The 140,707-nt window shown below is 43.8% G+C and overlaps 4 protein-coding genes and 2 long non-coding RNA genes across 11 annotated transcripts in view; 3 read left to right on the forward strand and 3 right to left on the reverse strand.

The window, feature by feature from the left end:
* Window positions 1–757: 757 nt before the first annotated feature.
* Window positions 758–32,217, forward strand: A2M (alpha-2-macroglobulin). The gene is made up of 36 exons (XM_032098936.1): window positions 758–1,002; window positions 2,707–2,890; window positions 3,919–4,078; window positions 4,959–5,011; window positions 5,498–5,518; window positions 5,869–6,037; window positions 7,187–7,271; window positions 8,020–8,143; window positions 9,594–9,708; window positions 9,948–10,057; window positions 10,902–11,060; window positions 12,467–12,694; window positions 13,028–13,091; window positions 13,574–13,716; window positions 15,150–15,299; window positions 15,968–16,138; window positions 16,767–16,917; window positions 19,148–19,256; window positions 19,569–19,797; window positions 20,085–20,211; window positions 20,841–20,962; window positions 22,238–22,289; window positions 22,786–22,869; window positions 23,258–23,434; window positions 23,906–23,990; window positions 25,173–25,329; window positions 25,629–25,703; window positions 25,984–26,149; window positions 27,135–27,358; window positions 27,716–27,934; window positions 28,294–28,421; window positions 28,771–28,861; window positions 30,128–30,196; window positions 30,594–30,696; window positions 31,266–31,307; window positions 32,067–32,217. The coding sequence occupies exons 1-36, from the start codon at window positions 917–919 to the stop codon at window positions 32,090–32,092; spliced, it is 4,458 nt and encodes a 1,485-aa protein (XP_031954827.1). The 5' UTR covers window positions 758–916; the 3' UTR covers window positions 32,093–32,217.
* A 960-nt stretch (window positions 32,218–33,177) lies between these two features.
* LOC116439424 (alpha-2-macroglobulin-like) lies at window positions 33,178–70,434 on the reverse strand. Of its 5 annotated transcripts, none has more exons than XM_032098933.1 (36): window positions 70,243–70,434; window positions 66,003–66,186; window positions 65,152–65,308; window positions 64,542–64,594; window positions 63,827–63,847; window positions 60,816–60,984; window positions 59,627–59,711; window positions 58,789–58,912; window positions 57,941–58,055; window positions 57,704–57,813; window positions 57,106–57,267; window positions 56,608–56,835; window positions 55,231–55,294; window positions 53,822–53,964; window positions 53,329–53,478; window positions 52,945–53,115; window positions 52,132–52,225; window positions 50,605–50,731; window positions 50,091–50,319; window positions 48,530–48,656; window positions 47,807–47,928; window positions 45,369–45,420; window positions 44,642–44,725; window positions 44,363–44,539; window positions 43,393–43,477; window positions 43,043–43,199; window positions 42,682–42,756; window positions 40,427–40,592; window positions 39,218–39,441; window positions 38,642–38,860; window positions 38,155–38,282; window positions 37,715–37,805; window positions 36,381–36,449; window positions 35,881–35,983; window positions 35,270–35,311; window positions 33,178–34,312 (listed from the first exon to the last, which is right to left on the reverse strand). In XM_032098933.1, exons 1-36 carry the CDS (start codon window positions 70,329–70,331, stop codon window positions 34,287–34,289), a joined length of 4,422 nt encoding a protein of 1,473 aa, XP_031954824.1. In that variant the 5' UTR covers window positions 70,332–70,434; the 3' UTR covers window positions 33,178–34,286. The 5 variants fall into 5 exon arrangements, with proteins under 5 accessions (XP_031954824.1, XP_031954823.1, XP_031954822.1 ...); XM_032098932.1 differs by having other exon boundaries at window positions 52,126–52,225; XM_032098931.1 differs by having other exon boundaries at window positions 52,114–52,225.
* LOC116439439 lies at window positions 40,586–41,357 on the forward strand. Its single transcript, XR_004238161.1, has 2 exons — window positions 40,586–40,910; window positions 41,221–41,357. It is a non-coding gene; the product is annotated as an uncharacterized LOC116439439 (long non-coding RNA).
* On the forward strand, window positions 69,575–72,886 carry LOC116439438. Its single transcript, XR_004238160.1, has 2 exons — window positions 69,575–69,888; window positions 71,084–72,886. It is a non-coding gene; the product is annotated as an uncharacterized LOC116439438 (long non-coding RNA).
* A 4,908-nt stretch (window positions 72,887–77,794) lies between these two features.
* Window positions 77,795–102,907, reverse strand: LOC116439432 (ovostatin-like). Its single transcript, XM_032098944.1, has 36 exons — window positions 102,828–102,907; window positions 102,126–102,309; window positions 101,651–101,807; window positions 100,456–100,508; window positions 99,552–99,572; window positions 98,325–98,493; window positions 97,662–97,746; window positions 96,753–96,864; window positions 96,305–96,419; window positions 95,987–96,096; window positions 94,662–94,820; window positions 94,080–94,307; window positions 93,700–93,757; window positions 93,084–93,229; window positions 91,860–92,009; window positions 91,120–91,290; window positions 90,686–90,818; window positions 89,978–90,074; window positions 89,250–89,478; window positions 88,571–88,694; window positions 88,130–88,248; window positions 87,638–87,689; window positions 86,757–86,840; window positions 85,703–85,879; window positions 85,104–85,185; window positions 84,475–84,631; window positions 83,984–84,058; window positions 82,823–82,988; window positions 82,344–82,564; window positions 81,586–81,801; window positions 81,033–81,157; window positions 80,765–80,855; window positions 80,132–80,200; window positions 79,114–79,219; window positions 78,705–78,778; window positions 77,795–77,974 (listed from the first exon to the last, which is right to left on the reverse strand). The coding sequence occupies exons 1-35, from the start codon at window positions 102,890–102,892 to the stop codon at window positions 78,717–78,719; spliced, it is 4,368 nt and encodes a 1,455-aa protein (XP_031954835.1). The 5' UTR covers window positions 102,893–102,907; the 3' UTR covers window positions 77,795–77,974; window positions 78,705–78,716.
* An 8,884-nt stretch (window positions 102,908–111,791) lies between these two features.
* LOC116439428 (ovostatin-like) overlaps window positions 111,792–140,707 on the reverse strand; it is a 29,851-nt gene continuing 935 nt past the window's right edge. Inside the window, exons 2-36 of one of the 2 annotated variants that reach the window (XM_032098940.1) lie at window positions 139,759–139,942; window positions 138,947–139,103; window positions 137,968–138,020; window positions 137,470–137,490; window positions 136,547–136,715; window positions 135,778–135,862; window positions 134,994–135,111; window positions 134,244–134,364; window positions 133,927–134,036; window positions 132,889–133,047; window positions 131,919–132,143; window positions 131,653–131,710; window positions 130,460–130,605; window positions 129,948–130,091; window positions 129,170–129,340; window positions 128,461–128,581; window positions 127,310–127,400; window positions 126,406–126,634; window positions 126,065–126,191; window positions 125,101–125,222; window positions 124,410–124,461; window positions 124,012–124,095; window positions 122,852–123,028; window positions 122,283–122,364; window positions 121,238–121,394; window positions 120,688–120,762; window positions 119,240–119,405; window positions 118,469–118,689; window positions 117,162–117,377; window positions 116,898–117,022; window positions 116,612–116,702; window positions 114,106–114,177; window positions 113,259–113,361; window positions 112,410–112,484; window positions 111,792–112,019 (exon numbers count right to left, since the gene is read on the reverse strand). In XM_032098940.1, the coding sequence (XP_031954831.1) occupies window positions 112,432–112,484; window positions 113,259–113,361; window positions 114,106–114,177; window positions 116,612–116,702; window positions 116,898–117,022; window positions 117,162–117,377; window positions 118,469–118,689; window positions 119,240–119,405; window positions 120,688–120,762; window positions 121,238–121,394; window positions 122,283–122,364; window positions 122,852–123,028; window positions 124,012–124,095; window positions 124,410–124,461; window positions 125,101–125,222; window positions 126,065–126,191; window positions 126,406–126,634; window positions 127,310–127,400; window positions 128,461–128,581; window positions 129,170–129,340; window positions 129,948–130,091; window positions 130,460–130,605; window positions 131,653–131,710; window positions 131,919–132,143; window positions 132,889–133,047; window positions 133,927–134,036; window positions 134,244–134,364; window positions 134,994–135,111; window positions 135,778–135,862; window positions 136,547–136,715; window positions 137,470–137,490; window positions 137,968–138,020; window positions 138,947–139,103; window positions 139,759–139,942 (4,285 nt within the window). In that variant the 3' untranslated portion in view covers window positions 111,792–112,019; window positions 112,410–112,431. Of the gene's footprint in view, window positions 112,485–113,258; window positions 113,362–114,105; window positions 114,178–116,611; window positions 116,703–116,897; window positions 117,023–117,161; window positions 117,378–118,468; window positions 118,690–119,239; window positions 119,406–120,687; window positions 120,763–121,237; window positions 121,395–122,282; window positions 122,365–122,851; window positions 123,029–124,011; window positions 124,096–124,409; window positions 124,462–125,100; window positions 125,223–126,064; window positions 126,192–126,405; window positions 126,635–127,309; window positions 127,401–128,460; window positions 128,582–129,169; window positions 129,341–129,947; window positions 130,092–130,459; window positions 130,606–131,652; window positions 131,711–131,918; window positions 132,144–132,888; window positions 133,048–133,926; window positions 134,037–134,243; window positions 134,365–134,993; window positions 135,112–135,777; window positions 135,863–136,546; window positions 136,716–137,469; window positions 137,491–137,967; window positions 138,021–138,946; window positions 139,104–139,758; window positions 139,943–140,707 lie in introns of both variants that reach the window. The other variant, XM_032098939.1, reaches the window with a different exon arrangement.

Genomic DNA, 140,707 nt, shown 5'->3' on the forward strand with positions numbered 1-140,707 from the left:
TTGCATGAATTTTCACTTAATTAAGCGAGGATGACTCCATCAAGCAGCAATAATTTGATCTAAGATATACCAATAACTTGACCGGGAACAAGAACCAGTAGAAGGAAAGTAAGAGCCAGGCCACATGTGTTCTGCTGGGTGAGGGGAGCTGCTGCTCTGGGCAGCTGGTTAATGTGTTACGTCCTGTTAATGGGTTGAACTTTTGGCAGCTTCCCATCATGTCAGTGTCCCTGTTTCTGTCAGGGTGAAGGCCAGATTATTTTAGATGACTTGATTGTCCAGGCACTTTCTGCCCTCTTTTCCTGGGATTAACTTTGATGGGACCAGGAACTGGAGAGCGAAAGGGAACAGCGTGGGTGGAGAGGGAAGGTTTTATCAGTTTTCATTCCCTGTTCCCGAAACCTGTTAATGGGAATTAGACACACCCACGCTTGTTTCCCAAATCCTAGCTCGATCCCCTGCTCCCACTTTGAAGGAAATCAAACAGCTCCTGCTCCTCCAGCAACTTCCATGACCAGTGCTGTGTCCAGCTCCATACAGAGAGCCCCGCCAGAAATGGAGGCTTTCCCCTCATGCTCTGCTGTTAGCCCTTCCTTCCTTAGCCACAATCTTTCCTCTTCCATTGCTTCTGTCCTGCCCCAAAAGAGACACAGCTCCGGCCTGCCAGGAACCCACCCCTCCCTCTCTCCCCCAGCACTGGCCCTCTGCCCGGACTTGGAGCTGCTAGTTCCAGCTCCTCCTTACCGCCTCTCCCTGTTTCCGGATGGGCCCTGGCCCCCAGCCCTTATCTCCTCCAGCCCCTGGGCTGTTTGCAGAGGAGAGTATAAAGGGGTTGACTGGGAGAGCAGAGGGGGAGTAAAAGCAGCACTGGATCACACTGAGTGGCTGCTTGACTCACCACGTCCTGCTGTGTGCCATGGGGAAGAACGGGCTGCTTACCAAATCAAGCATCTTCCTCCTCCTCTTCTTCCTTCCGGGAGACACCTCAGCCATCACAGAGCCGTAAGCTATGCTGGGGGCTATCTGGCCAGGCAGGAGACTTCGGCTGTATTCCTGTGTCTATTCCTTTGTCCCTTGTCTTCTATCTATTTTCTTTTATCCAGGAATAAAGACACCAGGGCTGGGTGAAGTGCCTTCTACAAACAGGAACTCTAATGCTTGAGAGAGACCTAAAACAAGCTATGAAACTGAGATATCAGTAAAACTTCAGAGGAAGAAAAAAAGGAAAAGAAGAGGGAAAGGTCTATGAGAATACCTTTTGCTGTTTCAGAGAATTGACAGGATTTCAACAAAATTTTATGCACAAAACTAGTTCTTTTGAAAGACAACTTTTCGTAAATGTTTGTGCAATTAATTCTTCTTAAGAGAAAAACTGTTTTGAAAGGACAATGAAAGGTTTAATTTTGTGTTGACTGTACTACTTGCAGGTTGAAATGCCCAGGATTTGGGAGTGGCTATTTTAGACGATAATGAGAAGAAAAAGAACAATTAGCTCATCTGGCATGCTCTGAAATGGCTTTAATTTTTAACTCACATTTTTCAGTTCAGCCAATAGAATGAAAATTCTCTTCTCACCCAGGATAATGTGACACTGTAAGACTGTGACTATCAAGGTCTGTGAGGGTATATTGTCCTGCCCCTCTTCTTCAGCCTTTTTTGTATGTGAAGGGCATTTGTGTTGTGTGCATGTGTGTTCACGTGTGGTAGAAGCAGCGCATGGAGGGTCCTGACATCTCAAAGACTTTCTCCTTTGGCTTTTTGGCAATGTCTCTTCCTCCCCCGCAAAGCCCAGGGCACTTCACCCATCGCAGAGCTGCAAGGGGTGCAGAGGAATTTCTGAGCAAGGCTGTGCTGCAGTGCTTCCATCAAACGCAGGGGAAACAGACTGGGATCTGAGGGGCCAGAGCTTGCTCCCTGCAGACCAACTGATGGACAAAAAGGTGCCAAAACCTCTGCTACTGCTGAGGTGCCTTACTGCTGAGGTGTTGAGGGCTCTTCTCCCATCTGCTCTCTGCTCTGGCTATGCCCACTGGAGGCCAGTCTGCATCCACCGAAATGGAAGCACGGTTAGCACTAGATAGATTGGGCTTGATTCCCAGATGCAGTGCTGGGCGCCGGGACACCACCGGCAAGTTGCCACGCTGGGAAGGAAGGAGGCTTCGTAGGGCTGAGCAGGTATCCCCTGTTGAGCTGAGACAGAGAGGCTGGCTTCCCTGAAAACCTGAAACTTGTTTGTGTTTTTGCTTAAGATCTGGCACCACGCTGTGGCAGTTTTGGATCTCTGCGAGGAACAAGAGTAGTGCTACAGACGCTTTGCAGTGTGTAGTCAATGGAATTTATTCACTGGGCACTGGCATTTGTGTGGCTCCTGAATGCTATTAACAGTGTCTAGCAAAGGTGACAATTGAGTTCCCCCCTGCCTTTATTGAGGATCTCGGGAAGAAGTGCTGCTGTTGTGCCAGAACCTAGAAAAACATATCCTTTCCAGATGTTTGTGTGGAGGATTTCCTCTGGTATTTTACATTTGAGACCAACCTCTCTGCTTTCTCCTGCTGCTACAGCCGTGCTGGAAATCTTGTTATGCTCTTAGAAAATGCACCCTTCTCCCTGTGCGGCGAAGGCTGTAGTCATCAGATTGGTTTATTTGTTCTTTAGACACAGGTCCTGTTCCTCCTCCTCTGACCTATCCTTCTCCCTTGTTCCTAGGCAGTACATGGTGCTGGTGCCCTTTCTGATACACTCGGATTCTCATGAGAAAGTCTGCATTCAGCTGACCCACCTGAACGAGTCTGTGACTCTGAGAGCCACACTTGAACATCTAGGGGAGAACAGGAGCTTGATTGATGATGTGGTGTCAGAGAAAGACATGTTCACCTGCATCCCTTTCTCTGTGAGTATCTCATCCTTGTGGGATGATCCTTTGTGCCAGGGATAAAATATAAAGACACTGAGAAGTAATGACCAGAGTAACACTATGTAAATGTTCACTTACCTCTTGGCTAAAGGTATGTTCGTGTCCATCCTCAACACCCTCTTACTGCTGAGATCTCTTTACTATGCTAAATGACTGTGAGATGCTGAATCCTAGAAATCCACCCTCTTTCTAGGGCAGGAGAAGAAAGTGGCTGTTTCCTGATGGCTGTTTGGTGAAAAGGTTTCCACATCATCCTTTAATATCCACAGTTTGTCACTTGAGTGCCTTCAAATTGTGGTAGAGCTTTTGGACCTCAGATACTTTTCCCCTGGCGTATACTGAATTAATATAAGAACGTAGAGCTGTGATTGCCTGTATCTGAAAAAAACATCAAAGCAGGAATTTGATAATCTAATGTAATTATTAGCCCCAGGGACTATAACAAACTGCTGGCAACTAGGAAAGCTGATTGTGTAGCTCAGAGCCTAGATTATGTCTTTGGCCTGAAGGCTGAAGAACTGGTCTTCAGGACACCAAAAAGGTTGGCATTTTTGTCTTGGTTTGTCAGATGTAGGCTGAAGACTGACTTTGTCACTTGTGAGAGAGAGGTATAGATGTCTGACATGTTTGATTTGGAAAAGGAAATGTTCTGCAAAGACTAGGGACATGATCTGAAAGAGAAGACAGACTATTCCATTGCCTTTGTGAATGCTGAAAGGAAAAGGATGGAAAGGTTTGGTCAGGGCAGTAAGAATTTTTAAAAATTGGGTGGTTGAGCTGGGAGTTCCTTTGCTGCTCAATACTTGCACAATTGCTGCACGACAGGAGGAATGGGTAGGAATATGGGACAAATATAGATCAGTCTCTTGTTCCTCATTATAGTTCCTCTCACCTCTGTGTTGGGTCCATCAGGATTCTATTAGATCTCTTATTTCATGAAGGCTAGTTCAGTTTGGGAAGCCTTTAGAGGTGGTCTGTTACATAGTTTTCTTCTTACTCTCCAGCTTCCAAAATCAAGGCTCCCGTTACCAGCCACATTTCTCAGTGTGACGGTGAAGGGGGCCACGCTGCAGTTCAGCAGCCGCAAATTAGTGCTGGTCCAGAACTCTGAGAGCTTGGTCTTCATCCAGACAGACAAACCCGTCTACAAGCCCGGACAGACAGGTACCAGGAAAGGGGTGGAGATTTGCATTTGAAACAAACATTTGTACTAAAACTGCTGGATCATGCTGGCCAGACGTCAGTTGCTTTCAGTGGGGATCAGAACTGCAACCTCATGGCTAAGGCTTATGTTTTATTGCTCCATCTAGGGAAAATCTGGGGAGTCTTAAGGTGCATGCATGTATCTGGGGCACCTGCACACTCTCCCTCTCTCACTGTGGGCTCTGTTGTTGTGGTCCATGCAGTTAGGGGGTCTGCATTAAAATCAGAGAAAGACTGGATATTTATCCTATAGAGAACAGGGCCAAAACTCAGACTAAATCATGAAATAGCTTTCAAAGCAGCAGCTGATTTTGCTCAATGAAGACAGAAAGAATTATGTAAGCTATTTATTTCTTCTGGGCCACTGATCTCCTCAATTTGGCCTGGGTAAAAACAAATGTCCTAAAAGAGGTACTGAATTTTCTCTCCATCCAGAGCCAACAAAAACTTGCAGCCAAGTGCTGAAGTAATTTGTTTGCATTCACCCTTCCTAGGAAGTTAGTCTAGTTATAACAAAATTAGAAGACCCATGTGAATTCTGGCATAAAAATGCCTCATTGCAAAGCAGACAAAGGCAACTTAAATTTAACTTTGGTCCCAATTAATGAGATTCTGATGCCCATGATCAGTAAGATGTTCCCACTGCCATGGATTTGCTCTTAACATCCTCTTATTCATGTACCCATAGTAGACGGGTAACCTTCTAGCATGACCTAGCATTCTAGTAAATGGAATTTCCTTGGAAGGGAACAGCCCTGTTGTCTGTTATACCATTTGTTTTTGCAACTGATTTTTCTGGTTGCTGATTGCACTGTGGAGCCTCACTGTCTTTCTCCACCAGTCCTGTTCAGAATTGTTTCTCTGGATGAAGAGTTCCGACCTGTGAACGAAATGGTAAACATGATACTTGTTTTTCTACTTATTTGGCCTTAAGTCAAATGTGGGGAAAGGGAGGAAAGATAGTCTCTGCTGGGGAGAGCTCTCAGTACACTGAGATAACTGTGAAAATTCTGGGTCACCCCAGATCTTTTTAACAGGATCTGTTGTCAAATTCTGCACAAGGCTGCCTTCTGCATTCTTGGAAAGGTTTGACAAACTGCAAATGGGCAGTGCTGGTGTAAACAGTGATCAATCTGCCATTCCCACAGTGTACACCCGTTCTTACCAGTACTGCAGATATCCAGAGTTAGTAAATAGTAATTTCGGTTGTCTTTTGTGCCTCAGACAAAGGATTGGCCCCCTCCTCTCCATACCAGGAACCTTTTTCCTTACCCCATTGGATGATTAGCTTTTACCCTGAAATGTGATCATAACCCTTGTCATTTGACTGTGTTGCTTGCACTCTGTCTAAACATGCTGCTTCCTTTCTTCTTTTTCTAGATTCCATTGGTGTATATTGAGGTATGTACAAACATTTAATTCACATTCACATCTGTTGCACCTCAGCCTGGGCAGAATAAACAGTTGCCTCAAGATGATTCTTGTTTATTTTTTGTATTAAGCCAGTCCATTACATTAATTCAACTATACAGAATTTTAACTCATATGGTGACTACCATGTACCTGGGCCCAGGCTAGAGCTCCTCTGTCACCTTGCTGTGGACTCCCCCCCAAAACACTGCTAGTGCCCTTTACTCCTGGCCTGCAGCCTCCTGAAACACAGGGGCTGGTCCTTCCCTCACTGCTTTTGCTAGACCTCATTGCAGACTCCCAGGGTTCTCACAATCTCCTTGTGATCCCATTATCTGTAGGACCCAAAGAAAAATCGTCTGTACCAGTGGAAAAACGTAGAGTTAGAGATGGGATTTATACAGCTGTTCTTCAACCTCACCTCTGAACCTATCCAAGGGACCTACAGAGTGGTGGCACAGAAGGCCTCTGGGAAGACAATTCAGCATTCTTTCTCTGTGGAGGAGTATGGTAACTGTCACTGCAGTTTCAAGTTCATAATAGCTAGTCCCATGGGGCATGAAATCTTAATTGAACAGCATTGCAGATCTGACCAGGATGTCCAGCATGGCTGGAAAATTGTTTCTGTGTCCTTTCCCTCCCAAGAATCATCTCTTTAGGATGAGAAGACTGAAAGACTTGAGTGACCTATCTCCAATCCTCCCTAAGCACCAGACCATGCAGTGCAGCTCTTCTGAACGCCCACCTCAGCAAGGCTCCTATCAGGAGGAGCAAAGTGCTTGGATCAATCTGTGCTGACAGCCACAAGCTTTACCTCCTTTCAGAGGTGCTTTTGGGCCACAGCCTCATCTCCATTTGGCTACATACCTGTCAATTTTCCTGCCATAAGTCTGGGTCTAGGCTGAGGCTGTCTAGGCTGTAAATTAAGATCTTGCCTTTTCTCCCCCATAAGCTAAGCCCGTAGCTTGTGTGATGCCTTAGTGGCTTAACCTCCCTTTGGTGCTCTCACCTCTATGCCAGTTCCATCTGCTTGGCTAGAACGTTGGTATCCCAGTACATACCTGCACATGATCACAACCAGCATAGCTTCCCACCCCAGCAAGCCAGCTGCAGCCCTTCTTACATGGTCTGACATGATCTGGCTCCTGCAGCAGAGAGGTGTCCTGGAAGATGAGTCTTGAACTCCTTTGACCTCTTCCAGTTGCAAGACTGTGCTCTGTCCTGTGCCCTGAATCCCTCCTAGTTGTCCCAAAACAGTCACCATCACTTCCCCTCCTGCAGCTGGGTTTGGATGGGATGTCACCCTGTGCTGTGTCACTGGAGAAGCCAGGGTATCCTCCTGTTTTGAACATCAATAAGATCTACATGCTTTGGAAATGCAGAGACCAGGCTGCAGGCCCAGCTCTGTGTATTTGTGGGAAACTTCTATTGATTTATCTCTCTGTAGTACTGTATCCTACTGCTGTGGGACTGATAACTACTACACAGCTACCTCAGTAGCTGGTGTAATAATCTTGCCCTCTTACCTGGCACACTGCTTGGCTGAGGGGTTTTCAGTGACTTCAGTGGGATGTGCAGGTGACAGAAGCCTCTAAAATCTGACCATTTAGATGTAAAAGGTTTATAGATAATCTGTGTTTTCCTTTGGTTCTGCTGCAGTGCTGCCAAAATTCGAAGTGACAGTGAAAATGCCCAAGGTGATCAGCATTCTTGATGAGGAGCTGAAGGTGACTGTTTGTGGACTGTGAGTGACATTCTTTCAAGTTCTGCTTGGTTTCAGTGTTTTTCTTCAGTTGCTGCTCAAAGTTCAGTTGGGAGACTGAGAGATGAGACTTTATTATATTTCTCAATCCTTTTGGGGTCCCAGGACCAAACAGACCATATCTACTATTAGACAAAAGTTACTGTTTGATGCACTTTGTATGTAACATATGGAAACATATTTTTGATCTGTTTTTTTGGGAGATTGTTTCTTGCATATTTTTTGAGTCATTGAGGATTTCACACCAGCTACAGTGCTAGGGAAGAGGTCTTTAGTTCAATTTATTCAGGAATGATATTTTAACTGCGTCTTCTGCTTGTTGTTGTGGAGAAGAAACTCTAAGGGATGCAGCTGCCCTCTTTCCTTTGGGCCACTTCACTGAATTCTGCCTTGCAATGTTCCATACACCCTGTAGGGAGAGCCATGGCTTGGGCTGAAGAGTGAGAGTAAAGACCCAGTGCTCATACATACACAAACCAGTCCCATCAGAACTGGGTGGTGGGGTAGATGCTTGTAACATGTTCTCCAGGATGAGGGGGACTCAACAAAATCATTATTAGCGTATGGTACCAGATTCCTTTCTGCTTTTTATTTCCTGTGATGACCCTGTGTATCCTGGAGGCAGCTCTAGGAAAGAATCCTGGCTTCATTGGGATGAGCCTGTAATTTTTCTACATCCCTCTTTCATTCCTAATGTCTCTGTTTTCCTTTCAATCCTGCCTGCTGGTAGATACACATTTGGGAAGCCTGTTCCTGGCCTCGTGAGCTTCCGTGTCTGCCGGAAGTACGAACGTGCAGCCGTGTCCTGCTATGGTGAAGAGGGTAAAGCAGTGTGTGAGGAGTTCTCTGGACAGGTCAGTCATGATTACTCTGGTGGGTAGAGTGATAGGAGAAAGTGTGGTTTATTGAGGATGCCTTGTAGGCACAGGCTTGCTCTGAGTATGTACAAACATAGTGTAAAAGTGTGGTGAGGCACTGGCACAGGTTGCCCAGGGAAGTTGTAGATGCCCCCTCCCTGGAAGTGTTCAAGGCCAGGCTGGATAGGGCTTTGAGCAACCTAGTCTGTTGGGAGGTAGCCCTTCCTGTGGCAGGGGAATTGGAACTTACATGGCCTTTAAGGCCCATTCCAACCTAAACCATTATGTGATTCTACAATTCTGTGAAAATCCATGTATTTTAAGGAGGGCTGAAGAATGGGAGAAGATTGGGTGCAAGATGAAATGTGAAAGGTAAAAATAGGAAGGTCTGTGCAGTAAGAGCAGTGTGTGTAGAAGCCAGAATCTGATGGAGAATGAAGAGATGAAAGAAATAGCAGAAAGTTCAGTTGGAGTGTAGAGAGTATAAGAGGAAAGTGAGATAGAAAAGCTGTGAGCAATGACAACAGAGTTGGACTTGGCTTACACTGGAGACAGTGTATGGGGTCAGAAGCTCGTGTTAGAGAAAGGAAAGGAACAGAAACCAGGGGAAAGGCTGAAACATTTTGGGCAAGAAGGAAAGAAATACGTGTTTAGCAGCAGTGATTAAGACATACAGAAAAAAAAAATCACTTTTTTCACCTTTTAGACTGCAAGAGCAAAACTGAAAGGTGTTTGGAGCACAAAGAGGTGCAACAGTACTGGCTTAATTGAGAGAAGTTGGAGTAATAGCAATTGTGGAAATATGCCAGGAGAAGAAAGCAAACAGAAGATGTTCTCATGGTCGCTGGGCTCTGCTATAGCTTGATGTCCACAGCTGCTTCTGCCATTGCTGTTGTTATCCATGTCAAAAGAAAATAGAAACACTGTAGTGCTAACCTCTGTTCCAGGCATCTCTTCTGTGGAGACTTACATTGTACATGAATTTGCTGAAGAGAGGTGGCAAGCTTTGGAAATACTTTTCCAGCTGTCATCTCCTTTCTACAAATACACAGGCTTTGGTTTGTGTATCACTCATATGGCTTACGCATTTTAAGTAAGCAGTTTTATTTTCTAACATGCCTGATGCCTGACAAACATTTCTTATGTGGCATACATTGACTAATTCCCTATGCACTTGTACCAAGTGTTGGCAGCTTCAAACTTCACAAGCATACACAAAAATCATCTAGTTTGCAAGCTTTTCACTCTAATGTTGCTGTAAGTACCTCAGTATGCTTTTTGCTAAGTTATTTATGTCTTTTTCCAGTTTTGATAACATCAACAGAGGTAGACTATCTGTGAGGTTATGGTCTTCTCTTTCAGTTCAGAACAACACACAGTGATGGATTCATTGAATAAGCATTGTATAAATGAGAATATAATGGTCTTGTTTGTTTTCCTCCAACAGACAGACATCTATGGCTGCATATCTAAAGTGGTAAAGACCAAATTATTCCAGCTCAAGAGAAGTGGATATGAGAATAAGCTCCATGTAGAGGCCAAGATTAAAGAGGAGGATACAGGTATGAATCATCTGGATGAAAGAGCCATGCAATGAGACCAGGAGAGAGCAGCAGAGGGGCCTGCCCAGTAGGAATGAGAGGCAAAACCAGACTCTTGCTATTCTGGAATCTTAGAGTTTTCCTGCCTCTAGTCCAGGACCACCAACAAAATAGCTTGTCCAGCAAAGGAGAGTTGGCCTAGAGTAAAAGGAATTCTGGTCAGGCAGAGGCAAGTTAGTTCTTCATGCTTCTTTCTGCAGGAGTGGAGTTGACTGGAACAAGCTTCTCTGAGATCACAACCACCATTAGCAGAATCGAGTTTGCGCTTTCAGATACCTACTACAAGCGAGGAGTCCCCTTCTTTGGGCAGGTAGGGAAACCATGAGAATGGAATGCCATGAGTGCCAATCAATGATGCTACTGAACCTTCTGGTCAGATGTATGCCCCAGCTCTGCAAGGATGCTGGACCTCAGTGCTGCTAATCCCTGTGGGTCTCCTTTCCTCTGAAAGCTCTCGAGCTGGGGAACAGCAGCTGAGAGCACAGCCCTCATTCTGCCCTTGTGCTTCTGCCTCTCCTGCCCACTAAAATTCTGCTTCTACCAGTCATGTGTTTAATTGGAGGCCTCAGGGGTGTGAGTGCATGTCAATCTCCCCATCAACTCCCCTGGCCCAGAGAGGAGAGAAGAAAGAGGCAAAGAAAAAGCATTCAGAAAGTTTGCAGCTGTCTATCATGGTATCCCGCAGTGGTAGGGAGGAGAAGAGAGATCCAGCAGGCAGGAATTGTGCAGCAAGATTGATTGATTTAATTATTTTACAACTCTTTTATAGACCTTTTTCTTCATAGTCTAATTGGTCAAAGGATCAGCCACCCCATGGGATGATTGGCTAAAATCCTAAAACATCCATTGTCAAAATATTTTTCTTCTGTACCATAAGCAAAGTTTTGCAAGGTTGCAGGTGTTCATAGTTTATAGAACTCTACAAATGTCTTCCGTGAGAGAGAAAAGTATCTCACGGGACTGGAAAGAAGCAAGAAAAATTCTTGCTAGCAGCCATATTTGTATCCACAGCTCTCTGAAACAGATGTGTGTAAAGTGCTGTTGAGGCCTCCTTGTCTGACATGGACCCAACATCTTTATCGTGGTGTTCTACCAGTCTGTTCAGGTGGCAGCCATTCCTCTCCTTCTATACTGCGCTGGTTTTCCTCCTCCAGGTGAAACTTCTGGATGGGTCTAATGCTCCAATTGCCAATGAGACTGTGAGAATTTCTTTTCAAGGAAGACAGGAAGAAAACTATACAACAAATGAAGAAGGCATAGCAGAGTTTGCCCTAAACACTTCCACGTTGGCCTTTGAAAATGTTGGAATTAGGGTAAGTCCTTAGGACAAAGAAGGTAATGAAGCACCCCACGGGGCTGGAAGGGAAGGTCTAAAGTTTCTACAATATATGCAAAAGCAGTTAGATTATTGTTCCTTGTTGCTTGTGTGAGCCTTGACACCAGTTTGGTGGAAGTAGTTGTACAGCAAACTGAGGTTCCAGGTCACAGATTGTAAATATTTTGTAAACATCTTGTAAATATTTGATTTCTGCTTGGCAGTTGCAATATGGGGTTAGAAGAAACATCAAGAGATCTTAATAGTCCATTCTGCTCCAAGGAATCACCAGCCCTACCTAGTCAAGGGTGGGTCTATCTCCCATCTGCATTTTTCAGAGTTTAATTTAGCATTTCAACTTTCTACATACAGCTCTTGGGTTTTTTGTTTGTTTGTTTTGTTTTGTGGGGTTCTTTTGTTTGTTTTTGTTTTTCTCTTTTAAAAGGTTTCCTTTTTCCTGCTGTAAATAGAGTGTGAACCATTCACATAAATTCTCTCCCAGTTGAGGAATTTGTTTGTCTAGGACAAACAGGTGCTGCTGACCATCTTTTAGTTAGTGGGAAATGCAATTTGTTGTGTAATGTGCATATCTCATAATATCACATCCTGGACTAGGGGAGGGTATTTGTGTCTAGAATTATATTTGTTCTTCTCCCTACAATTCCCTTGTCACAGACTAAAACCATTAAAAATTTTCCAGAACTTACTACTAGATGCTTGAAGTTTTCAGATTTTTGCAGGATAAAGAAAAGGCAAGAATTCCCAAGTATAATGAGAAAGATAAAGAAAAAATGGCATGTGAGGCACATCAAATGCTAAAATAGGGCCCTTCTAAATGTGAAGTGTCTTCCCCTTGATCTCATCTTTAGGAGGACATGGACTCTCTCAGCTCCTAAACTTCTATTCAATTAAGGTTTTGAATTATTAGGTGGAGATTGTCCTCCTTTTCTATAGCATCTGTAGCTTGATCTTGGCACTGGTAATATCTGAACTGGACAGCACTATCCCTTCTTCAGTGCCTATGATACAGAAAGAAATGAAAATTGCCTTTTTTTCTATTTAGACTAAATAGAATATTAGAGAGGGCAAGGCATTAGTGTAAAAGGCCCTTAAAGTGACCCTGATAGTAAACAAAAATCTGATATGATTCAGCTTGTTTGACACAAACTTCAGCTTCTCTGGGAGTGAGATCATTCCCAATGATTTGCTAAGGATACCACCATCCTGTCTTGCACTTTCCAAACTCATGTGTTGGGTTTTTTTTTTTTTTTTTGCATTTTGTAGACTTGCTTGTTACTTCAGTACCAAAAAAATACTAAAACTTTAATATTAGGCCATGGATTTTTGTCTCCAGTTTGGCCACCTGTGTTTGAGGATCTATGTATGTATTTTCTCCTTTTCCAGGCAGTTCATAAACAAAACCTCTTCTGCTATGAACATTCCTGGGTTTTTCCACGTTATGGAGAAAGTTATCTCCAGCTAAAGCGCTTTTACTCTCCCAGTAATAGCTTCCTCAAAATTGAGCCCAAGTCCAAGCCACTAAGCTGTGGCTCTTCCACAGAGATCCGAGTACATTATATCCTTACTCCAGAGGCTGTAGGAGAGCAGAAGAAAATCACCTTTTACTACCTGGTAAGTTTGCCCCTGCCATACAGTGAGGTAGTCACTGGCAATTATAGGGGGGGTGGAAGTAGATGTTGTGGTTTGTGGCAGCAGGCTTTAAACACTTTCTCGTCATCCTTCATATGTTCTTTAGAAACAAAAAGGAGGGTCTGAGTTGGGAGTAAAAAAAGTCAGGATGTCCCTGTGCCCTCTGGGCGAGCACTGGGACTGTGCTACAGGGAGGTAGAGAGCTGGGTGTGAACAGCAGACATACAGCTCAGTAACTCTCCTTGCAGGGTCCCCCACTTAAAGGTTTGGCTAATGCAAAACTTCAGTCACAACCAAGTTTCTCCTTCCATTCAGGTGATGGCCAAGGGAAACATTAAACAAGGAGGCACTCACATTCTGGATTTGGACCAGGAAAGTGGTGAGTTCCTCTCCCCTACCAAATTGTCACTCTTATGGGGGGCTAGGCAACTGTGGCAGACATACATGCTGCATCCATGTAAATGCAGGGATCGATATCTGCGTGTCCTCTAAGATCTGGGAAGAGTTTGACCTTTATTTTCTCTGCCTTTAGGCTTTTCACAGATTTGATCTAATCCCCTGTGCCATTATCTTTCTCCTGACACAACATTTTTTGGAGCTCCAGTACTCCTTGGAGATACATCTGATGGTCTGTTTTTAGAAGCTGAAGCAAAATTCAGCATACTTATGCACTGGAAAACAGGCTTTTCAGTCAGACAGGGAGACTTACACATCTCTGTGGGCACCAGTTCATCCCACTTGGATGCCTGAAATTTCATAATGTCTAGGATAAAGTTCAGCATAAAGTCAAACCTAGAATTTTGGCTGCTCCAAGAGAAAGTTTTTTGCAACTTAAGTTTTTCCCATTGTTTTGTTTGCTAGACAATGGTGTCTTCTCACTACAGCTGTCTGTACAAGCTGATATTGCTCCACTGGCCCAAGTGCTTGTCTACACCACGGTCCCCAGCAGGGAGGTGATTGCTGATTCAGCCAAGTTCTACACAGAATTATGTTTCAACAATAAGGTAAGTGTCCCCTTCCTGAGGGAGCAGCCACCAGACTGCAATGTGGTCAAGCTCACTTATTTAGCCTGGTTGAGCTAATTTCTTTAGATGCACTAACACTGGACAAGCAATGTATCAATTGTTGTAGGTAGCTTCACTGCTTGTTGGTTTGTGCTAGCCTGGAGAGGATCAACTGAATGAAAAAATGTGCTAGCAGGGGCTACACTGATAAAACCCTCCTCAGCAACTGGTCAAAACTGATCCTACAGATGGTCCTGACAAAGAAAAAGAGAACAACCTGAAAAATTCCCATCAGGACTTAAAGATACCGGACAGGACCGTGCTGAAGACAGTCCCTTGTCCTAAAATCAAAGCTGAATGAGTTCTTGAGACCTGTGTCACTGTAGGAGCTTGGTCACCCGAATTTTTTTCATTTATTAGATTTCATATTGTGCGGTGCTTGAAGGTCCGGATGCAAGCCAAGTGTCAAATGATTTACATTAGTTGGTACTGTTTTCCTCTCCGAAAGCATGTTGGATCCAAAGCTGTTGTCAGACCACATAGGACAGTCTTAGGGCTATCTCCATGCTAAACAGTTTTCCTAGTAAGAAGCTTGCTACAGTCCTTTTTCTGCCTGAAGAATATTGTTTTTGCTGTCTCAAGATCCCACCCTGGGAAAGGTGGAAGGTGTCAGCAGAAGGCATGCTGTGTTCTGGTTGGGACATGAGGGAGACTGGCAGCTGATACTGCTTTGTCAGGCAACACATTGAGGATGCTTTGAGCCCGGCATGCTCGGGGGGGATTTGTAGCGCTGAGGAGAGAGAAGATTTATGCAGGGCAGCTGTCTTATTATAAAATCATGTGAGATGGTGGTGACAACTTTTGCTAGCAAGAACTTCCAGGGCAGAGGTAGGCGGGGGGTACTTAGGGTTGTGAGTTAGGTTTTGGAGAAGGCACAGGAGTCTGGAAGGCCTAGCCAGCAGGTGAGCTCTTCAGAATCCTTACCACCCAACAGATTACTGCAATATTTCTCCAGGGCATCGCTGCTCGTCATGTTACCAAAGAATCTGCAAAGCAAGATCTTTGCAAGCTGGTTTTCTCTCCACATACAGTTTCTGGGTGCAGTACAGTGACTGCTCCTGGTTCAAGGACATGCTCCACTGACTGATCACATCTAGCCCCTATGTGGGATTGCCTCATCACATTCACAGTGACCATAAAACCTGAAACCACCTTACGAGTTTTATGAGCAATTGTGATGCTTGAAGTTGCCAAGAACTCTTGGTGGTGATAACCCTGGCACTGCTGGAAGGGAACAGTAGCACAGATGAAGTATAGAAGGAGGTGTGCATGGATATGGGGACCTTGTAAAGTTAGAACTGAATGCACTCAGCTGGAAGAAAAGGTCCTGTGAGAATTGGGTATCTGTGACATAGCTTTTCCTGTGATTACAGGTGGGCTTAAGCTTCTCCCCTTCGGAAGGCCTGCCTTCCTCAGATGCTCACTTGCAGTTCCAAGCCTCCCCGAACTCCCTCTGTGCTGTGCGTGCTGTGGACAAGAGTGTTCTCCTCATGAAGCCAGAAGCTGACCTGTCACCCACCTCTGTAAGTTCTTGGTCTGTGGAACAAGTTGGAGCCTGGTCAGAGCAAGCGCAGCCCGGTGCTGGAGTGGAGACAGGGAACAGTCCCTCTTGTCACAGCTGACACAGGGATGCACCCCTGTGCTGCTTCTCATCTTCCTCCAGTGGGCAAAAAGATGAGAACTGGGCAGCAGTTGATTCTTAAGGGGTTTGTGTGATTTTATGGATGGGAATTAGAAAGCTCTTTTAAGGGGCCTGCTTGTCTTGGCCAGAGCCAAACACTGTTTTGTGTTTGATGATAATTTTTCAGTTATTCTCCTCATCCATGGATTAATTTTTTTGTGGTAGCATCTGGAAGTGTCAAAGAGTTTATTTGTCTTTTGCCAAGCTGAAAATGACAATCCCTGAGTAGGGACAAAGTGTTACAGATGGTTTGGCCAATGTAATTTTTTACATATTTGAGCCATAATAACCAGAGTAACATGCAGAGCATAAAAAAAGAGGCAGTATCTCCAAATTTGGATCCCTTTTTTGATTCCCAAACTCTTACTGCTCCCAGCACAGGGAGGACCATGGCAATGTGACTGTATGTGCTGGTGATGTGACTGTTACGGTGCTTGCATTGAACTCCCTCAGCTGTGCTTCACAACAATGGGCACTAAAATGCCAAATACTCTGTCTCTTTCTTCCAAGGTGTATGACTTACTTCCAGTGAAGGAACTCCATGGCTATATCTATGCTTCAAACGCACCCTTGGAGGAGCCCATGCAGAATTGCATGACTGTGGAGCCAATAGTTCGGGATGGGATCACCTATGTTCCAGTAATGGGGGTGAATGAAGAGGACACTTACAGCATCCTAAAGGTATAGCCCCCTGGCATGGTTAGGGAGTGGGGTGGGAGAATGACTGAGAATGCTTTAGCCTTCTGTGGCATCATGCAACCTAACAAGGGAAGCGTTTGTACATCTGAATGATCTGACACTTCTTTCTATCCGGAGGCACATTCAGTGAGGGTCATAAGCTTTACTCGTCATGCCAGATATGCTTCCCACTTGGTAGAAAAGGGATCAGCCTCGAAGTTTTCTTACAGGAAAAGCTTTGAGGCTGACTTGAGGTGAGGTTCTAATTGGAGGTAAATGATCCCATGCCGTTATAGTTACTTTGAATAAATCAGTATGTCCTTGAGCTGCATTGTAGCCACAGACATTTCATTCCAGAGAGAAAACTGTATATCTACTTCCTGGCTAATCCTGACCCCTAGGCTGAAATTGGACTGGAACCAGTGTCCTAGAAACAGATGGGATATATCCTTTTGTCTCTCTGAGCCACCCAGGCATTCAGACCCAAGGATCAGGGGATCATCTCAATGTCTAATCCACACACAATAAGAACTTTTCCATTTTGAGGCAGTAAAATGCCAATGTCAGGTCTGCTGTGTAAACCTCAACAGGATTCAGTAATAGAAAAACATCTTTGGTTTCTCTCCCATAGGAAATGGGTTTAAAGGTTTTCACAAATACCAACGTGAGGAAGCCTTGGTTTTGCAGCCCTAGTAATCACAGGCATACCATCCATCCAGCAGCTGGCCTAGCAGCACCCGAAACCATGGCTCCGCGACCCATGCATGCAATGAGGACAAGTGGTAAAGGAACTCGGTTTTGTTATCACTGCTGTTCCGAACAGAGATCCTGTTTGTATTTTGGAGTGAAAACTTAAACAAGAGCTGGCGTTGTGTATTGAAACCTTGCAAGTAGTACTGAGCTGATGGGTTTGCAGATTTCAGCTTCTCAATGGGTTGTGTGGGTCTACAGACAAGCTTTGGTAACTCCACATTAGAAATCAGCAGAACCAGACCGTGTTCAAAGACCGGCAGAGCAGAGGATATTAATTCTGCTGACAAATTCTCTGTTCGTTAGGTTTTTACAGTCAACTTCTATTCCTAGATTGTCACCTACAGATCCTCCAATACCATTTTCAGGCTGTTCTCATTGACTCAGCCAGCTTTATGTATGGTCAAAACCATGAAGTGGGTGACAAATTTTTCAGTGATGAGTTGGTAGGCTTTTGGAGGCAGGGTAAGACACGTATGGTAGAAGTCCAGCCTGATATGGACCCATCCTATGATCCTATTTTTAAGGGCTATCTCAACTCTTACACTGTAACTGTTTGGGCAACAGAATTGGCCTTACCATCCTTCAGTCTCATATTAAAGAAAATATCTTAGAAATTATAAGTTATTCTAGCTGGATAGCTGATTCAGAGAGTTTTCCCTTGGCACTAGAACCTGTGCTTTTGTACGTGTCCAGTTTAAAAACAATTTCAACTTCTGACAGATAGATATAAATAATCAGCAGTAAGAAGACTGAAACACCACAATAGACAAACACAAGCTAGCCACCTGCCACTTTTGCCAGGAGCAATGTGATATAGCTCTGATAGCATCTTTCACCTGTCCCTGAGTCCTTCTCAGGCTCTGGAGATGCCTGTTGCACAGTTAGTATGAATACTTGTTAGCTACTCAATTGTTATCCAAATGCAGAAATTTAATTAGCCAAAGTAAAGATGATGAAAATTAGAATTTCACTAAGAAATTTTCTTCTTTTTCTGCTTGGATGCATTTCTCTTTCTGTTTATGAAAGCCAAGCAAACCATGTCCCACCCACCCCATCTTTGTTTTCCAGTTATTGAAAAGTAAAGCAAAACAAAATGTTTAAAAAATGTAATCCCAAACACAGAATATTTTATTTGGAATAATTTTTGTATGTGAAAACTTTGTTTTAGTCAAAATGACTTCCTATATTACGGCTGCATGTTTTTATTTTGAGCATTTTCAGCCTAGTTCTTGAGAAGGCCATAGCTTTGACAGGAAGGTGGCACTCTGAGTCACAATGACCCTACAAAAAACACTTCAACAGAGGGATGTTCCATTGCTAGCTGGCCTGATTAGGATGGAGAAGAACATCACATCAAGGCTGTACCTGAAAGAGAAAAGGGTGCTTGTGATGCCATGATTTTTGTCTTTTATATTTCATATATTAATAATAATTATAATAATTATATAAATAATTATAATATATATACTAATATAATATATATATATTTATATATTCTTTTATATTTTCAGGTATAACCCCTGTTATACCTTTTTATAACTTCTGTATTCTTAGTGCTTTTTGCCTACATTCTTAGACTTGTTTGTCAAGCTAGGAGACTAAACATTTTAGAAGCTTCATAGTTAGGGATCCGTGTGCCCCAGACCCCAAGGTCCCCTCCAGAACACATTTGTAAACTAAGATAGAACCATCCAGGGGAAGGCTCCTTGGGAAGGGGGGGGGGGGCCTCATTTGAGCCTCTCATTGGGGAATCTTTGATAGATTAGTAATTAGTAAGACCTAAAATGTTATACCAGATCTATTGTGGGTGGGTGTGCATTGCTGTGTGCATTTGGGTGCATTCAACCTGGATGTGTGCACCTAAGAATCCTTAAAATAAATACCGAGGTAAAATCCCTTTTTCCCTTCTAACTGTGTTTGACTCTTGATTTTAAGACCAGGAAAAGGCATCACTTACATAGAAGGTCCTAAATAGGTTTTTGCTCTAAATCCTTTATTTTTAAACTTGTAAAGTGCTGCCTTCCAAAGTTTGAGGTCTGCTGGAGACCAGCAGAAAATAATGGAAGGCTAGCTCTCCTTGCTAATAAGCCCTGGCCCTAAAACTCCACTGCTGTTGCTAATATAGCTCACTACAGCCACAAGCATCTGCTTCTGATTGCCACATTGATTGACACTTTTCTCAGACTGAAGCATGATGCTGATATAGGTCTTGTTTGGGATTATCAATAGTTGATTTCTTTTTCATCTTGCCTCATTCAGGCCTTCTGGCAGACAGATTTTCTGAGCAGTTAAGCACTCCTGAAGAGGTGACAGAGACAGTCCGAAAGTATTTCCCAGAAACCTGGATTTGGAGTTTAGTACCTATAAGGTGAGTATTTTGGGTTAGTTCATTCCTTTTTAATAAAACTCAGTTTATAAGGTGAAAACATGAATCCCAAAGTGTTTGTCCTTCATTGTTTGCAGAGATCACTTGGCAATACTCTGAGATGAAATTACTTTGAGCCATAGTTAGGTTTGTCCAAAGAATGGACTGGAAGAAGATGTAGAGTGGTCCTACAGTAGCAAATGTACTGTGCTCCATCATTCACACAGCAAATACTGTTCAGTAGGCCAGAAGGGGTACAGCTAGTCACCAAAATGCTGTAAAACTCATCTGTCCTTGCTGTCTGTGCTTTATCAGCTCTGAGGGAAAAGCTGATCTAGAAGTGACCATCCCTGACACCATCACCGAGTGGAAAGCCAATGCATTCTGTACTTCGGCAGACGCGGGCTTTGGCCTGTCCCCAACAGTGTCCCTCAGAGCCTTCCAGCCCTTCTTTGTGGAGCTTACCATGCCCTACTCTGTAGTGCGTGGGGAGTCCTTCACGCTGAAAGCCACCGTTTTCAACTACCTGCCTGCCTGCATCAGGGTAAGGGAGGTTTAAATTGTTCTCTGTAGCTGTGAGGTTTAAATTGTTCTCTGTAGCTGTGTACCTTCTTGTGCAGCCTTGCCTTCACCTAGCCTTCTTACCTTGTCTCTCAGCAGCCCTAGACCCCTTGCCCCTGACATTTTATGTTATATCTCCTATATACTCCAAATGCAGAATCCACAGCTCCAGTTCCCTTCTCCTACTGAGGAAACAGCAATTGCCATGGCTTCCTAGCTCCCTGTCTCTCATGATCACCCTTTCTTATTTGCACCTCTCTCTACTGGCAGGTCAGTGTGACTCTGGCTCAGTCTACTCATTTCCTGGCTACTCTGGTGGAAAAGGAGAAGGAATCTCATTGTCTCTGTGAGAACTTGAGGAAAACTGTGGCTTGGCTGGTGACTCCCAAATCTCTAGGTAAAGGTCTCAGGGTGCTGAAAACTGTAGCAAGGGTTTCTTTGAGCTGTTCTCCCCATTCAGTATTGGGTATTAAAGCAACACATTTTCCTGGGAAGCACTTCAGTTGAGTGTGTCTGATCTGGGGGCAAAGACTGTTATTTGGGAGGCAAAGACTGAGGAGTTCATAGTGTCCAACTCTGTGTCTGGCATCACATGCAGTACCATCAAGCCTTGGACAGCATCTCCTGAAGCCAGAGATGTTGCTGGCCAGCAGAGATGTTCTGTTAGCTCCATTCTTCCCAGAGATTAGATGTCTTCCCCATGGGATCTTTGCACTTGGTTTTCACTGTTGGTGTGGTAGCAGCTGTGGTGTGCATGCAGGACAGCGGTGTGCTGAACAGCAGTGGGGCTGGTCACACTCAGTACTGTGGTGTTCTGGAAAAGAGTCCCCAAAAGAGAATGACCTTTCAATGACAGCACAGCTCTTGTGACTTCTGGTATCGAGAGCTTGGTTTTTGTGGGAAGCAGGGCCCAGCCATGACAGAAATCTCCATCCATGAACCTGCAAGCTGAAACTCCTGAAAGTAGCAGTGAATCCCATTGCCTGGCTCTGCCTGGCAGGACTGACTGACCCCTGTTTCCTCCAGGGCAGGTGGAGTTCTCAGTGACCACTGAGGCCCTACAGAACCAGCAGCCCTGCGGGAACGCCATTGTGGAGACCCCTGAGAAAGGGCGGAAGGACACGGTCATCAGACAGCTGCTGGTGGAGGTACGTGGGCTGTGTGAAGGGAGGACTGACCTTTCCTACGGGCTACAGCTTACACTGTGATACAACTGGATGGGATGCTAGATAATCTCATCTAGCTTCCGTTCTGTAAAAGGTTGGACCAGATGACCTTTTGAGATCCCTTCTAACCTGGTCTGGTCTATGATTTTATGGGATCACTATGCAGCACGGCAATATGATGGTCTTACATCATTGTACTTTGACAGGGCTGCATAAAGACTTCAGCTTAATAATGTGCCTTGTGTCTCCTGGTACAATAAACTTTCCCTGTCTTCTACTGTAACAGGACTCCTACTGCAATCCATCCCTCCCTTTAGCTCCCACCTGTCACCTGCTATTTCAATACACTGTCTTTACAGCTTCTCTCCTTCTTTTGACACATCCCCAGTAAATGTGCCGGTCAGCACATGCTGCCTCTCAGCTAATTGAATGGCCAAGCAAACTGCCTCTTAAGCTGAGTGTTTTGCAGTTGTGGTTTGGTAACGTAGATTGGCACCAGGATGAAGGTGAGGAACTCACAAATGCCTATGGGAATTCGATGACTGTAGAGAAATCCCCTTAAAACTCCACTTGAAAACATGCTGAAATTTTACAGCTTACCCATTTCCTGTGGCAGGAAGTGTTGCTGATGTGATGTGGAACACAAGGAAATACTAAGTGGCAGTATTGGGTATCCTTTATAGGAAATTGTTAGTTTATCGTATACTGAAAGTGGTAATGTGGCAGTTAGGCTCTATGTTCTGAGCTTTCCTCTGTATCATAAAACCCCCTAATGTTTGCCTGCTATGTCATATGCTATCAGTGGTGTCACCAGATACTACAGGGTGCAACATCTTCCCTTGCTATTGTTAACATACACAGTTTGTTTCCCTAAAGCATCTGCAGCATTACAATAAATAGCGCTGCAGACTTGTCTTCAGCACAGCTCTCACTAATGCTGTAGTCCCTTTGTCACGAGGATGTTAAGTGTATCTCACTGTGAGCGGTAGTTGCAGGTCATCCACTTGGTAGTCCTGCAGTGTTTTCCTCTCCTTTTCCTGTCCTTCCTCCACGTACAACACCAGTCATTTAGGATCACATTTCTTTTATTTGCTTAAATTATTTCAGAGCTCTGTATTTCAGGGAATGTTTGTGACTGCTTCTCCTTCTTCAGTTCCTACACTTTTCACATATCCCTCTGTCCTTATGAGGATTCCTGTCTGTATTTCCTGTCTCACTAATTTCTCACTTCTCTTGTTTTCCTTCATCCCATCCAAGCCTGAAGGAGTTGAGAAGGAAACAACCCAGAATTCTGTGCTCTGTGTAAAAGGTAATGCCCACTCTTCCCACACTCTCTATTTGTTCCTGTGTGGTTTGATGGGTGGGATGTTGGAGGCCTGCCTCTATCATATTCTGTGTAGCCTGACATTTTTGGGTAATCAAAACATGCCACATCAGTTGGGAGTTTGAAACATGAGACAGAAGAAAGTCCTAAAGAATTGACCATCCTGCCTAAGCATCAGGGTATGAGCTAGGACAGATTTAGCATGAATGTTTGTATCCCTGCTCACTTGAGCTCTGACACTGGAGTTACAAGTGCTCTTGTTTTCTTGCACGCTCAGGAGAAAGCAGTAGATGCATCTGCAGTGCCTAAAAGTGCCTGGGAGTGGTTTCACGCAGAGATTGTGTTACAGCCAGGGAAATAGGAAGTAACTGAAATCAGGGCATTTCTAATAGGAAGAGTTCCTGTTGTTTCAGTGAGGCCTCTTCCCCTTCCATTAGCCATTTCTTGGAACTGCACTGAAGTAGTCTTGTTTCTTTCTCAGGAGCGCCTGTGAAAGAGGAGTTTTCCCTGTTGCTACCTGAAAATGTGGTACAAGATTCAGGCAGAGCGTATTTCTCAGTGCTGGGTGAGTTAACAGCCTGACAGAAGAACCATGTGCTGTTTCTGACTCTTTGTGTTGACCTACCTCACAGCTTTTTCTCCTGGTTTCTAGCACAGCTCATTCTTGTCTTTAATCTCTTCTGTCTTGAGCACTTTCCCTTCTGTTTGTGCTATTCCTTTTCCCTTTCTGCATGCCTTTTTTCTCAGTCTTCTCACAATGCCCTAACCTTTCTCTCATTTCCCTCTTTTCTTTTTTTCTGCTGTTCTGTGTTTTGTTCCAGGATCTTTATCAATCCAGATTATTTTATGTTCTTCTCTGACACCTCCTGCATCTGTCATTCAGTAGCTTCCTCTGATTCTGATAGTCAGCCCTAGATATTGTTAACATCCCTCTGGTATCTCCTGCTCCCCAGGTGACATCATGGGCACTGCCATGCAGAACCTGCACCAGCTCCTCCAGATGCCCTTTGGCTGTGGGGAGCAGAACATGGTCCTGTTTGCACCCAACATCTACGTCCTGGACTACCTGAACAAGACAGGGCAGCTGAGTGAAGAGGTCAAATCCAAGGCCACTGGATACTTAGTGAGCGGTGAGCTGGGACATGGCTTTTGCTTCTGCTTTGGTTTTCTTCTAGGTCCTGCCTGGGATGGGTCTGTCTGTCAGATGCTGGCCAGATGCTGAAAGATGTCTTCTCTCATAGACAAATGGTCTCTGCTCTATGCCTGAGGCGACCCTTTGCTGCTTTTTTCTTTTATTTTCTGTTGCTTAAGCATTACTGTGCCTGATCATTGCAAGCACTTTTCTCATGGGGTGGCAGTACAGTGCATTCATTGTCATTAATAGGTCCTGCCATCCTTTTGTAGAGAGGTAAGTGTTGCTTTTCCTCATGCACTACAAGCAATGCATGGAGCTGAGGAGGTACCAGCACTTCGTATTGGTTAGGATAGGACTGACCTACACCTCTCTCACTTGCATTTGCTGATGGAGATATTTTTCTATTTCCCCATCCCTCAGCAGACTCTTTCTGGCATCTGAATCTTGCCTTATCTTTCTGTTGCAGGTTATCAGAGGCAGCTGAACTACAAGCACCAAGATGGCTCTTACAGTACCTTTGGACAACGTTATGGCCAACCAGGGAATACCTGGTGAGACTTCAATGCCACCTACGCCTCTCCAATATGCTCCTCTTTCTCACCCACACATTTATACTAAATACTGCAGGATAGTAAATAGGAAATGCTGTTGTAGACCAGCAGGTTTTCCAGAGCTGGTGTGGTCCCTATGCTGCTTCCTTTTTAATAAATAGGCTACATCAGCTAGATATATGGCTGAAGTTCTTCCTCCCACCAGCAACTCCAAGGACCATGACAGACAAAAAAGGCAATGGAGATAAATTAGGGAAGAAGGGAGCGGGGATTTATCTGGCTGAAGAAAGCTGAAGAGTTGCAGTGGCAGCTCTTCTAGACTAGCATCTGCTGAGTAGTCTCCTGGAAAAGATGATTCCATAAGGAAACATATGAGGAAACACAAGTGGAAAGGTTGATAATCCAAGAGCAGTGCTGAATGGTTTTTTTCAAATGTTTGTATGCTACTAAGCAAAGACAGACTGGAGGAGCATGTGTGTTGCCATTTTGACTTATTGAAAAGTTTTGACTTGCTCCTGTATATCATTGTCATGCGTTTTCAATTTTAAGTAAGGATAAGAATGGAAGAACTCATCACCCTCAGTTTTCTTTTAGTTTCTGAAATGGCAATTGGCTTTTGACAGCATGCTGGCTTCTTACCACATGCCTGCTTCTTTTCCATAACTGCTTGCAACAACTCTTAACAAAAACTCTTTTAACATGTTCTGCTTTACTTTAAAATTCTAGGGGAGTTCTGGGAAACCCATGAAGCATGGATTTACAGTTTAAGAGTTCTACCAGCAGACCATGAGCTAGTGGGAATTTAATTATTCTTCCCTGTAATTTTGAGTACTACTGTTTTGCATATTTAGCTAATTGGCATGCAATTGCCTACATTTTTTGAAGAGGTTTTTTTAGAGACAGATCAATAATCATTGTCCTTTAAGCTGTAGCATCAACACAAAGGGATCACAGGGTTTTTTGAGCCAAGTGAGAGACAAAAATGACAGACAAAAATCAGGGTGGAAAGCAGTTTTTTGACAGAATTTTTTGAGGTAAGGATATAATATATATAAGGTCTGACTAATTGACCCACAGCTCTCCAAGCCTTCTTGCCTGTTTCTAGACAGATAAAGGGCACATGGGCTCTATCAATTGAGATGGGCAACAGGCCTGCTCAGGCCCTTTCTTTCTCCCTTTCAGGCTCACAGCCTTTGTCCTCAAGTCCTTTGCCCAGGCCCGGCATCACATCTTTATAGAGGAGAAGCACATCCAGGATGCATTGAACTGGCTGTCCTACAAACAGAAGGAGAACGGCTGTTTCCAGAGTTCTGGGACACTCCTGAACAATGCTATGAAGGTAACATGTCTCCCTGGTTGTTTCTTTGTGAGGCTAGAACTTGGCCATAAGTCAGATGGGGCCAGTAGAGCCTCCAGAGCACATAGGCAGATGGGATATTCCCATGCCAATAGCAAACACTGGGGAGGGAGCCACACACCATTCTGTACTTAATGGTGATACCTTCACATCAGCTGCAAGAGGAAGGAGGTGAACTAAAGGTCTGCAATGCAGAATACAGTATGCCCTCTGGAGTGTGAGAAAAGACTGAAGATATGAAGCTAGGTGAGGTCAGCATCTACCTTTGTGTTTCCCTGCAGGGTGGAGTGGACAACGAGGTCACACTGACTGCCTACATCACTATTGCCTTGCTGGAGATTCCTCTGCCTGTGACCGTATGTGTCTGCATCCTAAGTTGAGCCAGTTGTGCTGTGCCAGTCTATGGCAACACAGAACTGACCAGAATTTGCTCCAGATTGGAAAAATAACTTGGTTGTTGAGCCCTGTGGTATAAGAACTGTCATTTTTGCTATATCTGTGAGACATTGTACCCTACTTGTTTCTAGACCTCCTTCTGGCAGTCCCCTCCTGAAAGTTCAGTAGGTTGATGTGCTTTTAGTAAGGCAAAAACCTAATTTCTCCCCAGCCTTCTAATCGATGGCTTTCTCTCCCCAGTACTCAGTGGTGCGGAATGCTCTGTTCTGCCTGGAAACAGCAGCAAATCAGAAAGAAAACCACGTGTACACCAAGGCACTGCTGGCGTACGCCTTTGCCCTGGCAGGGAACAGGGAGAAGCGGAAGGCATTGCTCGACTCACTTGAGAAGGAAGCTGTGAGCAAGGGTGAGCGTTCCTGGTGGGACACGGCTTTCACCAGCCTTACATCTTCCCTTGGCAGAATGGCTTTTGTTGGTGGGGCAATGGCTGCAGGAATGGCCCCTGTGCGTAGGGAAAGGTGGAGGGAGAGGAAAGACTTGTGCAAAGGGATTATGTTTTTGAGAAGTCCCTCTCAGTCCTTCTTCTCTGCTCCGAGGCAGCTCCCCAGGAAGCAGCAGGCACCATCCCCTGGGTGCTGAGCTGAAGGGTGGCTCTGCTCCCACCTCTCCTCAGCCCACTCCTCTGGCCACGCCAGGCACTGCTTGGCAAAGGCTTAGCAATGCTCAGGGACGTTCCTTCCTTCCAGGACACGGGCTCAACACAGAACAAAGGTGACTTTGCCCAGCACAAGGCATGTCAGTCAGAGAAGAGATGGGTGTGCTGAGACAGAAGATGAACATACAGGGCATTTTGGAGGCCACAGCACAAACTCTGAGTCTTCTAGGAAAATCAAGTAATCACTTGGAACTAATCAGGTTGAGTCAGGCTGGCCAGAGGGTTTGCCCAAGCAGTGGGTAGTGGAACTGTGAAGGGAGTATCCCCCACACCTTTTGCCTTCTCCACCTGCAGGGGACTGGTAAGCCCTGGTCACATTCTTTGGGCCATTTGGCCTCACAGAGCTTCTCACTGCCCAACGCTGGCATCTCTTCTCACAAAGGGAAGGAGTGGCGTCCTCCTGAGGTCTCTGGTTCCCTGCGGTGCCCAAGCCCAGAAATGTCCATGTGAATGTGGGGTCTAGGACAAAGTGCTGTCTAGGCCTGGGGCTCAGCACTCTCACAGTCATTGTTAAGCTGAAAAATGTGTAAACCTGACCCTTCCCACTTCAGCCTGCATGACAGACACATCCTGGAGGCTCCGTCCTCCCAGCTGGAGCGGCAGCAGATGAAGAAGTGCCTTGCAATACTTAATAGTAATCATTGCTTGTTGTCTCGTCTCGCTGGCTCCTGTGAAGATGGCTCTGTTCACTGGCAGCGGCCTGGGAAGGAGCCAGAGGCTGATCTCCCGTACTATCGCTCCCGAGCCCCCTCTGCGGAAGTGGAGATGACGGCCTACGTGCTCCTGGCTCACCTCACCTCGCAGCCAGCCCCTGCCCAGGAGGAGCTGGCATTTGCATCCCTTATTGCAAAGTGGATCAGCAGTCAGCAGAATCCCAATGGAGGCTTCTCCTCCACCCAGGTGAGCTGCTTCCCTCCGGCCACCATGCACGTCCACCTCAGAAGATGGGACGTGTCAGAGAACCAGGTGGGAGCACAGGAAGGTTTGCCAGGAAGGTGGGAACTGTAGTCCTGCAATAGATCCGTGCAGTACCTTCCACGGCGGCCAAGTTCCCAAGAGGCCAAGGGAAGTATGTCAGGTAGTGCCTCTGGGAAGGGAAATATGCTGAAGCTGCTCTTTCCCTCTGTCTTTTCTTCTTAACACTGGAGAAAGTGGGGCTGGAGGAGAGGGTGCCTGTGACAGAAAGGGCGGCTGCAGGAGGACGGGCTGTGGAGAGGCTAATTGCAGCCCCTGAGTGCTGGGACTCATCTCTTTCAGGACACAGTGGTGGCTCTCCAAGCCTTGTCCCTGTATGGAGCTGTCACCTATGCCAAGAGCGGGGCAGCTTCCACAGTGGCCCTGCGATCTGGAGGGGACTTCCAGCAAGAGTTCCAAGTGGATGCCAGCAACCGGCTGCTGCTGCAGCGCGTGCCCCTTCCCCAGGTGCCGGGGCAGTACAGCGTGGAGGTGTCTGGTGAAGGATGCGTCTACCTGCAGGTGAGGGTTGCATCCTGGGAAGGGAGCCCCTTGCCAGGCAGGAGCAGGGAGAGGACAGGATCAGAGAACCATCCAGGCTGGAAAAGACCCTAAGATCATCGAGTCCTCCCACTGAGGTAGAGGAGAGTAAAGAGTAAAGGAGGGAGGGGAGAAGTGGAAGGCTGTGGGTAAAGGGAGAGGAGGAGAAGAAGAGTAGAGGTGTGTGGAAGAGAAAGAGTGGGAGAGAAGGAGGGAAGGCTCTGCAGCATGGAGGAGCTGTGAGAATGGGAGAAGTGGGGAGGCAGGGTGGGGAGAGGGTCCCCTCTCTCCCACGCTGAGCGTGCACACACGCTCACACAGAGCTGCTGGCTGTCCCCTAGACAAGCCTGAGGTACAACGTGCAGCCCACGCAGGAGGAGGCACCCTTCATGCTTCACGTGTACACAGTCCCAGAGACGTGTGAGGACTCCAAGGCTCACAAGGTCTTTGACATTGGCATAAATGTCAGGTGAGTCTGCATTTTGATCTGAGCTTTCCTGTTGAGCCATGGGAGCTGGGGGAGGTCTGGTTGTCCCCAGGGTGAGCCAGTCTGGGAGAGCAGCACATTCCTGGGAAGGTGGGCAGGAGGCAGCTGTTCTGTGAGGAGAGGCTCTGGAGGAAGGACTTGTCCTGCTGTGTGGGCAGCCCAAGGCTGGGCTAGTGAGAGGCTGCATAGGTGACTAGAAGCACCTGGCACAGCTGGAGAAGAAGGTGCTGGACTGTCAGGACTCAGTGGGGTGCCAAGTGTTAGGGAAATGCTGGAAGCGTGCCCAGCTTTGAGTTGATGTGCACTGAATCTTTGTTGCTTGGTTCCTTAGTTACACAGGGGAGCGCAATGGCTCCAACATGGTGATTGTTGATGTGAAGATGCTGTCGGGATTCGTCCCCTTGAAGTCCTCAGTGAGGAAGGTAGGAGCCTGTTTGTCATACAGGCAACGTTGAATCACAGAGTCATTAAGGGTGGAAAAGATCTCCATCTCCAAGCTCTGACCAAATGCCACCATACCCACTTATTACCATATTGCAAAGTACCCCCCTCTACTCTTTTCTTTAACTTTTTCTGGGATTGTGACTCCACCACTTCCCTGTGAAGCCTGTTCCAATGCTTAACCACTCTTTCAGTGAAGCAATTTCTCCCAATATCCAACAGGAATCTCCCCTGCCACAAACTGAGGACATTTCCTCTTGTTCTATCACTAGTTGCCTGGGAGGAGAGACTAACCCTTGCCTGGCTACAACCTCCTTTCAGGGTGTTGTAGAGAGCAATAAGGTTCCCCCAAGGCTTCTTTTTTTCACACTAAGCAATCTCAGTACCCTCAGCCGCTCCTCATAAGACTTACATTCCAGTCCTTTTCCCAGCTCATTGTCTTTCTTTGTAGTTGCTCCAGTAGCTCAAGGTCTGAAGTCAGGGCTCCAAAACTGAGTGCGGAATTCAACGTGCAGCATCACCAGTGCTGAATACAGAGAGAAAACATCCACTTTCTCAGTTTCAAGACACCTTTCCAATGTCTGTAGCAAAGAACAAAGCTTCAGCTTGATTTTTCACTGTCATTTGCACATTTGACATGTACCGTGTTCTCTTTTCATACATGGCTTAAGGCCAGCACAAGGGGAGGCAATGTGATCAGTCTAGGAAAAATAGACAAAGTAATTTTTTCTTTAGACTCGTGATGGGAACTTTTATTTTCACTGTGTCCCAACAGCTCCCCATAAACATTGTTTGTGCATAGTACATTCAAAAATAGTGCTGTTTCCTTTTTTCCTCTGCTGATCTACAAACATCTTCTAGCATTGTAACTCTTTAGGTCTTGGGTAACTGTTTGGGATGCTGAGTAGGTGCCTGAACTGCAAAATAAAGGCTATAATAATATGGTGCAGAACTAGCAAGCCAGAAGGAGCGTATTTTCATTTAATTGCTCCATCACTGTGCTTGAACCAGTGCTAAGTCTCTTCTGGAGAGGTTCTGGAGGTGGTACTTCTTCAGCCAGGCTGGTGAAGGGGAGGGCTGGAGACCATGCTACTGCTGTGGCACACCAAGGAGGCAGTTCTGTGCTACTTGCTTAGTTCCCTGAGTACTGCAGTATTTCACCCAGAGTACATCCCACCCATAGGGCTGTGCAAGGGGCACAGGGAGACCACCATCAATGCAGTAACATCTTGGTCTTCTTTCTTCAGCTGGAAGGCCACCCCGTTATTGAGCGCACAGAGCTGAATACCAACCATGTTCTACTATACCTGGAAAAGGTGAGGATGGGGCAGAAACACAGGCATTGGGACTTTTGGCTACATAGGGCAAACAATCTGGGACTCAAAACTACCATGGCTCTGACAAGAATGAGACTGAATATTTTACTGTCTTTTTCTGACTACAAACTCTAAGGGCTGCTTCCCTCCCAGCCCTCAGCAGGCATTCCCTGCACCCTGAGCGCAGATCAGGCCCTGCTCTCCCCACCAGCAGAGCCTCCCCCAGGGTGGGGGAAGGTCCCAGGGATTCCCCTTGTCCCTCAGCCAGTCCTTCAGCGCTGTGTCGGGCCAGGCACGGGTGGCCGGGGAGAGCGTGGGGGCCTGGGGTCAGTGCGGAGGCTCAGGGCAGCCCCTGCAGTGCAGAGCCCCCCTGAGCCTCCGCTGCTTCCCTTCCCAGCTGGGCAGGGAGACCCTCAGCTTCTCCTTCACGGTGGAGCGGGACATCCCCGTGCAGGGCCTGAAGCCAGCCCAGGTGAAGGTCTATGACTACTACGAGACAGGTGAGTGCCAGTAGTGCCCGTGGGAGCGAGGAGGGGCAGTGGGACACGAGGAGGGGCACAGGAGCTCTGGGGACCTGCAGCTGCCCCAGCCTGGCATGGCCACCCCAGCCCTGCCGGAGCTCTGGGAGCGCAGAGGGTCCGGGGTAGAGCCGTGGGTGCTGGGGGTCCCGTGTTCATTTCTGGCCCCAGAGGGTGGCCGTGCCCGTGCTTCCAGGCAGACCTGCTGCTCCCTGTGCCGCTGCTGTCCTGGCTGCTGTGCCAGGGTGGCAGTGACAGAGCTGTTTGTCCCCACCTCAGCCCAGTGTGCTGGGAGGAGGTGTCTGAGCAGCCCTTGGGTACACTGGAGTGGAGGTGCCTGTGCGGGTGGCTCTGCCTTGCTGCCACTGCCCCCAGACAGGGCTGGGACTGGGGCTGCCCCTACCCCAACTGGGATCGCTGGGGGAAACTGGGGATGGTGGCACCAGCCTGCTCTGGAGGCCTGGGAAAAGCATCTCTCTGGCACCCATCCCTCTGCCAGCAGTGCCAGAGGTCATCTCAGCTCACTCTCTCCCTTCCCTTCTGTTTTCCAGACGAGTTTGCAACACAGGAATACAGTGCTCCCTGCACCACAGGTAGGGTGCACATGATCAACTGAGATACTCCAGCAGGGATTATTGCAGGTTGTCTTTAACTAGAGTCTTTGTAGGCTTTGTGTTTCCTTGGCCTGTGTCTACTCTCAGCATTTATCTGCACTGTGCCTACTGCAGTCCCCATCTCAGTACAGAGACCAAAAGCAATGCTGCCATTCAGCTTCCTCTGTAAGATCAGATACAGCTTTCATTTTTGTTCCCTGGGAATAGCAATCTCAGTGTTACTGACTTCATTTTACAGTGGCAATTGTCTTTTCCTCTTTGCTTGTGTCACTTTATGCAAATAAGATTCAAGTCTCCCTTGGGATGGAACACCACACACAGCCTTTTGTGTCTCTGTCCTTTTTAGGGCCACTTCAGCTATGCTGCAGGCACTGAAAGGTACTGAGGAATTGTCTCCCAAATATCATGGTGCAATATTGATGTTATTCACATTTCTTTAGCAAGGACCTTTCAAACTCTTCTCCAGGGAAATGAAGTTGCTGAGAGAGAATGTGTACTAGAATAGCTCATGGAGCTCCAGGATGAATCTGCCTCCCCTCTCTGTAGCATAGATATTTTGAATGTGTCCAGCCATTCCCATTCTGTTATCTGTCTGCAACTGGGCATTTTTAGGTGAAGCAGTTTCCCATAGTTTAACAGGGCTTGAACTCACATAGCCACCAGAACACAGAGATATCCAGGACTCTGGACACCACTCACCAGAATATTTACCTCACTTTGTCCTTTTCCCACCTCCAGTCAAGGCTGAACAAGGAAATTCCTGAAGAATGCATCTTGTCAGAGCCTTGCCTTCTCAGTTTATGTGTCTCTGCCCCTAGAAGATCTTTGACACCTCATAAGCAAAAAGGAAGCAACACTATAAATAAATTAAGTCTTGATTCTCATCAGACGTCTCTGGCTTTGTTTTCTGTTACTGTTACTCTTGTCTCTTCTCCTATCCATAGTTCAGACTGTGTCATGGCCTAAGATTTCCTGGCAAGGTGGTGTTTGGGAACTCCTCAAGAATACCAGAAGGCAGATAGATTTTAGCAGTTGGGAGATTTTTCTCCATACTTGCCAGTTCTCCAAGGAGAGAGGACAGCGTATCGGATCCATTATGCCCTGGAAGTTTGTCTCTCTGCCTCTACAGAGGGTGTTTTCTGAAAGATGATCCTTGGGCATAAACTTCTGATCACATACCCCCTTTGATTGCACTGAGAAATCACTGCTGTGAGGTGCGAGGATGGGGTGAACCTGTCCAATCTGATCTTTTGCAGCAGACCAGATAGAAGTGAAGGGAAGACCTGTGGGCTTTCCCATTCTAGCAGCGTCCGCTTGTTTCTAAGCAGCTGAAGTGAAATCAGAGAGGGACTAGGACCTTAACAGTGTCACTCACAGAATTGTTAAGCTGGAGAAGGCTGTAAGGTCAAGTCCTACCATTAACCCAGCACTGCTCAGTCCACTGCTGAACCATGTAGACTTGCATGGGGTTGTTGTGACTCAAGTGTAGGACCTAGCACTTGGCCTCACACCACTGGCCTTGACCCACTGAGCCTTCCTGCCCTCCAGCAGATCAACACTCCCACCCAGCTCGGTGTTTCCTTCAAACTTACTGAGGGTATACTTGATGTCCTCAGGTCATTGATAATTAAACAGGACTGGCCCCAACACTGAGCCCTGGGGAACCCCACCAGTGACCAGCTGAATGGAACTCCATTTGCCACCACTTCCTGGGCCTGGCTATCCAGACAGCTTTTTTATCCATCAAACAGTGCATCTCTTCAAGCAATGGGCAGTCAATTTCTCCAGGAGAATGCTGTGGGAAGTCGTGTCAAACCCCAAACACCACAGAAGACAAAGTGACATAATATTAATATCTAGCAAAATAGATGAAGAATTTTATTTGTTTTCAATAATACTGTTTGTACAGGCACACCAAGCCAAAAATTGGATGGAACAGCTAGCTGTGCATACTTTGGATGCACAACACGCCATGATACCTAACAATAAGCATTTCATGAGAATAAACAGTCACATAAGATTTTTTTGCATTCAAAAGTTAAAACCACAAATTCATGAGACAAAATGAAGAAAGGGGGATCATTCCTGGAGGTATCTAAGAGGCCTATAGACAGTTTCATCAAAGCAACTATATGATTTAAATGAATGTATCATTTAAACTAGACTTAGGCAGGTAGGTTAGTGGCAAATGCCATTAGCTTCTCCTTGGTACTCTCCCAGAAGTAGCAGACATGAGATAATGGAAGCTTCCACAGGAAGACCCAAGCTTCAACTGGAGAACAGACCACTGTAAGTTAGCAGCCAAAGGCAGAATGCATGCACACATCCCTCCTGCCCCCAGGCACTCTCTAATCATTGAAGAGGGCAGACTCTGTCTCCTCCCACTCTTCTACAAACAAGAAACAATCCCAGGAGGGGTGTCTACAGGGAAGATCACAGAGGTTGGATTGCATGTAACATTAGTTGATCTTCCAGGCTGCCTAATGGTGGGAGACATGGATAGGCCTTCTGCAGAGACCAGGTCAATTGAGGGTATGGTTTGTAAGCCAGGGGAGAGAAATTGTTCCCAAGAACTACCTGTCCTTCTCCATTGATTAGTCTGCACCTCAGATGATGAGTTCAGAGAACATAACACAGACATAGATACATTAGAAAGGCTGATCTCCACTTAAATCATTCTGTCCTCTTTTTTTTTTTCTTCACTTGTTAGCCTTATTTCCCTGCACACAGGCCTTGTTAGATGGGTTACTCTTTAACCTAAGAAGCCAGGGAGATTAAAGCTGTGACTGAAAGATGAGCAGGAAAAATCAGAATTGGGAACAAAGTGTTCAAAAATCATTGGTGAGTACAGTTAATTTATTTGTAAAGTTCACTTTCCATTCCTTGCAGACATTATTCATCTGTCACACTGTGGTGGTGGTGGTGAGGCAGGCGGGTTCCAGCATCTGGGAGTGTTCTTCAATCATTTCCCTGGTTTACTTCCTCTGCAAAGATGAAAGAAGATGGGAGGGAACAGGACTTTATCTGCATGTTAACAGAACTGGGGAAAAGTAGCCTAAAATCTAAGGTCTTCCAATGAGTCTCACACTGGACAACCAGACCATGCCAAAATACCCTTTGGACATGTTTTACTGTCCACTCAATATCTTAGGACTTGTGCACATTTTTCTATGAAGGGAGGCTGTAGGTCCAGAATCAGCAGAAAACAGCTGTAGCTATGGACACAGCCCAGGTTAACAAGCAGTATGGAACAGAAGTGTGGTAGTTCAGACTCTTCCAGACATCAGATAAAAACATGAAAGGAGATAGATACCACCATTTACCACCAGCAAGAGGCAAAGCTTTTGCCTTCTCCAAGTCCAAATCACTTTGTTCTCAGATGTCACAGTCAGGCCCTGTGAAAAACAATTTCCCAGGAACTCTGCTTTCCAGAAGCTTCCATACTCCAAACACCTGAAACTGGGCAACTAATGGAAAGCAAGACCTGCCAGTTTTCGTATTGCAGGACTCCATAAAGGACAGGAGAAATAACCTTGGTCAGAGATTTTACAGAAGCTCCTAAATTACCTGTTCTCCTAAGCCAAACACACTTGGTCTTGCATTGCAGAGAATCCCCCAAAGTATTTCTGTCCTGCAGCCAGCTCAGACTCCAAATCAAGACTGAGGGCTGGCTGCCCAGGGTCATGAGGCACAGCTGCCTCCTGAGAGACCCTGGGGCAGTGGGAACCTGAGAAGGAAGGAAGACTTCCTCCAGACAGTATCTACCAGAGGCAAACTTGCCATCTCTGTAACTCCCATGCTCTCAGTTTTATATGCAAGATCTGCGCATGTAAGTTGGGCCAATCTCATCCAAATTAAAACAGGAAGAGACAAGTGCTGGCTGGAAGACCAAGAATGTAATGAAGAAGATGTAGAGAGCAGTGAAGGAAGCAGTACCCTACCTGTGGTGCAGGGAGCACTGTATTCCTGTGTGGCAAACTCATCTGGAAAACAGAAGGGAAGGGAGAGAGTGAGCTGAGATGACCCCTGGCACTGCTGGCAGAGGGATGGGTGCCAGAGAGATGCTTTTCCCAGGCCTCCAGAGCAGGCTGGTGCCACCATCCCCAGTTTCCCCCAGCGATCCCAGTTGGGGTAGGGGCAGCCCCAGTCCCAGCCCTGTCTGGGGGCAGTGGCAGCAAGGCAGAGCCACCCGCACAGGCACCTCCACTCCAGTGTACCCAAGGGCTGCTCAGACACCTCCTCCCAGCACACTGGGCTGAGGTGGGGACAAACAGCTCTGTCACTGCCACCCTGGCACAGCAGCCAGGACAGCAGCGGCACAGGGAGCAGCAGGTCTGCCTGGAAGCGCGGGCACGGCCACCCTCTGGGGCCAGAAATGAACACGGGACCCCCAGCACCCACGGCTCTACCCCGGACCCTCTGCGCTCCCAGAGCTCCGGCAGGGCTGGGGTGGCCATGCCAGGCTGGGGCAGCTGCAGGTCCCCAGAGCTCCTGTGCCCCTCCTCGTGTCCCACTGCCCCTCCTCGCTCCCACGGGCACTACTGGCACTCACCTGTCTCGTAGTAGTCATAGACCTTCACCTGGGCTGGCTTCAGGCCCTGCACGGGGATGTCCCGCTCCACCGTGAAGGAGAAGCTGAGGGTCTCCCTGCCCAGCTGGGAAGGGAAGCAGCGGAGGCTCAGGGGGGCTCTGCACTGCAGGGGCTGCCCTGAGCCTCCGCACTGACCCCAGGCCCCCACGCTCTCCCCGGCCACCCGTGCCTGGCCCGACACAGCGCTGAAGGACTGGCTGAGGGACAAGGGGAATCCCTGGGACCTTCCCCCACCCTGGGGGAGGCTCTGCTGGTGGGGAGAGCAGGGCCTGATCTGCGCTCAGGGTGCAGGGAATGCCTGCTGAGGGCTGGGAGGGAAGCAGCCCTTAGAGTTTGTAGTCAGAAAAAGACAGTAAAATATTCAGTCTCATTCTTGTCAGAGCCATGGTAGTTTTGAGTCCCAGATTGTTTGCCCTATGTAGCCAAAAGTCCCAATGCCTGTGTTTCTGCCCCATCCTCACCTTTTCCAGGTATAGTAGAACATGGTTGGTATTCAGCTCTGTGCGCTCAATAACGGGGTGGCCTTCCAGCTGAAGAAAGAAGACCAAGATGTTACTGCATTGATGGTGGTCTCCCTGTGCCCCTTGCACAGCCCTATGGGTGGGATGTACTCTGGGTGAAATACTGCAGTACTCAGGGAACTAAGCAAGTAGCACAGAACTGCCTCCTTGGTGTGCCACAGCAGTAGCATGGTCTCCAGCCCTCCCCTTCACCAGCCTGGCTGAAGAAGTACCACCTCCAGAACCTCTCCAGAAGAGACTTAGCACTGGTTCAAGCACAGTGATGGAGCAATTAAATGAAAATACGCTCCTTCTGGCTTGCTAGTTCTGCACCATATTATTATAGCCTTTATTTTGCAGTTCAGGCACCTACTCAGCATCCCAAACAGTTACCCAAGACCTAAAGAGTTACAATGCTAGAAGATGTTTGTAGATCAGCAGAGGAAAAAAGGAAACAGCACTATTTTTGAATGTACTATGCACAAACAATGTTTATGGGGAGCTGTTGGGACACAGTGAAAATAAAAGTTCCCATCACGAGTCTAAAGAAAAAATTACTTTGTCTATTTTTCCTAGACTGATCACATTGCCTCCCCTTGTGCTGGCCTTAAGCCATGTATGAAAAGAGAACACGGTACATGTCAAATGTGCAAATGACAGTGAAAAATCAAGCTGAAGCTTTGTTCTTTGCTACAGACATTGGAAAGGTGTCTTGAAACTGAGAAAGTGGATGTTTTCTCTCTGTATTCAGCACTGGTGATGCTGCACGTTGAATTCCGCACTCAGTTTTGGAGCCCTGACTTCAGACCTTGAGCTACTGGAGCAACTACAAAGAAAGACAATGAGCTGGGAAAAGGACTGGAATGTAAGTCTTATGAGGAGCGGCTGAGGGTACTGAGATTGCTTAGTGTGAAAAAAAGAAGCCTTGGGGGAACCTTATTGCTCTCTACAACACCCTGAAAGGAGGTTGTAGCCAGGCAAGGGTTAGTCTCTCCTCCCAGGCAACTAGTGATAGAACAAGAGGAAATGTCCTCAGTTTGTGGCAGGGGAGATTCCTGTTGGATATTGGGAGAAATTGCTTCACTGAAAGAGTGGTTAAGCATTGGAACAGGCTTCACAGGGAAGTGGTGGAGTCACAATCCCAGAAAAAGTTAAAGAAAAGAGTAGAGGGGGTACTTTGCAATATGGTAATAAGTGGGTATGGTGGCATTTGGTCAGAGCTTGGAGATGGAGATCTTTTCCACCCTTAATGACTCTGTGATTCAACGTTGCCTGTATGACAAACAGGCTCCTACCTTCCTCACTGAGGACTTCAAGGGGACGAATCCCGACAGCATCTTCACATCAACAATCACCATGTTGGAGCCATTGCGCTCCCCTGTGTAACTAAGGAACCAAGCAACAAAGATTCAGTGCACATCAACTCAAAGCTGGGCACGCTTCCAGCATTTCCCTAACACTTGGCACCCCACTGAGTCCTGACAGTCCAGCACCTTCTTCTCCAGCTGTGCCAGGTGCTTCTAGTCACCTATGCAGCCTCTCACTAGCCCAGCCTTGGGCTGCCCACACAGCAGGACAAGTCCTTCCTCCAGAGCCTCTCCTCACAGAACAGCTGCCTCCTGCCCACCTTCCCAGGAATGTGCTGCTCTCCCAGACTGGCTCACCCTGGGGACAACCAGACCTCCCCCAGCTCCCATGGCTCAACAGGAAAGCTCAGATCAAAATGCAGACTCACCTGACATTTATGCCAATGTCAAAGACCTTGTGAGCCTTGGAGTCCTCACACGTCTCTGGGACTGTGTACACGTGAAGCATGAAGGGTGCCTCCTCCTGCGTGGGCTGCACGTTGTACCTCAGGCTTGTCTAGGGGACAGCCAGCAGCTCTGTGTGAGCGTGTGTGCACGCTCAGCGTGGGAGAGAGGGGACCCTCTCCCCACCCTGCCTCCCCACTTCTCCCATTCTCACAGCTCCTCCATGCTGCAGAGCCTTCCCTCCTTCTCTCCCACTCTTTCTCTTCCACACACCTCTACTCTTCTTCTCCTCCTCTCCCTTTACCCACAGCCTTCCACTTCTCCCCTCCCTCCTTTACTCTTTACTCTCCTCTACCTCAGTGGGAGGACTCGATGATCTTAGGGTCTTTTCCAGCCTGGATGGTTCTCTGATCCTGTCCTCTCCCTGCTCCTGCCTGGCAAGGGGCTCCCTTCCCAGGATGCAACCCTCACCTGCAGGTAGACGCATCCTTCACCAGACACCTCCACGCTGTACTGCCCCGGCACCTGGGGAAGGGGCACGCGCTGCAGCAGCAGCCGGTTGCTGGCATCCACTTGGAACTCTTGCTGGAAGTCCCCTCCAGATCGCAGGGCCACTGTGGAAGCTGCCCCGCTCTTGGCATAGGTGACAGCTCCATACAGGGACAAGGCTTGGAGAGCCACCACTGTGTCCTGAAAGAGATGAGTCCCAGCACTCAGGGGCTGCAATTAGCCTCTCCACAGCCCGTCCTCCTGCAGCCGCCCTTTCTGTCACAGGCACCCTCTCCTCCAGCCCCACTTTCTCCAGTGTTAAGAAGAAAAGACAGAGGGAAAGAGCAGCTTCAGCATATTTCCCTTCCCAGAGGCACTACCTGACATACTTCCCTTGGCCTCTTGGGAACTTGGCCGCCGTGGAAGGTACTGCACGGATCTATTGCAGGACTACAGTTCCCACCTTCCTGGCAAACCTTCCTGTGCTCCCACCTGGTTCTCTGACACGTCCCATCTTCTGAGGTGGACGTGCATGGTGGCCGGAGGGAAGCAGCTCACCTGGGTGGAGGAGAAGCCTCCATTGGGATTCTGCTGACTGCTGATCCACTTTGCAATAAGGGATGCAAATGCCAGCTCCTCCTGGGCAGGGGCTGGCTGCGAGGTGAGGTGAGCCAGGAGCACGTAGGCCGTCATCTCCACTTCCGCAGAGGGGGCTCGGGAGCGATAGTACGGGAGATCAGCCTCTGGCTCCTTCCCAGGCCGCTGCCAGTGAACAGAGCCATCTTCACAGGAGCCAGCGAGACGAGACAACAAGCAATGATTACTATTAAGTATTGCAAGGCACTTCTTCATCTGCTGCCGCTCCAGCTGGGAGGACGGAGCCTCCAGGATGTGTCTGTCATGCAGGCTGAAGTGGGAAGGGTCAGGTTTACACATTTTTCAGCTTAACAATGACTGTGAGAGTGCTGAGCCCCAGGCCTAGACAGCACTTTGTCCTAGACCCCACATTCACATGGACATTTCTGGGCTTGGGCACTGCAGGGAACCAGAGACCTCAGGAGGACGCCACTCCTTCCCTTTGTGAGAAGAGATGCCAGCGTTGGGCAGTGAGAAGCTCTGTGAGGCCAAATGGCCCAAAGAATGTGACCAGGGCTTACCAGTCCCCTGCAGGTGGAGAAGGCAAAAGGTGTGGGGGATACTCCCTTCACAGTTCCACTACCCACTGCTTGGGCAAACCCTCTGGCCAGCCTGACTCAACCTGATTAGTTCCAAGTGATTACTTGATTTTCCTAGAAGACTCAGAGTTTGTGCTGTGGCCTCCAAAATGCCCTGTATGTTCATCTTCTGTCTCAGCACACCCATCTCTTCTCTGACTGACATGCCTTGTGCTGGGCAAAGTCACCTTTGTTCTGTGTTGAGCCCGTGTCCTGGAAGGAAGGAACGTCCCTGAGCATTGCTAAGCCTTTGCCAAGCAGTGCCTGGCGTGGCCAGAGGAGTGGGCTGAGGAGAGGTGGGAGCAGAGCCACCCTTCAGCTCAGCACCCAGGGGATGGTGCCTGCTGCTTCCTGGGGAGCTGCCTCGGAGCAGAGAAGAAGGACTGAGAGGGACTTCTCAAAAACATAATCCCTTTGCACAAGTCTTTCCTCTCCCTCCACCTTTCCCTACGCACAGGGGCCATTCCTGCAGCCATTGCCCCACCAACAAAAGCCATTCTGCCAAGGGAAGATGTAAGGCTGGTGAAAGCCGTGTCCCACCAGGAACGCTCACCCTTGCTCACAGCTTCCTTCTCAAGTGAGTCGAGCAATGCCTTCCGCTTCTCCCTGTTCCCTGCCAGGGCAAAGGCGTACGCCAGCAGTGCCTTGGTGTACACGTGGTTTTCTTTCTGATTTGCTGCTGTTTCCAGGCAGAACAGAGCATTCCGCACCACTGAGTGCTGGAAGGAGAGAGAGACTGAACTGGAGGTGAGCTTACTGAGGTCCATCTTAGAACACCAGGAATAGGGGTGGTACCTGTGGACCCTTAGCATCCCCACTTTCTGGCCTACCAAAGATTTTACCATTGTGTATCCCTTACCTCCAGGCCTAATAATTCCTAGAACAAATGGGCAGCCAAAGGCTGTTCCTTATTTTGAATCTACTTTTCTTTAATATGTCTTGATGTAATGGTTTTTCCTAGTTTGATTTAAAGACTGTGAAGACAGGGCTCCAATCCTTCTTCCTCAAGAAGAATTACTGGCCTGATTGTGTCTGGGGTGAGAGGAGTGGTATGAAATACTTCCTTGCTTTAGGTGTACAGAATACTTGCTTTCCTCCTCCTACTCTCATCCCGAGACTCTTCTGTGCTTTTACCCTCTGCTCTATCCTTTCATTTTTTTTGGTTCCCCTTTTCCAGGGCGTTTTGAAAAAGTGTGGGTTTCTTTGTATTTTGTAGAGTATTTTTTGTGATGTTAACATTAACAATGCATCTATTGGTTTAAGAGTGCAATCACTACAGCAAAGTAAAATGTAGCTACTTTACACAATGTTATGACTAACAGACACTGTTACCCTATGACCTTTCAGCAAGACACATGACTACTCCTCACTTGTGATGGAAAAGCTTCTATAAAACTGAAAATGTAGCTCTGCAGGGAGACCATGCCATGACCTGAAAGCTAACAGCATATTTACAGCTTAATAAAGTGTCTAGAAGGAAAAGACATATTTTTCTGTTGCTTTGTACTTTGACTTTCACTGTGTGTCTACTGGAAGATGAAATCTTTTGTGATCCCTTTTGGAGAAGCAGTTCAGCTGGTTTTAAGAAAGCAAAGAATAAAACCAAAATTGGTTGTGTCTATGCCTACTACTGTTTGTAAAGTAAGTATTGGGGAGTCCAGTCTAATGACAGGATGTGACAGTAGACACACATGCTGAGGACAGTGCTATTAAGGTTTTTATGAGGGTCTAATATGGCTTATTTTACTTGTCGAAATACTCTGTATGAGCCTTAATTGCTTAAGGGCTGTGCTAATCTTAGTTCATAGAGCTTAACTTGAAATGCACCCATTCTCCACGCAGATTGTGACAAACCCTTTCCTTCACATTCAGAGGAAGTTTTAGACTCAGACAGGGAGCTGGAAAACATCCTCATTATCCAATATGGTTCTGCCTGAGAGCTTGGCTTCTAAATAAAGCACATAACAAAGAAAGAATACTCTTCTGGTGAAGTTAGTGTCATCCATGTCACCTTACTGACAAAATAATTCCTTCTGCTGGTTCTTGCTACACAGGAGAAAACTTTAGACACAAAACATTCCCTACCACATTTGGAGCAGAGGGACTGCAACAGCCTGGCAACCACACTGGCTCAGCAGTCCTGCTGTGATTCATACCCCAATTTTACCTGCACCACCACCTTGTCTCAAAGTCAGGGGATCAGAATGACCAAACCCACACTGCTCTTAAGTAGGCCTCAGGTTTTTCACAGAGTGCCACGATGGTATTCCCTATACCTATACTTTATTACCTATAGGTATACCTTATTATTCAAGGATTAAGGATGGGGATTTCCCATAAAACCATCTAGAAGAAGCAAAGAAAATGAGAATGAATGCCTGAGGGTGCCATGCTTTTTTACTGACCTGTGGTGTTGTGTCTGCACAATAGGCCCAAGAGTGGTTTAACAGGATTGTACTATTCTAAGAAACAAAATGAGATTTCTGTAGGTGTAGAAAACCTATTTGTCTCACTTCAGAGAATTAAATATTATTTAACTCACTGTCAATCCAAGCTGTATGGAGCAAATCCATTATCATCCACAAAAGAACTCAGAAAAATATCAAGTGAAATGTGTATACAGGAGACAGGATTAGACAGGGGACAAAAACTGAAGAAAAAGTTAGTTCAGTCTAGGCTTAAATGGAAAGACTACTCAGACAAGATTTCTTCTTTCCAGAGGTAAAGGGACCTGCTAATCTGGGCATTGGGACACTGGTAGGGCAGGTTAGTACCATCTGTGGCTCAGGCTGGGGTGCAGACACGTACAGTTACAGGCAGAGGAATCTCCAGCAGTGCAATAGTGATGTAGGCTGCCAGTGTGACCTCGTCATTCACTCCACCCTGCAGGGAAGCACAAAGGTACTTGTTGATCCCACACAACATTGGCTTCTCCCTGTGCTACTTATCTGCATTCTTCAGGGGCAAATTCTTCTTGGCCTCCTTTTCATGCTAGGTCCTTCAGAAAAGGCTGCTGACTTCTTCCCGCTTCTGTGATAACTCACATATATAACTCTTCACTCTTTCCTAACCCCCAAGTGCTGAAATAACTCTGTTGATCCCAGAGTGGCCAAGTTGCCAAGTTCCAGCCTGACAAAGCCCATATGGAGCCAACCAGGAGACACGTTACCTTCATAGCATTGTTCAGGAGTGCCCCAGAACTGCGGAAACAGCCATTTTCCTTCTGCTTTTGACTCAGCCAGATCAAAGCATCCTGGATGTGCTTCTCCTCTATGAAGATGTGATGCCGGGCCTGGGCAAAGGACTTGAGGACAAAGGCTGTGAGCCTGAAAGTGATAGAGGGAACCAAGACATCCTGAGTAGGCCCTCTACCCATCAGAGGTCATAGGGCCCATATAACTTCATCTCCACCTCCATTTCAAACTCCACAATGACCAAGCACTGAGAGAACAAGAGAACACTGAGGAGTGAGAGGGCATGAAAAGCAGAAACAAAAAGCCAGTGGTACTGAGGTCTTACCAGGTATTTCCAACTTTCCCGTAACGTGGCCCAAAGGTGCTATAAGAACCATCCCAGTGTTTGTACTTCAATTGCCTTTGGTACCCTGAAATGGAGAGTGAAAAAATATTTCAGTTGCCGCAGTGGTTTTCAAGCAGCCATGCAAAGGAAATGTAGGAGACATTTGGAACACAGTGTGCCCCTTAACTATTGGCACAAGTGTGAGCTATGCCCCTCAGTATTACAGAGGAAGTTCAGGCAAATACTGGCTCTGAATATCTCTATTCTTTTGCTCTTCTTCTCACCAAAACCACCAGGAAACTGGGTAGCTGTGGTCATTGCTGCTCTCTGCCCAAGACTTCATGAGGAGAGGTAATGCATCCCAGACTTGAAAGAAATGAGAGAATGGTTCCCAGAGGAGAACTGATTAAAAATGTGAGTCCTACACAGGATATGAATGCAGAAAACAGGATCATTTTCTTTGGAGGAAGTGCAATTCTCCTGCAAAAATAACCGAGTCACAACAGCCCCTTGCTAGTCAGGAGATGCCCACCGTGTGCGCACGTACTGGTGTTGTGCCTGTCATCGTGCCCTAGCTAATGTGGTAAAATTCTGCCCTGGTCAAAGATGAGCAATACTTTCTACATCTCAATACTAAGGAGAATTCAACATCTACATAAGCAGCTGCCATGATTAATGGTTATAGTCTGATTTATGTGTTTCATATAGTCCTTTTCTCATGGAAAGAAATCCTGAGTTATTGCCAGCCCTGGACTTTTTCTGTGTTCCTCTTTGGATGCTGTTGTCTCTCACCCTGTACTTCCAACTGAGCATCGGATTCCTTCTCACAGATACTGCATTGTATACCCCTAACCTGCCAGTATCCTGTTCCTTTCTAGAGACAGCCTCCAACAGATCATCCAGGCCGGTGACCAACCGTGTCCTTATTCAGTAGCCAAGGGAGGGGATGAACAGAAAGGCAAAAGCTCACCGCTCACTAAGTATCCAGTGGCCTTGGATTTGACCTCTTCACTCAGCTGCCCTGTCTTGTTCAGGTAGTCCAGGACGTAGATGTTGGGTGCAAACAGGACCATGTTCTGCTCCCCACAGCCAAAGGGCATCTGGAGGAGCTGGTGTAGGTTCTGCATGGCAGTGCCCATGATGTCACCTGGGGAATGGGACAATTCACAGTGTAAATTTGCCGTTAGACTGAGCACAGCCTGGAGGGCTGTGACACTAGCATGTGACACTTTGAGGAGGTTTCATTTACCTAGCACTGAGAAATATGCTCTGGCTGAGCCATCCACCACAGTTGTTGGGAGAGCCAAGGAGACTGTGTCTGACACTGACTTTTCTGGGATAAAAAGCAGATTAATTTGATTACAATTCCAGATGTATCTACATGCACAAGCAGCAACTATCCGTGGGTGAGACACCATCTCCTGAAGAGGGGTTTCCTGACTTCAACAAATCCATTCATCTGCAATTTTGTTGACCAAGTTTCCCATCCTGCAAATTTTGTGTTGGACCTGCAATACCCTTACACACAGGTTGTCATGGACTTCTATACGGCATCATCAACCAGCCTTGACTGACAAATACACTTTTTCCATCCTATTTTTATGGCCTTTTCTGCTTTGGTGGGCACACCTGGCTTACTGCAGAGTCTGGTTTGTGATTTTACACCTGTTACATGAAAGGCATTAGAGATAACCTTATTAAATCCCAGGTATTCTCTCCCTGCAGTGACCTGGCCAGCCTCATTTCCTAAAAGATATGCTTCTCTCTCTCTAATTGTAGACACTATTACATCCTCAGCTTTTCTCCTCCAGGAAGAATTGTGTTCACTAATAGCTGGATATGCATCTAGTTTGTTCAATTTTATCAGATCCCTACACCTTTCTTCTCAGAGTGGAGCACTCACAAACCTTTTCTTCTTCCTTTGTCTTTAGTTTCTACCTCAGCAAAGAAAGTCTTAGGAAACAAATGGCTCTTACCAGATGCACAGAGCACAGAGTTGTACGTGGTTTCCACCTCAGTCCCTTCCGGCTTGGGGAAGAAGGCAAGAGAGAAAAAAGCAAAAAGTGAGAAACAACAGCAACAGAGAAAAAGAAATATCAAAAGGGAAAGTAAAAGGGACTCTTTGAAAATTGCCTAGAAAGTTTTCTCCTCCATGTGCTAAACTGAGGATAATTGAGGACTGTAACATCCTGGCTAATTACAAGTATGAAATGTAATATATTTTCTTTTCTTTCTTATTACTGAGAGACGCCCTGCATCTTCACAGGGCAAGATGGAGATAACATGCAAGGTGATGTTATCAACAGAGACATGGCACCCTGCCATCCAAGGTGCCTCCCACTGTGGCCCAGCCTGGCAGAGCTCTCCAGGCTGTGGTGAAGGCTGAGTGCCTGGCACACTGGGAGGATATGTATGCAAGAACTTTGGCTGGTGGCAGCTAGAGCACTCCAAAGCACCACAAGTGACATGTTAAAACAACCAGAATTTAAATACATGCCACAGTCAACTCGTTAATAGTTTCTAGTCTGGTCTTTGAAGTTAGAAAAGAATACCGCTTTTCTGGTGAAATGGGTGAAAATATTTTGCAGGAAACTCAGGAATCAAATGTTTACTAGAAAACATTTTTTTGTCATAGTATATTTTAGTGAGCTCCCTGCATCAATTTTTTAACCTCTAAATAGGAGAGTTCCCAGTGTTTCCTTATTGGTTTCTGGCTTTTGCCAGCTGATATTTTTTCCCAGCATGTAAACAATGGTGTTATTGTCTTCACTTTCTCACGCAGTCAGAACATATTGTCTCTCATTCTTCAGTATGAAAAGACAGAAAAGTATTAAAAGACCAGGGGAAAAAAAAAGAAAAAAGAAAAAAAAAAAGCTTTTTGGATAAACTGTGATAGAGCAAAATGCTTCTGTTTGAAAAGGCACCTTCTTGTTTGTTTCAGTATGCCATTCTGATATGCAACTAAATGAGAAATCCATTGTTTTGTTTGATTTTGAACATTTCAACAGGCAATTAAAAGTTACAAACTGTGATTATTTGAAAGATTTTCTTTGATGAGAAATTCCTGGGTGAAAAAAAAAAAAAAAAAATCCTTTTCCCCAAAGACCTCTCGGTGAGGCTTGGTTTCTGGAGGGGCAAGAAGATGCCCTAGGGCCTCTGGCACACTCACTTCTCTCTCTCTGGGATGCACTGCCTGCTGCAGGGAATATTGTCATCCCTGTGCTCATGACAATGCAGCTTCACCCCAAGCCTGTTACACTGTATCCATCCCTGTTAATTAATTGTTCAGCCTTGGATGCTAATCTCCAATTCCATCCCATCAGGGCTTGCTGTAGATTAATTACCACATTACAATAACAGGATAGGATGAGCAATCTCTCAGACACCCTGCCAGAAGTAACTCTAATACTTTTTCAGTAATTTACATTCCCCTGCCATCTGGGAGAAAAGACTTTACAGTGCTCTATCTTCCTGTATCTTCAAAGAACAAAACAGTCTTTTTCCTGAAGGCATACACAAATTTGGAAAATTTCCTGAAATGTTAAACAGTTGTTCATGTATTATACATTCAAATCCATTTGTAAATAATTAAAAAAAAAAAAAAAAACCTAGCAGATAGGATGGTTGTTCTGTCATTACATTCAGGTTAGCAAAACATTTCCTGAAGCAAAATATATCCTAGTTCTGCCTTACTGAAAACTGGAATGTCTGCCATGTAAGGAGGACTTACTATTATATAGATTTCCCTATACAACAAGCTGGTACTTTTTGTTTGCCAATAGCTTCCAGAAGACTTATACTGTGGGTTAATTTTATGACTGGCAACTTACCATGTGAAAAACTATGTTTTTATCATGGCAAAACACTGCTTAAGGAAAGAAGTGTACAAAAGAATGGAAAAATAAAAGGTTAGTTACACTGTTTGGATCATTCTTCGAAGTGTAATAAAACCAATTCAAAACAGTGATGGTAGTTTTGTTTAGAAATATCTGTAGGTTGTGATGACTGTTCCAGAGTACTGGCCATGGGCTGGAGGAGAAGTATAAGCTTTCTGTCTGGTGTTCTATTCACAACCTGTCCCTGTGATTTACTAGAGGCAAACCCAAGGATTTCTCATTTATCTCTGATATGAGGTGTCTCAGAAAAACCTGTCATTATTGCCTGCCTTATTATTCCTGTCCCTCTATGTAATGTAAGACCCTGCTTTGACTGTGAGATGGCAACATTATGAGTTATGGGCTCTATTGGCCTGTGTCAGATTTATCAGTGCTTCTTTTGTAAACGCTTGCAGAATAAGAGTCCCACAAGCCATTATTGCTGCTCTCACGGCTAAACCAGAAAACCTCTATCACACACAGCTATTGCTCTTACTATTGCTACTTCTTTGTGCCACCAAAATTAGCAGCCCACGTACCTCCACCAGCAGCTGTCTGATGACCGTGTCCTTCCGCCCTTTCTCAGGGGTCTCCACAATGGCGTTCCCGCAGGGCTGCTGGTTCTGTAGGGCCTCAGTGGTCACTGAGAACTCCACCTGCCCTGGAGGAAACAGGGGTCAGTCAGTCCTGCCAGGTAGAGCCAGGGAAATACAGGTCTGTGTTTGTGCTTGGCACTCTGTGATGCATTACAGAGAAGCTTTTCCAAGAGGAGAACTAAATCTGAGAGAGGGTTTTATCTTGATCCAGATGCAGCCTTCCAGACCACCTCTTTTGTGATGGCTGCTCAAGCAGGTGTTAGTCCATCAGCATGAAGAGTAGTGATGGGGAAGGTCTCATAAATCAAATGGTCTTTTTCTGGGAGGCTTCAGAGAAGGAAAGCATTGATTAAAAAATTTCAGACCCAGATACACTAAGACAAGATATTCTTAGCTCCCAACTGGAATGTCTGGGTGCTTTGCATGCATTAAGGGAATTTGTGATTTCTATTAAAATGTTGGGAAAGCCAAGGCCTGTAACACATGGTTGTTTAGGACCTGGAAACACTACACCCAGTGCAGTGCTTCACCTCAGGGTTGGACTTCTCACTTCTGACACAGAGAAGGTCCTTCCAAACAGGTTTGGAGTCACCTAGCTCCTCACACCAAAGATCTGATGCCATACACAGATATCTGATCCCAGTATCTTGTCATCTGGTCTCTTACCTAGAGATCTTGGTGTTACAGCCCAAGCAACCGTTTTTCTTTCATTCACACAGATGCAGTAGGATTCTTCCTGTTTCCCCACTGATACAGCCAGGAAATCAGTAGATTCAGCCAGAGACACACTGACCTGCCAGTTGTACAGAGAGGGGTCATGAGGTTTGGACTTGCAGAGGAGCTGGAGTTATTGCAGACAATGCAATGCATGGAAAAAAGTGGTGGAGCTGGTTTTCCTGGGGGATTGAGGACCTTGTGGGTATTGCAGAGCAAGAGCTGCCTGATAAAGGAGAAAATGACTGAAATGTGTACAATTGTAAGAGATCAGGGAGGTAAGCGTAAAGAACAGGATCTTTGGCAAGGAAATCGATTCTGGGAAAATGAATAGCACAGACCAGTTGTGCTATGAATTCAAGATCTCTCTCATGATTAGTTAGATGAAGAGATAAAACATCAGCAGTGGGACAGCTAGTAAGGGAACAAAGAAAAGTAGAATAAGGGAACAAGGAAAAGTGGAGTAAGGAACCTCAAAATAGCAAACAAAATAGGAAAGACATGGACATAAATGAGAGTGTATTGGAATGACTGGATAAGTGTCCTTCCTTGTTCCAGCTTCACTCCTTTTAGAATAAAAATCTCTATTTATAAAAAACTAAGCAGAGGTGATTGAGATTCTGTACTAATCCCTTACCAAATTTTCTCTTTTTTTTTTGTTGGAAAAAATTGCCGGTAAGAATGGTGAAGTTATATAGCTCAGTGTCTTAGAGACAGATGCAACAAATTACAGGAGGTCTGCACATTCCAGAAAATCTTCTGTGAAGTTTTGTGAGATGAGACTAAACGCTGAACACAGGTATCCACCCCGTGAAGCTGGAATTTCCATGTGGGTATGGAATGATTTTGTGATCTGTGAAGAACCCAAGTTCTATATTTCTATAGAACAATGACACATATTTGTGATGACAAGGCTGGGGGTCTCAATAGCAGAGCTTTAGGCTCTGAATCAAATGTAGCTTTCAAAACTTTGTGGGGAAAACATACTCCCTCTTCACCGAATACAACAAGGATTTGTACATACATACATCACCCTTTGTATAAGAACCACTCATTTTGGTGTAATAGTACTTTTGTAGTTTCATCTGCACCTACCTCTATTCCTCTGCAATCACCAAAAGGAATGTTTTTTGTATGTGGAGACAGAGCATGGCCAGCTATCCCTTCAAACATTGAGGGTGGTCCATGTACTTTAGGAGAGCTTGCATTATTTACTCCTAATATGAAGACAATTGCCAACATGAGACACAGACAAAAAAGATCTACTCCACATCAATATGGGCCAGAGTGCAAAGATGATTTTACCCCATGGGGCTATGGAAAAAGACTTGGAACATCTCTTCTTATGCCATCAGTTGCCTCAGTAGTTGCATTAAAGCAGTTAGATCGGTTGGGATGTTGGCTGAAATTATCTTTGCAGATCAGTCATCTGGCTTGGAACACCTTGTTGAAAGCAACCCACTGTAGTCTTGCCTAAGCTGTTAGGCTGAGCAAAGCTGTGAACATCTCTTACCCTGATGCAGGCAGGCAGGTAGTTGAAAACGGTGGCTTTCAGCGTGAAGGACTCCCCACGCACTACAGAGTAGGGCATGGTAAGCTCCACAAAGAAGGGCTGGAAGGCTCTGAGGGACACTGTTGGGGACAGGCCAAAGCCCGCGTCTGCCGAAGTACAGAATGCATTGGCTTTCCACTCGGTGATGGTGTCAGGGATGGTCACTTCTAGATCAGCTTTTCCCTCAGAGCTGATAAAGCACAGAGAACAAGACTTCAGTTATATTCTGATGTTCATCTATTCTCCTCACAGCCTATTGTGCAACATCTGCTGACAGCAAACCCCTGACCAGCTGCGATATAGGCACTGGCTTTTGCATGTTCCTCTGAAGCATCCTATACTTAATGTCCATAAAAAATCCCTTTGTCTACTAGAAATACTCCTCTCACTGAAGTACCAATACATCCACTGAGGCTTTAACTTATTTCAAGGTTTTGGCCTAGTGACCACACTCTACATTCCCTTAAATACTTACTTCACTGAAACTATGTCCCAGACCCATGTCTCAGGGAAGTACTTCCGGACAGTCTCTATAGGATCATCATCAATTGTACCTTCTGTCAAGACATAACTCAATTCTCCATGCAGATTCATTGTAGAGACTAGCAAATTCATTCAAGGACAGGGAGAAAGGAAAACATGTGTCAAACTCCATTCTAAACCAGGAACATACTTTCCCTCCAAGTAGTTGTTATTGTTAGGTAAAATTTTAAAACTGACAGCTTTGACATCTTGGCCACTGGAATCATTATTTTCTCTGTTGCCATCTCAGTATTTAATTTTTCTTAATGTCACTGCTCTTCTTACAGAGATTGGATGAAGTTAAGCATTCTTCCCCCACTGCCAGCAAACCCAGCAGTGCCGAAAGAACCATGCATGATGGTGTTATTAAGGTTATATTTCTATAGCAATACAGAATCAAATGTGAAACATTCTGCCCCCAGATATTACCATGGCACATAGTTTAATAATCTGGCTGAAGAATTGATTGCATTTATACATGACCAGAAACAGAAGACACACTTAGCCCTCTGTCTAGGAATTTTTAAAAAATGAATATGGGTCTTTACATCTCTGGCCATTAGCAAATATGCAGAAAGATGCTTTCTCACAGTGTTTCACACTGTTCTGCCTTATGAATGACTTTTCCATCAGCCTTAGAAGACTTTACATCTTGTCAAAGCAGAGAGCCGTCTTGGGCCATACTCTGATGACAAATCCTCCATTTCAAAACCAAAGATCTGATGTCTTAGGAGTAGATGGATAGAAGCTGTCACTGGACCAAAAACTATAATTGTTTAATTGGAGCTGGGATACTGCACCATAAAAATCAGTAACTGGAAGTGATATAGGTGAGTCTTGCTAATCTCAGATCTGTTTAAGAAAACAAGAAAACAAAAGCAATATCATTCTCCTATCTTCACAGTCACTGAACCTCCAGAGAAGTGACATGACCTACTCAGTCCCTGATAGTCATGTAAGCAGGGAAACTGGGAACAGAACCAAATTTCTCAGCCCCCAGTAGTAAAATACTGACCCATGTGTTGTACCACCTTCTCATTTGTCTTGGCCCATTTTTGCCCTAGTTGTTCCTCTAGCTATTGCTAGAATGTGGCTGCCTAGAAGTAGATGCTCCTTTTTTTTGGGTTTTCATTGCTGGACTCAGATCTGATGGGAAAAAAACCCCACTACTTTGTGCTGAAAGACTCTTTTAGTGCTACAAGACCTTCCCTGCTGTAGGGGCTGGCATGGGAGTCACCAAGCACGCACAGTTCTAGTCAGGCTCATCTGGCTGCCTGGTAAGGTGCAGGCAGAGGTGAATCAGTTTCATATTTCAGGACTAGGTCCAGAAGAGAGAGATCCTGAATTAGGTCTGCATACAGGAACACAGTCAGATCTGCCTGTGTAATTAATATTCAAAGATTCAAAGAGGGAAGGAAAGAAGTAGGGTGGTAAATTTTAGGAGGTTGTGTGAGAGGCAAACCCAAAAAGGTACTAGAACCACTGTTACTCCTTTCCATGATGTGTTCTGGGTAATGCTCGCAGAGTTCAGGCTTATGGATCTTGCTGCTAGTGAAGACTTTTAAGCCCAATTCCTAGTAAACAAAGAGAAAGAAGAACAAAAATTATGCAAAAAATGGTTGGATAATAAACTTTATTTAGTATGTCAAGAATGGGTGTACCTAAGTCTGGTATTGGTCAGAATAATGAAGGCTTGTATGTAAATCACAGATGGGCTGGTTTGACACAGATGTGGGGTCTCTATCATGTTATTCTCATTCTAAGGCTAAATCCTGGGATGATCAGATGGAAAGGCAAGGCCATAGGCCTACCTTGGGGACAGCTGCCTGGGTGAAAATGGCTTGTGTGAAATGCATTGGAGTGAGGGTACCCAAAAAGATTTGTGCAGGACGCTTTGGAAGGGTATATGCGGATTTGTGGGTTATCAAATTAACTGCTACTTTATTAGAGACCTATTTAAACCAGAGAAAGAAAACATGAATGAATGTGGAGTTTCTAATATTATGATACTACAGGTAATTTCTCAGGACTGTTTCCTTACCCAAGCCCTTTTGCAGGTGTCTCTACTATGAGGAAACCTTTCAAAGGTCAAATGGTTTAGATAAATAGTTACTACCTATGGGCTAAGATGTAGGAACTGGTCCTGGTTATTTTCTCATACAAATGTGAGCAAGTTTACAGCAAATGAGCTTTTTTTTTTTCCATTAAAAAGCCCTTCAGGACAGGCAAGAAGAAGAGAGGAGACTTAATTCCAAAAGGGAACAAAAGAGAAAAATGAAAGGCTGGTGCTTACTTTGAGAATGTTGTAGGCATCACCTTCACCATCAGATGAAATGGGTACGTAGAGAAATCCATTTAAAAACAGATTGTCAAGTGACACACATGGATTTACGTTGTCTTCTTCCAGGTAGTAGTCCATGAAGCTATAACCCCGGCTTTCCTTCAGTGGGAGAAGATGATACACCTGGGGAAATGCAAAAAAACAGGGAAAAAATGCAGCAGGTCAGCACTTACAGGGACAGACAAAACCTAACACTCTGTTGGTGAATGCCAGCTCCTAAAAAACAAGTGTAGGGAATGCAACTGTAAAAATACATAGCCCCATGTCTACAGTGGTATTAGTGGGTACTTGGTTTGTTCTTGTACTTGCTCATTACCAAAAGTAGCCAAGACTCACAGAGCTGGGAGAAAGCTCATTTTCAGGCTTCATAAGGAGAACACTCTTGTCCACTGCATGGAGGGCACACAGGGATCTTGGAGAGGCATGGAGTCGCAGGTGTGTGTCGGAAGCAGGAAGGCCTTCCTTGGGTGCAAAACTCAATCTCACCTGCAAATCCAAAAGGAAGTTCAAGCATCTACTTTTCCAGACACTGTTGCATCTATTATTCTGACACTTCTAGCCTTGTGAACTGAGCTCTGCTAGTGTCTAATGCATATTCATCTTTGATCAATATAATTAACAAGGATGAGTGATTCTCTTTTTGTTTCTGTCTTGTCCCACTTTTTATTTTTATAGCTTTGTAGCTTATTCAGGTTCATCAATCCTCAGTCAACATCTGGTCAGAACATTTCATGAACCCATTGTGAATTCTGCCTTCATTCTGGAAATCTAAACTGAACTGCTGTCCACAAGACAAACATGTGTTGTGTAAACCATGGCTTGTACTCACTTTATTGGGGAGGCACATTTCAACCTGGAAATCTTCTGAACTGGCGATGACTTCCCCACTGGGTGAAGTGGTGTACACAAGCATTTGTGCCACAGGAGCAATTGCTGCCTCGACAGGGAAGGTCAGCCGAAATGTCCCATAAGCTAAGAGTGAAAAAAGGTTATTCAACATGCAAGAGGTTCCAGTATATGCATTTGTCTTCCCTTGATAAAAAAGTCAAGTTCACGTCCCAGATAAAAAAGGTCAGGTTCATTCATGCTGAAAGTTCTTAGTTATGAGGAGCTGGAAAACAGACACATGACTAAAATCTATGGCTGTTGCTGAAGACACCTGCATTCAAAGACTGGTTGTGAATTGACAAATGAGATGAGTTTGGAGGGCCTCAGTCTGCCTTTGAGATTCTCCCCAGTTAACCCCTGGCATAATTTCTTGATGCTCCCAACCCCTTTTTTCCCTCATGCTCCAAGATCTACAGAAAATAGTCAAGGCAAAAAAAAGATAACATGACTGTTGGAAAGGGTGACAGCAGTCAAGGTTGCGGAGTGGCTGAAAGAATAACTTGGCAAGGTTACTGCTAAGCAAGCACTTATCTCGAACACCAAACTATTGCTCCAAGCAGGGTAGAAAATGCCCTTCTGTGCTGGAAAACCCCTTTTATCTGGGCCTGAGCTTTATGTCACAGTCTAGACAGGGTGACAGATCAGCCCTTGGTATTAGCCCAGGTGTGACTTTAGTCACTGTTTCTAGTGAGGATACAGAACTTTGTACAGCACACAAGATCTTTTAGTGCCATAATCTGTTTATATCCACTGCAGTGCAACTCCTCCTCACAGACTTATAAAATGTCTCACTCTTCTCATTTTCAAAAGACATTTTAAGTTGCATCCCAGCCTCAGTTCCTGAAATGTGTAATCCTTGGACATTTATGTGAATAAATGTAAATTTATTGATTAGAATATAGGTATGCATGTGTTTGCATGCTTACAAGGCAGGAACAATACAAAAAAAATATATAAATTAAGGAATGTGAGAGAGACAAAGAAAAGGAGACACACTCTTCCTGCTTGTTGTACACGTGAATCTCACAACATTGGTAAGAATTCACAATCAGAATAGGGTAGAGAGGCCATCAGAAAGTGCTGGTTTTAGGAAATGGCCAAAACTTATGTTTATTTTTGGTTGAATTTTCTAACATTTTCTCATGAAAAAAATAGCGCCTGTTGGAACTCAGAGAAAACAAAACTAACCAAAGCCACTTCACCTAAAAAGGTTTTATTTTGAAAATTCAAACATTACATGCAAAGTTTGAATGAAATATTAAATACAGTGTTTGAAATGAAGTAATTTATCTACATCCCCCCTGGCCCAAATTATCATCAGAAATACTAAAAAAACATAGTTCTGCTCACCATCTCCAGGATTCACAGTGAGATCATGGGTGTCAGCTAATATGATTTGTCCCTTGGCCATCACCTGTGTAACAGAGAAATCTTCCTGTAATTGTTGCTACCGGTGTTGAAAGGCGGGAGAAGGAACGTTCACTGGGTTAACTGTAGGGTGTGAGAAGCACCAAGAAGATGCTAAACAAGTGCCAGGCTGGAATTTACTGGGTCTTTGGACACAGAAATATTTGCTCCTAGGAGGACCAGTGTTTCCACACTGATCATTCTTATCTTTGCTTTTGTACGCATGACATATATAGATCAGGTTCAAGTCCATTTTGCCTCTAATCACACATAACTTTGGGAGTCATCTGCACGTTTTTAACAATTTGGAACAGGCTGGAGGTCAAAAAACCTCCTCATTCCTCTCTCAGTTGCACTGTGAAACACTGTGAAGAAAAATTTCACCAGGATTAGTTTTATAACTGCACAGAGTCGGGACAGAAGACCTCAGGCTGCAAAGAATATGAGTTTGAATAAGGTACCTGAAGTCAGGCAGTAAGCAATAGCCTAAATGTAATTTCCTCATTTCTAGAAAAAGATTCCTTTTTCATAGTCAAAAGTGCCTTTTATTCAGTTACTTTTGATGTGGAATATTTATTCCATAGCACCATATTTGAATCTCAAGTTGTGGGATCCACACCTATAAAAAATGGAAGTTCTTTCACTTTTTGTTTACCTGCTGTATGTGCATATTTAACCCCAATTTTCCCAGGCTACTGAGATAAGCAGGTATCTTGTCCTTCCATTAATTCTTAGCAGTCTTCAAAATGAGCATGTAGACCTCTCTAGCACAGGTTTCTATTCTCTCTTTTGAATATCAGCCTAAGTCCCCCTGATGTTCTGTACAGTCCACTGGAATGAAGTGTCTGTTCCACTGATATTTTTCTTGTTCTCCAAAGCTACTCTCATCTCCTCTGCTAGTGGCATTAAATGGGACAACCAGAAAAACAAATTTCGGGAGAAAGACATTCTATTTGAATATTCATTTGATTCTTCCTTTTTTCCCTAGAGAAACTGACATGTCATTGTTTGGTCACAGTTCAATTATCTCTCTTCTCTGATCCCCAAAATGAACAAATTCATAGTTCTTAAGGCCAGCATGTTATAGTCTGCCCCAATTACTGTGGTCTCCCAAAATTCTGCACACAGAGGACAAAGAAATGAGAAACATTGGGGAAATGTATTTAGATTGCACTGTTGCAGGCCACACTTTCCATTTCAAACCCTCTCCATCATTACTGGCCATCTAGCAGTGCTCTGGTTGCTCATCACGGAACAGAGCTAGAGATGACACAGTACTTTCTGTGGCTGTAGATCAAAGTAACCCCAAATATGTCTTACCAAATAATAAATGACAATTTTCTTCTGCTCCCCTATGGCCTCTGGTGTGAAGATATAGTGCACTTGGACCTCTGTTGAGGAGCCACAACTTAATGTCTCAGGCTTTGGCTCAATTTTGAGGAAGCTCTTACTGAGAGAGTAAGACCGAGTTACTCTGCGCGTGGCATGCTCATAGGATGGTGTCATCCAGTCACTGTCGTAGCAGTTCAATTCAGGTTTATGATCTGCCTAAGAAAGAAAAATAGAAGGTTGATAGTCAAATGAAATCAGGTAAAAAGTCACATAAAAGTCCACAGAAAAACTCTGGATATGTTCCATATTTCTCATTCTTAGGAGATTGTGGATAATCTGCAGAGAAGACGCAGAGAAGTGCGGTGATCTGACAAGAAACTTGCCTTATTTTCCAGTTGTCAGAAAAGACTGAGAGCTGATAAGATGGATAGATGTTTCACCTGTTGAAGAGAAAGACAGAGGCTTACCCCTGTCTCTGCCACTCACTCGGATTTCCAGGGAGAGTTCTGTGAAGCTGGTAGTGTCTATGGAAAACCAGGACTGCCCCTGCTCGTCTGTAGTGTAGTTCCCTTTGTATCTGTTTCCACCCACAGTAATCACGATGGTTTCATTGGCAAGTGGCGCATCAGTGCCATCAACCAGCTTCACCTAACAAAGCAATAACAAACTTCAGGTTTTAGACTAGCAACAAAAAACAATTCCCAAGTAATGCATCCTCTTCCCTCTTTTCCTCCTTGCCAGACAGGATATTTCTTTATAGAAAAAATAAAAGAAAAGAATGTGGAAATGTGTGAGGTATGCCCTGTGCTGTCAGAGGGAACAACTGAGAAAATTCTCAGCTAAACAACCCGGTCAGCCCATGGAAATTATCTATCAGGATCCTAAGTTCTTCAGTAGTTTTAACTCCCCCAGCCAGCTTCATTTGGGACCTCAACCACGTACCATCTGCCTCTTGAACCATGTAACCTGCACCATGAACATGAAACACCTGAACCACGTAACACCCCACTACTCCATCTGATGGGATTGTGCACTTGTGTGTTTGCTCTGCCATTCATTGCCCATGGTCTCAGAAGTTCCCTACCCTCCCGAAGAGTGGGATCCCTGGTTTGTACACATTGTCCAGCAGGTCAAAGCTGATACTGCTCATGGTGGATGTGATGCCGCAGGAGCCTGTTCCAGTCATCTCGATTCCTGAGATAGAGCGCAGTAAAGAGGGATTATTGATGAATTTCTAGTCATGTTACTCCACCTTCCTTGTGCTTGCCGATTCCTCCTGTTATGGCCTGCCATCACTTTGCCTTCTCCATGTGCTACATACCTGTGCCATCTTCTGTGATTTTGCCTTGTACCTCAATGCTCATCTCATATTCCTTGCGTAGGAGCTGAAACACCTTGGTCCTCGCCACAATAGAAATACACCCATGAGCATCTGCCTAAGCAAGGGATCGGAGAGAAAATTAAAATTCTGTGAACAAAGTTTGTGCCTTGAGGAATGAGAATAGATACCCCAAACCCAACATGCTTAACTTCTGTTCATGAAATTCCAGACTTATCTTCAAGGGTTGTCTCCAAGACCAGTACTTGTGTTCAGCCTGTTTCCTAGTGTTTCATCCACACATTTTCTGTGTCCTGTGAGGTAGCTGACACACAGTTCTCCAAGGCACACACTGGTTTCCTTGTTAACTCCTTCCTGACTTAGTTCTGGTTTTCTTCCTGTTCCTTTCATTTTCTTCTCTCTTTTTCTTGTTGCCCTTTCTCCTGTATTTAACCCATATACAGTACTACCTCTTCTTCTTTGTTCTTCTTTATCTATACTGCCTTCCTGTTTTCTTCTCACCTTTGCTCCTTGCTCTCAGTCAGTTCCTCTCACAGTTACGAAATTCTTTCAAAGATCTTTTCTCAGTTTGTGGAACAATTACAAGGACCTCATGGCTGGCAACTGGAGGTCTGTCACTAGTTTCAACAGGGTGAGGTTTTCATCATCAGTTCTGTTTCCAGTTTAATGACCCCTCTCTTAAGAATGCCTTCCTGTGACATTCCCTGCTTTTCCCTGGAGAGAATGCTGCCTCTGGTGCCTGACTATCTCCCAACAGATTTGATCCATCTTGAGACAACATATCCCATTAACCTTAAGAAAAAGCACTACATTTTAATCTTGGGACTCACCTGCCTAGTGAATTCTTCACACACAGATTCTGTTTCTTTTCCATAACAACTTGAAGCAGCCTGGGAATATTTCCGGCATACTTGGACATTCACCAAACCAGGAACAGGCTTCCCATAGGTGTACCTAATCACAATGTGTTAAACAATATATCAGATGAGAGTCACAATCACACTCAGACACATCTCCTTAAAGACCTCTGTAGGTGATTTCCTAATACTTCTGAAAGGCTGACTAATCTGATATTTTAATTATTCTAGTGATTACATTTCTAGCATTTCCATAGTGAGATTCTTCCATCATCCATGGAAGAAACATTCATCCTATTCCAGGTGGGAGGTCTCTGCAGAAAAAGGTTGACTTTAGAAAATTTTTTCAGCCAGGAACATCCTTGTATTACAAAGTGCTCAGGGTTCAATGAAGAAATTGAAAGGCAATCAGGTACTCAGAAGGAGCTATTTATGAGTTAGAAATGAGAACACTGGGGTTGCATCACCAATTTAAATGATGTCTGATCTGACATCTCAGAGTATTTGATGGTTCAGTATTGGAAGAGAAGCTCTAACCGATAAAATGTAAAGACAGAAAGAGAAAATGTGAAATAAACTGGGAAGAGAGAGATGCAGATTTGTTTGATGTAGTCTTTTAAGGAACACAGGGAAGACCCTTCACTTTGACTCTTCAGGCCAAGCAGCAGGCTCAGGATTGACAGAATGAATAAGTCTGCACTAGATGCCTGGGAAAAGTTTAAAAACCTTCCCTGAGCTCTTCTTGTGGTCCTCAGCAGTAGGGAAGAGTGAAGGATAAGCAAGAGAGATTTACTGGAGCTCTGTGACTCACAGACCACAGACAGACACTGGAAGCTCGTTGTCCTTAATAGTGATCATCTTTGGCACCTTCACCAGGACCTCGAACCTGGACAGCACTAGATGGGAGAGAGAAAGGCTGGTGTGAGAGGAGTGAATGAGAGCTGTGTACTACACAGCAACCCAAGCATAGAACCAGGATCATCTTCATATGAACCTCTCTGTGGTCTTCAGTACAGATGTCTACCCTTTCCATAGGATTTCTCAACCTTCCTTCACCACTGCTTGGATTCAAAGGCAATTAAGGAAGTTTGTAGTCCTTACCTTCCCTTATTTGCAGCACAGGCTTATGTGATCCCATTGGCACCAGACAGCTGAGTAGATCCCTCACCTGTGTTAGTTCAGAAGGACACACTGGCCCTTTGTGTCATGTTCACAAAGCATAACTTGGAGCTGCACATTCACCACCTTTGTAATTTACCACATTGAAATGCCCTGAATCATTGATTCTCTTGGCTGATTCTTACTGTTCTGGAGACCCAGAGTTGCTCTTAGGCTCACCAAGAGGCACCATGGGATATTGTCCTGCATACCCAGAGTTTTCAAGTGAATCTAGCCACAGACTCTCAGGTCTACAGACACCCAAGAAGTTTTATTAGAGAGCTGGGAGTTAAAAGCCTCCCTGCAGCAGCATATTTCTCCTTACTCAGTCTCTGCTACCAGTCTCTTTGTAACATTTGTGGATTGCTCTTCAGTCACAAATTTTCTACCAAACATGTTTTCTAAGCTTTCACAGAAACAAGGAAGAGCAAAAATAGAGAAGACCACGAATAGAGAAAGAGACCTTATGCAGATGATGAGAGAAGTAAAATAGGGTCACCAAAATATTGCCATCTCTTACTTCGTATCTAGTGCTACTTGCAATAAGCTGCTGGACTGAAAAGCAACTGAGACAAAGTCAGCTGAGATTGGTGCCACAAGCCATGCACAGGAATTCTGGCATGTCCTGTGCTCCCAAGAGCACTGTGAGCAAATACAAGCTCAGGCAGGTTGCAGAGATGCCATAAAGTCAGCAACCACTTCTGATACTTAGCACTTTCTGCTCAGCCCCTATGAGCCCCATTGCCTGTATATTCAGTCCCTCCCTCCTCCATTTTGCGCCCTGGAAATTCCAAATTGAGTGGTCACAATAAAAGGCATTACTGTCAAATTCCTCTCCTTACCAAATTCCTCCACACTGAAGGAGTGCTCCACATGGGATGAGAAGCTCTTCTGCACAACTATTTTGTAGGAGCCTTGGATGGGGTCTGAGGTGAGGGGGAAGGAGAGCTGTGTAAAGCCTGTTTCCAGTTCCACTCCTTGCCACTGGTACACACGGTTCCTCTGGGGATCCTGCAGGTGAGGGTAACAGTGTCACAAGAGATAGGAGAGTGCCAGGCACCAAGCTGTGCAGTGCCCAGTGTATACACATCCCAGCTGGGAAATGCCTATCTGTAATTATTCAACAATCTGTGAGGTTCTGAAAGCACTAACCTGTCAGTTCTGCAAAACTAGCATGCAAGAAAGCTTTTAAACACTTTTAATGCCTGGGGGTGTTGCCTCCCCCTCAGCTCTACCTGCAAAGGATGGGGCCAGGAAGCTAGGCAAAACAGACTGGCAAGGTAACAAAAGGGAACAGAATTGACATCAGAAGTAAGTGGAGCACATGGAGAAAGGAGGGAAGTGTCAGCTTCCTTGACAGGCTTTACAGCCTGCAAAAGATTTTTTCTAACATTGCCTTGGAATGAAGACTGCTGAAGTACCAGTACACAATCTGCTGAGGAGTCAAACTCCTGACTTATCTATGGGACTAAGAAATGCACATGTATAAGGGTCCTAAGCTAGTGGTGAGATGGGGCAATGGTGACAGGAAGAGAGGAAAGTATACCCCACATATAGGCATCCAGCTGAGAGCCCTCTCTTATGTCTCCATGCTCCTAATGCTGGAATGAAGACTCATCACTACTACATCTGTGTATTGCTCATTATTAACTATGAAGAATTAATCCCCTCAGCCCCAAATTTCTTGTAGAAGTCACTGAAACAGCACAGTGGTGCTGTGTAGTTTGAGGCACCCTTTTCAGGCTCCTCAGCAGGATGGTTAGTATTTAGAGTCTTCCATTTTCTGCCTGCTCTTTGCATTGTGCCTTGGCTGTCACCAAAAGTTTATTTACTCTAGATAGGTGTGTGACTCAAGGTGTGTGACTATGTGCATTTACTTCACTGAGATTTTGTCTCAGGGCTTAGGGAAAATGGGGATGTGAATGACATCTCCCAGATGGAGGCCATCAGTCAAGGGGCAGAAGAGGGGGCCATGTTCCCAAGAAGCCACCTGGGAGGGTGGCACAATCAGTAAAATGCATCCCATGGCTCTGACCAAGTCCTCTCCATAATCAAGTTTCAACCCTGCTGAAAAGCCCACCACTTATTGTGAGGGACACCACTGGGCTTTCTTGGAAGAAAAATTCAAGAAAATGTTTACAGCTGGGCTTGTGAGCTTGTTGCCATTCCTGTGATGTGTAGGTAAGGCCTGAAAGCCAGTGTGTTTTTCCTCAGAAAAGTGTTCTATTTTTTTTAAATTACATGGGCAATAGGTCAGGATAATAGTTCAGAAGTAGCAGACTCATACTAACTTCTGCCTTTGTGCTTCACTGAGATAAATTAAGGACATTAAGTTGATGTAGATTTATTTCCCGAGAAATGCTGACTTTTAGGCTGTCACCTTTCTTCACTCCTGCCACTCTTTCCTTTGGTCCAGTCCAAATTTCATGCACTCATTTGGTAAAACTGCACTGACAGATCTGATCTGGCTGAAAAAAGTACTCTAGAGTAAACCAGTGAATTTCCTGCCACAGGAGTTTCCCACTCTACAAGACTGCCTTGTAGACAGCTGTGAAATCCAAACAAAGGGTACTGTTGGACTGAGAAGGAGCACTGAGGAAGAGAGAGGGGATGGTGGGATGAAGGACAAGGCCTACATAAGCTAGCTTAAACAGCATGGACAAACACCATGCTTTACAGGCTAGAGCTGAAAACAGATGGCCTTCCTCGGGTCTGAAAACCTAAGGCTTTCCTGGTATTGACACACACACATACACAAAGGTTATGAAATTATTCAGCTTGTTAGACAAAGACATATTTCTGGAGACAGTGGAGAGGATGTATTTGTTTATGCTCCTTTCATGAAATTCCTGTACTCAGTAAAGTATCATCTCATAGAAAGGGAAGGGACCCCATGGGACAGCCCTAGCAAAAGGTAGTTCTGAGATGCTGCCCTTGAGCCTGCTAATCCACACCACCCACTGTCTTACTCTTCTTTCTCCAACATTCACAGACCGCCAGTGGCCTACCAGCTCTGCAGCCCTTTTCTGGATGTTTGTTGATGGGAAGAGAGAATGACAGCACTCTGAAAGGAGGATAAAAAAAGGGGCACAACCTGGTTTTGGCCTACCTTCTGCCACCTCTGTTGTGATGACTCCTCAGCTCTAGACAGAGATGGAGCAGAATGGAGACAGCAACCCCATGCAGCAAGGAACAGTGAAAGGACTGACTAAGTAGGACTCATTAATCATGTAAACCGAAATAAAATTTGTGCACGCTAATTTCAGGGTCTGTCCATGAGCCCTTATCATTAGTTTTTTCAACAATAAGAGATCCCAAATAATGATTGTAAATTTTGGGTTCTCATCTGAGAAAGTGAGTGCTTGAATTATTGAAACATCCTTCCTATTAACTTTAGCCTGCCACTGAAGTTCCACCATTAAAAAAACCAACAGACAAAAACAACATTCTTGGGAAGACAGGGAATGTCTACTTACCTAATTTTGTTTCTTTGGTTTTGATAGCTTATTTAACACAGTTCTCTAATTTCAACCACACTTGGCAGACAGAAACTCTCAGTTCTGACTGGGAAGAGGAATAAGCCCTTTTGATGACTTCTAGGCAAGTGTAGTTCTGCTCACAGCATGGCTTGTAATGGTTAATTAGTTTGTTCCTACAGCACATTCTGTGATTAAAGAACCATTGTTGGAACTTATTTTGATACATAACTACTCAGCCTTCCTTTAACCAAAGGGAAAAGGTCACACACCCATGATTTTTCCCTTGCACCTCAACCTGAAAACACCACTGCTGGAGACTGGTACCTTTGTGCCTGCACATCCTTCTGCAAATAACAATGTAGTTATCCACTCACCTGAATGTAGACAAAGGGAAACTGTGGGGAAAGAGAAGAACAAAATCAGTGTTAGAAAGATTAATCACATGGAAGTAATTTCCAGATTTGGACTGAAGAGCAGAAGAACAAACTTCTAAGAAGTCCTTTGGGTTCTTCCCTTTCTGTACTTGCTCTGTTTCCTTGGTTCTTGATGGCTAAGGGAATATTTTCTATAACATTTTAGAGCCCTGACTTTTTGTCTTACCACAGCATGAAAATGTGATGAAGCACGAGTTTTCAAAGAACTTGCCTGCATGAGGAACTGATTGCCAAATAAAATAGAAAGTGGGTTTGCACCCCTGACCAGTTCCATAAAACCAAGTTCTTGTCACTCTGCTCTTTAAGTGTGGGATTGCACCCACTGCCAGCAACACCTGCACACCTGTCACTACCAATGGAAACTTGTCCCACCCATCTTTTTCAGTAAAGAGATCCCTGCCCACATGCCTAGCCACATACACTCATTTGCAAATCTGGTTTTAAACATCTATATGCTTTTGAAAAGGGGGATGTGTTTCTCAGCCAATAGAGACTGGTGGAGTCTGTCCTAGGACAGAATACGGAACAGGTAAAGCACGGTGTGAGAGAGCATCATATGCTTTAAAGGCTGTCTTCAGTGGTTCTGGGTGATGACAACAATGGTGTTAATTAGGAATTAAATCTCCTGGCTAACAACAAGGAATTAAGGCTCTACCTTCTCATTCAGCGGGTAGAAGTTGGTGTCCAGAGAGACGATCCGAAACTGAACTGAAGGGTGTCACAGAAAAAAAGGAAATTCCACTGTTAAATTGGTAGCTGTCACCAGGAAATGTCAATGTTTCAATAATTTATAACTCAGATTCATTCCACGGATCAACAGGTTCTGAACTGAGATCTCTAAGTAATAGAAACAATTACTCCAGGCTCCTTCTCTTGTAGATAGTGAGGGGCAGATAAATTTAGAAGGATAATCAGGCCTTGGCTGAACTGAATTATCTCTTGGGAGTGCTTGTCCTGCTTTGTTGATTCTGGTGCAGCCAAGGGAGACTATGCTTTGCAGTCATCCTAGTTTTGTGCCTCTAGTCGAGTAGAAGGAATCAGAGCCTGTGTCTACATATGGCTGAGATGCTGTGCCTGCAGAATGACGATTAGGAATGATGAAAGTACCATAAACTAGACCTCAGCTAACAGAAATAGATTTACTGAGTACTTTAGATCCCCCCTTAAATAAATCTGAAAGTCTTAATACAAGTGTGGCACCTCTGGAGAATGGAATCCTTAAGATTTTATGCTGTCAGAATCAATGCCAGCCCAGCTCCCAGTACCTGTCTGTCCGGGCTTGTAGATGGGTTTGTCTGTCTGGACGAAGACCAAGCTCTCAGAATTCTTGACCAGCACTGACTTGCGGCTCTTGAACTGCAGTGTATCCCCTGTCACCGTCACGGTGAGAAATGCCACTGCTGTGCTATTGGATTTTGGAAGCTAAGGAGAATGAAGAGGGTAACTGCTTTACTGATTCACCCCATTGCACCGAGCTTTGAAGGAAGGAGTGCTAGCTGGGTCAGAAAGCTCCCTAAAGGGACAAAAAAGACTCAGTGCAGGGAGCAAGAAAAAACATGATTGCCTTCCTTCATTTATACACTTTTCTTAGAGAAATATTGAATCTTACTTTATTCCACCACATGATTTATCAAAATGAAAATTAACCCACGTTCATTAATTAGAGTGTGGAAACTGTTGCTTACATTACTCACCAACCAGCCTTCTGCAGCAAAAAATTGTGAATAAGCTCCAGAAGCAGCCAAATGACTTCATGAACCTCACTGTCTTTAACCATTCCCCCAGTTTCTACAGTTTTCACTCCACATTGGTATTTTCATCTCAGGCTTATACATATCAAACAAACATGGGGCACATTCTGTCAAAGTTCCAACATACCTCTCTGAGTCATGCATGTAGAGAAGTATCATGTGGGACACAGAATTTGATAATGGGGGAAAATTAGTCATTAAAATACTACCACAGTCTGTTATCCGCATTGAATTAATTCTTTTGTTTGTCTTAGCTTAGGGGTCTCTGATTGTGGTGAGTCTTATTTCTCATTTCTGGACTGTTTGGACCTACTATGCCGCATCAATAAACACAAGAGACCATCCCACAAGGATGAGATACTCACAGAGAAAGGGATGCAGGTGAACATGTCTTTCTCTGACACCACATCATCAATCAAGCTCCTGTTCTCCCCTAGATGTTCTAGTGTGGCACTCAGAGTCACAGACTCGTTCAGGTGGGTCAGCTGAATGCAGATTTTCTCATGAGAATTCGTGTGTATCAGAAAGGGCACCAGCACCATGTACTGCCTAGAAAGAGAGGGAAGCAAGAAAGACCAGAAATGTGAAACAGTTTTAAGGCAACAGTATTAAGTGAAGGGAAATTAACAAATCAGCATGCCTAATCCATTGCTATCCCTGCGAATTGCAGTGCATATAACATGAGCATTCATTTTATTTTGGGTTTATACATATTAAATGCTCTAACTAATTAGCCTAAAAGCAGGAAAATGCTCGCAGTAGAAGGAACAATTTCTATGCTAATAGAGAGTGCTTTACAAAAGATGTTTTGTTTGGCTTCACAGCAGGGAGTAAGGACGGTTTGAAAGGTTTCAGGCTGTTAATTGAATTTTGTATATCCCACAACCTCTTTTTGAGACTCAAAGGCGTTAGCTAAAAACAGTCGAGGAAAAAACCCACCCACTTGTCTGGCTGCTCCAGCCTTTGCCTATCCAGGTTTCCAAATCCTTCACATGCTGAGCAAAGATGTGAGTGCTTGCAGTTGGAGACCTTATTAAGACGAGCACACAAAGGATTTCAGAGTGTAGTGTTTTATTGCAACTCAAGTGTACTTGCGTCTTCAAAGAGCTTTTGACAAAGGTCCCTCACAAGGGACCCTTAAACTAAGCTGCCGTTCGACAAAAGGGTTCATTTTACTAGTAAATCAAATTATTAATTCTGTCCTGGATTAACTGGTTAAAAGATAGGACAGAAAGGGTAGGAACCAGTGAAAATCTCCAGAGTTTGTGCTGAGACCCTTGTTCTTCAGTACATTCCTAAATGATCTGGGAAGTACAATTTTCTCATAATTGTGCAGGGTAAGAAAATTCTAAAAATTTACTTACGTATTTGTGGAAAAATGTTTTTGTATGACAGAACTGAGTAGCAAAAATAGCAAGTGAACTGTTCATAAAGGGAAAATAATAGACGAGCTACTTCTACTCAGACTTGAGCACTGTTGGTCAGTCTTGGAAAATTCTCAATCAGTAATAAGTAATGAACAGACTGTCGGGAAGTGTTCAGAAAGGAACGGAGTACAAATTCAGTTGGGTCCATCCAGAGCTACATTTTTGCCTGGCCCTGAGCTTTTCAGGGGGTCCTAAAGCTACTGTGGAGGCAGTGGGACCCAGGCAGTACCTGCATTGCCTTCACCATGGGACACTGGGATAAAGTAGTGAGGAGCCTGCTGGCAACTCTGCTCAGCCTATGTTGCTGCAGAAGCTGTGAAAGGAGGGAAATCCAGCCTCCCAGAGAGTGAGTTACAACTTGTGACTCTGCTTTCTTCAGTGTTTCCTTTCTTCTACAACCTTCTTACCACAGTTTCAGCCCATGCTTCTTCCCCTAATGTCATTCCCGCTGTCCCTTGTCAGTGGCACTGGCAATGTGACAATAACATCCAGTCTACAGAAAGGACAGCGTGACCTAGTTCATGGGGAATTTGGCCTCATTTCTCTTCCTGTTCACTGTTCTGCTGAAATTTTGGCCAGCTTGAAGAACTTCCCCTTAGGCTGGCTTCCCTGGCTTTGAAACAAAGATATAAACCATGCTGTTTATAGATCTCTCTTTAGGTGTTTTGGGATGCATTGTTGAAAAGAGAGAGATGAATTAAATTACTATGAGCATTTTAAGCAACTTTGGTCACAAAATCCATGTACAGACATTCCAGGACAAAAAGCATCTGGGCTGACAAAAGAGACCTCAGCATGTAATGAGTAGTTCTGAAAAGAGAGGCAGACTCTGACAGAGGCATGCATCAAGGCGGAATAGGAGACCCTGGAGATAGTGGCTGAGGCAAAAATGATGAGTTTATCTATACTGAGAAGGTAATACTGTAGCTTAGGGTGGAATAATGTCTGTCTGTGTATTGACTCTCAGGTAGTTACTAGAACAAGCACCCAGCCAAAGAAGGCAGTGTATTTCATCAGCCCAAATCCATACCTGCCAATTCAAGTGTCATTATGACCTCACACTTCTGACCATATGCAGAGTACTCCCAAGCATGTCCACTGCATTGTAAAACAGCTTGCATGCACAACCAGAGTAGGAGAACAATACCTTTGGCTGCATTCTTCCAAAATTGTAGAAGTTTAAGTTTCAAAGGACCTCTGGATGTCTCAAGCCCACCTTCCCTCCCGGAACAGGACTTTTGCAAAGGACACCATAGATGGAGTTTCTACCATCTCTCTGGGTCACCTGTTCCAGTGCTGCACTAACTTGTTGAATAAGTTTTTTTCTAATATATAATCTGAGCCTAAATTGTGTCTCCTTTCCAGCTGGCCGCCTCTGAAACAGAAATAGCAGCAGCTATTTGTGCCCAAAGAAGTGATATCCCTACTTGCATAGGGCACAGTAAGCAAGTCTTGACTGGAAGTTTAAGTTTTGTCTTCAGTTCAAGGATTGCTTCCTTTCCGTGTTGTATACAGCACCTGATCTATCCTGCACCCACAACAAAACCACTACCCTTATGCCACCTAGCAGTTCACTGCTCAGAACTGCCTCCCTACTGGGCTCCTGTCTTCCTTCTGTGCACCCCAACAACGTCCCCCCTCTCTCCCATCTCTCTCAGCCTTTCTTCATTCTTCCCTCCCAGAATGGGGCTGAGGTAAGGTACAAAAAGTAGCCTACAGGAAAGATGGAGAGAGATTATTTACAAGGGACAGAGACTATTTACAAGGGACAGGACAAGGGGGAATGGATTCAAACTGAAAGAGAGTAGGTTTAGATTAGACATTAGGGACAAAACTTCTTCACTGTGAGTGTGGTGAGGTACTGGCACAGATTGCCCAGAGAAGCTGTGGCTGCCCCGTCCTGAAGTGTTTAAAGCCAGGTTGAATGGAGCTCTGAGCAACCTGGTCTAGAGAAAGGTGTCCCTGTCCATGGCAGGGGGCTTGGAGCTAGATGATCTTGAAGGTCCATTCCAGCCCAGGCCATTCTATGGTTCTGTGATTCTATGTTGCCCACAGGTCTGAACAGTGAGCATTCCCTTTCTCCCTGATGTTGAGCAAGGATGAATTAAGATTACTTAATCTTAGTTACATCAGATTACTGTAGGGAGACCAGAGAGCGCTGCCTGACCCCAAAGCAGACTTGGTTGGCTGATTTACCCTAGAAGCACCCAAACAGGGCAGATGAATGAAGGGCTGATGGTACACTGTGAGTCAAAGGTCCTTCAGGCTGACCCAGTTAGCACTTCACCTCTGACCACGCAGTAAGTGGCAGCATTAATGCTGCACCTTCTGTCAGCACTATGGCAGTGCTCGTGGGCATAAAATTTCTGCAGCAAGCATTACAGGACTCATGTTGGTGAGAACTGCGCCTCTGTCAGCACCGCAAAGCCAAAAGCCAAGGTCTGAAGAGGGAGACTGCTCCCACCCAGACTAGAGGCTTCAGAGCAACACTCTGTGGTGGGCAAGGCTGCGGTGGGCACGCCAGACTCTAGCCCGCCTGTGCCATGCCAGGCTGCCCCTCTCCGCGGGGCCACCGGCAGAGTGCGAGCTGCAGCCACGCTACTGGGCTGCCCAGCCCTGGCGTGGGGTGTCCGGGGAGGGCGCTGGCACCAGCCTCCGTGCCGGAGGAAGAGAATCTAGGTCACAGATCCTCTCTGAGAACAAGTACATCTGATGCTGCCAAGGGAAACAAACTGGCAGGGGAAAGGGGAACAAACTGGCTTGAAAGCAACAGGAGAATGGGAAGAAGCAACTCAGTGATTGAAACAAGAATATTCCGGGAAAGGTAAGCACCTGGATTCCAGCATCATGCCCACAATATCACAGGCCCTGAGAGGTTTCTAGGTAGAAACATACTTAGGCAAAGATGCTGTGAGGATCCAGGTCTGGACTATCAGGCAGCTGCAGGGCAGGACTGTGGGCACTGTGGGCAGACTGGGGGGAGGGTAGAAGGAGGCCACTGGCAGCGATGGTGGTGGGGAGGGGTCCCAGGGCTGGACAGCCAGGGGATTGCAGGATGGAAGTGGGGAGTGTTGTCAGAGCCATGCAGGAAACTCAGGGCTTGGTTATTAGTGGGAAGAAAATGGAAGGAAAAAGGGAGCACTTAGACCTCCCTCCCCCCTCCGCACATGTAGCTTACGGTTCTGTGTTGAGAGGAGTATTTCCAGGAAGGAAGAAGAGAAGAAGGAGGAAGATGTTTGGTTTGCTGGGCAGCTTGTCCTTCCCCATGGTGCAGAGCAGGTCGTGGAGAGCCAAGCAGTGCTGCTGTTTTCCTGCACCTTGTAATTCTCCTCCACTCTGTGCTCTGTCAGCCTCTTTATAACTGCTCTCTGCAAACAGCCCAGGGGCTGGAGGAGATAAGGGCTGGGGGCCAGGGCCCATCCGGAAACAGGGAGAGGCGGCAAGGAGGAGCTGGAACAGAGGGACAGTATTTGGCCAGAGACTCTGCAAGTGGGGGAAGGGTATTTATTTGGATAATGCTTAGTTTAGAAACCTCTGAATGATTCATACCCTGTTTTCCTTAACCCATCAGAAATCCACAGTGTTGGGGATAGGAACTGTGTTCAACACATGATAATATTCCCTGTGGGCAGCATCCAATCACAGCAATCTGATTTAAATTTCCACAATATTTCCTTCACAGTTCTTCTTCATGAGCACTTTAAAATATATTATTTTGAGTTGGAATGACTGACACAAAAGATGAAATTTATAAGTTAATACAGGCCATCATGAATATTGATAAATCCCAGTCACAGCATGCCTTATCCTGCAAAGTTTCTTCTGAGCAGTACTGTCCTGACTGCTTTGCCTGGCAAAGATGACACAAAGATTTGATGTGTCCTACACCTCCAAGTTTATGACAATTGTAGAAAACACATTTTCCCTTGAAAATAAAGTAGGATATTGAGCTGTGTGATTTTAATGACCTTAACCCAGTTCTGGTATAGTTTCCACTGATTTCAGTTTCTGTTCTTTAGCTTTGTAGGTGACTGCCAATTGTCCAAAAACAGAGTGGCTTGCTGGTGACTGCAACTGCAGGAAGAAAAGTTTTCTGTGGTTGGGTGTAAATACTCTTAAGTACTATCACAGCAGAATTTTATGTGGGAATCCTTGTCTGCTCCAGAAGTCTTAAGCAATTTTGGAACCTCTGCCACCAAAGGTAAATAGTCCCAAGAAAGACACTTGTTTCTCTAATATGATCCTGTTTGGTCTCATCAAGGACTGTAGCACAACACTCAACCCTCAAGGCCAAAGCCAAGCAATAAAGTGAACTTCAACCTTTGGCTTTGTAGAACATGTGTGAAAAGAAAAAGCTGTGGAAACATTTCTTGAAAACACTGGTATTGTGCCTATGGTGGTCCATGCACTTTCACCTAAGAACTCCTGTTGGAAACGAGCAGCTCTAGCAAAGGAATGTCTCTCCTTAGAACCTGCATGAACTTTGTATGGTGAGAGGTGAGAAAAAACCCCACTGTAAAACCCAAGACTTATATTAACAGCTCCAGTTAACAAAATTGTATTAGCTGTTCAGCTAAAGGCTGAAAAAATACTACAGGAGAAAAAAAATCAGTATTGTTATTTTGAAATCCAAATTATGATATTAGTTTTCCCAGCCTGTGAATCTAAATCAAATGAACCCAAAGCAATTTATTTCATATGACAAAAAAGTATGACAGGAAAAAGTACTCAGATAAATCAACATAAAAAAGGGTTTGTCATTGTAGGAGACAAAATACTTCACAGGCTACAGTGAAGGGAAGGTCATTATCGAACAACCTCAGACAATGTGAACAAGTTGCAACAAGCAGGAACCGGAAGATACACAATGAAATGAAATGAAATGAAATGAAATGAAATGAAATGAAATGAAATGGAAATGAAATGAAATGAAATACCATAAAACGGTTTCATCAGCTAAACTTCAAATGACACTGAAAATGTCAGAATGAATAAAGATCATTCACTTTAGTTGCTTGTTGAATAATTTAACCTGAGAGAAGGGCCTGGTGGCAGATGAACTGCCTTTCCCAGACGTGGACAGCTGGGCTGTCAAATATATTTCTGTGGTGTCATATGAACAAATGAGTAAATTCAGGCATGGCAAAGACATCAATGAATTATTCTCATTTTAATGCACTTTGTAGATTAAATTGCAAACCACATTGGTAGCTGAATTTTATAAATGGTCCTGTGACCACATTTTGAGTGATGTGAGGTGGCCATCTGTAGGGTAAGCCCTATACAAAGTAGAGGTTTTCTGTCTTTCTTAGCTATATTATAACAAACATCCCTTCTATGTATAAACTTGGTCTTGCCTTAAAAGAAATTTATACAGTATGTTGCAAAAAAGGCTATAAAAAAGGTTGTTTACCTTCAGGCATGAGAAATCTACAGTGTGTCTGTTTGATACTTACAGTACACAGCACACACAGAGTAGGATAAATTGCTGAAATCCCATTATTAAATCCATCTAAGGTAACTAGTGAATGATATCTAATAATTTTAAAATGTGTAAACAGGAAACTGTTTGCATGTTAGCAGATATTTTTGGATATTACAGAGAACTGGAGATAATCCCTGATGTAGTAAAAAATGACAAGCCATTTTAATTTATACTTTTGTACTACTCAGAATATTGCCAAGGATGGGGGGAGGAAAAGCCAAAAGAGTTACAAATGTGTCTGAGAACAGCACTCAGGACAATCAACTTTTTGAGTCTTATGGCTCTTCAGATAAAAATTTACCGTATAAAGAAACGTATTAAATGCATATAGATTTTCTGTTTGGCTGTTAAATTATTGTCTGGGCTCTCTCTGTCCTCAGATGAGGTACAGGTATCTCATGGAGGTCCTTCTGCTGGCCCTGAGGTTATGCTCAAGTCAGGTTCAATGGTGTTGGAGCCAGACTTTCCTCAGAGGTGCACAGTGGCAGGAGCAAAGGCCAAGCTTCGTACAGAGAAACAATGAGCAGATGGAAGGAAAAAGTGTTTCTCCCAAGGGCCATGTAACAATAGAACAGGTACCAAGAGGGGCCATGACACATCCATCTCCAGACACCATCCACACTTCATAGCACAGGGCCATGAGTGGAAGTGCCAGTGTAGAAAAAACCCATACTCGTAGTGTGTGGGCATTTCAGAGATTTCTCCCATTTAGAATTAATGTTCACTTAGCTATGAAACAGCAAAACTCCGAATCACTGCCTCCCTCTGGAAGGCTTCTCAAAGAAGGCAGCAGAAGGCTGTGCCAATGCCACCTCCCTGTGGCTTGGCCCATGCTGCACTCAGCTGGTGTGACACCCACCTGCTGCAGAGGTGTGCAGGGGCTCTCGCTCCTCAGCCCTGTCTCCCAGAGCCTGCTGTCCCAGCTGTGGTGACAAAAGGGAAGGACTTTGTGCTTAGCTCAGTGCCTGACTTGCTGGGTAACATAAAGCAAGGCCATCAGGCTCTCTCTGTGCTACAGCTAAGCCAGATGTTTGGTACCCAATACATGAGTCTTTTCCCAGTGCAGAGAAGAGCTGGGGCTCAGCTAGTGTGTTTGTCCAGGTTTTTGAGATGGAAGATGCTGCACGAAAGCCAAACAAGAAAGTCCTAATGGAGTATGAGGCAAGGAAATCAGATATTGTCACATGTAATCCTTTCCCCTGCACCTCTCATTTGTTCTGTTTCAACTTGTTAGGCGGGGCAGAGCTGACATTTCAGGCCAGGGGAAGGTGTATGAGCCATGACAGTGTAACACAGCTGGAGAACACACCATTTATCAGGAACCTTTTGAACACAATGTCCTGCTACAAAGCCTGTCCCGGGAAGAGGATAAGACCTTGCCTAAGCAGCCATGGGCAACAAAGAGAGAGCCAGCTGTGCATCCCATAGCCAATGTGCAGAACTTCCCAGATGTGCTTTACCTTGGCACAGACCCTGGGGACACACCTTGCCGTGACAGCAAGGACAGCAAGGAAAACCAGTGGGACCTAGAGCTTATCACTGCTAGAGAAGTAGAAAACATCTGGCACAGTTATGCAATTGCTTCCAGTAATAACTCAGCCTTAACCTCCCTGTGGGTAGTGAGTCAAAGGGTAGGAGACTGAACAAATGTGTGAGGTTAGCACTTTAGCAGCATGCACAGGGTCCTGTCAATACCCAGTGGTGATTTTTATTCCCTTCACCTCTGACTGCCTTGTTCATATGTATCCCCTCTTCTCTCTCAAACAGGAATTTTAAAATCTGCTAGGTTATAAAAACAGTGTGACAATATGGGGTCCAGAAGCCCTGCTGAAGCCATGCTCATTAGGCAGATCCTGGTTTGCCCAGCAGGAACAGTGATGTGGTGGAATGGAGATCAGTGTGCTGAGCTGCAAGAGTATTAGAAAGGGGAAGAGTGAGACGTTCCCTTGAAGGAGGCTATTAGGTCCTCTATTCAATGTAATGCCTTGCTTTTAGGGTTTTCTTGACCCTGAATAGGTGACCCTTACAAGGTTGAGCAGAAAGAAGCTTTCTCTTGCTGTGAGCTACAGGATTAGCTTACACTATGTTGCTTTTTCACTTGAAAAATTCTCAAGGCAAGTTTTCATTGTTGCTCTGAATAATAAAAAATTCAAATGTAGGAGTGATGTTCCTCAGGAAGTCCTTCTCTGATGCTAGACATTTCACAGCCAATAGAACCAGAGGTGTGACCGTGCTTCTGTGTCACCTGACTGATGAATCAGATGGTTGGGGTCACTTGAATGAAGCCCTACCTACCCTCTCCACCAGGTACAAATGAACTCAACGAAGAAATAATCAGAGAACAAAGCTGAGTTGTTTCCTCAGAGCAATTTGACATTGTCATTTGTTCACTGAAGTTTCCTCTGACACGTTTCTGGTCTTCTCTGATCATTGAATTAGTTGGCCATTACTCACACTTCATATTTTAGACAGGTGCTGAGAAGAAGGCCTGAACTTCTAAGTCAGACAGGTGATAACCCTGGCTAAGCATTTGAAGGGGCTAAGCAAGAGAATGCCTCTACACTAGAATTCATCTTTCTCAAGAGACCCATTTTTTTCTCTGGACTTTGCATCCTGCTGCCTGCACTGTGGATGAGACTCATCTTCTACTGTAAAAAAATTTACGTTCACTTTTCAAAGCAGGTATGGTCATTGTAAGTCCTCTTCTTAACTAGGCCATAACATCAGCCCTTTGCAGATCCTGGAGTGTGGACTCCACATGAGCAGCAAAGCAATTCCCATGGTACAAATAAACTCTACAAAGAATTATTTAACACAAAAGGGAAGTAAGCTTGACAGAGCATTTTAGTCAAAGACACTATGACGTGATTATACTTTGTTAACTCTTTTTTATTAATAAGAATTGCATTTCAGAACAGCTTTTAATGCACTTCTAGCAGAGCCCTGCATGGACCCATAGGAGATCCAAAAGCTTCAGAGCAGGTACAAGGACACTGGCAGACACCCACAGTGAAGTTGGGAGTTTCCCATTTACTGTAGCATTGCTGACTCAGTCCAAGGTCCTGCACAAAAATTTCAGCTTTTTTAAACTGAGATGTGCAATACCAAGCACAGTAAACCAGTGCATATGCCTTTGAGTTGGCAGCAGTGTGGTACCTCGTAGCAGCTCTTGGGCCAGTGAGCCCGATTTTATCACATTTGGACAACACAGTTTGCTTAATCTGTATGTCTAAAAAATTACACTAATTCTACCTTTTGGACCTGGAACACTCCCTGGATCCTAGTCTAGTGGGTGTCCCGTGCTTGTTCAGTCCACAATTAAAATAATTGCTTCAGTTTCAGGTGTGTGGCACAAAACCTAGAACTGAAACACGACACCAAGGTTCCAGACATCTTGGAGGTGTTGGAATGTGTTTTAAGAATATTGCTGCTCCCTGTGGGAGTGGAAGCCAGGGAGACATGATCTAGATAAAAATCTGGAGCAAGAGTGTGAGCATGGGATATATATTAGATCTGACTGCAACCAGAAATTATCTGTTTGAGTCAAAGGATAAAGTTGGATAACAAACATTATGTTTTCAGCATGCAAAGGAAGATATTGCAGTGGGAAATGAGCATTTCATGTTTTAATAGTCAGGTTTCGCCTAGCGGGAAGGTAAGGCTCCAAAAGAATGATAAAAATGCACTTTTTTCCCCCCCAGGACCTTGTTTCTTCCCAGGAAACTATGTTTGGCAGAACAGAATAACATATTTGGCCAGACCTGAGGAGATTTTTATGAGTTCCATGTGAGATGCTGAAGCCTTAACTTAATTGGCCTTACATTCCTCAGAAAGATACATACCCTGTATTCACATCCACTCAGTCTGCTCGCTTTTTCAACCTTGTTACTGTAACTATTGATTTCTCTTGCTTTAGTGCAGCCTGATGCTCATGTAAATCAAGTCAGTTGCTACAATTGGGCTGTGTCAGGAATGCAAAATTCTTGTTCTTTTTTTCCTCCTTTTCCTCCTACTGCCAGCGACGTTTTAATTCTGGAACTTTGTGTGGAGATCAGCACTGTACCCTGAGTTATTTCATACCCCACAAACTCCTTGTCCGTGGAACTTAAGAGAACAGCTTCTTAAAACATCAGCATCATGCATATCCTGCATGGCCCGCCCTGTGAAGTTCAAACTGCTTACTGCATTTTGCAAAAAAAAAAAAAAAAAAAAAAAAAAAAAAAAAAAAAAAAAAAAAAAAAAAAAAAAAAAAAAAAATTATTTGGGCAGAGTGACATTCTGTGTTGACCTGATGATTAATTTTCACCGGGGGAAAAAAAAACGCAAGCCCGCACGCAGCTTTTAGCAAATCTCCCGGCGGAATGCATCCTGTCGAAACATCCTAGCCCTCGGCACTTGAGCAGTTTGCACTTAAATTCCTGCTCGGGCCCTTCCGCGGCGGGTCCCGTTGTGCCCACGGCTCTCCGCCCGGTGCCCGCCTCGCTCCATGCCCGCTCCCGGGATGCGGGCGGCGCGGAGCCGGGGCGCCGGCGGGCGGGGACCCGCGGCTCTGGGAGCCCGGCGAGAGCTGCCGGCGCCGCTGCTGCTGCCGGGAAAGACGAGCAGCATCCCTATTTCTTTCCCGAGCCCTCCCGATGCTGCTCTGCTGGTGTGTTTGTGTTTGCAGAAACCACCACGACTCCAAGCGTAAGGGATGACCGGAGCGGCAGGAAAACGGGGAGGCTTGCTGCCGGTGGCTGGTAACACGATCCATCGTGGTGTGGTTTGGACAAACTCTGGCCAGGCGTGTGGACTGGAGGGCCTGGCAGGGTGAGATCCAGGGTGTGGGACCGGGCACTCACCAGGCCGGGACTGCAAGCTGCCCCTTTCCTCAGCCTGTACTCTGCTAAGCATGATACGGAGTCGCTCTGTTGTGTCCACACGCAAACCCCTACTCTTATGCCACAGGGGCAAAGACAGTGTCCCCGCAGGCTGGGGAAAGGTGAGGGGCTGTGCAGCAGCCATGAGCAGAGGGTGCCATCTCTGGGTGTGGGAGGCACCGAACACGATGTGTATTGCAGTAGAGGGCAGTGGTTACCAGCTGTAGCTGAGGGAGGAGGCAGAGTGCTGCAGGCAGGACCAGTATGTTCCTCTCCCTCCCCCAGCCAGCAGTCATGACACGTGGACTATCATTAAAATGCCTGTTCCGTGACGCTGAAAAAAAGCCAATGCCCAGTGTAACAGGCAGGTTTATTGGTGGAAAGGTATACACGATTATGCTACAGAACTGGAGAGATGTGATGTGAAAGGAAACAGAGAATCAGACACCAGCTCAATCAATGTCACAGAGTCCCACTGTGATTCCTAAGGTGATATGGCCCTTTCCAGGACTTCATGACAGAAGAAAATAGGGTGCTTGGCCACTTGTTCAACATTTATGATGTTCCTGAAGGTGAAAATCCAAAAGAAAATAACCTCAATGAGATCAAACCAATAGCTGCAGGTTGCAAAACACAGGAATTTTTTTTCAAGATACAGGGTAGTCAGTTCTTTCTGTGCAAAACAGACAAAAACTGGACCAAGGCCTTGCAGAAAGCTGTGCCTGGAATCCTAAGAAACTGCTCATCAGATACCAGCCAGCAGAACTGCTGTGCTGAGCAGGATGCAGACCTGGACCTCCTCTACAGCCAGGCAGCATCATACCTCTGACTAGTTAATAAACCACCTCTGTGATTCATGTCACCTCGTGTTCTCCTCAGATAATGTATTAACTGTCCAAGAAAAAAGTTTCTGTTAGTCCATATGGAAAACTTTGCTTGGGCCTGGGAAGCATAGGCTCCAGAGGGAAGACTTTCAAGGATGTCCATAGGTAAATGGTTCTTTGCTATGTATCCATGCTTTTGAGGAAGCTTTGAAGGTATTTCCCAGTCTTTCCATTATTCTGCACTTTGGCTTTCATTCTAAAAGCTAAGCTCTTCCCAACAGGCAGTGACATGGTCCCCACTTGGATTCCACTGGTGTCATGGGACAGGATCTGGCCACTGTCTCTGCCTGCTCTCTGAGAAGCCTCATGGAGACTTCATTTTTTCAAGAGTGGTTACTGTTCTACTCACTCTACTCCTGCTGCTTTATACTTCACTTTCTTATCTGCTTGGTTTTTTCTGGCTTTCACTTACCTTTTTGAATCCTTAGTCCACTTCTGCAACAACCTCTTTGCAAGGTGATGTGTACTGAGCAACAGCATACTCTTCTGGAGAGGAATAGAAATGTTCCTGTTACCTTGAAGGTGGATATAACTTATGCATGCTTAAACTGGAGATCCTTGAAATGTCCTTTATTCTGGTGCGTGTATTTTCATAGCTCTCTACTCATGCCTACTGGTCAACTTGGTTGGGCATGAGACCAAGTTTATTAAAGTGAAATGAGTCTCTCCTCTGGCCTTAGATTCAGATACTGATGGAGTTCAGAAGAGTGCTGGTTGCAGCAGGGCTGGTTCTGGGTTCTGGGTCTCCCTTAAGCCACACAGTGTCCCTGCTGTCCCTGTCCCTTCCCCACTCTTCAGACTGGTTGAAATCAAAGACCTACCTGTTTCATAGTAATCATAGATCTGCACAGGAGCTGGCTTGGGGTGGGTCACTACAAAGTCCTGCTCAACTGAGAAAGTGATTTCTTTCCTTTCCTTCTGTGAGATCTGGAATGGAAGGTCAGAGATCGCATCAGTCTTTTTATTTGTACAACACCATCTGGAGCAGGTGAGGGTGGTAACTGACAGGTTGCATATTCCAAATCCCACTGATGGCACACATACAGATATGGGACAGCCATTATCTCAACATGCCTGGAGAGTCCAAAGGGAAACTGAACTGAAAAGCCAATAGGTTTTTTATCCTGCTTGTATCACATGATTCTGTAATTCTGTAATTATTACATATCCTATTGCCAGAGGTGGAAAATTATCCAAAGGGACTGGGTTTAATTTTCCAGGGTCTCCCAATTGTCAGGACAATAAAGTTTTGTATTTCAATCCCTCCCATTTCAGAAATGAATATTATGTGCCACCAGCAAACTGGGAATCAATTTACAGTGTGCATCACTGGGGTATTGGCTTCTACTAGTTCTACAGGGCCTGAGCAAATTAATACTAAGAAAACTCTGACTCAGGGATTAGATTATATGTACAAGAGAGGCAATGAAAATCTTTCCAGAGGAGAATGAAAGCAGTGTTCCCTGTCCTGTTGGATGGACTAAGGTTTATGAGAAGCCTGCCAAAGAGACATACACACAAGGGAACCTCTTTTCTGGTGTTCACCTGCTTTTGACTGAAAGGAGAAAGATTTTTGATTAATTCCAATGTGCTTTTTTTTTAATTAACTTTTTTGTTTTTCTAGTTGCTGGTAGGACAGGTGTCAGTTTGAAGCCATTTGTAAGGTTGGGATGTTACATGCAGTTTGGGAAGTAAGCAGCTTAGTGATTACAGTAAAAAACTGATGAGGAAGAGAACATGATAAATGCACCTTATAGGGTATATCCATATTATGGTTATACCTATTACATGCTGTTTCCATCCTTTGTGGAAATCAAATTGTTAGTGACCAGAACTTACATTTTGCAGATAAAAGAGGACGTGATTTTTCTTGTTTTCTACTTGCATCACTGCATGACTGTCAATGAGCTTTGAAACAAGAAAATGGAGATAAATATGTTTGCAAAACATTAAAAAACAAGTGCTGCCTCAGACCCTACCACTGCATGTCAGTGGTATTCATTCTTCTCCTATTCAAATATCAAGGGCTGGAAGCTAACTTTTAGAGTCCAAATGTTGCTGAATACATTGAAAGGATGGATAAAAACCTACCACTTCACTTAGCTGAGGGTATGAGCGTTTTCCAAATGCACTGATCGCTGCAATTCCTTTGGGGAATACTGCCTGACTCTGGTGTGATCTACATCTCAGAGCTAGTCTGAGAGGTTTCTCACCCTTTCCCTACCTGGGCAGTGCCAGCTCCCAGTTGCAGCTGCCAGCTGCTCTGGCTTGAGTTGAAACCCTTCCTAGTTTTAAATATAGGAAGGTCAGTGTGTTTGAAGCTCCCTGGAGAGCATTCCCTCCACCCAGTGAGGAACAGTGCAGCCGTGCAAACACCTCGCACAGCCTGGGGCTGAATGATTCTTAACCACGCCTCTGGTTTTCTCCTCTGTCCCTGTGGGGAGTAATTTAGTCTTGCTCCTCTAAGTTTACCTTATCCAGGGAAGACTTAACAGGAACAAAGCCAGAGAGCATCTTCACATCAATAATGAGCATGTTGGAGCTGCTTCGTTTCCCCGTGTAACTGAAACAACAGAGGGCCCTGTCAGTGGTCCTTTGGGATACTGTGTCTCACAGGCTGACATCATCAGCATGTCGATCAGCTTGTGGTTCTTGACTTCAGAAGCTGAAGTGAAAACACACAGCAGTGTTCTCTGTGTGCCTTGTCATCTGTGCAGCTGGTTTGCTGAGGGCACATTACCTGCTTATGAGGACAATATCAAATTTTGCTGGTCTATCCCGTGGGCAGGAAGCATTTGGTGTCTGTACTGAAAGCAGAAATCCAAAGTACCCCTCTGGAAGGTGAATGTTGTATCTCAGTGCTGTCTGGAAGAGGAAAAAAAACCAAAAAAAAAACCCCTTTTGTTCAAGCATGCTAAGGATTTTTCTTTGCATTCCAAAAAAACAAATGTCACACTTAGTGAACTTTTCTGGCAATGTTGCACTTGGTTTTATGTGGAAGATCCTTGCTTGCATCAGTGATAAACACATCAGACTTCTACTCCTTAACAATGAAGGTGCTTGTACTCAGAGTCACCTCCCAGAAAGAAACCAGACGTTGATCAGAAAGGACTCTTTTTTCCATGCCAGATTTCCCCAGGAGTCAGAATGTGGGATGGGGAAGAGTGTTTAAAGGGTCTAGGGAAATCAAGTAATTAGGAAAAATAAAGAGAAATCAGCTAGAAAATCATCAAAACAATGGCTATCTGGTCTGCAAAATGTGAGACACAATGAAGAAGGGAGAAGACATTTACTTGCACAAATACGCATCCACTGCCATTCATTGTCAGGCTGTATTTCCCAGGAACCTCTGGAAGGGGAGTCTGTTGCAGCAGGAGCCTGTTCTCATTGTTGACAATAAATACGTTTTCAAAAGGCTTTTTGGAAGTGATCTTGACTCTGTTTTGTGAAGCAGAGTTGTAGGTGGCCTCACCATAAGCAGCAAGGGCTTGAAGAGCAATGACTGTGTCCTGAAAAAAAAGGAAAATAATAAAAGACAATTGGCTGCATAGTGTGACCAGTGCAGAGGAGATCAAAGTCACTGTTGCAACATCAACTGCAGTTGCTTCATCCTGAATTTGTATAAAACTCCAGAGTTCCCATGCATGCTTTAGGGTAGAAGAATCCTAATACAAAGGTCTCAGAACATAAAATCTGAGCACCAGAGTACACTTCTAGATTTTTTTGTGGTGATAAAGCCTGTGTTTTCTGAGGAGGTACACAGAACTCATGGGTCATCTAACAGATGGGACTTGCTGTTTTCTAGACTCATCCCTGACACAAATATCTGTATTTGTTGCTAGTCAAATTACTCTTGTATTGCTTTAACCTTTCTATAGTTGAGAAGAGGGGGAAAAAAAGTATTTTGGTCTCCTAACAGAAAGGTTTGGTTTCTCTCAGAGACAGCAAATAGAAAAGATAAACAGGACTAGGTAGTCAGAGCTCTGCTGGAACGCTGAAACAGTGCCCCAATTCCTAGGACTGGCTGTGGAATGGAAGGTAGTTTTGGCACCTGGGTAGAAGAGAAACCTCCATAGGGATTCTGCTGCCTGATGAGCCACTGCACAATCCCTGAGGCCTTTGTGAGATCGTCTTTATTCCGGTTGGGTTTGTAGAGCAATGCCAGCAACACGTAACTGGTGATCTCAACTTCAGCTGAAGGGGCGTGGTCAAGGAAGGAGGGAGATTTGTCTGATGGAGACCTCTCCTCCTGCTCCCAGTACTGTGAGCCATCTGGATAAACAAAGAGAGGAAGGAACCCATATTGATTACAGGTGTCACTGCTCTGTGCTGCCTCGGTGTCCCACTGCATCCAGGCCTCTTCCTCAACAGGGCTCTCTGCAGATCAATGAATGCACTGCAGATTAACTCCACAGATTATTTGTGCAGTTTGGTTCATGTGCCCATACTCTCAATATTGTCAAGGTTAGACCATCAGTAAGATCTGTTCCATCTTCCCACATCCCAATTCCCCAAGTGACTGAAACTCACCAACTTCCTTTGCTGATTTCTGTAACTCTGCAAGGAATGATTCACATTTTTCTGCCTTGCCAGCTAAGCAGAAAGCATAGGCCATGAGTGCCTGAGTGTAAACATCACTGATTCTCTTCTCAGATGCAGTCTCCAGACAAAAAAAAGCATTTCGGATTACAGGGTACTTAAAAACAAAAAAACATATGGCTCTATTCAGGACAGTAGTCTTCACCTGCTCAAAAATTCATTTTCCTTAAACCTGTTCCTCATCCTGTCACTATCACAGCAATGAGAGTGGGATTTCAGCTTGTATGATGACTTCAGGAGAGAGAATACAGAATTCTTCAAAAAGGGATTTCACAGGAAGCATCAAACAAATCAAATAGCTTTCAGTGGTGTTCTTAAAGAAGCTGGTCTATAAACAGAAGACTCTTCTGTTTCATTCACAGATAATTCCTTCTACTTACCTTCATAATAATTTGCTCTGCATTTCTGTAGTCAAGAGTTTGTTGTCTTGAACAAATCTAACTTAGTAGTTTCTATCCTCACTGACTTTGGTGTAACTTTAATTCTGTGATGTTGTACTAGGTTTACACCCACAAAAAATCTACGCTTTGACTCCATGTCCTCAGAAAGGATATGACAAAGTGGAGGCTAACTCACCTATTGAAGTCTAACACCTCTGTAGTCGCCTTTGTACTACCAACTATTTGAAAAGGACAGATCAGCTTTTGCTCTGATGGACCTTTGTTTTTCCAACATAGCTTTTAGTTCCATTTTTAGATTTTATAGATTAACCTGCAACAACTTACTTTCTTGACTGGGCTGTCTTTGAGGCTAAGCTGTAGTGTGTGTGTTACTACCTGTCATGTGTGGGTTTCTACTTGTCAAGTCTTTTTGTTGGAAGACAAGGGGTGTCACTACATATTTTGTGTCTGTCAAATGAGAAGATCTAACCCCACTGAGGTTTGTACGGTTTCTACTCAAAGACTGGTGGTTTAGAGGTATAGGGATGGGGACCTTCTCTATCACAGCAACCAGTTCAGATGCAGAGCATGGTCACCTACTCTGGGAGCTCTCTCCCTCTCTTTCTCTCTCTTTACTACCCAGACAATTAAGCAGATGCTGGACCCATGTCAACAACTGGGGACCAGTTCCATCTGAATACCAGGACCTTACCAAACTGGAGTGCCCAGCTTCCAGGATGGCAATGGTGATGTAGGCAGAGAGCGACAGCTCGTCATCTACTCCTCCCTGAAGACAACATGGAGAGAGGAATAATCAGCGAACGCCACAGATGAGAAGCCTTTAAATATGAATTGCCATATCTCAGCTGAGAGAGTGTGGTTGGTTCTGGAGGCAGTCCAAAAGGAAGGAGAGCATTCTCATAGCTCTTGAAGAGCTCACAAATCCAGAGAAGCCCTTTGCTATTAAATCCAAAAACACTACTCCTTCAAGCTTACAGTCCTGTAACCCTATCTCAGGTGCACATAACATGTAAAGTAGGTGTAGGAAAGCTGACTGAGCTGAAAATAGTCATTATTAGATGTGGAGAGTTAGCCCTTGGAAGAAGACAGGCATTTGGAGTGAAATATAGTTTTTGGCAGTAATAGGAGAGCATATTCTTAATGAAAAAGTGTAAATTTGGCCAAGTAGTAATTCTCTGCTACCTTCAAGGCATTGTTGAAGAGTGTCCCAACACTCTGGAAACAGCCCTCTGTCTTCTGTTTGCTTGCCAGCCACATCAGGGTTTGAGACTGGACACTGTCATCAATATAGATTAAGTGGCCAGCTTGTGCAAATGATCTGTACACAAAGGCAGTGAGCCTGCAAGGGAAAGATGAAGCTGTGAGATGAGCACTGGAAGAAACAGAAGAAGCCAGTCCTCCTATTTGTGCTGTTGAGGAGCATGAAGAGTTAAAGCCAGCATGTTGGTGGGTTGCTTTCTCTTTGTGTGCTCCTCCAAGAGAGAGAAGTTACAGGATGAGCAGCTAAATGGGACATGGGAAGGAGGTCCAGCACAACTCTGAGGCTGATCCTGTCTACAGAGCACCACAGTGCAATGGGTTTCATGGGAGGCAGCAGGAGCGTGAATCAGAAAGTCAGCTGGGTCTTTAGGGACCAACATCTCTTTGTACACCCTGCCTGACAGCGGATGGAAGGCATTTCTTTAGTACTTACCAACCCCCAGTCCTAGACAGCTCTGTGCATCTGATTCAGCCAGTAAACTGCCACTTATCTGCATCATGATATTGAATGCAAATTCTCCTCTGAGCCACTTCTGCTCCCAATCACTCACCAGGTGTTCCCTTCTTTATCTCTGGTGCCAAAGATGCTGTAGGACCCATCAGGATGTTTGTATGACAGCTGCTTCTGGTAGCCTGCAAGAACATGAAAAAGGAAGTGTTCTTGGATGTAAAAGCAAAACCCTATTTTGTTTGCTTACATATTTGTCTGAAACCACAGCGGGTGAGAATGGAAAGGCCATGTATATCTACCAAGCAGGAGGGGAGCCCTGAGGGATCCTGTGAATGGAAGTATGGAACATCATGTCCTGCAGAAACACTGAGTCACAGGGTAGGCAGAGCTCTGTCAGCTCTGTGCTCCAACTAGACTAACAGAATCAGCATACATACTGTGCCTGAGTGGAAAAAGAGAAGGGGACTGAAAGATTAAACCACAAAGGAAACGTGGCGGTTGAATGCCAGAAAAAGGCATAAGATAAGAAGATAAAGAAAAGTAAAAAATATCTTGATCAGGGCAAACCCTTGGGTCACTGGGCTGTGCTACAAATGTGATGCCATCAGCCAGGGTAGCCATGCTGCTGCTGCTGCTTCTGCTCACTGGCCCTCAACAGGAATTTCAGCACACATTGTAAGGGAACCACAAAGCTCTCACCGCTCACTAAGTATCCAGTGGCCTTGGATTTGACCTCTTCACTCAGCTGCCCTGTCTTGTTCAGGTAGTCCAGGACGTAGATGTTGGGTGCAAACAGGACCATGTTCTGCTCCCCACAGCCAAAGGGCATCTGGAGGAGCTGGTGTAGGTTCTGCATGGCAGTGCCCATGATGTCACCTGGGGAGCAGGAGATGGGAGGGGGGATTAGCACAACTCATGGCCACTGAAATCACCAGTAATTTCAATTCCACAGGCAGAGTCATAAAAGCCTAGCTGGGGTTGGGAGCCACCCGAACAAGCATGAAGCTCTCAGTGCTGAGTTCTGTTGTGCTTTGCAGCCAACAAAGAGTCCCTTCCCTGCCTCTCCTTACTTAGTCTAAATTGCCCTTACCAGAAACACTTATTTTAGTGCCACTTCAAGCAGATGCTTCTTGTTGGAAATGAAAGGAACTTGCAGGAAACTTCTGTTTCCAGAGGATGGAAGGGAATAGCCAGAGCTGCTACATTGCAACATTTATTGCAGAATTAACAACTAACGCTGCAAAGAGACATTGATAGATGTGTGATAAACCACCTCTAAATTTTTATTTCTAGGAAAGGTAGCACAGACCCAGAAAGGGATTTCTGGAATGAGCTTCTGAAAGTCACCAACATTACAAAGCAAGGATTTTATGGCTAGTGACTCACGTAACCAAGTCCATGTCCTGAAAAGACTGAAAAAACTCTAATGGCATCTCTGATTTGCAGGTGGGTGTGTAGAAAAAAGTCATACTGACATGAGTCTGGCTGAGGTCATAACTCAGAACTGTGCTGCAGTTTCATGCAAAGAATTTCAAATGCACTAAATTTAAGCAGAGTAGTGAAGAGTGATGCAGTGATATCTAAACTCCATCTTGACGATGCAGAACATTGATGGACAAGAAGAGAATCAGACTCTTTTCTCAAAAGTTTCCCACACAAGGAGTGGAAACTCACATTCTGAATCCTGAAAGAGCCTTCTTTTTATATTTTCTACATTTTCTTTATTTTTATATTTTATTAATTATATATTTACCAACAACAGAAAATGAGGCTCTGGCTGATCCTTCCAAAACGTTTGTAGGTAGCTCTAGAGCTATATCTTGAATAACTACATCATCTGTGGAGAAAAATATTTGTCATTTGTATAGGAATATTAATTGTAACAGTGAAATGCTCCTGGTACAAACTGCACGGTACAAAATTGCACACAAGAGACAGCAATAAAGTGAAACTCACAGCATTCACCAAGAACAGACACAGCAAGAGAGAAGAAAGAATGGACACAGCAAAATCAAAATTGTGAAAAACAGATCAAGTGGTGCAGTCACTGTCATTGCTCAATAGAAAACAGTAAAACAGGGAAAGATTAGTGCTCACAGGCTGCAGTATCTGTGAACCTGGGGATTTCTTCAGTGACAGAGTGGGAAGAGGTGTTTGGTGGGGGTCAGAACTGCTTTTTTGCCTCTTTTAGGCCAGCCAGGAAACCTTAGGAACTGTTTGCTGTCAGCACTGAGATGGTGTGGAAAGGAATATTATATTTGCCCTTCCCACTAGAGGTGGAAAGCTGTAAGCTGCAGGTATCCAAGGAATAGAGGACAACAGTCACCATGAGTGAATGAAACACAGGACATACTTTGCACAGAAAGGTCATCTCCCTTTGAGAGCTTCACAGCAGTCTTCCTTCAGCATCTGAGCACATCTGACCACGGCACAGACTCTGCCTCGGTGATGTGCACCAGACCACACAGTAATTTGGTAGCAGGGAATTGAACTATTACACTATTACACTCATACTAGCTGTCATATGGACAACTCTGGTAAAAAGGGAAAACATCAACAAGCACTGCAGGAAGGAATGCAAACTCCAACCTTCCTTTCAGTTCTTCTCGAGACAGCAGTATATAAGACCCTTACCTTCTGTACAGATTAAGGAGTTCTGAGTCTTTTCCCTTCTGATTCCTTCAGGCTGCATGGAGATGGAAAGAGGAGACACAGGCAGTGGATGAGACAAAAGCATGCAGAAGAAATTCAGTGACAAAAAGGCCACACCCTTGCCCAGTCTGCTGCATGATAAAACAGGTGGATTGAAACAACAGTTTACAAGCTCATGTACAGTTTGGCTACTCCTAAAAGGGAGATCCCATCAGATGGAGTCCCTCATTTCCAGTTTCTCCTCTGCACGAGGGAGACATGCACTTATCAACACCCACTGATCCTCATGGAAGAGGACATCAGATGGGAATGGACTTGGGTTGAACAGCCAGACACTGTCCCACACAGGTAGAGCCATACCAGGAGTTCTTTAGGGAACCTGAAAAACTTTTACTTGCTTTTGGTACTTCTGCTGTGTTTTAGTTTCTGCAGGAAAAGGAGTATAGGACAAACTGGAAGAGCTGTCAGCAGTACCTCAACCAGCAGTGTTCTGATCTGGGTGTCCCTGTAGTCAATACTGATGTTCCCAGGGGCTTTGCCTCCACAAGCTTCATCATCCTTGGTCTCTGCAGTAACGCTGAACACTACATTACCTTAAATAGCAGCAGAAAAGGAAAAAAATTGACCTCTATCATAGAGGATGATTGAGAAAGTAAGAAAACTTTGATGAATAAGATAAAGTAGTTCAACATAATGAATGGTCAGTCACTGTAGGTGAGACATACGGGAAGAGAACTGATCTCTAAAAGTGGGAATGATAAACACACTGAAGTTGTGGAGAAGCTCTTTAACCCAACTGAAAAGACCAGTAGTAGACCAAACTCCCTAGGTTGGAAAAGGATTAAGTTTTTTCAGGTGAGATCTAAATTAGTATCAATCTCAGAACAGAAAACCAAGTAGATTCAAAGCACATACCAATTTCTTCAGGGAAAATATTCCAGACATAGGTCTTTCTTTGCTTGGCACATACACATCCATCATCCTCTGGGGAGATGAGTTTGGCTTGATAATCAAGGGAATCCGACAGTGAAACATTAATCTGAGAACAGAAAGAGCAGTGTAATGGGGTGAAGGTTTTGTACCATATGCAAATGGTGCTTTATTATTAGAGAGGGGTGAAAGACTATCTCTTTATGTCCAGAGTAAACAGTGTAAAGCAGATTTAATGCCTGAGATGATAGCGTTTGATTAATCACCCATCAGATGTGACCTGAACATTTTTCCCTCTTGTTTCTCACAACATTCTCGTTGAGATGTTAAACCATCCTATGCACACCTGATTCCGAAGGAAAAGACCCCACTTAAGCCATTGATAGCTTCCACAGCTGTGGATGGCGAATGATACTCTGCAAAGCACTTCTTTTCTCTATGGATCTTGAGAGAGTTGCTTTATAGACCCATTCTAGTTATAGTTCACAGAGATCTCCCTTTTCTCTGTCGTGGTTTAAGAGGACAAATCCAGTCATGATATCTGTTGTCAGCTACAATGAGCAGTACCTCAATCAAGAGCAGATCCAACCACCTGCACCAATCATTTTGCTGCAGCTTCTTTGGAGATGGGGTAAGGTCTAACCATCTGGGCAGAAGTACACACCTTAATGCACTGGTCGAGGTAGTTGAAGACAGTGGCTCTAAGCAGGAAATCTTCTCCTCGGATGATAGAGTATGGCAAGGTCAAATCAACAAAGAAAGGCTGCAAGGCTGTCAGGGTGGCAGGCACAGATGTGCCAAATCCAGCCAGCTCTTCCACACAGAAAGCACTAGCTTTCCATTTGGTGATGGTGTCAGGGATGGTGTATGAGATGCTGGCTTTTCCAGTAGAGCTGATGGGAATGGAGAAAGGATGAAAGTTTTAGAAAGGGTAAATTTCATATAACTTGCTTCTCAGTAGAGGCAACATGTTTTGAAAACCAGAACTACCGTTATTCTATCTGCAGACATCCCATCCCACATGGAATTTATCACTAAAAGCTGAGAAAAGTCCATTTGAGAGTTCTTCTGCCCATCATTTCCTTGGGTTTGGAAAGACAAATCAGAGTTCTTGTACTGCAAATCCGTATTTTAAATAGAGGTGTCCTTCATCTGAGAAAGGGAATATGGCTCATGGTACACACATTGTGGGGACAGGTGTCTTTAGGGACATCTTTGATATTTTGTTCATGGAAAAGAGAAGGGCAGATGGGCAGCTGGTGATTGAAAAACTGGGTCTTATGGGCCAAAAACGAAGAAGAGTTGGCAAAGGATTGCCACCTTGCAGGACATCAGGGGGCATATTTACCAATTCCTTAAGCAAGGCAAGGGGATTAAAGAAGCAGTACTCACTTAATTTGAACTATATCCCAAATCCAAGCTTCAGGGAAGAATTCCCGAATAGTCTCAAGGATGAGTCTCCTCTCTCGTTCCTCCCTACCAGCTTCAGCTGGTAAGAGATAATGAGAATTTAGTAAAACCTGGTTCACAGAACAGAGACTCCCAGAAAGGACAGGTTTGAATGTACATGGGCTAGTATGAAGGACAATGAGTGTTTTACCATTTCCTTCTAACTGAGACTATATGCAATGCCTCACAAATATTATTTTATGTTACTAATGTATCCCCGGTTAGGTATAACCTGCTGTCAAAGGAAAAAGAAATCATTATTTGAAGAGTTTTGGTCTCCAAATATGAGCATGAGACCTAGGGCTAGAACTCAGGTCACTTGGCTCTTAACTCAGTTTGCTGTCCCACAGTCACACAGTCTTTCCCAACTAGCTCTGGTCAGAAGGGAATCATAATAACTAACAGTGTTAGTTTTGTGTGACACTGCCAATTGCCAACAATTCCCAGTGTGAAACTGGACATGAATCAGAAGTGTAGACCTGAAAGACTCTTTGGGGCATTGGCCATTAGCTTAAGCTATCTCATTCTGTGCCAGGCCAATACTCAATATCAAAACCAATGTGGTTAATGAGTACTGTCCATGTTCCTATCACATGAATACCACTTCCTTTAAGGAGAAAGGTAAAATCTCCTTCCTGTCCCCTGTGTTACCTGATGATTTGACATAGTGTGCAGAAGCCATGTGTCCTTCATTCAGTACATATGGTTGACGTCTTACAGTCTCACTAGTGCATACAACTGGTTGTCGAACCTTTGAGTTGGTAAAAAATTTAATTCCCATATCCTGTAAAAAGCACATTTTGGTGTTAGCCATAACCATACTGTAACTGAGGTTTGTTCCATTCTTCCCTCTTTCCCATTACTGTGTTTCCACCACAGAGGTGCCCAGAGACATGTATGCAGAGACTTTTGGGAGCTTTGTGCGTGTTGGAAAATCACAGTAAGCACCAGAATCAGTTGAACATAGAGGTCCAAGAGGAGAGTTTGTCATGTATAGGTTTTACTAACAGGATCATTAGCAGAATCTAGCACTACAGTAGCAGAAACTTACTTCAGCATATTTAAGTAATGTACAGGACATTTACCCTGAGGATTTGATACACATCTGGGCCTAATCCAGACATTACAGGTGTGTAATACAAGCCTTTGTGAAAGATGTGGTCAGATGAGACACAGGGCTCTTGGGAGTCTTCTTCTAGATTGAACCCCTGGAAGATGTAGCCTTGAAAGTCTTGTAGGGGATGCAGGCTGTATATCTGTGAGGGGTAAGGAAACACAGAAAATGTGTCTGTGTGAAGATCAACCTTAATTTCACTGTCAAATACTGCAAATTGCCAGAGCTGAGATGTCAGCCTGTTTGACAGGCTCTGTTTGCTGTTTCCTGGACTGAGAAATGGCTGAATGGCTGGGATTAGAGGGCAGTGGTCAGTGGCACGAAGTCTAGTTGGAGGCCAGTAATTAGTGGTGGACAGCAGGGTGCACCAATACTGGGTCCAGTCTTGAACAACACCTTCACTGATTGCCTGGATATTGGGGCAGAGTGTACCCTCAGCAAGTTTGTTGATGGCACAAAACTGGGAGGAGCGGCAGATATGCTGGAGGACTGTGCTGCCAGAGACCAGTCACAGGTTAAACTGAATCCCACATGAAAGAGGACTTCCAATCCACAGGAAACAAATCTCTTTATTGCCTACTAGAGATGGTTTATGACCAGCACAGGCCTAAAGCTGTAGAGCTCTAACACAGTCTAACAATATCAAGTGGAGAGACACTGTAATGGAGGAGGAAGAAGCCGTGGAAGGAGACAAGGCATTTGGCAGCTTACCATTTCCGTGGTCAGCTCTGTCTCAGGTTTCAGGAGCAGCACACTCTGATCCATTGCCCTCACAGCACAGAAGGAGTTGGCAGCAGCCTCAATGACCAAACTGACATTGGAAGCTGGGTTCATTTGCTTTTCAGAGAATTCCAGGTGGACCTGAAATTCATTGAACAGATGTTGGCATGGGTAATCCATGCTGCTGGGGCTGAACTCTATGTGTGAGTGGAAGGCAAGAAGGAGAGGGCAAGGATTTTCTGTTAAAGCACAGAAAATCTGCCTGGTCTCCACCAGGCCTCTTTTATAGCAGGGACCTAGGCAATAAGCACTCTTAGATTCCTGTGATAGCTTAAGTGAAGCCCAGCTCAAGTAATTTAAAACAAATTGTGATTCTTTTGCTGTTATTATCGAATCAAATCAAACCTTATTATGACTTGTCTACATGCAATAATCACTACAGTGAGCAAATAATGTTTTTCCTAGGTCCATGGCCCATGTTAGCAAATATATAAACCAGATTCTGTTTTGGACCCGTTCAGAACAAAATCAATTTCACATTTGTGTTAGATAAGAGGAAAAGAAATAGGAGGGGTAACTAGAAATGGGTAACTAGAAGTGGGTAACTAGAAACATTTTGTTTCATGTCACTTGGTTTGCTTTGTCCTATAATTTCATGCATTTTAGCTTTTAGGAGCTAAAGATTAGAAAAATCTTAATGATGAAATTTGATTTTTAAATTATAAATGAAAATGTACCATTAAAAAAAAAAAAGGAAGAAAAACTTAAACCCCAGATTGATTTTTTTTTTCTTTCTTTTCTGTGTGTATTTAGTTCTCGTAAACCTAAAATGCATTTTTCAACAAAAAAGTGTGAAAAATTAGATTCAATAGTCTAGGGCTAAGTCTAAAATGTGTTCAGTATCCTGAAGGACAGAAAGTGCAGAAACTAGATGGAACACTAGTAGAGTTTAAGAGAGGCAAGAATCATTTAGGATTTATGTGGATTTCCTGAAATGTTTTTGACATTAAAGGAAGATCTATCTTTTGACAATAAGGCCAGGCGGTAGAGGAAAGATGTAAGGCCAAAGAGAAAAAAGAAAAATGAAAGGACTGATGCAGAGAGAAGTGGAAGGAAACAAGAAACACAACTGGAGATCTGTTGTTGGATGTATACACAAAGAATTTGTATTCACCTGACAGCAGGTAAGACTTGCTATATCTTAGTGCCTCTCACCTTGTTTTTGAAACACTTCTCAACTGGCAATTGAACACTGTCTGCCACCAGCTCCTTGTCAGGGTGTAAGGTGTACACCAGCAACCGAAGGGCTGGAGCCATTTCCTCACTGACCACAAGTGGAATGGTCAAAGTGCCATTTTGGCCTGTTAGAAGAAATAAAGGCACCAATAAGGAAGGAATATCAAAGATTTACTGTAGTAGTAGCCAAACTCAACAGGCATGGAATTGTACCAGTCGGTGGAGCAATCTAGATTTAGATGATAAACTGAAACATTTTCCAGGAGGTGATGTGCCAAGGTTTAATCCAGGTGGTCTCAGATTTATTGTAGATTTGAACATGCGGCCATATTCAGATTAGCTCCTAAGGCAGACACTCTGCATTCCCTACATCATCCTCTGGGAAGATCTTTAGAGAATGCTATTTGACTGATATTAATTGAACTTATTGCTGGACTAAACCTGACTTTATAGTGATCTTAGTGGTCGTGCTACTATCATGCACACAAGCATGGACAAAGAGAGATACAGCCCTCCCAACAGCTTCTAGATTCAACCATCTGGGTGTTTGTTTGTTTGTTTTAATGCAAAAATATGGATTGGCAACTTAACTTACCAGCTTGGATATTAACTTTAATTTCCCCTGTAAGGACAATCTTGCCTTTTGCCATGCCCTGTGCAGAGAAGATCAAGACATGTATGGGTTGGTAGAAGTTGGGAGGGAGAAAGCAGCAATCGGGTTTGTTGTGCATCAATAGGACTATCCACAATGAGATGATCTCGAAAGCTTAAGCATAAGCCTTAGGGCACACTGAATGCTCCCACTGCTGCTGCTGGGAACAATGCTGCTGGTCACAAAGCAGAAGCAAAAGGAAGGGAAGAGAGAGGCAGAGAATACCATGAAGAGCTCTCACTGCTGTAATTCCTGTGGATGGATTGCCAGATAGCTGCCCAGTAAAGCCCTTTCAGCAAACCAACCCACAACCTCCTACTCACCACATAGTAGAAGTTCATGGCATTGATGCTCCTGTATCCTTCTGTGTTTAAGACATAGTGCACAGTGATCATCCTCTTCTGCCCACATTTCAGATCTTTCCATAAGGGCCCAATCCTCACAAAACTGCTAGTCCAAGAGTAGAAGCGCTGGACGGAGAGAGACGCTTCTGGGTAGTAAGGCTCTATCCAGCCTTCGTAGTGGCAGTGGTCACTGGTTTTATAAATTGCCTGATCAGGAGAGGGAGTGGGGAAGAAAAGGAAAACAAACACGTATTGCTAGGGAAATCATCATTACATTCTGACATCAGAATGATTAGTTCACATAATGCATATAGATAAGAACTGCATCTAAAGCCAAACTGGTAATGGAAAAGCAGCCTTGCAACAAGCCATTGCATTGCAACAACTCAGATGTTTTCCTCACTCCTCTTATGGTCATTTTTGAGAGCCCTAAACTGTAAAATAAGATGGAGAAAGTACATTTTTATTACCAGAACTCAAATATAATTCCATCTCTTCTTTTGGTCCAGTTTGAGACCAGTCATCTCTCTGTGTCTCTATTCAGCCTTGTTTTGTACTCACTTTCAGACTGATCTCAGGATCAAACATTTCAGATGTGTCAATGCTAAACTCAGCAACACCCTTATGATCCGTGGTGAAGTTGTCTGTGTTCTTGTTATTGACAAATAGCTGAATAACCTCATTGGAAATAGGAGAGTTGTCTTTGTCTACCAGCTTGATCTGTAAAAGGGAACGTGAAACATGTTGAGCATATTGTCTTTCTGTATGTAGATATTGATATTTTGCAATCCTTTGCTCTCCAAACAGCAAAATTGTTTTTTCATCTTCTTTCAAAGCAATACTTGACAACTGAAATCTCTCTCTTCACTTTCTGGCAAGTATTTGACTTATCTAATGAGGTTTGGAGCAGAAGCTTCCTCAGCATATGCCACACCATTGATAATGTTGTTTTGTGGAGCAAGAACTTGTCATGTCTCATCTCTTTCCTGATCAGTGCCTTCTGACTATACATATTCAGTTTAAAAATATTTTTTCTTTTCTCCCTTCCTTTTTTTCTTCCTTAGTTTTGAGAGTCTGTTGATGCTATTTTCAGTGTCTGAAAGCCTTTTATCCACATCTTTTTTTTTTGAACATTTTTCTGATTGTCTACAGGGTCTCTGCTGTTTATGTGTTAAACAAACAAATAGGAAAATAACAGGCCCACTAAGTAAATTTTATGTTGCTAGAAATGAGCATTCATTTTGATTTTTAAAAAGAAGAGAACAGAGTGAGAATGGGAACCAAATAAGAAAGTTATATAGACTTTCCAGAGGGGAAAAATCTCCACACTTGAAAGACAATCTTATCTCCTTTCAGTGCTACTGGTCCCCCTTATCCTTTCCTCATTGACAAAAGCTGAACTGAAGGAGAGAGATTTATCCCTACCCTTTAAACCACTGACAGAGTTATGTGGGTATTATCATGAAACAAAATAATGGAAAACCTTTTTGAGAGAGAAACTGTTGTTATCTCCTAGATTTTTTGTGTGTGTCTTAAATTCCTTTCCCTCTTTCTTCCCTCATCCACCAGTGTTTTTATTCATGTCTGGCTGGCATGTGGTGGTCAGTTCTGAGGGGAGAGGCAGTGATTTATAGCAAGCTTAAAATGCAAGTTAGAAAAATGCTAGTTAATGAATTGTTCTGATTTGAAGTGTTTCTGGCAGAATCAAACTCAGAATAAACAAATAGCCTTCAGTATTCAGAATTACCAGTAGGGCACTGTATGTAACAGAAGAAGCTAGGGGAGAACACCCCCCCCCCAGACAGTCCCCTAGATGTTGCCATCGTTGTTGTTATGTGATTACCTGTCTATCATCTTCAATACAAGCCCTCTAAGCTCTTGCTTACCTGTCCAAAGTAAGGAATTCCTCTTCTGTAGTGGTGATCCATGTTCTCAAACTGTATGGTGCTCATTACCTGAGTTATGGAAATAACCTGAGCAGCTGTAAATTGCAGGCCTGGAAGACATGCCCAGAGTCAAGAGAAGATACACTTTGTCCTGCACAGAGCATCATCAGAGTTTGCCTGGAGATGGTCACTGTGCTTGTAAAAAGGGACCTTCCTCAGGGAGACATTCTTGTACTCAGCAAGTAGAGGCTGAGTATCTCCTACTCTCCTCCTTGCCCACACCACTGCTGCTGTTTCTGACTGTCCAGAAAGGATTACCTGTTCCTTTCTCTGTCACAGTGGCTTTCACGTCAAGGTTCCTCATGTAACCAGTGCGATGTAGCTCAAAGATGTTGGAGCTGAAAACACGGGAGAAGCAACCGTCTGTCTCCAGCTGGAAAGGGAAGAAAAAGCCTGTTCTCAAGGCTCATAGTTTGCAAAGGGTGTTAACAATACACAGGACTCTTTAGTGAGTGAAATCTTTTCCCAGTACTTTTAACATGATTTACACATGTTTATAGGAAACAGAGTCATGAAGATGAAACATGCAGGAAGCCAAGAAGAGAAATGAGGTGCCCTGAGCTCCTAGCTAGTGATACAAGCAAAGAGATGAGTAGAGTGAAGAGAAGGATCAAAGAGAGAAAAAAAATGTGATGGGAAAAGGGGGAGACACAAGAACAGAGGAGAGAGGACAAGCATGAAGAGGAATATAAATTATCTATCATACATTTGTGGTAACGGATTGACAAACTGGGCTCTTCTTGCACCTCCCATATGAATCAAAATCCCTGCACACACTGAGCTGGACTTTGCCTTCAACAGGCTGGCCATAGGTGTACCTAGGGGAAGAGGAAATATGAACTGATGAGGTCTGTGAGCTAACAGTTGAAAAATAATCTTAAACTAATGTGTGCAGGAATAGATCCAAGACAAGCACTGAGCTGGGAAGCCAGAGCATGGAATAGTTTCACAGGCTTTTTACTAACTCTCCAGCTGTAACAAACAAAAAATAAAACTCAGAAATCAAAATTAGTTCTTTTTCGCACCTAAACCCATGAAACAAAGACACAACTTAAATGAGAAAAAAAATACCTTCATAATGAACAGACATGGCTACTGACCAAATTAAGACTGTTGTCTCCAATCTTCAGCTTTGACTGGAGTTCTAGACTCACTGAAATCAAAGCAAAGCTCCTCGTATCTGCAAGGGGATCAGGATTTCAACTCTGGAATTCAAATTACAAGATCTTGGTGTTGCTGTAAGCAAGCTCCTTCTGAAGGACCAAGTTTGGAGGAAGAGTTAGACAGCTGGAACCATAAGATCCCTGCTAGAATTTAATGGTGCTCTGCTTTATGAAGGTCTCCCTCCGAAGTGGGTTTTTGGGAGTGGACACATTGTACTTTGCCAGGGAACCTCTCAAAAGATTTATCCAACATGTGGAACTGAAAACTCATACAATAAAATGAGATGAGCACACAAATAAATGAAAGCTCCAATGACCACATCAACCCTGACCAACCTCTTCTGGGGCCCTGCATATTTTGGTTTCTTCTCCAAGCCCTGGCTTTTTCCCCAGTTCTTGGGAAGTTCTTCCTCTTCAGCATATTTCCTAACAACTCTGCACTTGGTACTTACAATCCACAGACTTTCACTGTGAACTCTGAATCCAGGACTGTAAGGCTTTCTGGTACAGTGACTGTGACATCAAATTTTGGCAACACTAGGACAAAGAATGGAAAGAAAAAACCCAATACTGGCATACAGTAAATTTGCAGACCTTCTTAAGATGAAAGCAAAAATGAGGATATATCTCATTGTTAGTCACAGAAGGAATGGGATCTCAGAACTGGAGTGGCAAAATGATTAAGAACTGGCCTGATCTGCAACAGCTTACTGAAATATTTCTGCAACATTTTGAAGAGAAGACAGGACTTCTGAAGTGAATCCTGTGATGTCTAGACTCCTTGCAGATCTTTGTCCAAGAAAGTTCATGGACATAGCTGGGAAAAGTTTAGTTTGTCTCACTGAAATTTGTGAATTACTTGATTTCTTATGGAGATTATTTTGCTGGCTGAGTATGTGAAAAATGTTAAATTTTTCTTCTTCGGTTTGTGGTTTTTGTTTTTTGTTTTTGTTTTGTTGGTTTTTTTACTGTTCTCTTTCTTTTGTTATCTCTCCAGTTCTTAATGGCAACTAATTGGAGCTGCCAGAAAGCTGTTTGAAGTTTTAGCAGTCAAAAGGGCTGCTTGATATGGGCTCATCTCTAATAATGTTTTCTACACTGAGTAAAAAAAATACCATATTCCACCACAAGGAAGGAGTGACTTGTTTTATCTCCTGACTTCTTTGCTACGATAATTTTGTAGTTCCCCAGGATAGGCTCTTCAGTGAGTGGGAATTCTAGCTGAATAATGTTCATCTCTGACTTCACATTTTGCCACTGAAAGATCCTGTTGCCTCTTGGATCCTGAAGAAAAAAAGAATACAGACTCACAGGCTTTTTGCCTTGGAAATCTTTTGCTTTTAGCACACAAAACCAGCAACAAAGTAGAAAACAGAGCAGATTGCTTTAACTCATTGGAGAAGCTGCTTAATGCAAACACATTGAGTTAAATCACGCCTTTGTACTCGGATTATTCATGTTATTATTGATGTTGCTAGATTCTCATCCATTGTTCTCAGATTTAGGCATCCTCTGCCAGCCTACTTATTAGTCTCAATCATCAGGGGAAGTTGCATAATACTGCTCTTCCTGCTCTTTAGTATATGTCGCTCTAGATTTGCACCACGAGGGGAGAGAAAGAAAATCTTCTTTGTGCTTTCCCTTCAGACAAGTTTATCCCATGCAAATCTTGGCCTTTAGCAACCCCAGACTTTTTTTCAGCTGCCAGGAAAAGGAAGGAAGCATTAACTGGGGTGGCATTTTCCTCTCAGTATATGTTATGCTAGTTAGACTAAAGAAAACACATTCACACCGTTTCCTTGACTCTTTACAGCAATGACTGGAAGCAAAACATGTGGAGAGCTCAAAATATGTATGTTTTCACTGCAAAGAAAATAAAGTCTCCTCACTTCACAGTGTAAAATGAAAACTTGTAAGTTTGTATGCTTGTAAAAAACTTGTATGCTGTCTAGACATGAACTGCAATTGTGTTAAAAATCACCAGAAAATGCCATGAAAGTACTAAGATCACTGGTAGTTGTATTCACAACCTATATTTGTTCATTGTTTTTAGCAGCACTAGAGTTACAGAAAGATATATCCCAAAATAAGTTGAGCAAACTGGGGGAAGGGGAGGGGAGTCAAAGGCAGATATAAGAACACTACAACTTTTGACTGCTGGAATGATTATAGGTGTGCTTTCCATGTCAGTCAGGCTCGAAGAGCATGCCTGTGTTTTGTGGAGTTTCTGTTAATTTTTGCTGGTGTACTCAGCAGCAGAATTTGCCTGTGTATGGACACATACAAACCCACATAAGGACGTGTGCCCTGAGTAATGCAGTACAAAGACAAAACTTTCTTACCTGAATTGAAATCAGTGGGTACTGAAATAGGAAAAAACAAAGTGGAAGAAGAGATTAGAAGGCTGATCAAACAAAAATTATTTTTTCTCAAGACTGTGAGAAATGTATAACCAATATTCAGTATAATACCATTAATAAGAGGTGCTCATCTCTTACTTTGATCAGCTTAACAGCAATTTTACTTCAATAAGAAGCTTTCATAAAGGAGAGAGATGAAATGAGAATGGTGGGACAGTTTCTGATCATAGTGTTTTTAGTGCAATCTCAGAGCATATGAGTGAGCAGAGTTATAGAGGTGCACACAAACCATGATTTGGGCTTCGTTTTAGCACCAGCTCTTTTGTTACTGCAGTGCTGTCTCCTGCATTACAAGCACAGGAGAGGAGGTCAGTGGAGACCCTTCCATTGATTGGCTTATGGACTATGAGCATGAAGAGAGACTGCTGGCAGTGGAAAGAATACCTCTGAGGAGATAAACAATTGTGATAACAACTTCCTCTTTCATTTCCCCCATTTCTAAAATGGGCAAAGTGCCAGGTTGATGATTTACTGATGCCTGCAAGCAACAATTGCTGAACGGCAATAGCAGGAGACTGAACCACGGGCTTTCTGGTCAGAGCAAAGATAATATCTGTGGCAATGAAGTGGAGGGGTTTTTTAAGCCTCTTTCCCAGTGACAGCAGAAGTTGTTGTGTCAGGAATTCAAACTGCTTCACGCTTGCCTTCTTCCCTGTGCCTCTAATGACAGGGTGGATTACAGCATGTGCTTATGAAATCAGGTAAATTCTTTGGCATTTAGTCTCTGCAACATCTCGTTTTATCCACAGCAATCCTTAATGTAAAATTTGAGAAGAAGTTGTCTCCCAGAAGTTTTAAATCCAGGGGAATATTACTGGTCACTCACCTTCTCCTGAACAGGTTTAAAATTGAAATCCAGGGCAACAACACGAAACCTCACTGGAAAGGCAAGGAACAGGGTGTTAGCATTGACCATAGTTTGTTTGTCTGAGCATGATTTTTGCATTCATTAGTACTCCCAGTTTCACAGGATATTCCAACAGTCCCACTTGCACAGGATGCACATAATGAAGTGCATCTGAAGGTAGAAGAATCCTACACAGACTTTGATTAAAGGACTTTTCCCTAGCATGAAGTTCTTGTACTCTCTCATAAAAGTTTCCTTTAATGTTACTAGTGAAAATTTTACTTTCATAAAAGTTTAACCTCACAGAAAGGGGATGACTGAACAAATAAAACTGTATTACCTTTTAATAATTTAGTTTAGTCTGCTGCTTTTCCCAGCTCAAAACCAAGCCATTTGACCAATAAACAACCCATGTTGGACACCTTGGTGGCACCAAATTCCAACTGGTAAGCTTTCCTTCATACTATGTATCTATGTAGATAGAACTCAATTAAAGTAAAACTAATCTAGTCTTATGGCTGCATTATGTGACTAATCTCTGGGAAGAAGTTTTCTTCTAGTATTTCCTAAAGTGTGTGCTAGAAGCCTTAACGCCTAGAAGTGAATTGAAGAATGGATCTAGATAAATGTAGCCGGCTACTGCTTAATGGCCAGGTGAGAAGCATAGGTAAGGGAATAGCATAAGTGCAAGAATGCAACATGAAAATCCAAAGTCCAAACACATCAGGAACCAGAAGGTAAATAGTATGATTTTGTCTTTAACCACTTATAATTAATTTCGAAGTAATGGATTTCACTCTTGGTGTTTAGACTATTTTGATGCTGACCAGCACCACAGAGGGAAGACTCTGGAAGCATGGTTTTATGCCAGGTAGTGATCTATTCACCTCTTCCCACTATCCTGGCCTGTCATCAGTAATGAAACAGCAGCAGTGATAGCTTCTGCCACCTGGGAGGAAGGGACAAAGAAAATAATAGAGATCATGGGATGACGGTCTCCTGACATCCTGAAGATGATTCCCTAAGCTACACAGCAAACAACTGCAATAGTTTTAACAGAAACTCTGAAGAAACTGCCTGGAGTGTAGCTCAGCCTGAAAAACACCAGGCAGAGAAATTCTGTCTGAAGAAATTGCCTCCTAAGGCCCATGTTATAGACAAAGCGAACATTCACCGGTCTGTCCTGGTCTGTAGATGGGTTTGTCTGTCTGCACGAAGACAATGCTGTCTGTGTTCCAGATCATCACTGACCGCCGCTCCTCTAGGCTGATGGTGGTGCCCTTGGCAGAGAAGGAGATGAAAGCCAGTGGTGCAGAGTGGACAGGAGGAATCTGTGAAAAAAACAGGAAAACATGGAGAGATTGTTAGTCCTGAAGTAATTTGCCCCAGAACCTGCTGGATAGCAATATCTGTGGCCTGGGCTCCTATGAAGAGACACAATCTCACTTCTACCAACTTCATCATCTTACTACTGTTGTCCATAAAAAATGTCTCCTTGTCCATTACTGTGTTACTCTCCTATGCTTCCTTTTGCCTTTAACAAGTCTTATTTCTTTCCCTGCTTGTTCCTCTCCTGCGCTCTCTGCTTTAATTTTCTTGTCCCTGTTTGCATTTCTATTCCATGGGGACATAAATGAAAATTAACTTACCTTGAAATTGAAGCACTGTAGACCACTGTTTGCTGTCACGGTTTTCTTAAAAATAGTGGTACTAACAGAGCTGTATTCTAGGATTACTCTGACGGATATTGTCTCATTGAGGTTAAGGAACTGCAGGCAAACCTGACCTGGAGAGTCATTTTGGAGGACAGCAGGCACCATCAGGACATACTGTCTGTGAGATCCAAACATCAAAGTGATCACACTCATATATAAAGGAGAAACAGCCTCCACAGGATAAAGCAAACACGTAACACTGTTACTACTCAGTACCCAGCAATTACTTTACATTAAATATGACACACTGCCAGTGCTCCTCACTCTGTCCTGCAGCTCTGAACTAGCCCAGCCCTGGTATTGCCCCCAACTCTGGTATTGCCCCCAACTCTTGCCCTTTTGCCCTTTATTTGAGCCCTGGGCCCACCTGGCTTTAGCAAAACATCCTGCTGTCACTACTGCTATTGCCTTTTCTGGACACATGTCAACTTCTATGGAAGTTCTGCAATAGGTAGGAGGTCTGATCATATTATATGAGAACGATTCACTTGCCATCCCCATTCCACTTCAGCTCTCCAGATATAAAAGATGAGCCCTGGCAGTATTTAATATTTAGAGCAAAATGAATAACACTGATTAGCACTGTCTTTAAAGCCTTTCCATAAATACTAGTAGTAGCAATAGGGTAGTTCTTACGGCTCAGGTTCCTTTGCAGCAGTTACATGCCAGAGAAGAATAGCCAAAAGAAACTTCAGCCACATTTTTCTCACTGGGAGACAGAAGAAAGAGATAAGTTCTCTTCCTGTGAAACAATTCCTTGCCTACTAGTTTAACAGCTCTGCAGCATTGTTCACCCAGTGTTCCAGAGGAGAGGAAGTTGGCTCTTCAACTCCTGCCTGGCTCCTCCTTTGATGTTAGTGCCTTTATAACTGCAGCAAGGGGTGGAGATCCCAGTCTATCCCATCCCTTGCAAGAACCGCCCCTAACACTACTGCAATCAAAATCAACCCACCGTCTCCAGACTGTAACACTTCACTGCAGTTCTCTGAATGTCTGCACAAAATATCTTTAGTGGTCTTGTTTTCAAGGGAAGGGGCTTCGGTTTTTACACTGAAACTTGTCCCAGCATGGAAAAGCACAAAGTGACCTAAACCAAAATAAGTCTGTCAAACCAGATTAACAGTTGAAAGTTTTCCCCATTGTTCTTGGAATTTACCATCTGGATTGACAGTCTGGGTGAAGTAGACTAATTTTATATACTTTGTCACCAGATTCTGACTAAAATAATAGATTGACCTCTCTTTTCCCTTGCTTTATAGGTATTTTGAAAATTGATGAAATGGAAAAATAGAGAAGCTAGAAACAGAAAGAGATCTAAAAAGTCTTAGTTACTTCTACCTTAGCCATTGAGCACTTAACAGCATTGCTGAAGTTTGATTCATTTCAGCTTGGAATTAGCCAGTTGCTGGGTCAATGGAAATTTGTTAGCTCCCCAGGTTTCCAGTTTTCACACCTGTGTGGAAGCTAATTGAGTTTTTTATTAGGGAGAAGGAAGGTCTTTTGTTCTTTTGTTCTCTAAAGAGAAAACAAAGCACTCAGGTGGGCTGCTCCCCACAAGAAAAACAATGCTGGAAAGCAGTTATTTGATAATTGTACTTAATTTTTTTTCCTATTAATATTGGTACAGTGTCTGTCTGGGATGAGGTTATGAAGTCAGCTTTCTCCGCAGTAGCCTGCTGTGCTTTGCATTTGAGGCTAGAACAGTGTTCATAACTCACCAGTGTTTTGGCAATTGTTGAAGAGAGCGTGCAGAGTGTCAAGGCTTTCTACTTCCCCCACCTCCCAGCCAAAAGCCAGCAGGCTTGGGGTGGGCAAGGGACTGGGAGGGACTACAGCCAGGACAGATGACCCAAACTGGCCAAAGGGATATCGTGTACCTACCGTATGACACCATGCTTGGCACTAACAGGTGGGGGAAAGGAGGAGGAGGGACAACATCTGTGGCAACAGCATTTGTCTTCCAAAGCAACCACTACAAATGCTGAGGCCTTACTTCTCAGGGAGTGGTTGGACATCTGCCTGCCAGTGGGAAGAAGTGAATAAGTCCCTCTTTTAGCTTCTCTTTCACGTGCACCTTCTGCTTTCCTTTTTAAACTGTTTTCATTTCAACCCACTAGTGTATTTGACTTCTTTCCTGGAAAATGGGAGTGAGTGAAAGATTGGGTGGCTGTTTGGCTGCTCCCTGGGGTCAACACACCACTGTACATTATCAACATGGCTAAATACTGTAGACCTGGAGCCAGAGAGCTATGGGTCCAAAGGGAGAGTACCTGTATGGGAGCACGATTTTCTCTAATATCCTGATATATTTTGTGACTGTTCCTTCTAGTTTCTTGCTAGTGTGTGAAATTTTCTTTAGTAGAAACACAGGACATACAGGATGGCTGTGAAATGTTTTTCACTTATGCCTTCAAATTTTTCACAGAAGTCTCAAACCATATGGAAATGGAAGAGGGCAGAAGTAAGAGGTGTTTCCTCAGAGGTCTCTCTGTGGCATGGTGTGGGTGCTTAGAACACAGACAACAGTCTGAGGTTCTGTTCTGAAAGCCTGCTTCACTGTCATTTCTGTTGAAGAGGATCTCTACAGACTGTACAGTTTAGGAGCTTCACTAAGTATCAGGCTTTATTTCCTCTGCCATGGAATACCCATACCAGGAGCTGCCAAGAACAGAAATTCACTGATGAAGGCTTGAACTTGAGCTGACATTGTGAGAAAAAGACATGGTCAGAATTGCATGTTCTTAATTTTTGTGACTTTCTCCGGTAGTTACAAATTTATTGCAACATAACAAAACATTAATTCCAAACAAGTGGATTTGACAATCATTACCATGCAGAAGCTTTCTGAGGCTGCTTTTGAAAGTTTGATCAGAGGGTCAGGTAGGTTAGGTGACATTCAAAGGTTGTAAAAGTAGAGAAGGGTAGTTGTGTATAGCTTACTGTTATAATGAGCAGGGGTTTTGCCCCAAATATAAGCTGGATTGTGACTTTGGGGCACTTTTGTATCTCCAAGAACTGACACTAGTCACAATGTCTTCTGTGCACATACACCTTCTGAGCAGTAACCAGATCAAGGACAAAGATTACCCATGCATCCCATATCCAGATAATTCACTGCACCAGTTTAAACCCTCCACTCACCACAACGAAGAAGGTGCATGTGGTAAGGAAATACACAAACAAAAAATGCAATCATCTCTAATAGGGAAGTTATTGCATCAATATGTTTGCACCCAAACAAGTCTCCTGGGTGAAAAAAAGCCTTTGTACACAACAAAGGAAACTAGAGGTCATCCCATCTTCTTGGCTGTAACATATAACAATTTGTCTTTCACAGGAAAATCAAACAACGTTCTACTGGATACAACAAAAATGTTGTTTTCAGGGTTATGAAACCATTGACTTTTTTAAAATGATTTTTTATCATTATTATTTGCTGACTGCATGTCTTTGCTTTTCAGATCCTACACAGTCTTTTTAACTCAACTGCATGTGTGCAAGGAGCTTGTGAAGATTGCTCTATGGGGAAGTTAGACAGATGATACTTCAACACCAGGTCACAGGACTGTATTTCATAGAATCAGAGGATGGTTTGAGTTGAAAGGGACCTTAAATACCATCCAGTTCCAGCCCCTCTGCTGTGGGCAGGGACACCTTCCCCTGGACCACATAGCTCAGAGCCCCAGCCAGCCTGACCTTGAACACTCCCAGGGATGTGGCATCCACAACTTCTCTGGGCAACCTGTGCCAGTGCCTCACCAACCCCACAGTAAGGAATTTCTTCCTGATATCTAACCTAGACCTACTCTCTTTCAGTTTGAATCCTTTCCCCCTTGTCCTGTCACTACCTGGGCTTGTAAGTTGTATCTCTCCATATTTCTTGTGGCTTCAGATACTGGAAGAGGTTCTTGGTTTTGGGTAATGTTGGAGAAATGTCTGTATACAGACGGATTATCTTGCATTCTTGACTCAAAGGGAGCTTTTTGCCAGCCTAACTTTGAGTGTTACCTGAGCCATAACTTCAGACCTCAGTTCCTGGTGCTTAGCTGTAGCACACAGAGAGAGATCTGTGTGTTTGTAGCTGGAGAGTAATGAGAGGAAGCCTTGGCAATAGTAGAATGAGCTGTTTGTTTTAGTTAAATTTGGTTTACTTACCTTTATTAAAACATGTCCCACCAGCTAAGTACAGATAGTTTTCTGCCACTGAGAGGGTCCTGCTGCAGGCATAGTTAGCAAAAATTGTGCCTTTATCGTTGTGGTTTGGTTTATTTGAGGCACTAGATAAGTTCTACCAGTAAAAGATTATCTTTACAAATAAAATCTGTCCTGCTGTGAAAAGCTACAGTAATACTACTAAGCTGCAATTATTTTTTTCATATAGAGCTGCTCAGTTACAGTAATTTCTCTGTCTTTCTGTATGATTTCTTGACCTCAATTTCACTCACTATTACTCAAAAGAGTTCTATCTCTTTCCTGTGGGAATCATCAAATGGCTCTGGGAAAATTACAACAGTCTCTGGAGCTCCAGGTTTTTTTCCTGTTTTTGAAGCATTTGTGGCTGCTCACATTTCATTTAGTTCTAGTACTCCTTCTCACTCATGCAGTCTAAAGCCAGCTTGGATGTGTCTGCAAGGTCTGTAACCATATATTTGTGGTGTAGGCACTGTCACCTTTCTTGTGAATGGCTTAACTGCTGCATTCAGAAGAGGATCAACGCAAAGAAACTTGGCTATTAAAGCTACAAAAATGAGTTGAAAAGCACTGAATCAATCTGTGATTTTGGCTATGACTGCTTCCTATAAAACCTTCTTTAAGAAGATTAGATTGTAACAATTTGTTTAGACATAGTAAAGGTTGAAATGCTTGGTTTGGCCCAGGTGTTTGGGGAACAATGCTGAAACATGGTAACTACAGATAAAGCCCTGCTCGGTCAATAGGGTCTCTAGTCAAGCATGCAAGATTTCTTTCATTGTTCTAAGACGTGAGCCTTGGCAAAGCCCTCTAGCAGCTCTGCAAGCTAAAAGGATAGTGAGGTCATAGAAGAAAATAAGTATATCCCTAGTGGAATAGTCGCAGCTTGCAGTGATTTTGATGAGTGATGGAATTTTTTTCAACAACATGTGGTGGGGGGGGGGGGACCACAGTTTATTTCAGTGGTCTATGATGCCTGAAAAAAGCAGCCATATAAAAGATGGAGGTAGCTGAAGGTCAGCCAGTTGCAAGGATTCTGTTATGCCAATGACTCTGTTGAGTGAGGATGGGTCATCCATAACCTGTTTTCAAAACTGAGACCTTTCTCCATGTAAGTGTAGAGGCTGAGGTCTGAGCAGGCATAACTGTGTGAGCTGAACTACTGAGACTGTCTTTGCTGTGCAGCTTTGGTGACAGACACCAGAGAAAGGTGAGTGAAGCTGGAATCTGAGTACTGTCACTGCCCCTGCACAAGCCTCAGAGTGGATGCTAGTGGATATACAAATTAAATTATCTTTCCTAGTTATACACAGATTACCTGGCAGCTTTCAGGCTAAGCTACGAATGCAGTGCTACAGTTAGGCTAATAAGAGAGTCTGCATTTCTTTTGGGAAGGCTTTGCAGTTTTATTGTCCTGGCATGGAAAGGAACCAGAGTTTTTCAGCCCTCCTTTCTTTGTGGTCTTTATAGGCAGCATCAAGGGTTCAGTTCAAATGTGAAGAGGTTACCAATAAAATATCTGAATAATTCCTCAAAAAATCTCAGGTGCTTAGTAATTCATTCTTCACACTTGCAAATATAAATCAGGTTTTTATGACAAAGGGGAAAAGAAAATACTTTACAATGAGTATCAAGAGGGGAACATTTGACGTGTAATTCATAAAATGTAAGTAGTTAAGCCTTCCCCTGTGGTGGGACAACTAGTCTGGCTACATGCTGCCCCCCTAAATCTCTCATGCCAGCAATCAGCTCATGACTGGTTCTGAGAAATCATCCTGTGTACCAAGAGCTGACACAAGCTGCACATGATGTTGTCATGTATTGGCTCTCCTGGCTACCAGAAAGGTGTCTAAGACCAGCCATCTCTAGCATGCTGAGGGATGCCCAACTCATTCTCTGACCTTTTCATCTCTGACCAAACCCCTAACCCTTTGTTTCTATTTCACACCTGTGCACAACTATCCTCTCTTTACAGCTTCAACTTCTGCACTCTGAAGGTAGAAGCATTTACTTTCATTTCAGGTGAAAACTCATGACAGACACATGTGGAAAGAAGTAGCTCTCTGAGGCTTTCGTATTGCCATGGCTTTTCTCTGCTTTATGGAAAGCTTGTTTTTAAATTTCATTCTGCAGAAATTACTCATAAATGTATTGTAATGACAGATTTGTAAGTGTTTGAGGCTCCATTAGTCCTTATTTTCTGCTCCTTCCCTGGCTGGTTGCCCTTCTTCTCTGGATTGATTTAAGAAGGGTCATACAGTTCTGCTTTCCCTTGGGATTTCAGCCATCAGCCTACAGATCCTACAAGGGCTTTACTGATGTAATCATACCCCTAAAGTCCTTTCCTGGAGCTGCAGCCACTGTTGACATAAGAGACTTGAACTCTGAACTGCAGGTTGGTCTATGGGAGAACTGTGAAGGAGCAGTGTTTGTACATGTGTCTTTGGATGCAGCTTTGTGGGCCAAAGGAAATTTCTTGGTCATATTTTCTGGGAAATGCTGTATGTCTAATCCAACTGCTCTGAGAAAGGAAGTGTGGATCTCACTCTAAGGCTGTAAAATGATGTTATCAGAACCAAAAGTTCATAGGAGATGAATGCAAGATGTAAGACTTACATCTTTTAGAGCAGGGGTTACCTCTTCTGATTTCTTTGAAGTCTGTCTTCAATGTAGGCATGATATTGCTAGGACTTGAATGTGAAAGAGAGCTTGGGGTTAGGAGTCTCTCACAACTGACTGATAACACTAAACGTTGGAGCCTCGGTCCTTGTGAGTACTTTGATCTTTTTGCCATTGACCGACATCTACCTTCTAAATCCATTTGTTGTTGTTGCAAAGGCTTTTTCTTTCCACGACGACATACCAGAAATGGAACTTGTTCCAGACACATTATGGAAGGCATGCAAATGCTATTCAGAGCCTGCAGCTTTCTCTCCTTTTATCTGTTATTATTATCTACTTGGCAGCAAAACAATACTCTTGTGTTATCCGGTATATTAATTGCACTACTTTAAGGATGCCCCCCAGGGAGAGCCTGTTTGTGCCTTCAACCCCTGACCTTATGCCTGAAAAGTTTTTTGACCCATTCCCTTCACATAAAGGCTATTTCTGCTTTGTCTGCAGTGAAAATATATTCTGCAGCTATACACTGAACTGCTGAGCACTGTACAGAACAAGCTGGAGGATCTGTCCTTGATGAAGACTTGTCAGTCTTTATTATCTTTTATTAGCTTCCTAAACGGTTGAAGTTTCCAAGTTGTCTCAGGGCAAATAAGCTGGCCTCAGGCAAACAGGGAGTCAGAGAAAGTCCTGATTGTCCTCTTTTGAAGAGCTAGGTGGTTTTTATTGTTATTGACCCATAAATGACCAGCACTAGGCAAAACTGTCTGCTGGAGAGCACTGTGTGGAAATGAGGGAGTGACTGGAGCATCACATCCATGTCTAGTGTCACTCATAGTTGCTTGTAGCACAAGTGCTTTGCTATTACACAAAGCAGTGGCAGAGTCCTGGCAGTTTACACCTCTGTAAAAACCCCCCAGACCCTGTCCTGGCACATTCCCTTGGACTACAGCAGATGGGCCCCATAGGAGCTGCTGGAAGAAGTGTAAGGAGGTAGATGATCTTTTTTGCACACTGAAAGTAAAAGGGAAGATTGATTCATGATAATTTTAGAGCTCTAGAGCATCTTTCTAACTATAGCAATCAGAGTAAGGAAACTGAGTGTAAATGTATCGCATTTGGCATTTTTGGAGATGGGATACAGCCCTTACCATTTTCTGACTGATTCACACGGTCCTACAAGCTCAGTATCTGAAGCTCCTTTCAATTGTCACATCTTTTCATCTGACTTGCATTGAGGTTAAGCAAACTGAGTTTGTGAAGCAGCAGGTTCACATGATGCAAGTTCCATGAGAAAAAAAAATTGATTCAGTAGTTGCACTACAGTTAAAAGAGTTAAAGAGGTAAAAGAAGGCTGTAAAACACAGATTTTGCTAGGTACTGCTGGCATTGTTTTATCCACTCCCTCTCAGCCTAGTGCTTTGGGAATTTGTAGTAAAATTTAAATGCTGTGCTTCTGAAAGAATCTGCATTTCATATCAGTTTCCATCTGACCAGGCTTGCAGTTGGCCATTCACTGGAATGGCATTAAACAAAGGCTTTTGTTTAGCAGCAGGCTGAGTTTACACAGCTGAGGAAGGTGGATTGAAGTAGCCTGACTGACCCCTCTTGAAGCTCACACAATCTTTTTTTGCTGACAGGGATGGGAGAGCAAGGGGGAGTTTAGGGTCAGAGAAAAGCAACTTGTCCCCTTAACATCTGCAGAGTCATAACTTATTTCTCAGCATGTGTCTGTCTGTAGCAAAAGTCACCCCAGGTCTCATGCAAACATGAAAAAATTGTTTTCAGTGTGACTTTTTGGGTCAAGGGTTGTGCCCAGCGGTTGCTTCTGATGGGAAGAGAAATGCTGGGGGTAGAAGCTCTGTGTCTTGCGCAGAATTGAAAGAGTTAAAACCCACTCACCTCACAATATATTTTTTCTCAAAATATCATTATTTTTTTCACAAGGTAGAAATTCCACCAGAATCAGCAGGGAAGAAGCTACTCTTGTTTGTTGGTAAACCAAGCTTAAATGCAATTAAAATAAAAAAAAAAGCAGAGAACGCCATTCTCATATTTCTGTCCTTCTTAAGGAAAGTACCCATAAATGTAAGTGGCATATGTGCTCATAAATGTTGTTTTATGCATTAAAGTGCCCCTTCAGGCTCACCTGCACACACAGTGCTACCACATGAAAAGCTGCTCTGTGCCTGATGCTTTCAAATGCCAGAACGCTGAGAGAATCAGTGCATGGGGCCAGGTTCTCAAGGGTGTTAAGGCACTTAGCTCACATCTGCCAGAATCTAAATTCACAAAGAGCCTTAGGTTCCTATGTACAGTTCTTCATCTCTTTAGTGCAACTCTCTAACTGCTTCCCAAGGTTTCCTAGGTCCTGGTGTTGCTGAATTGCTGAAGTCTGCTTTTTTTGCCTGAGCCTCAGTGCAACTCTCAAGCTGAACACCCTTCTGCTGGTTAGCTTCTGTCATCGTAAGCTCCTTGTGGATATCTTTGTTTTTCACTCCCTCCAAACCATTTTATTTTTCTCCCTCCAAGGGCTCCATTGGACCCACCATTCCTCCCTAACCCCTTTTCCAAGTTTCTGTGTTGCAACTGTCTAATTTTTCCCAGCAATTGCCTTTGGATGGAAAGCTTCCATCACATGGGTCAGGGCCCCCATCATGGCTGTGCCACAAAAAGTCCTTGATGTCAGGAAGTCGTTGATTGACCTGTCCAAGCTTTGAATATTTTAGCTTATAAAATACCTTGCATCACCCAGTTCTAGATAAACCAAGGAGTGGAGACTGGGACAAATACCATTGCTAATCAGAATGTTTTATTACAAACAGCAGTAAAACATGAGATGCTAATCTGAAGAAAATCTTTCTAAATAGAGGCAAAACCTGCAAAAAAGTTGTCTTCCTGTGAGTAGAATTCTGCCATCTGTAAATGATTCAGTTCAATTGCTGAAAAAGGTGAGGATCAAAGTAATTTCTTCAGGATTTTCCTTCTGGGTAATGGAAAGACTAAAACAAGTAAAACCTACAGAAGCAGAAGGAGCACATTATTCTCTGAGATTGGGATTTCTTAAGAGGCATCTATGGCCAAGAACACACATTTCAAGTGTTTACCTTTACACAAATCTCCCACTGGAATATGTCATAAGTTTCAAAACAAGATGGATGGTCAGAGTCAACAATTGCACAGTTGTCTCCCTTGTCAGGAAAAGCACTTTATCTGCAGTTTCTAATCCACATTGACCCAAAGTTCTTTTTGAAGTGTGGGCCAGAATGGGTCATTCTGATCTACGGCAATATGGGGTTTGCTTATTCCTCATTATTCTACATGTTTTTCATTGTGCTCCCAGAAACAACCAAGTCTCTTATCCTTTTTGCTCTACAATTGCTTGCCTGGTACTCTCTGAATCATTACCTCTTCTGGCACACATCTGGTTTCATTTGGAAGGTGGGGAGCAGGGTGTGTTGTACTCTGAAAGGGCATATTCGTCTGGAAAGAAGAAAGGAAGAAGACATTTGTATGAGAGTAAGAAATCATTCTGACCCCTGTCTATCTGCACCTGTCACTAACGCACTACAAAACAGAAGACATTTGATAAATTTTGTGGTAGACTCCCAATTGTCAAGGCCCCCAGTTGCAAGGGTGCATAGTCAGAGACCAGTGCACTCCTCTGGCTATGTTTGTCAGGACACATCATTGCTGTCACCATGCAAGATGTGGATCAGGCGGCAGAAAACACACTCCAGGGTCAATTCTCTGACTGCTGCTGCTGCTAATCTGCAAGGATGTTCAAGAAAGGTGGTCAGGCACTTAATTTTATAGTTTTGTTTACTTAAACTCCTCTTTTGTTAAGTGGGACTGTCATTCCTACTTAAGCATTTAAATTCCACTAAGGAAGGTCTTTTTGCTGCAGTCTACTATGGCAATATTAAGTAAAAAAATTAGATAATGCAGTTCAGGGAAGTCAGGAACACTGCTGCCTTTGAGTTATTGATTTTAACCATCATGACCAAACTGTGGAAAGAAAGTAGAACCACACTTCTTTTTGTATGTGCTTTGTAAGAAAGAAACTCCTCATGTATCACTTTCTTAACTGCTTAATGTTGAAATGAAGCAAGAAATGAAAACACTGGAGGACAGGAACTGCCTGTGCTCTGCAAAACCTTTGCAGTCTAGTAATCAAAACCAGCAGAATTGCTAAGTGGGTCTCCCCTTGTCTCTCCTTTGATATCACAGGTTTTATTGACTGCTGGGATCACCTACCTGTTTCATAATAATCATATATATGTACAGGCACAGGTTTGATGTCTGAGACAGGCAGGCTTTGCTCCACACCAAAGGAGAAGCTGATTTCCTTCTGGGACACCTGGAAATGACACAACAAGAAAATGCATCAGAATTTTCATAACTATGCCTGAGGCTAAGGTTGAGCAAATTAATTTCTGAATCAGACAGTGTGAAAATGTGTCATTCTACTGGTCCCTCCAGTTTGTAAACTTGATGTCAAATCAGATAATTGTTTAAAAGCTGTTGTTAAATACATTTTATTGCTAAAACTATGTGCTCTTTTCTTTCTTCCTCTTCCTATTTCCATTGCCAATTATCCCAACCTAATTCCCTGCTAGTGTGGTTTTCAGCACATGGGCATTCATCCTGTAATTGAAAATTACTGTATGGAAAATAGCTTGTTTCCTTGCCTTTTCCCAGCTAAAATCACCTTCAGTACCCCTAAGAATCTCCTCCATACTTTCCTCTCTCTAATTACTTTGATCTCAATAGCCCCATTCTCCCCTGTGATTCTGATCCTCATTCCATACTCTTGCAGCCAAATATACTGAACTACTTTCCTCCTTGCTCATCTTCCTCTGATTTTCAAGCTTCCTCTGGAGTGAGAAGACTACAGATCGACCGATCCATCTATCTCTCTCTCTCTCTCTCTCTCTCTATCTATCTATCTATAACCATTTAATTTTGGATTGAGTGAAGTACATCTTTAAGGCATGTGTATATGTGTATTGTTAATATGCCATTAATAAGATTTTTCTTTTATCTGGGAGCATGTTTTAAACTTCCAGTTTAATAAAACCGAAAGGAAACCTCCCAGACTTACCTTCTGAAGGTAGAAGAGTATGTGGTTGTTCTTGATGTCTACACGATCCACAACAGAATTCTCATACCGAAGCTTTAAACAAGGCAAAATACAGCAATGTTAGCCCGGGAGACTTGTCAAGGAGACTTAGAGATTCCACAGCCAAACGCATTTAAAGCGGCTGTCGCGCTCCTTTTATGCCACCCCGCCATCTAGTCGCCAAAAAAAGAAATGCAAGTTGGGTGTTTTTATAACCTGATGCATCCAGACTAGTCACAGTGGTGAACAATTTTACCACTCGGCTTTGATACTTGTGACTTTTATCATCAACCTAAACATGCTCTCATTTCAAAGAGAATTTACAATTAATTTCTGCAGCTCAAGCTCATTTGCTAGTCCATTGTATGTTTCAAATAACAAAAGTTTAAAAACATTTAGAAAAGAATGTGAACAAAATTATTTTACTATCAAAACATACAAACCTAAAATATTCCAAACTTTGAAAACCAGCTATTTTTCCCCCAAGTGTTTATGAAGAGGAGTAGGATGCCAAACAGAATAGCATCTCAATAGAAAAATCTTCCGAAGAGAATTTATTCATTTCATACAGTTCTAGCCAAAAAACAAACTCAGGCCTGAATGCTGAATGATTATAAGTGCACAAAGCTATGAGCAGACTCTACAAAGAACTTCATTCTTCTTTTATCTACTTGAAAATTCAGCTCATGGCTTGAAGCTAACTCATCTATAGTGAATCTAAATTGCATTAGGAACAGAAATGAGGTGCTTATCAGTGCTGTCCCAAGCATTCTCATCATCATAACCAAGTTTCTGGATAATAAAGGAGGAAGATCAATACCCGCTTTCTTTTGTTGTTTATGAAACTGTACTGGAGAGGAAGAAATAACCTTTGTCAAAGGGATAATAATGCAAAATGCCAATTAAAGCAATTAAACGATGGCGGAAGTATTTCTCACATGGATTCTGTTAGGCTGTGTGACTACAGGCTCATACACACACTAAGGAGCACAGGGAAACCCCAGCAACCTGAGCTGAACCACTAGAGCACTCTGACCTGGTTCCCATTGGAGCTCCCACAGGACAGCGGCCAGTCCATTGTCAGCAAGTGAGACCCACCAGGTGAGTCAACAGCAGAATATTCCCAGATCAGCTTGCAGACTGAAGGGGAATGCTGCCTACAGACCATGGGGCTGATTATGAGATGCTGGGACTCAAGAAACAGGTGTTTAGGGGAAGAACCAGGAGTGAAAAAGAGAGGGATAAAATCCAATTGGATGGAAAAAGGGTGGAAAATTAGATAAAAGAGGCCAGTTGCACATTAACAGGTTGGTGGTTAGCACATTTGTCTGCCCTGCACCTGGTCACCACAGCCTCTCCTGCCTTCATATTAATCTCTGCTCCTGACAGTTTTCCAGGGTGAAAGGCTCTCTATTCTGTGTGAACGTGTGTGTGGGGAGTGACAGTCACTGAAGAGAGGATCAGAGATCACAGGGACCATGTGCCTGGAGTGCCAGCATCCTGAGACACCAGACTTCAGGGTTCTTGTTGGGGTATGTATGTCAGTGTGTGGTCACTAGAGATAAACTGGCCTAGCAGCCAGCTACTGAGTCAGGCATAAACCTGACTCGAGTATTGAAGACACCAGAGGATCCAAGACAGCTACCAAAGAGACCAGTATGTCCGAGCCATTTTCTGGAGAAATCATATGGTCTTGGAGGCGGACACTGGTCTGGCTATTGGTCTGGAGCAGCTGGTGGACACTTATTTGCCTATGTCTCTGTATGTGTCTGTGTGACATCACTGTGAGACCAGGGAACCCCAGCCCATCTGCTGCATGTCTAAGACAGCTTAGAGAGGTCCCACCACGCATACATGTGGGTGATGTGGACCTCAGTTCCAGGCACTGAAGTGGGGCTCAGGCCTTGAGCAGGCACATGTCCGTATGACACCAACTCAACAGAAGAAGGGTTCAGGGGCAGCTACTGGGCAGACTGAGTGCCTGAGGTCAGCTACCATAAGGACCCACATTGTGTATTTGCATGTATATATGTGCATGTGTATATTTATGTATTTATTTATTTACCTTTTCCACAAAGTAGATTTTAAGCTGATCATGCAGAAAAGGGAACAGGATAAGGCCATTTGTGCTATCTGTGTTTGTGGAAGTGCTGTCTTTCCTGTCTACTACTCTGTGTGGCCAGCATGTATATTATGGATATATGGATATATATGTGTAGTGTGCATGTCTGCTTATTGGGAATGCACACTGAACCTTGCTGTTGGTTGGACCTGGGGATATGAATTCTTAGCTCTCCTGGGCTACTGGATTTGGCAACTCCCAACAGATTTGTCTTCAACACATAAACAGCTACAAATTTGAAACACAGAGTATGTGAGAGAAGGACTTAGTAGTGCTCCCATGGGCTCAAATTTGCTAATCAGAGACTATTTTTATCAACTGCCTATGTTTTTAGGCTTTCTTATTCACGTTGGTCCCATTTTTTACCTTTTTCAGGGAAGATTCTTCAGGAACAAAACCTGAGAGCATTTTCACATCAATAATAGCCATGTTGGAGACGTTGCGGTTTCCTGTGTAACTAAAATGAGAAAAATTCTGTTAGTCTGTTTTGAAAATGAAAAGGAGAGCAGTGAATGACATTTTTAGCTCTCAATAATCCTGTTTTTTCTTCCTATAGCTTCAGGGAAGCCATTAACTGCATATACTTAGATGCTTTCTCAGATGCTTTATCAAACCGTGAATGCAAGGGGGTATGTCAGTGAAAGGAAGTTACCTGGCAGAGAGAACAAGGTCAAACTTTGGTGGATAGTTGCCTGTGCAAGACACATTTGCCATCCTTATGGACAGAGAAAATCCCGCAACTTTTTTTGGCAAATGGATGTTGTATCTCAGGGTGGTCTAAAAGAGAGAGAAAGTGTGAGATGGTCGCAGACTTAAAGGATTTTATGTCTCCAGCACAGCATGTGGAGAGGAATAAAGCATGGGGAACCCCCGGCTGAGTTCCCAGAGGGTGGTGCTGAGTTCCCAGCTTACTTACCTGCAGATAGACACAGTCAGTGCCTTCCACCTCCACACTGTAACTCCCTGGAATGGTGGGTAAGGAAGCCCGCTGCAGTAAGAAGCGGTTCTCGTCATTCACCTGGAAAATCTTACTGGGGGACTCCATGAAGTGGACTTTGACCGTATTAAGACTTTTTTTGGAGAAGGTGAGGTATCCGTACTGGGCTAAAGCTTGGAGAGCAACCACAGTGTCCTGAAAAGAATAACATGATCCAAATTAGATATCCAGGTGTAAGATGGTCAGTGAGATTAGCACAGCTCCTATTTCCCTGATGCTTTGTCGGTACTCATAAATGCAGGGGGGCTCTGCAAAGAGCCAAGGAGACAAGACACGAGTTCTTGTAGAACCCCTCCTGGTGGACAAAAAGCTGCCCCTGAGCCACCAGTGTGCTCTGGTGATCAGTAAGGCCATCTGTGGTACATTAGGAAGGGCTTTGGCAGCAGGTTGAGGGAGTTGATCCTGCCCCTCTACTCAGCCCTAGGGAGGTGTATCTGGATTGTTGTGTCCAGTCTGGGCTCCTCAGTACACAAGAGACATGGAGCTCCTGGAGCATGTCCAGAGGAGAGTGACAAAAATGATTAAGGGACTGGATCATGTCTTGCAAGGAAAGGCTGACAGAACTGGGCCTGTTCAGCCTTGAGAAGAGACAACTGAGAGGGGGTCTCACAAATATCTGAAGGGAGGGTGTCCAGAAGATAGATCCAGGCTCTTCTTGGTGGTGCTGAGCAATGGGACATGAGGCAATGGGCAGAAACTGATGCACAGGAAGTTCCACCTGAATACGAAGAATAACTTCTTCGCTGTGCAGGTGACCGAGCACTGGAACAGATTGCCCATAGAGGTTGTGGAGTCTCCCTCACTGGAGATTTTTGAGAACTGTCTGGACACAATCCTGTGCCATGTGCTCTGGGAAGACCCTGCTTGAGCAGGGAGGTTGGACCAGATGACCCGCTGTGGTCCCTTCCAGCCTGACCCATTCTGGATTCTGTAATTCTGGAGCAACAGATTTTAATTATCCCAGAAGACCTGGGATAATGTTGTATCAGCAGTGACTGCTGTCCATGGCTAACTTCAAGTTCAGGTAAATTCTCATTGCTTAAAACCAAATTGTGTGTGAAGCTATGAAGAGCATGGTGTGCCCTAAAAAGGCAACCAATGCAAGCACCAATTATCCAGTATTATTCAAATCCATATGCAGTCAGAAAGATTTGTCATACGTCAAGATTCAGCTTGCAGAACGGACTGCTCCCAGAAGCTTTCTTTTTCCCACACTCAGTTGTTACCTGGCTGGAGGAAAAGCCTCCATATGGGTTCTGTTGTTTGATAAGCCAGTACACAATGCGGGAAACGTAAGATAAGTCTTCTGGAGTGAGTTTGGTTCTGCTGAGCAGAGCCAGGAGCACATAGCTGGTCATTTCAATCTCAGCAGAAGGGGCACGGGAATAGAAGTCAGAGAAACTTTCTGCTGGTGGCTTGTTTTCTCTCTGCCAGTGAAGAGAACCACCTGAAAACAGAAAAGTAGGGTGTAAAAAGCATGGGAAAAAAAGTTTTTTCAGATCTTGGTGTCCCAGACTGGGTAGGTTTTACTTCCAGGATGGAAAAGAAAACAGGAAGAGATGGAAAGGGAATTAATAAAAGCAGCCTGTGTAAGTCAAAGAGGGATTGAAGCGAAGGCAGTGTAGTAGGAGGATGCTAAGGCAGTCACAAACAGGACCACATGACATAGCCAAGGGAAGTGGGTTTGTTCAGCATGTAGACGAGAAAGCTAACTGGAAAATTAGATACAATCTTCCAATACCTTGGACTGAGACATGCAGGGGACTTTCTCTCCACCTAAATTACTTCACAATTTCATAAATCAGACCACAGCTCAAACTTTTGTGAAGCCAGAAGAGACAGACAGAAAAACTCCTAGAGATAAATTCAGCAGCATAGCAGGCACGAAATGAGAACGGAGAACATGCATGACAAAACTGTCCATCAGAGCAGCTTACATGACACAACAGGCCATTCCATCAGCTGCACTGCCCGCACCATGGCCACGCTGCACTTACCAGCCCTGACACCTGCCCCGTCCAGCTTCTCAAGGAAGAACTGGCGTCTTTCCTCTCTGCCAGCTAAGCCATAGACATAGGCAAGGAGGGCCTGGTTATACAGGTTGTGGATCCCATTGCTAAATGCTGTCTCCAAACAGTTCATGCCACTCCGAATGACAGGATGCTGGTAATGCAAAACACAGTAAGGTGTCAGGTACATGGATTTGTGTCTCCACTTCTCTTTAAATACTTCCATCATCCCTTAAGCTGCAATCTCTGACTCTTCATGCTAGAAATATACATGATCCATGGCATGTTTAAGGGCCTACAGAGTGTATCCTGCAAAAAAATGCCCTTCCAGTCATGCTGCCTCCTTTCTGCATTTATTTAGAGGCAGCATGGCCAGAATAACAGAGCACAGTTTCTTTTCCTGATTCATGTGATAACCTTATGCAAGTGAATCCTTTGTCCCTCAGTTGCTTTAGCAATAAAATGTGGGCCATTTTTACTGAACTATGTAAAGTGTGTTGAGACCTCATGAATAAACAGGCTCTCTCAAATGGACATTGCTCATTTGCTAGCTATAACTATCAAGGCAACTCTTCAGACCTTTTAGCCTTACCGACTATCTCTGTGAACCCTTCTTCATCTCAGATAACACCAGCACACTACTAACCATGTCTTGTCTCTGCAGCTTCACTTAAACAGGTTTTGGAGTTTCTTATGAAGGCATTGGAAACTAAATTCATGTTGCTGAATAACTATATGATTATGCATAATGTTTTCATCCTGGTGGTCTCATGTACCTTAATGATGGCCCATACCCCATGTCTGAGTGATGTGCAAAGAATCAGCACATCCAGCACACATTTGTCAGATTTGGAACACTTGTCCTCCTCCCCATCGTATAAAGAACAAAGTCAGCATAAAAACAAGGTCACAGGGATGTGCAGGAAATATATTACAGAGAACAGAACTTGGCTCTCATTTCCCAATGCCTAGTACTACAACCAGCAGATCATAGTTTCCTTCCATTATTAAGATTTCCGTAGGGAAATGGAAACACAGCTTGGAACTAAAAGCACAAAGTGAGTTTGTAGACTGAAGATTTGGATAGCTTGAACTTTGTACTGGGTAAATTCAAAGAAAATTCCAAAGTAGACTCTGTATGGAGTGGCCAAATTCAGTCTGGATTTTGATCTACTTAGACTAACATTGTCTAAAAACAGGTGGATTCCTCAGGGTTTTTTCAAGTGAATTCATAGGCACTGGATATGTAACTGATTTGTAACACTCATTAAATACTCGCAGGGGACTGCAGGGCTCTGAAAACTGCTGTCTACAATCAGCTACTGTCCTACAATCAGTATTCGAGTTCCTCACTGCAAAAGAACACTGATGTGAGGACTGTGACTTGTGCAGTTTGACAAATGGCTGTCTGGGCTAACAGAGTACCAAATACCTACTGCAGCAGAGTGTCCAGCCTCCAGCAATGATGCCACAACATAGGCTGTGAGGGAATATTCAGCTTCTTCTCCACCCTAACGAAAAACAAGCAAAGAAATGGTTAGGACGAATGTCCTAGAAAGAAACAACATATGAATTAATTCATAGTTCATATATCAGTTAGATTTGAGATCAGCAGTAATTTCTGTCTTCCCGTGTGCATAGGAACAAGAAAGATCAAGTTCACTGAGGATAAAGCCAAAATAATTGACTGCATCTTCTTGACTTTTGTATGTGTGTAATAAAGCACACCATAGCCTGTGACTGAGCACACAATGCAGTGGTGGAAAATAAAACCTAAGACTTGTAACTCAGTAAGTTCCGCTTGTTTTCACCTCATCATCAAGAGCACACATAAGAATCATGCCCTGCTTGTATAGGAGAGACATGAGATAGCAGTACTAGAAAGAGTAAGGATGTGGTGAAGAGTAAGCTTATGTCTGGCAGAAATCATCCAAATCAATCCAGATGGCAGGACTGGAAGTTTGTGGCTCTACTTATCTCAGTTACCTTCAAAGCATTGTTGAAATGTGACCCAGCATTTTCAAAGCAGCCATCTGACTTCTGCTTGCTTGCCAGCCAGATCAACGTTTGAGACTGGACGTTGTCATCAATGTAGATGTAGCGTTTGGCTTGCTCCAGTGACTTGTACACAAAGGCAGTGAGCCTGCAGGTGCCCCAGAAACAGAAAGCAGGTATGGTGTGAACAAGACCAAGGAGATTTACCAGTGCATAGGATGTGCATAGAAAATGACGTAAAATGAACTTCATAATGTTTGAGGTTAAAGAAGAAGGTGTTTTCTAAGTTTTAAATAAGTAACATATGTAAAATCCTGATACTAAAAATTGACCTGCTATTTCTCCATTACTGTGCTGAAACCATTCTTTTAGAGCAGCAGTAAAGTATAGGCACAGCTTGATGATTGATGTTACCAATTTCTGGTCTTAATTAATTGAATTATGAAACAAACCAGGTTGGAAGGGATTCTTGGAATCTCCTGTTCAACCACCTGCTTAAACTAAGACCAACTTAGAGCTATGTCAGGCTGCTCAGTATTTTGTCCAGTCGTGAAAATCTCTAGGGATAGAGATATCTACATCCTCTCTGGGCATTTGTCTCAGTGCTCCAGCCTTCTCCTGGGGAAGACTTTTATTCCTTCTACCCACTTGGAGTTGTCTCTGTAGCAACTTGAGTAAGGACAAACTCTTGTCCTTACTCTGTGAAGATCTGATAAGAGTTTGACTCTGTTTTTCCACAATGTCCATCTAGGCAGCAGAGAGGTTTACCCAGGTCTCCCATTAGCTTCCTCTTCTACAGGCTAAACAAACCCAGATCCTTCAGTTTCCCCTTGAACATTATGTACTCCAGCTCCCAACCATCATACCATCCTTCTGTTGCCCTCTTTCCAGTTATTAATCTCTCCTTTACTGGGGGAATCAAATTAATTGAACTGTATTCACTTACTCTATTAAAAATAAGAATCACTGAATACTTGGATCATTTTTCAAAGCCTAAAGATCCTGTGCTGGGGAAATAGAAAGTGTTGTCACTTACCATACACTCCCTTCTCTATCTCGTAACCCAAAGGAGCTGTAGGATCCGTCCCGGTGTTTGTATGACAGCTGTTTCTGGTAACCTGAAAGCACAATAAAGAAGACATGTTTTCTAATCACAGAAGAGGATTAGTTCTGCTGTTTGTTCAACTGAAGCAGTAAGACTTTTGGATTTAGTATCAAATAATGTATGTCCAGCAAATAATGCCAACCACTATGAATTCCAGCTGCTTTTACTCCTGGAAGAATGACATGCTGCTTTGAGGTGCTCTCATGGCCTGCTCCTGTGTAATAATTGGGGTGCTGGAATTTAGAGAGGAGTGCTTACCATGTAGAGCTGAAGAGTTCAACGCACACAATCACAATATTAGATCACAGAATCCCAGTTTAATCTGAGTTGGAAGGGACCCACAAAGACAATTGAGTCCACCTCTTAACCATGCACAGAATCCCAAAAATCACACCTTATGCCTGACAGCATCGTCCAAACACACTTCTTAAACTCTGACAGGCTTGGTCCTGTGACCATTTCCCCAAGGAAGAAGATGGAAGAATCTGAAAACCTCTTACCTGTGGATAAATATCCAGTACCCCTGACTCTAATCTCTTCAGTCAGCTGCCCAGTCTTATTCAGATAATCCAGGGCATAGATGTTGGGTGTGAACAAGGCCATGTTCTGTTCTCCGCAGCCATAAGGCATATGGAGGAGGTTGTCTAAGTTCCGCAGGGCTGTACCCAAAATGTCTCCTGAAGAGTGAAAAATGTAAGAAGTCAGCTCAGTTCAGACATGTTTTTATTACATAGCATTATACATTGCTCTATACCATCTTATTATGAACCCAAGGGCAATGACTAATAAAGAGAAATCATAGTAACCAAAGACACATCGTAGAAGAAAAGTGATGAAATGGCCCCATTTTTCATTTCTTATCAGGATAATGGCCACCTGGGAGAAACTGAGAATTTGAGAGAACAAGATGAGCACCAATACTGGCTGGCATGGCTTCTGAGAAACAGCTATGAATCTTTGGAAGGGTTAGATTCCCCTGCCCTTTACAGCCTGCTTCCTGCTTCTGCACGTACATGTGAAAACGCTGTGTGGGGTACGATGCTGATGGGCCACAGAGGCTGTAATTGCACAGCATTAGCACATCCCACGCAGACCTGGGCATGCAAACCAACTGTGTTTGGAAAACAATCCGAGTTCAGAACCTCAAAAAATTTTCACTGAAGAGAACCCTTGTGTCTTGATAATGACTTTCAGATCAGTAGAGCTGATTGTGACCTGAAACTTTTATTCTGTGGGAGCTTACTGACTTACCAATGTTTTTCATTATGCAAAATGATAAATTTGAAATTATGCAGTCAGCAAAGTCCTGAAGATTTCTTTCAAAAAAATTAAGATAATTTTTTTTCAAAGAAGTCTGCCTTATGTTACTTTTCAGCTGAATTAGCTGTTTTACTCTACAGAGTTGGATATGCTAATGCAGTATGATCTGAAATGCAATATAAATGGAAATTATTGGACTATTTTGTCCTCCCTTGCTATGAGAGAATTTTCAGCAACTTTTGTGTCTCCCTGCCATTTTGCAAAGTAGAAAACTTACCTTCTAAAATCAAGAAGAATTACTTCTTCAACTTAACATAAGGTTTGTATGCGTATACATGATGGCAATTGGTGCAGCACAAGAGAAACACAATTTTGCATTTAGTCTAAGTACTAAACTTACCAATGACAGAAAAATAAGCTCTGGCTGATCCCTGCACTACGTTACTTGGCAAGCTGAGAGACACTTGTTCAGAAATCTTTTTGCCTGATGACAAAATATGAAAAACAGAATTGTTAAAATTATGGAGTTTTTTACAGAAGACTCTACTTCATAAGCATAACTACAGTGACTGCTACAGTCTTCAGTCTGGGTAAAGAAAATGCTTCAGAGACTTGCCCAATGAGTCAAAGGTATCTGAAAATCCTGAATTTTTGCCTAGCACCCTGACCCTGAAAATCTCTTTCCTCCCCTGGAAGGATCTCTGATTCTGTAGGACAAGATCTACAACACAGTGAAGCAGTTCTACTTTACTCCCTGGAATGACTGAAGGAATGAATGAACGAATGAGCTGGCCTTACCTTTTGCACAGACGAGGGAGCTCTGAGTCAACTCCTTTTTAATACCTTCAGGCTGTTTGATTGCAGTGAAGTGGTCAGGAAGAGAAAGAAAAGTGCAGAACATCACCATTAAACCATGACAATTTAGCAGTGTTAGTATGTGCTTATCCAGGCTGTGCACCTCTTGTACCCAGTCATATCCTAGCTCCACTAGAATATCTCTTGGTCCATGGATCCCTCTCTTACCCCACATCCCATCCAGAGCAACTTCCTACTTAAAAAGCAGTTAAAAATTAGGTATTTCCAGCCTCTGAGATACTCTGTCCAATTAATCCAATGTAGCTGTTGGTTTATGATGCTCAAGATAAACCCTTTTCCTTTTATATCTTCCCTCCACCCTCCTCCCTAGTATTCGAGTCACAGGCTAAAGGTGCTTAAAAGTAAGGTATGGAATCTCCTTCCTCCTGGCAACGTGGGCTGTCAGGACATATGTGCTCATGGTCCCATGAAGGGGACAGTGGGAGGAGGACAGTGGATGCCGTGATCACTGTGATCTTCACTCTTATTTTGATATGGAGAAGCCCACTGTACACAGGTACTGTAGTGCCTCCTCATTGTACTGCCCTCCCTCCCTCCTAACTGCTTCTAACCCACAGCTACAGGAATTCCAGTTTCCATCAGGCAGAAAGCACCTGCAGATTTCCTACCATACCTCAACAAGTAGGGTTTGAAACAAGGTGTCCCTGTAAATGGTCTTCTCTTCTGAAGATGTGCCATTTCCAGTACCTCTGGTGTTCAGTTTGGCCTCAGCAGTAATCACGAATTTCACCTCACCTGGAAAGCCACCCACCAGCCCAAGAAAAGGAAGTTATCCTCAATGTCTACAATTACTCCTGGTTTTGACTGCCTCTTCTAGGCTGATGAACTGCTGAGAAATGTATTTTCTCTAAAGACAGCTCAGTAAAACCAAATTTCATGAAGACTCCATATCTGTTCATTAGTGGAAAGGAGTGCTTGCCTGGGGCCCTTATATCAGGAATGAAAAAAGGGTGATCCTGACCAAAAAATGGACATTCACTACCAGTTTCCCCATCTCTCTAGCCTTGTACTGAGTTTTCTCTGGCCTAGGGCAGTGTTGCAATAGTTTAATCATAGCTCTTCTGCCTTTATTCGCATTTCAACTTTTGGAGCACTTACACATGCAGGTAATTACAATTGCTTTTAAAAAAAGTGTGGGCTTGAAGGCAGTGTGGATTAACACAGCTAGAAAACTGGGAAGGAGCAATGTCCTTATTGCCCACTGAGAATCCAGTCCAAAATTATTAGCACATTTTATTCTTACTAAATACCTTTGGTTAGATACAAAAATGTCAGCTGAAAGATCATAGGCACATGAAATCCTGATAGTATTTCTTACATCTGGCAAGTGAAGAAGAGTTCTTCCTAAAATGAGTAGGAAGTGGACTAACCAAAAACCAGAAGAGGTGAAACACCAGAACAATTCACCTGTCTTTCAGCACATCTAAGGGAGTTTTAGCAGAGGTCCAATGCTAAGTTTGGAGCAATTAATGGAGTTGTAAGGAAATGCCTGCTTGTGGATTATTGATGCTGCCCTAACGGGTGGGAGTAGAAAGATCAGACAGGGATATATCAAGGTGATAAAAAGACAAACTTACCAAGTTTTTGGGGGCTAACAGCCCAAATATAGGTTTTTCTTTCATTGGCACACACTGTTGCTGTGTTGCCCCCAGACGAAAGGATCTCTGCCTCATAGTCACTTGACTGTGCCAGTATGGCACTGATCTGAGACAAAGAAAGAAGGAGCAAGATTACAAATGGAGGAGAATGACCTTAAAGTCAGGCTGCAGAGCAAGGGAGGCTGCTGCATTACTCAGTATTTACTGTGTTTTGCACAGCACAGTACCCATACCCTCTGCTGAGGTTCCTCCTTCAAGAGCAAAAAGATCTCTTGGGAAACAAACAAACCACATAGGAAGTAAAAGGGAACTTGATATACCTGGACACACTGGTTGAGGTAGTTGAAGACATTGGCTATTAAATTAAATTTTTCCCCTCGAGTGACAGAGTATGGCAGGGTGAGGTCCACAAAGAATGGTTGGAATGCCGTCAGTGAAACAGGTGAGGAGATGCCAAACCCGGCATCATCCTGCACACAGAAAGCGCTGGCTTTCCATTCTGTGATGCTGTCAGGAATGGTGTAAGAGACATCGACCTCTCCTCTGGAACTGAAGAGAATAAGAAACACAGAATGAGAAATGATCTTTGGAATTTTTCAAGACAAATTATAGAATAGGCTCTCGGCTTGAGTTAGAACTTCTAACTTTTTATCTCATTTTCTACAAGATACCTTTCCATATTTAAAAAAAATGTTATAATGCTTGAAGTAAAGATAAAGGTGCTGGTTAACTACATGTTAAAAAGCACTCAAATACTCAACTTTTTGAATTTAGAGATACCAATTGCTGAAAAACCAGAATGTCCAAACACACAGATTAGAAGTAATAAATTTAGATTAATGTTCTAGAATAGCATCTGGAGGCATAGTTGAAATGGAAATATTCTCATTGCAGATGCTGTGATAGCCTGAAAGAAAAGAAAAATAAACTGAGTTTTTTGCTGTTGAATTAAAAATTGGATGAAAAATAACAAGCTCCTTCCCTCTCCTTAAAAAAAACCTTTCACTCTTAGCTCCTATTTATTTCTCCCCATCAGAAAGACAGGGAACAGAGCACAGCACATTTTTGTCTGCAACAGTCATTGATCAAGATGGGAAAAGTAGATCCATGTCTACAAAGCAAACATATGTTCCATGGTTCCTTCCCAGAGTCCATTTTAGCTAAACGAATCAACTCAAAAATCCACACAGGAAAAAAGAAGTGAAGATAAACAAACATACTTACTCAGTGTTAACCAGCTCCCAAATCCAGGTCTCGGGGAAGAATTTCCGAACAGTGCTGACACCACCACTCCCACCAGTAATCACCGACTCACCTACAAGTGGGGATATCGTTAAAGGATAATATTAGAGACATCATGTGAGAAGGATCTGAAGTTCTGTCACACATGCTTCACATCACCAATGAAACTAAATATCCCGTTTGAGCATTTTTTAAATTTTTTTCCCTGCCATATAATAGGGGAATTTGCAAGAGATATGGGGATGTGCAAAGAAACAATTCTTATCGATTCTCTTTTCCCATGGGAAATACTGGAAAAATCAGCTATTTTACAAGACATTTTACTTTGTTTCATACAGAAAGGTCTCATCATTCAGTTAGAAAAATGTGTTCCCCATCCTCTACAACAAGCTCTGCTTGATTTGTAAACGGGCAACAGTAGCCAGTATTGTCATCAAAGATTATAAATGCTTTACAATGACTTAGAATCATATAATTACAGAATCACTGAAAAAAAATCTAGGTTGGGAACAACCCCTGTAGTTCTCTAGTCCAGTCTTGAAGTAGGATTAACTTCAAAGTCAGATCAGGTTGCTTCTCGTGCAGCTCAGTTTTGAAAACCAGCAGTGATGGAAATTCCAAAACCTCCTGGAGAATCCTTTCTAGTGTACCACAATTCTCACAAGGAAGAACTTCCTCCTGATGTTGAATAACACTTTCCCTTGTTGCAACTTATAACTGCTACTTTCGCTCTTTTGCTGAGCAATCTGACTTGATAGAGAGATAATCGTAACTCTTGCTGATCTATAAAGGTTTAGGAGACTTTGTGCTAAGTGTGCTAAGTGCTGTTTGAACTCTTGACTCTTAAATATTTAATTGAATTATGATTTGATGAAAGGTTCTGACCTGAAAACCCAATATCAGTTTATGAAAGAAGCAGCATCACAGTATTCCCTGTCTTTTCTATTTGCACCTGCACCTGAGAGAATATTGATTTTGCTGCAAGGACTGCCAGAAAGATTACAGGATGCCAGCTGGGACATACAGACCTATTCCCCCCAACCCCCCAATATACGTGCTGTTATTTTATACAGGCAACAGTTTTGAAGACCCCATAGACTGAGACTGGAGATACAGAGTGAACCTTCTTTTACCTGAGACCTTGAGATCGGCGTTGTAGTAGTGAGAAGGGTAATCTTCTGTATCTGATCTGTCTTCATTGCACAGAACTGGTTTCCGTAGCACAGAGTTGGTGAACACTTTCAGACCCATTTCCTAAATGTGAAAGAACCTATCAAGTCACTCAGGGCATTTACTAACTGCCATGCCACTGGTTATCATTCCTCATTTCTCCCTTCCTTCATCACATTCCATCACATCCCACTCTTTCAGCCCTGAATGTCTCAACTCTACCTGGCCAACCTCTGTGTATTCTTACGGAGCAGTGACACCTTGTGTTCTGCAAAGAATAGTGATGATGAGTCTGATGTTGGCCTTATGTCTTAGGGCACAGGGCCAGTGGGCAGTGGAGTCCACTGTATTAGGAATTGAGTGACCTGCATCACAGGCACAGATCATTACAAGAAATGCCTGAAGTCATGAGCCAAGGCCGTGGTCCTGCCTAGGAAACATCTACTGCACCATGGGCAGCACTCCAGTGATTTTCTAGCAGTGATCTTCAGACCTCCTGAGTAAGTGATGAAGACAAGAAGGCAGAAAGTGGGTGATCAGATGCTTTAGGCAGTTTCAGGCATTAGCTGCCTTCTTTCAGCAGTAAGAACCACCACTTGGGAAAGCTGAATGCTAATGTGCCTGAATTTTTCTGGAAGCCCTCCCACTTAGTCTCCCACAGAGACCACATACCCTGAAAATCCTGTAGACATCTCCATCACGACTGACATTCACAGGTTCAAAGTACAAGCCATCAGAAAAGATGGTTTTGGATGGGGTACACGCCTGTGGCCTGTCATCTTCCAGGTTGAGCCCATTGTAGTAATAGCCGTATAAATCACCCCCACCAAGCTGGTAGTACACCTGGAGGTGAGAATGACTAGTGTAAGCATGAGGAGGGTCTCAGGCAGTTGCAAAATCACATATATTCAAAGCTTATGGTGGACCCTGAGCAATCCTGTAGACTTTGGTGGGCTTGCCTAGTGATGCCTACCTAGAGATGAATAAGCAATTTGGACTGGACTGGACTGTATCCTCCTCCTTCTGAGCTGCAATGGCTTTGTGGAGTGAACTTGAGCAGAAAGCATGGAGATGTACTCCTGAGTTATCCCAAGAGGAGACCGGAGTTTTACAAGACACTAGCTGTCATCTACAGCTTTTGTTCTGGGCTCAAGGCCTACCTGTGCCATAAAAATGCATTTTTGATGTAATCACTCCACAGAGAGGAAATATGCTGTCAAAGATTTACATTAGGCATATTCTTGGGATACGTGTTACACTGCCATGCTTCCCAAAAGCAGTGTTGTGCTATCAATTTCTGTCTTTGAAGAATACAATTGCCTTAGACCTTCCTTTAACCACAGATGTCTGTTTCCAAAGGAAAAAATAAAAAAACAGTCAGCAGCAGCATCACCAGTGGGAACTGTGTGTTCCTAGCTGAAAAGAACACAGGACTGGGGATGTGACTTACGCTCTCGGCAGATAACTCCTGCCCAGACTGAAGAAGGACGCTCTGAATTGCTCGCAGGGCACAGTAGGAGTTGGCGGCAGCGTCCAGGTGGAGTCCAACTTTAGAGCCCGGGAGACCCTGCTTCTCGGAGAACTTGAGCTGGACCTGGTGATTAACAAATCCAAGATGGAACTCAGGTGAATCAGATTGGCACACAGACCTAAATCTCACCTTTCCCAGACACTCAGTCTATTCCCTGTGGGACAAAGCCCCTACCGCTAGATGGCCCTTCTGGATCCGTTTGTAAAAATTCGCGTAATCCCCTAGCCACCCTTCTCTCCCTGCTGTGTGCAGTTTTGTCTGAGTCTGACCATATGTACCAATTCCAGGGACAGTTTCTCACGATCCCAGTCACATCTGCACCTTTTCCATTCCTAAATGCCACCCGTATTGTGGGGCTCTTGATGAGGTAATTTCCTGACTTTTGCAGCAAACCCTGACATGTCCCTCAATAAGAAAGCAAAGGTTTTCACCTTATTTTTGAAGCATATATCACTGTGTATTCTGGAGCTGTCAGCCACTATCTCTCCATGAGGATGCACCGTGTAGACCAGCAGTCTGGCGCTGGGGGCGAGCTTCTCAGTGACAGTCAGTGTGATGGAGAATGTACCTCTGGAAGCTGTGGAAGGAACATGGATCAGGGAAGGACAAGCCAGCAAAAGAGATAAAACAAATCTCAGCTTTGGTGGAAGGACCACATATTTATTCATAACCTATTAGCACCTTAGAAACCCAGGGAGTTGGATATTGGAAGATTCATCTCTCAGTGGCAGAGGAACAGCTCCCATCAGCAAGACAACAGACACAAAATGGAGGATGCTGAGACCAGAGTGCTTTGCAGAGAGCAGTCTAAGCTGGGAAGAAGTTGAACATGGAAATCTGTGCACAATTGTTATGAGAAGAGCACAAAGTTGCCTTTGGATCCCAAAACTAGAAGCTCCTACCTAAACCAGAGGAAATAGAGCAATATCCTGAGTTAAAAGAGAGCTCTCTTAATACTAAGAAATAGGGAATTCTTCTCTACATGGATGAAAAGTGCAAGCATATGGATGGGCAATTAAGCTTAAGACTAAAGATGGTAAATATGAAACAAGTCCTATATGTGGATAGAGGCTTACTTAAGCTACCTCCTGAAGTCTGCAAATAGACCAGGTTCTGCAAGAAAAGTTATTTTTAACAACAAAAGGATGAAGATCAGAATCACTGTCATTTGTGGGTATTTGGAGACTTCTGAAGGAGCAATGAATTTCAAGAGTTGACTGCTAAATATCCCTGTCAAATGGGACACCTATTTTTCCAAACTTTAAAAACTGTTATCATTCTAATTGGTGATGACTAGGATGTCACACAGTAACTGTGAGACTAGAAATACTCCTTGGTGTAATAAAATAATACAATAAAACAGATGAAGAGTGCATTTCATGTGTTTGATCTCAACAAAGTATCTTTCTATTAACAAGATAAAATTGATTTTAATATGGGGGGTTAGCTAGATGCTGCAGCAAAAGAAAATGAATCTGTGAGTAGTAACAGGTCATGGGATTTACAAACTAGTACCTGATTTAGCCACAGTTCTCTGCTTTCATCACTTCTTGCAAAACTTACTATGCTCTGGTGCTCAGAAGGATGCTCTGAAGTACAAGTAGTAAGATGGTCTGGAACTTACCACCAGACAAGCTGACTTGCTTCTGGCCACTGAGAGTAATTTTTCCTTGTGTCATCACCTGGGCATAGAAAATCTCATGAAAGTGAGTCAAAAACACCTTCTCCCTTCCACCATGAAATCATTGATTTTGAGTATTGTTCTGAGAAGCCTCAAAGGCCATCAGGTTGAGCCATGATCTGTAACCACTGTCTGATTGTGAGTTTTCTCCCTTATAGGGTGTCCAAGAGAAGGTGAACAAAAGATGTTTTAGGAATGACAGCACTTACTACATAGTAGAAGTTTGTGTGTGTGGCATTGCTGTAGCCCTCTCTGTTCAGGACATAGTGAACATTGATCATTTGCTGCTGGCCACAGATGAGATTCTCTGTCACTGGCTCAATTTTCAGAAAGCTATTGGTCCGTGAGTAGAAACGCTGGACTAGGAATGAGGCTTTGGGCTCGTTATGAATCCCCCAGATAAAGTCTTCACATTCTTCTGGTGCCTGTTGGACCTATGAAACAGAAAACCATAGATGGGAAACCAACAGTGTGGAAAAAAAGAAAATGCAAAGCAGGTGAGAGGCAAAGGCATCTTTCCTGTAAAATATTCTGTTAAGGAGCTCATTTTGTGAGGCTGTAAAAGCCACAAGAAAGAACTGGTGTGAAAAATTTGTGCTTCACCAATGCAGAATGAGCAGCCTTCTGGATATGTTAAAGCATCCAGATGCCTGTGGCGTGTTGCAATAGTGGGGTTATTCCAGTTTCTTTCAGGCTTGGGACCAGTTGCATACACTGCTGGGACTTACTGTGAATTGGAATGTCATTGTTCTGAACTACACACTCTTTCTGAGCTCTTCCCATCCCACCAGAACAAAGGCATGACAGTACAAGAAGACCACATGATGGTAACAGGCATGAGTTTGTGCCAGCAGAAATGCAGGGAAGCAGGCAGCAGCAGTGAAATGTGCTGGCATGCACCAAGGCTAGATGGGGAAGGCAGTGCAGTCTCTGAGGAAGGTCATCTAACACACAGAATAACGAGAAGGAAGATGAATGCAGAAAGAGCTTCTGGGGGGAGGGAAAGGCAGAGAGGGACTAAAGATCACTACAACCCAAAACCACAGCTGGGGTGCAGTCTGCCTCTTCTCTGGTACTGCTGTTTTCTCATGAGTTTCACAGTTTGCAAGTATTCCTTCTAAATCCTCTCTCCCATGAAGTATTCATTCATTAATTAGACTGTAGCCTGTGTTTACTTACTGTCAGCTTAAAACTGGGATCAAAGAAGTTGGATGTGTCAATTGAAAAAGCAGCAGTGCCATTTTTGTCGGTGGTGTATCTGGCCAGATGATCTCCATTGAGCTCCAGCAGGACAGAGCTGTTGGCAACAGGCTCACCATCTGCATTTGTCACAGTGATCTGAACACAACAAATACCCAAGGGATTTAGAAAAAAACCAAAGAACAACAACAAAAAAGGAAAGCTCTGTTTACTAGAGGATGCTCACTTAAACACCGAGGACGATTGCAGGGAGTAGAAATTGAGAATGAAATGTATTGAAGAGGCAAATGTTCCACAACATTTTGAGGGAGCAGGAGTTCTGTGACAGGAAAATGCCCATCAGTGGGGAATTCCCATCAGTGCATAATGGGAAACTCCCATCTGTGCAGAACAAACTATGTACCACAAAGGGAGGAGGAATGTTTATTGTAGAACATTGATTAGCACACCTAAAACAACCAGATGACTGCGTGGCCACAGGCAATCTGTGGAGCTCAGTAGCACCTCTCAGCTCCTACGCATCTGTGCACACCCACAGTCTCCACTTCGTGTCAGGATGATGCTGTACAGGTCATTGTCCTTTTTGTGCCTGTGTTTACCCAGCATGTGTAGGTTGCTAAGAAGTGGGAATGTGCTCCAATATCTATACTGCTTTAAGTGAACATCCCTGGGATTGTGTGATGCAATGCAGGGTGAATTCTACCTTTAGTTTAGGCACAACAGCTCCTGAAGTATTTTGTTGAGGACTCCTCTTCCCCACTCATATGACCTTCCACTTAGTCACTTTTTAGACGTCCTCTTACTATAGCAGAAAAGAGACCCTGACACTCCAGGTGTAATACAATTTTTTTTTTTCTCTAGGAGTATCAAGAGAACTACACAGTCATTGTTATGCAGCATTATCATGGGAAGCTGACAGCTGCTCAGTCAGGGAACAGCCAGAAATGGGGCAATGCGAAGGTCATCATGCTGTACCTCGGGGAGTTTGGGTCTAAATGTATCCTCTCATGTACCTACCTCACCATGGTAAGGAATTCCCCTCTTGTAATAGGAATCCATATTCCTGAACAGCACTTGGTCATTTTCTTGGTTGACTGAAACATAGTCGTAGGCCTTCATCTGGATACCTGTGAGACACACCCCGTACAAAGGAGAGGAAACAGAAGTCAGACATGGGCAGAAAGCTGTTCCTTTTGATAAGCTATATGGAGTGGTGATGCTCTGGAAGGAGAGCTACGCAATGAAAACCATGATTGCTGCTTGTTTGCCACACAGATGGTGGAAGTTCCATGCATTAGCTTTAACCAGCTACTCCCAACCTCCACTTTTGTTACCTGTTCCATTTTCAGTGACGATGCTTTCTATGCTGAGGCTGGCATACATAGTGGCATAGCTGCGGTAAAGCTGGAATTTTTTTATGGAGATGACAGTGTTGAAGCAGCCGTCCTTTCCCAGCTGAAAAAGCAGCACAAAGGGGAAAGCCCATTTTTCTCAGTGTTTGGAAAATTGCTCCTAAATCTGTATTAGTGTGTCCCTGAAGAGCTCCCCACCTACCTTACATTTATCACTCCCCAGCTCCCATCCCAGATGACTGTTTCAATATCATTTACTCTAGCACCTGGAAGCTTCCCTCCTTATCCTCTCTAGTCTTCGCTATGCTCATGCTCTTCTTAAACCCATTTTATGTGATGCCTGTGCTTTGTAACCACAGCACATTGAGTCTGAGCTAGTGAACGAATTAATCATTCATTTAACATTAAGTGTCCTCAAAGACTCCCAGTAGAGGTCTGCTGATTAGATTTGGCAAGAATGCAGCCTCAGTGTTATAGAAATGATTGCACATTTACAATTTCATAGGTTTCCCTTCTTCCTACTGATTCTTTCTGAGGAAAAAATCAAAGTTGTTCAGTGAGGTCATTGGTAAAAGCTACGTTCATGGTCTTTCAGCGGTACCTGTGAGATAGTGAGAAAAACCACACTGCTGAGATTGCCTCTCTGGTGTTCCCTTGGAAATTAATGAGGCCACCAAATACTGTGCTGCATGTAAGGCTGGCAGGGAAGAACAGACTTGTTATGTATCATACCAGTCCAGTGACAGCTTCACAGTTTTTTTTCCGGTTTTGTTCACACCGTGGACTGTAAAAGCGCTGCCAACACACATTGATTCGGGCATTCCCTTGTACTGGCTGGCCGTAAGTGTACCTAGGAGAGGAAGAAACACAAGAATTCAATCATGTGGATTTAACATGAAACCTGCAAAAGTTGCAGAACAATGCAGACTCTAAATCCCTCTGGAGTGCCCAGAGCGCAGACAGAAGAGCAGCTGGGAATTACAGTCCTTTAGTGCTAGGAGAATTCCCTTCTACTATTTTTAGGCTGTTTCTGCCATCTTGTTAAAAACCCCCTGATTTATCATTGTCTTGGTGCAATCATTCTTCTGAACTGGAAAGTGGTGCTGGACTCAGGATATCATTCCCTTCTGCTTTTTCTCGTTAGTACCTTACACAAAGCAGAACATATTGCAGAAAGACCCTGTTCACCCTTTTAGCTCCTGGCACCCTGCACTTTGGCAGCATCACAGCAAGCAATTTGAATGATAGACTCTCCATTTCTGTAATAATAAAACACAACAGCTAACAAGTATGAAGTGCTTGATTTGGACACACACAAACACTCCCTGTTTTAATTCTGCTATGTAGCAGGAGAAGAGTTATCCTATTTTATATCATGAAAGTCACAGCTAAAGGAAATGCTCTAAGCATTCAGAGCATTCTGAAGCAGCAGCAGGATCTCTGCTTCCCAGCACAGCACACCATCCAATGCCTATCCCATTTGTTGTGCACAATTGTGTTGTCTTCTGATACTTACGAAGCACAAACGTTCGCCCGCACTTCTTCATCAAAGAAAGAAATCCTCTTTGGCCCAGAGATTGTCACTTCAAATTTTGGCAGCACTGAGAACGTAGTGTGAATATGAATGATCAGCAATTGCATGCCATACACATGAGTGTGTGTGAGACAGTAAAAAAACAGTTGGCAAAGACATTTTGGCAAAAATTGGCAAAACAGTTTGGCAAAGACATCTCTCTCACAAGGGAGAGGAAATGAATCAAAGAAGAATCTAACTAAGAACTGTCTGTAGTATATTACAATAGAAAAAAATACCCTTCAGTGGTAAGATGAGTAACTTCTTTAAAAATAAATAATAATCATACTAATAAGTATAACAGTCACAGCAAAACCCATGATAAATCACTTTAATCTCTTTTCTTAAAGAAAAATGAGTAATGCCAATGTGCCAAACTAGTTAAGTCCTGGAGAACAAAAGTTATTACACAATTCAGTTGCAGTGAAGGAGAAAGGCAGCAGTGAAAGGTTAAGTGAAATAGTAAAATGAAATAGATTGCTGACACTGCTTCTTTTCAACTTATCTTTTATCCCAGGTCACCAGCAATAATGACAATATAGCTGGGAAAGGCCTGTCTCTCATACACCAGTCCATCCAGCTCTCTCCACGTCTTTCTCTTCCAGGCATGAAGTGGAGAATTCAAAGAACTTAAACTCTGCACTAGGAGCTCTTATCTGACTTAGGCCGAGCCTCACTGCTACCACAGGGTGTTTTACGAGCCTTTGCTTACCATATTCCTCCACTCTGAAGTACTGGTACTCTTTTTCACCTGACTTTGTCTCCACAGTGATTTGGTAGGACCCCAGAATAGGCTCTGGGATTAATGGAAAGGAGAGCTGGGCGATGCCATGCTTCGATGTTACCTCCAGCCACTGGAAGATACTGTTTTGCTCTGGATCCTGGAGAGTGGAAGAAAGAGATGTAGCAAAACCTTTACCACACTGTTTCTTGCCTCCTTTCAAGTACTGTCTCCTGATATATTGGCTAAATGCCTCACAGGCTGAGTGCTTTGGAGCTGATGATGTGCTCTGACTTTCCATATCCACTTGTGGATTAAGCAAACCTAAGTTTATGTTTAACTGGGAGTTAGCTACACTGACAGATGGCCTCAGATCATTCAGAAACAGTTCCTGACTGAGACACAGGTTGCGTATCTGTAACTCTTCTAGCATAAATCTTTCTGACTCAACTTTCTCTGTAAAACAGGAATATTATGCTGGCCTCTCTCAGAAAGTGCTTGGAGATGCAGTGATTTGAAATGTGGTACAAGATGATTCATTGTTAGCCTGTCCCTGTGAGAGCATGGCATTTCAGAAAGTCACTATTCTTATGAGCTATGAATGAGAATGAGGCTATTTCACCAGTTATTTCCTGTAGTCCTCCCAAAGTGAGACTGGACAGAACACTCCTGTTTGAACTCTAATGAACGACAGAGCAGCAACCCCACGCCATTTCTGACTAACTTCTCCAGATCTGCTGATTTCTTCTTCTCTATTGCTTGATAGTGGATATTGCCACTGTTCAACCTCAAATCCATTGGCTTTAAATGGTGTGCTCTGGATGAGTCTCCCTCAGCTGTTGACTCTATGGGGAAGGATGAAGCATAGTCTTTCCAAAGGAACTTGTGCTTTAATTTCATGTTGTATCTCTTACCTTAATGATGATTCTGGGATACTGCAGGAGGAGAAAAGGGAGAGAAAAAAAATTATCAAAACATCAATTAACTGACTGTGGAGGTTGATAAATACTAGAACATAAGGAAATCTGTGAACATCTTTTTCTGGATAGAGAAGACTGGGCCAAAGAAACAATTTGAAACTCGTCTCTGTAATTAAAGAGAAAATTTTAAGAGGATAACCTGTTTGTGAATTTATCTTTCCTGCAAAAATATCCAGTCTTCTTCTGCATATCTGGGACAGGAAAAGTGACTACAAAACCTGTGTGCTGTGAGAGGTTTCCAGAAGTGCTTTCAGAGCTTTTGCTTTCCATAAAGGCAGGGAAAAGATGGAGTGTGAAGCTAAGGAGTAACAGCAGTTCTCAAAAAATATCAGGAGGCTTATCCCAGGCCCTTCTTATTCAATATCTAAGTGAGAGAGTCTCAGTGAAGAGGTAACTCAAGAGGGTACTTGAAAAGTTTTGAGTGTGACTCACCGTCTCCTGAACAGGTCTGAACTGGGTGTCCAAAGTGACCACACGAAACATCACTGAAAAAGAAACAGGACAAAAAAGGATTACAGAATCATCAAGGTTGGAAGAGACCTCCAGAACTGTCTAGTGTAGCCATCAACCTGGAACCACCATAACCACCCCAAGTGTCACATGCAGATGCCTCTATCATTTATTTTATTAGCAGTGATAAATAATTTTCAGTACACAGCTTTGCCCAGGCTTTTTGGGAAAACTAAAGAGTGCCCAGAGAACATGAAAGGAATTGATTATCTTAACCAGTGAAAAAAAGAAAGCCACAATAAATGTCAGTTGAAATATCTTCAATTCTGACCCACTTGGACTAAAACAACCTCTGTAGTAAATGCAGTTTACTGCCTTCAATCCTTCTTGAAGGACTCCATTCTTTGGAGCATTTCCTAAAAAAACCCTGTTTATACAAACCATTTCAATGAAAAATTCATAGAGAAGGAAGAATTTGTCTTTCTTCTAAGTGTAAACTGTGCTGTGTAGAAGTATAATTATGCTAAAGAGATAGCTAACTCCACCACAGCTAGTACTCTCATTTAAATATTGTGATGGAATCAGCACTTTGAAATAGTTCAGCAGTTAAGGAGAAAGACTTGTTGACAGGAAATAAGGTGCTTGCTTCATTTTTATATTAATTTTAATAGCTCCAAACTCAACCTATTATTTTCTGTATTTTTACGGATACTTTTCATGTGACTGTCCTCAAGAAAACCTGACAGAACTCGAGATCCTGAAAATGCAATTAACCCAGTACAAACACATGAACTCTACTACTTCGTTGTGTTTTTGTGAACTGGTTCTATTTTTCACTAACTTTGATAGTCCCAAACTCGGATGAGATTTTTTTATTGCACAAGAGTAAGTTCCTGTCATCCTAGACCCACCCTTGCACTCAATTTCTCACTTCTCTAGCTGACTCAAACTCATCATCCACCTGTTTGCCCTGGTTTGTAGAGGGGTTTGTCCGTCTGGATGAAGACAGCACCATCCACGTTCTGAATTGCCACTGATCTTCTCTCAGCTAAGTCGACTGTGGCACCTTTAGCAGTGAAGGAAATGAATGCCAGAGGATCAGAAGCAGCAGGAGGAACCTGGAGAGGAACAAAACCCCGGAGGAAAAGTGGTAAATGAGACATGTTGAGGTTCCCTGAGGCCCAGGGTTTTTGAGTAAGACACTGTCAGTTGAGTCACAAATAGCTTATACAAAGTCATGAGAAGTACCACCTTTGTCAGCTGGGTAATTTCTGGGAATTTCTGCTGTGGAAGTCCCATAATCTGCCACCAGACAATAAGATTTGAAGCTCTGCTCTGTCCTGCACATTTCACTGCTTACATGCAGGTTGCCACAGTCATATTCCCTTAATTCTGAAGTGTTTTCTCCTGCTGCATTCTGGAAGACCTCACCTTGGGACTCTCTGTCTTGTCTGTACAGATCTTACAGAGTCATAGGAAAGGGAATAACCCGTCTGGGTTCTCTTGCTTGATACTTAAACAGTCCCCTAAGGAGCATGCAACTGTGATGACAATCTAAAGCTTTTTTTTATTCACTCTGTGAGTGGTGATGGAAAGTCTTTCTCTAGCTCCCTTCTACCACCCATATGTCCTTTTTTCCTATTTTGTCAGCCTTTCCAACAGTTTATCTTATTTTAAACAATTTGTCTTCTTTCCGTCACTGACAAGGGGAGTTGCAATCAGAAGTATTTACAGCTACTACACCCTCTTAAGTAGTTTCAAAAGAGAAAATACCTTGAACTCGCTGCACTTGAAGAAGTCAGTCTCTGTCACGGGCTCCTCAAAGAGAGTCTTTTGGACACTCCCATATTCCAGGACAACGCTCATGGAGAGTGGCTCGCTGAGGCTGTGTAATTGCACACAAGCAGCCTGTGGAGCGCCGCTCCGCACAACCGACGGGACCAGGAGCACATACTGGCTGAAAGGGGGCAAGACCAGATCAGACAGTTCAGTCATGCAGCAAAGTCAGAGCAAACAGGAGAGGAAAAAACAACAGAAGTGCCATAGAAGTGAAGGAAGACATGATCCAAAGGTTGCTCAAACCAGTGGAAGGATTTCAGTTTCTTTCAATGAATTTAAAATAATACGCTAAGAAAGTACGAATGTCAACATTTTAATCCCTCACAGTTCTTTCTGAGCTGAAATACTGGCATCATTCTATGCAGTGTCTTATCCAGCATGATACTACACCTCTCCATTCCAAGTATTTACACAGCTCCACTTACTGAAGTGGCTAAAGCATTGTTGCTTTTGTCCTCCTATGACCTAGGCCTGTACTTAAACCTCTGCAGCCTCCCATAAGGAGAAGCAATATTTAGCTTCTTCTTGGGATCAATGACAAAAATACTAGTTAATGGTTGCAACAATTTTTAAATTTCTTTTTCTCTGGATGTCTCTCATATAAGAAGTGATATAAGTCTATCCACTTAATGCACAAGAAATTATCTTGCTTTTCCATTTTGCAGAAAATTCCAGGGAATGTTCAGTCTAATCTGCACACTCAATTCTGTTTCCATGCCTCTGGTTCCATGCTTCTCCCAATGTGGTTTCCTTTGTTTCTTTCTTCCACTGAACTTTTTTATTGATACTTTGGCTCTCTATAATTAAGGCAGCCTTCCTCTCCCAGATTCTTCCTCTGAAAAACTTTCCTTCATATTTGCTATGTTTGTCTAAAATTCTGTTG

Source organism: Corvus moneduloides, chromosome 2 (assembly GCF_009650955.1).
Source record: "Corvus moneduloides isolate bCorMon1 chromosome 2, bCorMon1.pri, whole genome shotgun sequence".
Lineage (NCBI taxonomy): Eukaryota > Metazoa > Chordata > Aves > Passeriformes > Corvidae > Corvus > Corvus moneduloides.

Excerpts from the sequence above, each read along its gene's own strand:
- LOC116439432 (XM_032098944.1), bottom strand. The coding sequence starts at position 102,892 with ATGTGGCTGAAGTTTCTTTTGGCTATTCTTCTCTGGCATGTAACTGCT. Across the intron at positions 101,808-102,125 it reads TACAGTGCTTCAATTTCAAG|ATTCCTCCTGTCCACTCTGC; the intron begins GTAAGTTAATTT and ends TTTTTTTCACAG. Across the intron at positions 86,841-87,637 it reads CTCCTTAATCTGTACAGAAG|ATGATGTAGTTATTCAAGAT; the intron begins GTAAGGGTCTTA and ends TTTTCTCCACAG.
- A2M (XM_032098936.1), top strand. The coding sequence starts at position 917 with ATGGGGAAGAACGGGCTGCTTACCAAATCAAGCATCTTCCTCCTCCTC. Across the intron at positions 4,079-4,958 it reads CTACAAGCCCGGACAGACAG|TCCTGTTCAGAATTGTTTCT; the intron begins GTACCAGGAAAG and ends TTTCTCCACCAG. Across the intron at positions 13,092-13,573 it reads GGATTTGGACCAGGAAAGTG|ACAATGGTGTCTTCTCACTA; the intron begins GTGAGTTCCTCT and ends TTTGTTTGCTAG.
- LOC116439424 (XM_032098931.1), bottom strand. The coding sequence starts at position 70,331 with ATGGGGAAGGACAAGCTGCCCAGCAAACCAAACATCTTCCTCCTTCTT. Across the intron at positions 53,116-53,328 it reads ATGAGCTTTCTCCCAGCTCT|GTGTATCATCTTCTCCCACT; the intron begins GTGAGTCTTGGC and ends GCATTTCCCCAG. Across the intron at positions 40,593-42,681 it reads AGATTCCTCTGCCTGTAACT|CACTCAGTGGTGCGGAATGC; the intron begins GTACGTGTCTGC and ends CTCTCCTTCCAG.